The sequence below is a fragment of the Pipistrellus kuhlii genome, unplaced genomic scaffold, assembly GCF_014108245.1.
Source record: "Pipistrellus kuhlii isolate mPipKuh1 unplaced genomic scaffold, mPipKuh1.p scaffold_m20_p_101, whole genome shotgun sequence".
NCBI lineage: Eukaryota > Metazoa > Chordata > Mammalia > Chiroptera > Vespertilionidae > Pipistrellus > Pipistrellus kuhlii.
The window spans coordinates 509,506-645,654 of NW_023425407.1; the positions used below are offsets into that span (position 1 = coordinate 509,506).

At 54.8% G+C, this 136,149-nt stretch overlaps 8 protein-coding genes, 2 long non-coding RNA genes, 1 other non-coding gene and 1 pseudogene across 16 annotated transcripts in view; 7 read left to right on the forward strand and 5 right to left on the reverse strand.

Moving 5' to 3' along the window:
- Positions 1-3,589: 3,589 nt before the first annotated feature.
- Positions 3,590-5,543, forward strand: KLHDC7B (kelch domain containing 7B). Its single transcript, XM_036430126.2, has one exon. The coding sequence runs from the start codon at positions 3,714-3,716 to the stop codon at positions 5,541-5,543; it is 1,830 nt and encodes a 609-aa protein (XP_036286019.1). The 5' UTR covers positions 3,590-3,713.
- Positions 5,544-6,668: 1,125 nt separating this feature from the next.
- SYCE3 (synaptonemal complex central element protein 3) lies at positions 6,669-19,807 on the reverse strand. Its single transcript, XM_036430143.2, has 3 exons — positions 19,304-19,807; positions 18,879-18,987; positions 6,669-6,983 (listed from the first exon to the last, which is right to left on the reverse strand). The coding sequence occupies exons 2-3, from the start codon at positions 18,985-18,987 to the stop codon at positions 6,826-6,828; spliced, it is 267 nt and encodes an 88-aa protein (XP_036286036.1). The 5' UTR covers positions 19,304-19,807; the 3' UTR covers positions 6,669-6,825.
- Positions 7,760-17,713, forward strand: LOC118714764 (annotated as a pseudogene).
- Positions 19,808-24,658: 4,851 nt separating the features above from the next.
- CPT1B (carnitine palmitoyltransferase 1B) lies at positions 24,659-33,272 on the reverse strand. The gene is made up of 19 exons (XM_036430145.2): positions 32,762-33,272; positions 32,214-32,373; positions 31,698-31,837; positions 31,234-31,411; positions 30,916-31,017; positions 30,611-30,748; positions 30,438-30,515; positions 29,275-29,382; positions 29,118-29,202; positions 28,332-28,545; positions 27,776-27,961; positions 27,586-27,691; positions 27,381-27,497; positions 26,949-27,113; positions 26,738-26,872; positions 26,487-26,639; positions 25,899-26,012; positions 25,331-25,423; positions 24,659-25,195 (listed from the first exon to the last, which is right to left on the reverse strand). Exons 2-19 carry the CDS (start codon positions 32,352-32,354, stop codon positions 25,112-25,114), a joined length of 2,337 nt encoding a protein of 778 aa, XP_036286038.1. The 5' UTR covers positions 32,355-32,373; positions 32,762-33,272; the 3' UTR covers positions 24,659-25,111.
- Positions 33,273-33,404: 132 nt separating this feature from the next.
- On the reverse strand, positions 33,405-36,581 carry CHKB (choline kinase beta). The gene is made up of 11 exons (XM_036430147.2): positions 36,160-36,581; positions 35,894-36,002; positions 35,579-35,692; positions 35,298-35,431; positions 34,952-35,047; positions 34,735-34,793; positions 34,571-34,652; positions 34,342-34,450; positions 34,106-34,209; positions 33,829-33,910; positions 33,405-33,690 (listed from the first exon to the last, which is right to left on the reverse strand). The coding sequence occupies exons 1-11, from the start codon at positions 36,381-36,383 to the stop codon at positions 33,616-33,618; spliced, it is 1,188 nt and encodes a 395-aa protein (XP_036286040.1). The 5' UTR covers positions 36,384-36,581; the 3' UTR covers positions 33,405-33,615.
- Positions 36,582-45,115: 8,534 nt separating this feature from the next.
- MAPK8IP2 (mitogen-activated protein kinase 8 interacting protein 2) lies at positions 45,116-54,904 on the forward strand. Of its 2 annotated transcripts, XM_045578741.1 has the most exons (13): positions 45,116-45,327; positions 46,289-46,394; positions 47,893-48,186; positions 48,299-48,392; positions 48,485-48,851; positions 48,882-49,675; positions 50,028-50,103; positions 50,210-50,382; positions 50,469-50,578; positions 51,108-51,212; positions 51,329-51,399; positions 53,764-53,862; positions 54,213-54,904. In XM_045578741.1, exons 1-13 carry the CDS (start codon positions 45,263-45,265, stop codon positions 54,283-54,285), a joined length of 2,427 nt encoding a protein of 808 aa, XP_045434697.1. In that variant the 5' UTR covers positions 45,116-45,262; the 3' UTR covers positions 54,286-54,904. The 2 variants fall into 2 exon arrangements, with proteins under 2 accessions (XP_045434697.1, XP_036286046.1); XM_036430153.2 differs by having other exon boundaries at positions 48,485-49,675.
- Positions 54,905-59,247: 4,343 nt separating this feature from the next.
- On the reverse strand, positions 59,248-63,572 carry ARSA (arylsulfatase A). 2 transcript variants are annotated; one of them, XM_036430154.2, is made up of 10 exons: positions 63,427-63,572; positions 62,968-63,220; positions 62,566-62,806; positions 62,234-62,452; positions 61,991-62,160; positions 61,614-61,738; positions 61,395-61,522; positions 61,133-61,235; positions 60,087-61,045; positions 59,248-59,840 (listed from the first exon to the last, which is right to left on the reverse strand). In XM_036430154.2, the coding sequence occupies exons 2-9, from the start codon at positions 63,183-63,185 to the stop codon at positions 60,726-60,728; spliced, it is 1,524 nt and encodes a 507-aa protein (XP_036286047.1). In that variant the 5' UTR covers positions 63,186-63,220; positions 63,427-63,572; the 3' UTR covers positions 59,248-59,840; positions 60,087-60,725. The 2 variants fall into 2 exon arrangements, with proteins under 2 accessions (XP_036286047.1, XP_045434698.1); XM_045578742.1 differs by having other exon boundaries at positions 63,394-63,572.
- Positions 63,573-66,845: 3,273 nt separating this feature from the next.
- On the forward strand, positions 66,846-69,599 carry LOC118714760. Its single transcript, XR_004986677.2, has 4 exons — positions 66,846-67,884; positions 68,914-68,979; positions 69,106-69,244; positions 69,530-69,599. It is a non-coding gene; the product is annotated as an uncharacterized LOC118714760 (long non-coding RNA).
- A 4,849-nt stretch (positions 69,600-74,448) lies between these two features.
- Positions 74,449-74,580, reverse strand: LOC118714766. The gene has a single exon (XR_004986681.1). It is a non-coding gene; the product is annotated as a small nucleolar RNA SNORA51 (small nucleolar RNA).
- Positions 74,581-77,088: 2,508 nt separating this feature from the next.
- On the forward strand, positions 77,089-125,660 carry SHANK3 (SH3 and multiple ankyrin repeat domains 3). 4 transcript variants are annotated; one of them, XM_036430149.2, is made up of 23 exons: positions 77,089-77,252; positions 78,380-78,955; positions 79,232-79,435; positions 80,286-80,357; positions 82,004-82,112; positions 82,185-82,336; positions 82,421-82,588; positions 82,745-82,861; positions 83,181-83,258; positions 84,082-84,148; positions 89,620-89,899; positions 92,641-92,843; positions 93,799-93,912; positions 98,989-99,064; positions 99,343-99,425; positions 99,908-100,032; positions 100,134-100,266; positions 101,194-101,274; positions 105,303-105,326; positions 108,618-108,748; positions 109,240-109,324; positions 113,771-116,018; positions 123,166-125,660. In XM_036430149.2, the coding sequence occupies exons 2-23, from the start codon at positions 78,692-78,694 to the stop codon at positions 123,755-123,757; spliced, it is 5,406 nt and encodes a 1,801-aa protein (XP_036286042.1). In that variant the 5' UTR covers positions 77,089-77,252; positions 78,380-78,691; the 3' UTR covers positions 123,758-125,660. The 4 variants fall into 4 exon arrangements, with proteins under 4 accessions (XP_036286042.1, XP_036286044.1, XP_036286043.1 ...); XM_036430151.2 differs by lacking the exon at positions 77,089-77,252 and adding an exon at positions 122,187-122,214 and having other exon boundaries at positions 78,677-78,955; positions 123,166-123,333; XM_036430150.2 differs by lacking the exon at positions 77,089-77,252 and having other exon boundaries at positions 78,677-78,955; positions 122,187-123,301.
- An 11-nt stretch (positions 125,661-125,671) lies between these two features.
- On the forward strand, positions 125,672-127,426 carry LOC123652015. Its single transcript, XR_006741037.1, has 2 exons — positions 125,672-125,824; positions 126,025-127,426. It is a non-coding gene; the product is annotated as an uncharacterized LOC123652015 (long non-coding RNA).
- Positions 127,427-131,437: 4,011 nt separating this feature from the next.
- The window catches only part of ACR (acrosin), a 6,578-nt gene continuing 1,866 nt past the window's right edge, over positions 131,438-136,149 (forward strand). The window contains exons 1-3 of the mRNA XM_036430158.2: positions 131,438-132,722; positions 133,780-133,986; positions 134,197-134,480. Of these exons, the coding sequence (XP_036286051.1) occupies positions 132,646-132,722; positions 133,780-133,986; positions 134,197-134,480 (568 nt within the window). The 5' untranslated portion in view covers positions 131,438-132,645. The remainder of the gene's footprint in view (positions 132,723-133,779; positions 133,987-134,196; positions 134,481-136,149) is intronic.

The window sequence follows — 136,149 nt, forward strand, 5'->3', positions numbered from 1 at the left end:
ATGAGAGTGGACACTGGAGGGGCAGAGGGCAGCCCAAGGGGCTCTAGAAGGGCTGTGTGGGCTGTAATAATTCAGGCCAAATAAAGGGAAATACAACTTCTGGATTTTTTAAATTTAAATCATTTTTTTTCCCTCTTGACAACTTAGAAAATTGCTTTTGAAAACTGTGTCATATCTGCTGAACTCAGGCAAGAGAAAGTCCTAAGGCCGGTAGAGCAGAGGTGTGGGGCCTCCTCCTGAGCCTCAAAGTGTCTGGGGAGAGAATAGTGCCAGCCCCCTCTGTGCACCTTAGCCTTCTCTGTGCTGGTGGTGCTTGGTGTCAGGACCCACACCCTCCCTCCTTAGGCTGAGACCAGCCTGTGGCTTGGCACCAAGGCTATGGCCCCACCCCCACCCATCCCCCACTGGCCTCCAGTGGAATCGTCTTCTCGAGTTTCTGGTAATTTTATCAGGGCTGCATCGTGTTGCTAAAACTACAGATAACATCTCCCTATGGTAACTGTTCCCCACTAGAGCCCCCTGAGGCTGGACCCAGGCTCAGAGGAGGGACACTGGGGTGTGGGATGTCTTTGGGGGCATGAGGGTCTATGAGGCAGAAGCAGGCTGGCTGGGATGCTGGAACCGTATTGAGGTATGCTGCTTGCCATTGGAGCTTCTGGAACATGGGGTCTGGAGCTGGGTGGGGGGCCTGCTAATCGTCTCCTGGTATCTCTAGCTGGGCCCTGTGGACAGGCCCCTAAGCCCAGGTACCGGCACAGAGAGCCACCCCTCCCCAGTCCAGGTCCACCTTAACTGGGCGGGGCAACAGCTGATGCCATCTTCACGGAGGGCAGCTCCAGCCTGAGTGGAGGACTGGCTTTGGAGGCACTCACAGCTCCCAGCCTGCTCCCTGGCGGCCCAGCACCATGATCCAGGGCGCCCTAGAACCCGGTGGCCCCGGCTGGGGCTGGGACGGGGATGGAGACGATGACTGGGACGGTGCTGTGCTCACCCTGTTGGCGCTGGCTGTCGTGGCTGCCACGGCCCTGGCCCTGCACTGGTTCGGCTCTGAGCAGGACCGGGAGGCAGCAGGGCCAGCATCCACCGGCCCCCAAGCCCAGCCTTCACAGGCAGGAGGAGCTGGGCCAGCCCTGACCCCAAAGTCCAAGGTCAGTGGTGGCATCGAGGGACACAGCTCTGGGCAGGGGAAGCCAGAGCCTCCAGGACCGAGCCAGGGGACTCCAGCTACAGCAAGTGCCCAGGACCACCAGCCCCACGAAAGTGAAGATCTGACTGCCACAGCCGCAGCCCCACCCAAGGCACCCAGCGAGGCGGCCAGCGGAGAGGCCTTGGGACAGCAGCATGACAGTGCCACCTCTGAAGTCTCCCGAGGTGCAGGAAAGCAGCAGCCCCGGCCAGGTGCTGCCCTCCTGGGCAGGAGCAAAGCAGGGGGGACACCTGCCCCTCTCCTGATACACTTCACTCCTCCGAGTCTGGACAGAGACGTGGAGGTGCAGGCAGAGGCAGCAGGCATCCCAGCCAAGGCGCCAGCTCCCCAGGCCCCGGTCCACACGGTGGAACAGGACACCGGCTCCTGGAAACACGGAGTGGGGCCACCTGGCTCACTGGGGAGACGGTCAGGCAGCCGGCGGAGGCAGGTGGATAACAGCCCAGGGGAGAGAACCCGGCACCTCCCAAAGCTGGACCCCCTGCGCCTGGGAGCGGCGGTGAGTGTGTGGGACGCTGTGGATGCAGCCAGCACCTTCTCTGCAGGTGCCCAGAGGCCCCTTTACCGCCATGAGCTGCCCCCACCAGACTCGGTGCAGGCTGGACGCCTGACAGATGGCTCAGAGAGGGGGTGTGGGAGAAGCAGCCCCCAGTCAGACCGAGTTTTAGCTCTGGATTCAGGGACCAAAGCTGGTGAGAGCAGGGAGTCTCAGGGGTCCCCAGCCTCTGTGGAAGGCTGGCCTTGGGCAAAGAGGGAGGTCCTTGTCACCAAGAGCTTCAGCCAGACCCCAGGCTTCACAGGACCACGGCCAGAGGGACAGCAGTGGGGACACCCACTCTTGTCTCAAGAGGGGACCATAGTGACCTGCACTATAGGAAAGGTTGGGGTGAATGGCTCTGGTGACCACTCTTTCTTCCGCTCAGACTCAGGCAGGATAGAAAAGCAAGGGACGCGCAGTGGACAGGTGGCTGGCTGGCTGGACACAGAGAAGCCAGCTACAGACGGCCTTGGTTGTGCCCCCTCTCCGCATCCCTCAGCCACACCCCGCCTACTCATGCCTAAGCCCCTCTCACCCTCAGCTTCCCTGACTGAAGCACATACCAACCGAGGTCTCTTACCTGCAGCCCAGACTCTTCCAATCGTCTCTCCTTCACACTCTTTGCCCCTCAGAGTTGATCAGGGTCCTGCCAAGGATGAAAATATCAGAGCAGTGTCAGCCCCCATCTCAGCCCCTGCCCCATCCCCAGCTGCACTCCCAGCCCCAGGCCCAGCTACAGCTACAGCCCCAGCCCCTGCCCCAACCCCAGCCACAGCCCCAGCTGCATCCCCAGCCCCAACCCCAGCCACAGCTACAGCCCAAGCGCCTGCCCCTGCCCCAGTCCCAGCTACTGCCCCAGCCCCAGCCGCACCCCAAGCCCCAGCTGCATCCACAGCAGTAGCTCCAACCGCTGCCCCAGCTGCACCCCCAGCCCCAACCCCAGCCACAGCTACAGCCCAAGCGCCTGCCCCAACCCCTGCCCCAGTCCCAGCTACTGCCCCAGCCCCAGCCGCACCCCAAGCCCCAGCTGCATCCACAACAGTAGCTCCAACCGCTGCCCCAGCTGCAACCCCAGCCACAGCTCCAGCTCCAGCTCCAGCCCGAGCCCCTGCCCCAGCTGCAGCCACAGCTCCAGTTGCTGCTACATTCCCAGCCCCTACCTCAGCCCCAGCTGCAACCACTGCCCTTACCCCAGCCCCTGCTGCAACCCCAGCCCCAGCCTCAGCTCCTGCCCCAACTGCAACCCCAGCCCCTGCTGCAACTCCAGTCCCTGCTCCTGCTGCAACCCCAGCCCCTGCCCCTGCCCCTGCCCCTGCTGCAACCCCAGCCCCTGCCCCTGCCGCAACCCCAGCCCCTGTCCCTGCCGCAACCCCAGCCCCTGCCCCTGCTGCAACCCCAGCTCCAGCCCCTGCCCCAGCCCCAGCCCCTGCCCCTGCTGCAACCCCAGCTCCAGCCCCTGACACTGCCTCAGCCCCTGCCCCTGCCGCAACCCCAGCCCCTGCCCCTGCTGCAACCCCAGCTCCAGCCCCTGCCCCAGCCCCAGCCCCTGCTGCAACCCCAGCTCCAGCCCCTGACCCTGCCTCAGCCCCTGCCCCAGCCCCAGCCCCTGCCCCTGCTGCAACTCCAGCCCCTGCCCCTGCTGCAACCCCAGCCCCAGTCCCTGCTCCTGCTGCAACCCCAGCCCCAGCCCCTGCCCCTGCTGCAACCCCAGCCCCAGCCTCTGCCCCTGCTGCAACCCCAGCCCCAGCCCCTGCCTCAGTTGCAACCCCTGCCCCAGTCTCTGCTGCAACCCCAGGCCCAACCCCTACCCCAGCCCCTGCCTCTGCTGCAACTCCAGCCCCAGCCCCAACCCAAGCCCCAATCCTTGCCCAAGTCCAAGCTTCTGCTCCAACCCAAGCCCCAATCCCTGCCCAAGCCCAAGCTCCTGCCCCAGCCTCAGATCCAGTCTCAGTCCCCACAAGTAAGTCAATGCCTGCAAGTCAGGAGCCTAGTATGACTCTTCGCAAGGGCAACCAGGAGGGGCAGATCTCAACCAGCTGGGGAAATCTTATTTCAATGGTTCTTAGGAGTCACCCCTTCCCCCGGCAAGAGAGGCCCCAAGGGACAGACCTAAGGGCAGCTCCGGAGAGCCAGAGAGAGCCCAGCAGTTCCACAGCCTCGGAGAACAGGGAGTCTGGTTCTCTCCCCGAAGGGACCATTCCTAGTCTCAAGGACATGCACGGCTCCCCAGCTGGGGCGGCCACAGGGGCAGGCACAGGGGGCCTGGCTGAGGCAGGACATCAGCCGCAGCACAGAAGCTCTGAGGCTAACGAGGCTGCGGTGCCCGGGGCCCCAGCTCCACTGTCAGAACAGAGGAAGCCTGGCCCTGCACCTTCCCCCTCTGCCAGGCGGGAGCCACAGCCTGTCCCCAGGCCACGGAAACACAGCATGTGTGAGCTAGCCAAGAGCTCTGAGCTGAAGGCCAGCCAGGCGGCCCCAGGAGAGGCCCCAGGGAAGAGGCCCAGCCCCGTAGGCAGCAGGGAGGTCCTCACAGAGGAGCAGAAAGAGGCCCGCAAACTCATGGTGTTTCTGCAGAGGCCTGGGACCTGGGGGGTGGTGGAGGGGCCCCGGAAGCCCAGCTCCCCTGCCCGGGAGCCGGCTTTGGCAGCAGCTCTGCAGCGGCGGCTGGACCTGGGCAGCTGCCTGGACGTCCTGGCCTTTGCCCAGCAGCATGGGCAGCCTGTCCTGGCCCATGAGACCTATGCTTTGATGAGCGACAATCTGCTGCACGTGCTGGGCGACCCGAACCTCTACCGGCAGCTGAGTGGGGCTGACCGGGAGCGCATCCTGGGCCTTCGAACTAGCAGGGGCCAGGCTGTGCTGGGGGTCCTCGTGCTGCCCAGCCTCTACCAGGTGAGCCGCTCAGGGCTCACCAGGGGCCCCCGAGTGGAGGAGGCTCCTGCCACAGGTGCTGCGCCCCTGCCTCCCCCATCGCACCTGCACGTGTTCAACCCCCAAGAGAACACCTGGCGGCTCCTGACGCAGGTGCCAGAAGAGGCCCCGCTGCGGGGCTGTGGTCTCTGCACCATGCACAACTACTTGTTCCTGGCAGGGGGCATCCGTGGCTCGGGCACCAAGGCCACCTGTTCCAATGAGGTCTTCTGCTACAACCCTATGACCAACATCTGGAGCCAGGTGCGGCCCATGCAGCAGGCCCGTGCCCAGCTCAAACTGGTGGCCCTGGACGGGCTGCTCTACGCCATCGGTGGCGAGTGCTTGTACAGCATGGAGTGCTACGACCCCCGCACAGACACCTGGACCTCACGGGCGCCCCTCCCCGCGGGCACCTTCCCTGTGGCTCACGAGGCCGTGGCCTGCCGTGGGGACATCTATGTCACTGGGGGCCACCTCTTCTACCGCCTGCTCAGGTACAGCCCGGCGAAGGATGCTTGGGAGGAGTGCCCCTACAGCGCCAGCCACCGGCGTTCCAGCGACATGGTGGCACTGGGCGGCTTCCTGTACCGCTTTGACCTGCTGCGGGGCGTGGGTGCCGCCGTGATGCGCTACAACACCGTGACGGGCTCGTGGAGCCGGGCCGCCCCCCTGCCCCTGCCGGACCCTGTCCCGCTGCGCTGCACCGTGCTGGGCAACACCATCTACTGCCTCAACCACCAGGTCACGGCCACCTTCACGGTCTCCGAGGGGACTGCCCAGTTCCAGGCCAAGGAGCTGCAGCCTTTCCCCCTGGGGAGTAAAGGGGTCCTCTGCCCATTCATCCTGACTCTGCCCCACTCGGCCCCGCTCCAGACTTCCCTCTGAGCTGCGCCAGGACTGCCGTGCCCTCTTCAGGCAGACCCTGGGCCAGGCTGTGAGGCGGGTGGGGCCGGGCATGCGGCTGCTCTTCTTTCTGGGAAAACTTTCCTTTTCTGTTATAACGAGCCTGGTGCCTGGCCCTCCTTCTCCTCCTGCAAGTCAGGCTCCCAGCACCTGGGAGTTGGTGGTGGGAGTCCCTGCCACACCCACGTGCCTCCTGCTTTTATGATTGAGTCCTTGCTCCAGTGCCTCAGCTTGCTCTCAGGAACCCTCCTGGGTGGAAAGGACTCCCACAGGCCAGGTTCCCATCACAGCACCAACCACACTGCCTGGAAATAATCTGCCAGGGACCCAGGGGTCCCCAAGAACCTGGACTTGGCTGGCTGAGGGGTCGGCACTGCTGAGCCCAGGAAGGAGATGGCTTCTCTCGGGCTTCAAGCTAGGCAAGGGGCCCAGGAGGGGCTGAAGAGGGGACAGGGAGCAAATAAGTTCCCAGGAAAACGTCCGTGCCTCAGGATGCCCTGCCCGCCTGCAGCCTTGGGGAACCTGGCGTGGCTGACCTCAGAAACAACTCTTAGGTCCCCTTTGTCTGAAATCCTTGCCTGTGGCACTGCTTTGTTGTCTAGAGCCCCTGCCCATAACCCCAGCCTAGACCAGGTCTGCTGGGGCGCATGTCCCTCTGCAGCTTGCGGGATCTCTCCCGCCGGCTCAGCCCCTCCGTTTCCCACCCTACTTCCCACTAACCCTCTTCCTACATGAGACCTGGGCGCACCCCAGCTCTGCCCCTTATTAGCTGTGGGACTTGGGCGAGACATTAACTGTCTTCTCACCTGTGAAGTGGGGATAATGAACATGCCACTCAGGGGAATTCTGAGAACATAGGTCACATACAGGAGCACCTGGCACAGCCCACTGTGGAACCCTCCACAGGAAGGAAAATAAATCTGAATTCGGCAGCCCGTCCCATCCTCTGACCTGGCCCTTTTTGCTTTTTATTCTATGCTTGTCACTACATATGCTTAATTCATTGGCAGCTTATCCATCTTACACTTCCCACGTTTTGTTCACAAGGTTTCACATGGAGCTGGGTCGGGGGTGGGGTGAAGGGACGGGGGGAGAAAGGAGTCTTCAGGATGTGCTTGAAAATAAGTTTATTGAGAAACAGGTGCAATGCATGCAAACTGTGTGTTTGGGTCACTGTTTCTTTGGCAGGCAGAGAAGGCTCCACCCACCGTGGCTCTGCACACAGACAGACCCGGCGTGGCGGCTGTGGAGTGGGGTTGGGGGCCTACTGGGTGCGCTTGGTCTCACTGAGCAGCTCTTGCCAGTTCTTCTCCATCTCTTCCTTGCAATTGAGAAAGGCGTCCTCCAGCCGGCGCATGGACTCTGCCAGGGTGGGGTTGGTGCGTATCACCACCATGTCGTAGGCCATCCATGTGGCCTGCACTGCAACAAACAGACAGGCCCGGTCAGGCCACATGATGGGGCTGTGGTGCCGGAGCACCCCAGGGACCATATCAGACTGAGTGACCCAACTATTCTAAGGAGAGAAAGCTGGGCAGCCACTTGATACAGGGCTCACCTCCGCCCCCCCATTAAAACTAATCCCTTCACAGAGCAGTAATGAAACTTCTCTAATCTCACACAAGTCTTAACTTGTGGATATAACAGCCATGACACTAAAAGGCTGCAAGCCAATCTGATATGAAATGCTAGGAAAAAAGAAAGCAAACACAGATCCTTACCTAGCCACTGTCACAGCTAGTGGCTGCAGGGTGACCCTTAAGAAGTCTTACCACCACCAAGCTCACAGGCTCAGGGAGGGCTGACTCCCACGCCTACAAGGCCCTGAATCTCATGTTCCCTCATGCTCAGTGGCCTGGATGCCTGTTCACCTCCACCCAGGCCTCCCTGTGCTTTAATTAAGGCCAGTGCAGAGCTTCTCCCTCTGGGAAGGTTTGCTGCACCCCACATTAGGTGTCCTCTGGTGCTCACACTGCACTGACCAGCTCCCTTGCCCTTTCCCTTTAAGAGCAACTTGAGGGCAGGTCCCCTGGGTGTACAGTGAACATGTGCTGCTTGTACAGAAATTCCACCTTTTCTCTGTAGTACCCACCCCATTGTTAAAGCTCTGCCCGAGAACTATTGTATAAAGAACAGGGGTCCTAGCGCTTCTGCATGGCAGGAAGAGTTGTTAGAAAAGGTACGTGCAGTATCTCATGATGGCCATGACTGCACAGCAAGTGCAGGAATTCTTGAACTTTTGGAAGCATGTGAGTTCCTGGGGACACCTGTTAAGATGTAGAATGCTGGCCCCTCCTACAACTCAAAGGTTGTCTATTATAGCAAGTTGGGAATGGTTCCCTGGGACCTGCATCTTAACAAGCATCTGGGTAATTTTGGGGTGGTGAGTGGGTAGGGAGGCTGCTGACCTATTTTTTTCAGACCAACTGGACAGCAGGTGGAACATGCACTGTTTTATTCCAGCTCTCCACTTGCTGGCTGTGGAACCTACAAGCTACTTAAACTTGCTCACCTCAGCCTTCTCATCTGTAAGGGCCAGACAATGTCCCAATCTCATGGCTCCCTTGAAGATTAAGTAAACTGCCTGGCACATATTAGGTGCTCAAGAAAGAACCTTTTACTATAAAATAAACAATCAAGGTAGTTAGGGCAAAGAGGGTAGGTAAGAAATTAAAATTCAAGAGAAAAAATTGCTCACAGGAATTAATCTCATATAATCCCATAATGCAGCTGGAATTCCAGCTCTGAGTTTCCTAAGGCCAAAGCAGAAAAGGAAACATGATCAGTTACAAGACTCAGTGACCATAAAATAAAAACAGCCGAAACTGGTTTGGCTCAATGGATAGAGCGTTAGCCTGTGGACTGAAAGGTCCAAGGTTAGATTCCGGTCAAGGGCATGTACCTTGCTTGCGGGCACATCCCCAATAGGGGGTGTGCAAGACGCAGCTGATCGATGATTCTCTCTCATGGATGTTTCTAACTCTCTATTCCTCTCTGTGAAAAATCAATAAAATATATTTAAAAATACACCAAAAAACAAACAAACAAAAAACCAAACTCACTGTTTAAGAATCTTTTATCCTAAGAATCTAAACTGTCCTATAGGTATATTATATGAGAAGTATAAAATAGTTGAAAATTCCCTTGATGACATCCTACCTTAAACACAAAGCATTCTTCCATGACTACAATTGTAATCACAGGTGGCATAGTACCAAAGCACAGATCAGAAAAGGCACTTCAATGAGACACCAAAACACCACAGCAAATGCACAGCCCTCTTCTGATTTGATCAAAGAAAAAGTATATAGAGCCGAAACCGGTTTGGCTCAGAGGTAGAGCGTCGGTCTGCGGACTGAAAGGTCCCAGGTTCGATTCCAGTCAAGGGCATCTATGTTGGTTGTGGGCACATCCCCGGTAGGGGGTGTGCAACAGGCAGCTGGTCGATGTTTCTTATCGACGTTTCTAGCTCTCTATCTCTCTCTCTGTAAAAAATCAACAAAATATATAAAAAAGAAAAAAGAAAAAAAAAGAAAAAGTATATAGAATATTATACATAGAACAGGAAGGACTCAATAACCAGAATACTCTCCAGCAATACACATCGCAAGTTTTCATTATTTATTGAGCGCCCCCTTTATGCTGGCATTTTACCAGGCAGCCCTGGTGATAAAGCCGTACACAGGATAGACACTTCCTACCTTCATGCAGTATCTATACTAGTTGCAGTGGGAGGAGGCAGATAAACATACAATTTCGAATTGTGAAAGGTGCTGTGAAGGAAATAAGTAGTATGTGTTGTGATAGAGAAATGGGGTGGGAGGAGTCATATTACAGACGAGATAGTGAGGGCAGGCCCCCTCTGGGGATTTTTGGTAAGGGACTGTGCAGTAGCAAAGCCAAGGTCATAATCAGTGGAGAGGCCTGAACAGCAGGTATTCTGAGAGGCTAATCAGAACTTGCCTGTACACTTTGAAAACCCATTGGGTAAAGCCAAGGTCCTTGCATGTAAATTAAGAAACAATGGTCAAGTTGTATACTATGAGCTCCAAGGACCAAGAACTGGTCCTGGTGGCTACCTGGGCAAAAGATCCAAACCAAAAAACAAAAAACAGAGCCTAGCAGCCATTTCTGCATAGAATTCTGCATAGAAGGGTTCTCAAGTCAAGCTGAAGCCTCTGCACTGAACTGCCTGCCTGCACTGTGTTGTTGCTAGCTGAGCCAGCCCTTATAGAGGAGTTCCTGAAATCCTATTTCAACCATTAGGACTGAGGCTTTCCCCATCCAGAAAGAGCTGTGCAGTTCAGACCAATTGGAGTAGCTCTATTCTGACCAATCAGGGACGAAGGGCTGGGACTTCTGTCTATATAAGCCAACTCTTGGCCCACCAAAGACTGCCGCTGAACACCACCTCACAGCAGAGCTCCCTAGCTGAAGTGGGACCTGGCCCAGGGCAGCTGTGATGCAGTACTGTGGAGCCGTTCCCCAGCAGTGCTGTTTTCATAGGTATGCTGTATTTCTGTGGAGCTGTTTGCACCAAAGAAAGTTTCCTTCTTCACTCCAAACTGGGGATTCCTGTTAGCGTTTGAATTGGCACCAATGACCACTGGTGGACAGACCCTAGATGCATAATTTAGTAAAGGATGAGGATAGTGTCCCAAAAATCTGTTTAGGAGAGAGAAGAACTAACTAGTGATGCAGTCAGTGGATTTGCTTTGGGAGCCTGGAAAGTAGAATTGGGAGAGAGAGCACAGGGAATGAGACAAGAGGGCTAGCTGACCAGGAGATGGGATAATGACAAGCCTGGAGGTTACAGGCCACAGGCTAATTCAAATAATTGGCCAAATAAACCAAGAAACGTGTTAAAATGTAAATGGGTGAAATTCTACCAAATTTGGAAAGAACAATTAATGCTTATCCCTATACTAGGATTCATGCACTGGGGCGGGGGGCGGGGGGGAGGTCCCTCAGACCTGCCTGACCCCCCTCACAGTTCAGGAGCCCTCAGGGGCAGGAGGAGACCTGGAGAACAGGGGAAGACAATGCCCCCATCACACTTCTGCTGCTGCCACTGCCGGTAGCGCAAGCCTCAGCCAGCCCTGGTTACCTGAGCCTCGGATGGCCCTGGGTGGCTGGGAGGCTGAGGGGACTGGCGGATTCTGGAGACAGGCGCACAGAGCGGTTGGATCCAGTGGGGCTGAGGAGACTGTGTGCACCGCCATTTTTGAGGGTGTGGAAGTCAATTAGCATATCCCCTCTTTATTGGCTGTGGGTGCTGCCATCTTTGTAATGGTGTGATGGTCAATTAGTATATTCCCTCTTTATTAGATATAATAAAAGCCTAATATGCAAATAGACAGAACTGTGGAATGACCGGTGGAATGACTGGTTGCTATGATGCCCACTCACCACCAGGGGGCAGATGCTCAATGCAGGAGCTGCCCACAGCCCGCAGGCCCCAGGCCAGCCAAGGCAGGTGCCAGTGGGGAACCCCAGATCAACCGGATGGTTGCCCCATCAATTGGCCCTAATTGCCGGCCAGGCCCAGGGACCCTATCCATGCACACATTTCGTACACTGGGCCTCTAGTCTGATATAAGTAATTAAAAAAATTAGGAAAAGAAGGAAGACTAATAATCTCACTATATGGGCTGATGTAATTTTTTAAGAAAAGCATTTTCTAGTGGCATCCCACTTATATTGCAGGAAATTTGAGAATAGAAATAAGAAAAAAATCCTATATAACAAAAGCTTAATATACTAAGTGTCTATACTAAGAATACTAATATACTAACAAAAGCCTAATATACGAATTGCCATTTGTTCCACTGTTTGACCAGTCGCCATGATGTGCACTGACCACCGGGGACAGAGGCTCCAATTGGTAGTTTAGCTTGCTGCTGGAGTCTAGCCGATTAGGACTACGTGAGAGAGGCTGGACTTGCCCTGGAGCTGCCCTCTCTAGTTTCTAAAATATTTATTCTAATTAATTTCCTTTCAATGTGCATGAATCCATGCACTAAGCCTCTAGTAAATACATAGTTTTCTCTAAGGTGGTTTATTCCAAAACCAAAGACAACATGAGAAAAATTATATCTATCTCACATGAATATAGGTGTGAAATCATAAATATAACATGAGCTAATGAAATCTAACAGTGTGTTAAGATAATATGTTATGATTATGCAGAGTTTGTGAAAGAAATTCAAGGATGCTTAGATATCAGAAATTCAATCACTATAATTAACCACATTTATAAAAAAAAGGAAATAATAGAAATATCTCAATGCAAAAAAGATAGGTATTAAAGTTTAATACCTTAAGGAGACATCTTTAACTTACTATAGGTGATATACCAAAAACTTATAGCAAACATCATACGTAATGGAGAAACTGTGGATACATTCCCTATAAGGCTGGTATCAAACAAGGGTGCTTCTAATAATACTAGAGGCCTGGTGAACAAAATGTGTGTGTGTGTGTGTGGGGGGGGTGTGTTCCTCAGCCTGCCTGCAACCTCTCAATCTGGGACCCCTCAGGGGATGTTTGACTGCCTCTTGCAATCCCAAACTGCTGGCTCCTAACCACTTGCCTGCCTGCCTGCCTGCCTGCCTGATCACCCCTATTGCTCCCCTACCAGCCTGATTGCCCACAAGCGCCTCTGCCTCTCCCCATATCTGGGACCCAGGACTTCCTCCTCCAGCCAGTTGTAGGCACCCGGGACCTGGGCTGGCTTCACCTGGGCCGGCCACAGCCACAGGGGACAGTGGGTGGTGGCTTCACCTGGGCAGCAGCCGCAGGTGTCTAGGACTGCGGGGCAGGCAGCTTGTTCCTCTCCTGGGCTGCAGCCTGGCTGATCTCCATTCCTCTCTCACAAGCTCATTTATGCCTGCTTGTCCCCATTCCTCTCTCTCCAATGTTGAGTATTTGAGCAGTTATAGTGTGATGGTGTGAGAGCATAATGACATGAGGGGGTGATGACTATTTGCATATTAACTCTTTATTATATAGGGTTACTGTTAGTGGAGATGCTGGTTAATGGAATAGAAAAAAAAGAGAAATAAATGGTGTAAGGATTGGAAGGTAAAAATATCAGTATTTATAAATTATAAAAATGTATCCTATATAATACAATCCTAATATGCAAATTGTTCCCTTGACTGGGAGTTCGACCAGGGGCAGGGCCAGCCTGCCAACTGTCCCCGGCCCCTCCCCAGCTGGTGGTGGCGGCAAGCAGCCAGGGAAAGGGAGGCCCTGGCTGGCAGTCATAGCTGCTAGGGACTCTAACCATGCATGAATTTTGTGCACTGGGCCTCTAGTATGAAAAAATAAAGATTTAAAAATTAAGTTAATCTTAAAAAATATAAGTTAAAAGGGAAAATATGCCATATTATTATAGATATCAAGACAACTTATAAATTCTTATTTTAAAAATAGTGTGGTATAGACAACTAGACCAATGGAAGAAAATAGTAAGCTCAGAGATAGACTTACGTTTATATGGGAATTTAGCATATGATGAAATAACACAAAAAATCAATGAAAAAAGGATAGTACACTCCAGATATACTAAAGATATAAGTATGAAAGGTACAAATAACATTTATAGATAAAAATTTAGCAGGTGTAGGAACTTACTAAAAACCACAAACCGCTGGGACTGGTTTGGCTCAGTGGATAGAGCGTCAGCCTGTGGACTGAAAGGTCCCGGGTCCGATTCCGGGCAAGGGCATGTACCTTGGTTGTGGGCACATTCCTGGTGGAGGGTGTGCAAGAGGCAGCTGATCGATGATTCTCTCTCATCGATGTTTCTAACTCTCTATCCCTCTCTCTTCCTCTCTGTGAAAAAATCAATAAAATATATTAAAAAAAAACAAAACAAAATAAAACAAAACCACAAACCATAAAGCAAAATTTGGCAGATTTATTTTTATAAAAATTTTAAAACAAAGGACAATACGGACTAAGTTTTCATAAAAATGGGAGAATAGAAGAAATTTTCAGTGCATAAAGTTGATAATGGTTAATATCAAGGATATGTAAGAAACTACTTCAAATTAAGAATAAGTCAGGAAAGTCAATAATTTTTAAAAAACCTTGAAAATAACAAGAGCAAGGAAGTGGAGAAATCTTTGTACATTGCTGGAGGGACTATGAAATGGTGCACTATTGTGTAAAACAGTTTGACATTCCTTAGAAAGCTAAACATAGAATTATTATATAACATAGCAATTCTACTCCTAGGTTAATACCTCAAACAGTTGAGAACCAGGTATTCAAACAAATACTTGTACACACATGTTCATAGCAGCACTAGTCACTATTCATAGGAGCCAAAAGGTGAACATATCCATCAATGGATGAATGAATAATCTACACTAAAAAAAGAGAAACATGAAAATTACCATCACTCCACTACACTACCAGCCCAACAGAGTATGAAAATTAAACTGAAAACATGGTGGCAGCTCAGCCCCTCCCCCCCTTTGCCGCCACTTGTGGGGGTCAGAGAAGTGGGGTGCCAGCGCCTGAAGCTAGCTGTAGCCCTGTAGACAAAGAAGCCACCTGCCCTGTGAACGCAGGCCACAGGCAGCAGCAGAAGCATCACATCTGCCTGCCCCACATCCTGAGGGAGACGGAGAAACTGGCCCCTAGAGCCTGAGGCTGGGTGCAGTCTGAGAGATGAAGACGCCACCTGCCCCATGATCCCAGGCCATAGCCAGCTGGAGAAGTAGCCCACACTGCATCCCAGGCAAGACAGAGAAGCCGCCCATCCCATGGTCCTGGGCATCAGCACTTGTGGCTACAGCCCAGGCAAAGTCACCTGCCCACCATCCCCTGCGACTGCAGCCAGCCTGGGTGCCTATGGCAGACCAGAGGGAGGGAAGCCTGGATCCCGGATTCGGGGCCCAGGCTGAGGTGGTTAGGGGCAATCAAGCCAGCAGGGGAGCAGTTAGGGACAATCAGGTGGGTAGGCAGAATTAAGGGCAATCAGGCAGGCAGGTGAGCAGATAGGAGCCAGCAGTTCTGGATTGTGAGAGGGATGTCCAACTGCTGGTTATCCTGAGGGGTCCCAGATTGGAGAGGGTGCAGGCCGAGCAAGGGACTTCCCATCCCCCATGCACGAATTTTGTGCACCAGGCCACTAGTTAAAAATATGACATTCATACAATGGAATATTATTTGTGCATATAAAGGAGTAAAGTACTAATACATGCTACAATGTAAATGAACCTTGAAAATGTTATGCTAAGTTACAGAAACCAGAAACAAAGTGTCACGTGCTATTATATGAATCATTTATATGAAGTATCCAAAATAGGTAAATTCATAGAAAGTAAAAACATACTGGTGGTTGCCAGGGGCTGAGGATAGGGAATAACTGCTTAATGGGTACAGAGCATCCTTTATGGGTGATGAAAATGTTTTGGAACCTAGACAGAATTGGTGGCTGCATAACATTGTGAATATACTAAATTTCATCAAATGTATACTTAAACCGGTTAATTTTATGTTATGTAAATTTCACCTTAATAAAAAATTATTTAAATTTAAGCTGTAGATACTACTAGTATAATTTTCTTTACTTTTCAGAAGTGGAATTAGCCAGATTACACAACTAATAAGTGGCACAGGCAGCATTTATCCCAGGTAATCAAGCACCAGTGTCCATATTTTTAAGTATTTATGTTATACTATTTTTTTATGCTCCAAAAGACTAAAAGCATATGAGAAGAGTCTGGAACTCATCAGAGAAATAAAAATGAACACTCAGCTATCATTTTACACGCATTATAATGGCAAAATTAGAAAGCTGAATAATATCAAGTGTTTGTGAGCTTGTGGTATCTAAGAACCCTAGGGCATTGCTGGTGGAAGTAAGTTCTGAATCAGACATTCTGTGAAGTTATCTGGTAGTGTCCCCTAAAAGTAGCACAGATGTATGAGATGTTCACTGCAGTACTGTGATTGGTGATGAAGAGTTGTAGGCAATCTAGGTATCCATCATTGGGATAAATGGAGAAGCAAAGAGTAGTGGCTCTCCATGGGATATTGTAGTGCAGTTAAAGTAGTAAATGTGATGTACACATGGATACTAGAAAAGGTCTTCATAATATAGTCTTGAGATTAAAAAGTAAGATATAAGCTATAGGGAGAACTAATCATGGAAAGACCATGTTAGAATTGGATTTAATTTTGATTCTTTCTTTTTAAAAAAATAATAAATCTTTATTGTTCAGATTATTACAGGTGTTCCTCTTTCTCCCCTCTTCCCCCATACCTCCCCTTCACCTGATTCCCAACTCCACCCCATGCCATTACCCCTGCCCCTGTCTTCATCCATAGGTGTAAGATTTTTGTCCAATCCTTTCCCTCACCCCTCAGACTCCCTTCCCCCTGAGAATTGTTAATCCAATCCCTTTCTGTGTCCCTGATTCTATTATGTTCACCAGTCCATTGATTTTTTCCTTATGGCAACAGTGAGGCTACTGTCTGGACTCTACCTATTCCCTGGGCTCTTAGATTAAAATCATGCCTAACTGCAAATAATGAAGAAGAAAGCTAAAAACAAATAATAATAATAATTATTTTTTAAAAGCAGCCTCTCACAACTAATAAGCAACTTATCACTTGTGTCTAAGCTAATTCCAAGCTCCTTACCCTGCCACCCTCACATGAAAGAGTGGTTATTTCTTCAACAGATACACACACCTCTTAGTAGAAGCTGGCTGAGAACATCCTGGAATTTCAAATTTCCCAATTTCAAAGATGCAGCAAAAACAGTGTACATATAGACGAAGGTCTATATACAACTGGTGCTAAAACTGCATAGCCTAGAGCACATGTGTCAAACACAAGGCCCACGGGTCAAATCCGTCCCGCCAGGCCTTGCAATGTGGCCCGCACCACGCTGTCATCACTGCACTCCGCTGCGTTTCCATCACAATGACAGTTTATGACTGTTCAGTAAACAATTCGGCCCGCGATTTAGGCTGGATTTTAGATTTTGGCCCCTTCTCTGATTGAGTTCGACACCCCTAGCCTAGAGTTTAGAAGTATTGAAAGACACAATCTTTCCATCCCATTTAGCCACTGAGAACTTAATAGTCTTAAACAACAGTTTTGCATTTTGGGAAGTGAATTATTCCTAATATATGGTGACAGGAGAAGATTTGACTTTGGGTGGTGGGCACATGGTACAATATATAAACCTTTTAACATAGAAACCCACACCTGAAATCTATATGATCATGTTGACCAATGTCACCCCAATACATTGAATTTTTTAAAAAAGGAAAAGAGCCTGAGTGTTTGGCTCAGCGGATAGAGCGTTGGCCTGCAGACTGAAGGGTCCAGGTTCGATTCTGGTCAAGGGCATGTCCCTTGGTTGTGGGCACATCCTCAGTGGGGGGTGTGCAGGAGGCAGCTGATTAGTGTTTCTCTCTCATTGATATTTCTAGCTCTCTATCCCTCTCCCTTCCTCATTGTAAAAACCAATAAAATATATTTTTCAAAAATAAAAAAAGGAAAAGAAAATTATACTGGCTTCAGGAAGTACTGAAAACTGTCTTGGAAAATTTTTCTTGTACAACCAGTGGTCAAACATGCTACATGAGTGGTAAACCTACAAATGTACCCACCCTGCTCTGACCACCTCTGGATAATCCTGAGCTGTACTTCCCCTCTTGCCGCCACAGCCACCTGACCACCTTTCTTCTCCTCCACCACCACCTGCACCCTCTCCACCCCCTTCTCTGTCTCTACTCCACCACCAGTAGCATCTTTGCTGGTCAGAAAATCCGATCTCACGAAAGCACTATAGGCTGAACCATAAAAAAGGTGAACCCATGCAGATAACAAAGATCTACTGACTGTGAAATTAAAGAAAACATGGAGTTTGATGAAAGGGTGAAGCTTCTACCATCACCAAAGACACAGAATCCACTAGTTACTGTCTCTGACCTGCACTGTGTTACCCTGAAGCCCAGGTCCAAAATGTTATCAACTTGAGTTACAAATGTCTTAATTATTCCTCTAAGAGTCAAATTGACCTGTGGAAGCTACTTAGAAAAGTCTATGTAGAGAGGAGGCCAGATGGGACCCCAATTACCAGTAAAGGAAATACGGAAACAGGAATTACAATATATTGATCTCACAAATGCTGTTTAAAGCCTCTTTTGCCTCCCCAGTTAGCTTCTCCATTTTCTCTGCTCCCTTCCAAGTGCTCAATGTATGCCATTAGCATTTGCCAGATTGATTTTAATATAAAATCATGTTTTAATTTTAATTTATATTTTTAAATTATATTTATTTATCTTGATGTCTGCTTCTGGCTTTTACCCACTTCTCTACTGAAGGAGCATCTCTTCAACTTTTTATTCCTAGAATAGCACATGGTAGATGCTCAGCAAATGCTGTTAAATAAGAGAATATTTAATTAGACTGAAGGAATTACATAGCTTATAGTAGAAAATAAATTCTACAACTTTTTAAAAAGGTAGTTTTAAAAAATACAAGAAATTTTCAAGTACACAGGCAAAAATATTACAAACATTTCTAAGTAGAAATTTTCTATAGCCTGTTGTAATAAATGGAGATTATTTTCAAACAAATAATGTCTTTAAAAATAGTTTCTTTTCATTTGAATAGAGTATGCATCATTTCTAAAATTTGTTTTACATTATGCTTTTCTCTAGCAAAACTTAGGCTCACAAATTATAAGAATTAGACATATTCTGAATCAGTAAAGAACAAATTAATCATAATGGTATTACTACCACTGCTGGTTACCATTTAGTGGAAACATGTTGAATAAAATAACAGACTAATATTCTTTTATAAAAATGGAGACATTTGTTCAACTCTATCGCTGCTTTATTCCACTGAGCTGTACCTCCCATCAGCACCTTACCAATCTTAGCACTATTACTCTGAACTCTTTTTATTTAGATGATTCACGGCATTTTACCAGGCAATTTTGTTCACAGGTGTTATGTTAATATCATTTGTCATTTGCTGAACACTTGAGCTTAGGTCTGGTACTGTGTGAGTGTGCGCCTAGTTACTATTTCTGCTCTCAAAAAGATAACAGTCCCATTGCAGAAATAAGATGCAAACACACAAAGTAACTGGGAAATAACTCGAGGCACTGTCAGTGGACAGTGTCCGTTTCTGTGGCACAGGTGTTACCTGGAATGGAAGGTGCGGGTGGTCAGGGAAGGCCGCAGAGAAGGCACTCGATTGGGGCTTGGAAGTACAGGGAGGATGTGAGCTCCGGGGAAGAGGGCCAAGGCACCTGCCTGGGGCACAGCCCACCTGAGATTTTCTCCATCTCTTCCAGGATCTTTTCCAAGTCTTTATTCAGGTCTGACAGCATCCTCAGCATGTTGTCGCAGTTTCTTTCCCCAGGGTCAGAGTCAGCCATCTAGGCCGTGCACAGAAAGAAGACGCAGGAGACAGACTGGGGTGAGGTGAGGAGACGGGGTGAGGGGTGAGGGGTGAGGGGTGAGGGGTGAGGGTTGAGGAGACGGGGTGAGGGGTCAAATGAGACTGGGGTGAGAGGTGAGGGGTCAAATGAGACTGGGGTGAAAGGTGAGGAGACTGTGGTGACGGGACTGGGGTGACGGGTCGGGTGAGGAGACCGGATGAGGGCCGCGGAGGGGAGGGGTGAGGGCTCCTTGAAGCGGGGGCACAGCCGGGGTTCGGGGAGTGGCCGGCACCAGGACGTCAGAACCACTCACCTCCTGCTCCGCCAGGGCGCGGCTCTGTCAGCTACACCGCCCTCGCCTGCGCCAGGGGCCTGAGGAGGCGCTTCCGGAAGACACGCCCCTTTCCGTTACCAGGCCCCGCCCCTCGGAGCTAGCCTCTTGTTCTCATTGGCTAATATTCTGGAGAGGAAGGGACGGAGCCTCTAGCACATGGCTGCGCCTACCAGGCTGCGCCTGAGTTTCAGCCTCGAGGTCTCATTGGCTGTGTCCAGAGCAGAAGGGGCGGGGCCACCGGAGGCTGGTCCCTCAGGCACGTGAGTCTTGCAGGCTTTGGAGGAGGAGGGGCTAAGGTGGGGGAGGGGAGAGGGGCAAGGAGAGGGCGCTTCCGGTCCTGACAGCTGTGTTCCTCCTCTTGGCTCTTTGAGGGTGAGATCGTGCGCGGCCCTGTTAGCTTGACCACCGTGTCCAGGACAGCCCTTGGCACAGCAGGCGCTGATAAACATTTGTGGAATGAATTGCTGGTGCCTGAGTATTTACAGTCTTCACATCTACCTAGCGTCATTGTTGCATCTGTCTTAACAGATGAGGAAGCTGGGGCTCAGGGAGATGAGGCGGGCAGGACTCAAGTACTACCGTGTTTCTCCGAAAATAAGACATCCTCTGAAAATAATACCTACTTACAGGTTTCCTTCTGAGTGAAATATAAGGCATCCCCCCGAAAATAAGGCCCCCCCTAGGCTAAACATGAAAGATTTGGTCCACTGATTCTGAAAGAAATGGAATCACAAGAAATTCACCAGGAAATTCAGGAATTGGATTGTTATGATGATGTTCCAGAAGATGATGACATGATTGTCATTGAATAAATGAGTAAATTCTTGATACTGTAGGATTCACAGTTTGTCTGGTTTGTGTTGACAACTACCGTACTACCGTATTGTATACAGGTAATAAATTTCCTTTATTTTCATTTAACAATAAATGTGTACCATATTCTTCTTCATGGAAAAATAACACATCCCCTGAAAATAAGACCTAGCGCATCTTTGGGAGTAAAAATTAATATAAGATACTGTCTTATTTTCGGGAAAACAGGGTAGTACAAGCAGCTGAGAGTGCAAACATTGCTTTCGAACCGTGAGGAGCCGCTGGCCTCCAGGTAGTAGGAGTACAAATCATCGAGCAGGGACGGGGAGAGAGGTGCTCCACCCTTCGAGAGGCTGCGCATAAAGCTGTGCTGGGGAGGAGGCCAGAGAGACCGCTCAGGCCTCTGTAAGCCAGTCCAAGAAGCTGTCTCTAGATGGGATGGGCACCTTAGAAGGGTGGTAGGCGGAGCAGTGACCTGGTGAAGAGGCCTCTCTGGCTGCTGGAGGGAGGGTTGTTGTGATGTTCGGATGAGTAATAATGGAGATGTGGGCAGGGCAGGTGGAGGTCACAGCGGAAGGAACTAAAGCCATTTGTACACTTGACGGTTTGTAATGTGGCAAGTTCAGAAGGAAGGAAGGAATTGGTTACTGGTTAGAGCGTGATGTCACTGGCTGAGATGGGGAAGTGTGGGAGAGAAGCCCATTTGGAAGATTATTAACCTTGTAAACAGCTTGTGTTTGAAATTCCTAAAGTGGAACCCACTGAGTTTTCTCTCAGGAATTCCGATCCTTAGCAGACTGATTGCACAGCAGAAAAAACAACTAGAGTTGAGCCAGATCGCCTGGGCACAGAATGAGTCCTTGCCTATCTAGTGAGGAGTCTGCTGCCTGGCCATACACCCTCCCCAAGCTGCCACCTTCCTGTCCCTTCCCACCTGTGAGCCACCCTGCATACATCCTTCACTCTGCCATTTGCTTAGACTGCCCAGAAAAACATGAATCAGGAATACCACTAATGGCAATGAAGGCGGCTTCAGGAACAGTAGTTTGCCAGGCTGAGGAAGGGCACAGGGTCCCAGGCAGAAGCTTCAGGGGAGGAAAGGCCGACTTCAGGGAATGGAGGGTATTGGGGCTCAGGGTTCTTGGGGAGACACAGAGATCAGTTGGGCTGGAATGTGAGGGGCCTGGAGTGTCCTGCCCAGCAGAGGGAAGTGGACTGTTTCAAGCACCCTGTAGGACCCAGGCCCAGAGTGGGCTCTCAGGGAGCCCAGGGATGCCAGTCTGGTCTGCCCATGCCTTTGTGCTTCTGAAACTGGTAACTGTCCACCCAGTGTTTCCTTTATATCCCAGGCACACAGCTAGACTGCATTTCCCCGCCTCCCTTGCAATGTGAGTCCTGGTTAGAGGGATGTAAATGGAAGGGCTTTGGGTCACACAGGCCAGGTCCATAAAAGCCTCCATGAGGGACCCTCTATCTTGCCCCATGTATCCTCTAGGTTAGGGGTGTTGAACTCAATCAGAGAAGGGGCCAAAATCTAAAATCCAGCCTAAATCGCGGGCCGAATGGTTTACTGAACAGTCATAAACTGTCATTGTGATGGAAATGCAGCAGAGTGCAGTGATGACAGCGCGGTGCGGGCCACATTGCAAGGCCTGGCGGGACGGATTTGGCCCGCGGGCCTTGTGTTTGACACATGTGCTCTAGGTTGAGCCCAAGGCAACTTGGGAGTGACCTGAAGAAATCAGGGAGACCTCTGTCAGCAAATGCCTTTGAATAATGTCTGGAACAGAGTCTGTCTCAGCCATCTGAACAGGAATTAAACTGCTATTGAGATTTCAGGGTGTATCTGTTGTGACTAACCTTAACTAGTACAGATCTGCAAAACCATGGGGCGCAAGGAGCTTGTTTGGGTCTGACGGGTGGTCACCAGAGGTTTGTACCCTGGTTGTGCACAGTGGTTTACCTTATTTTAACTAAGAACAGGTCAGATAATGTTGGCTGAATTTCAACATTAATGAAAAGCCAGCTGATAAAAACTCTGTTCACTGCTGCTCTCCCAGGGCTGGGCAAGCTGATGTGCCCAGAGCCCGCCCAAATGGACACTTCCCCAGGATAGGTTACACAGGCACCCGACAGGCAGGGCTCTGGGAAGAAAGCTCTGCTATGAAATGTCACATTTTGTAGGCACAGGTGTTCTCTTATAAGCCTCTCAGGGGGACTCCAAAGAGGTTAGGAGCCTCTGCCCTGGGGCCCTCTCATGTGCTTTCAGGGTTTTAACTTCCTTCAAAGCTGTTATCAGGAGCCTAGATCTTTGCTTTTTAAAATATTTTATTTATTTAGTTTTAATTGTGACCTGAGGATTTTTTCCCCCATTGATTTTTTAGAGAAAGAAATAAAAGGGAGGGAGGAGAGGGGAGAGAAAAACATTGATGTGAGGGACTGGAGTTGGGATCAAACCTGTAACTGAGGTACATGCCCTTAACCAAGGAATTGAGAGACCCTTTAGTCTTTGGGCCAACACTCTAACCACTGGGAAACTGGCCAGGGTGATTTCCTTAGCTTTTACTTTATATTTTAAAGAATCTATGAATATTTATTTTATATATATATATATAATTGATTTTTTTTTTACAGAGGAAGAGAGAGGGATAGAGAGTTAAAAACATCAATGAGAAAGAAACATTGATCAGCTGCCTCCTGCACCCACATCCTCTACTGGGGATGTGCCTGCAACCATGGTACATGCCCTTGATCGAATTGAACCTTGGACTCTTCCGCAGGCCAATGCTCTATCCACTGAGCCAAATTAGTTAAGGCTATTCTTATAGACATGTCAAACTCAACATTTAAAGAAACCTCATTTAATCATCCAATTACCCAAAAGAGAAAACATGAATTGTCGTCAATGTCTCTGTCGGGTTTATCAGTCCTGCCTTTGACGGTTTTAGCTTCCTGATCCTCAATTCCTTGGTTTGAGTTCTGTCATTTCTCCCAACTCTGCCGCCACCATGAGTAGTACTTTCTAAGAGCCCTTGCTTCTTATCCTTGCTGCACCCCACTTTGTTCTAGTATCCCCATTAATCAGAGAGATTCCCAGTAAAATTTAGGACCAATTAGGTCACCTCTGCTCAAACCCGAGATGCTTCCCCCATCTTCAGGGGAGCTGGAGTCCAGCCTATGAGCCTTTGTGTCCCCCACTCCACCTGTCCCCTCCCCAACACTACACCAGCTGCAGACTCCAGCATTGCCTCTCCATTGCAGTTGGCATCACCCACCTGGGAGCTCTGGCTCCTGCTGGCCCCGCAGCCAGGAGTCTCTGCCCTCAGCACCTACTGGCTTGTGCCCTCATCTCCTTGCTTTGCCACTTTGTCTGAAGTTGTCCCCCTCTCCCATTGCTCCCATCCTCTTACTTTTCTCCTTAGCACTTATTGCTGACTTGCTATGTACTAGTAACTTATCCTTCTTGGTGACTGCCTGTCTCCTTACTAGACTAAACCCCACAGGGAGGGGTACTTTCTGTATTTTGCTCACTGCTGTCACTCAGTGTCTGGCACACTGTGGTACTCAGCAAGCACCTGCTAAATGAATTATTCCAAAAGCCTCCTGGTCTCCCTGCCAGCCACTCCATCTTCTGACCCATGCCTGCCTTACCACGGGGGTGAGTTCCTGTGGGTAGGTGGTGCCCTGTTCACCACTGAATCCCCAGCACAGAGCCAAGTACGTGGAAGGTATTCCATAGACACTGGTTCATCAGAGAAGGCCCAGACGCTACCTAATTCACCTACAGAGTGCTGACATTTGGATGCACTCAAGCATGCAGCAGCAGTAATGGAGTGCCTACTTATACTTGCTCTTTTCTATGTAATTTATTGATTTTTGAGAAAGAGAAACATCAATGTGTTGTTCCACTTATCTACACACTCATTGGTGGCTTCTTGTATGTTCCCTGACCAGAGATCAAACCTGTAACCTTGGTGTCCTGGGACAACATCCTAACCAACTGAGGCACCCACAGCCAGGGCTACTTGCACTTTCCATAAAAATTATGTTTTGTTTATTTTTAAAAATATATTTTATTGATTTTTTACAGAGAGGAAGGAAGAGAGATAGAAACGTCAATGAGAGAGAAACATCGACCAGTTGCCTCTTGCACACCCCCTACCGGGGATGTGCCCGCAACCAAGGTACATGCCCTTGACAGGAATCGAACCTGGGACCTTTCAGTCCGCAGACCAACGCTCTACCACTGAGCCAAACCGGTTTCGGCTGTTTTGTTTATTTTTAATGTTGCTTTAATAGAGAAGCTGACCCAAGGGAAGCCGCATGTGCTGTTGAGACTATCCTGTGTGCCTCATGGGCAAGGTCCCCTGACCCTTGACCTTAGGCCTGACTGCAGCACCGAGAGGAAGCTGAGGTCCCATGGAGCTGTGCTCGAAGTCAGAGGGGCGCAGAGGGTTGCGGAGGAAGCAGGCGGCCCCACTCCCCAGCAGACAAACAGAAGTGACCTCAGGGAACAGGTGGAAGTTCTGAAGCCATAATTTATTCCAAGTGCACGTAGGGGTGTGGACAGTGACCTCAGCAGAGACACATTTCCAAGCAAGTCATAGCTGCTCAGTCTCCCAGCCCCAGCCCCTCCCTTGCCACCTCTCTGGCCTGAGCTGGGGCAGGGCAGGGCCTCTTCGTTCCCACACAAAACACAGGAACCTAAGGGCTCAGGGAGGAGCCCACAGCCTTATTTTTATTAGTATCTAGCACGAAAAAAATTAAAAGTCCCTGCCTGCTCCAGCGGGCCCACCTCCACCTGGTAGGTCGGTAGGTCCTCGGGGAACAGTGTCTGCCTGGGGAATGCCAGCTGCCAGAGCTGTCCTTGGAGCCTGGGCACCTGTGCATGGCCATCCCGGGGGCCTGTAAGTTGACCACAGGCACACTCCTCCACACGTGGGTACTGAAGGGCAGCTGGCACATCCCCAGCCCTCAGCTGTCGGCCTTGGGCACTTTGAAAAGATCCGCGATGTCCAGCAGAGCCTGGTGGATGTGTTTCCCAAAGCGCTGGGCGTTCTGTGGGAGCCAAGACTCAGACCCAGCTCCAGGTGGGCTCTTGCCCTCTGTCCCCACAAAAGAGGACTCTCCCTAGCCAGGCAGGGCCCAGGGTGGTGCCCCCTCCTCAGGACTGAGCTGGAGCAGGAGACTCACCGTCTCTGAGCTGGAGAATTTGCTGGAGATGTGGAAGAAGATGGTGTTCTCACCCGCGATCATGTAGGAAACCCCGTAGCCGTCATCTGCTACCTGAGGCAGCACCAGGATGAAGAGGAGGTAAGCTAGACCTGGAGCATCTGAGGCCAAGCTGAGGCTGCCTGGGACTCCCCACAAGATTCCCAGGAGGGCCCCACCCCGGATGCTGCATTTTCACTTTTCCTGAGGTCAGGAGCACACCTAGGAAACTGTGAAAACCCAAGAGCTCTCCCCACCCCAACCCTCGATACAGGATCTCAGCTTCCCTCAGGAGGTTCCAGGTCACCGCCTCACTCCAGGGGTATCTCTAGAACTCTGACTGACTAGCCCAGTGAGTGTCTCGGCGGGAGAGCTGCACGTAGAGGGAAGCCGGCCTGGCGCGGTCCTGCTCCAGAGGGGCCCAGCACCTGTTTCCACGCAGGACAGGGCCACGGCTGTGTTTCTGATCTGGTCTGACCCTGAGGCCCTGCAATCCCACTGAAACCCCCAGGCCCGTCCTACCCACTCACCCCCCTTTAAGGGCACTTACGGGGCCAAAGCCACCACCAGCGCCCAGATGATTGGGGTACTTTTTTGCGTCAAACATGCCGATCTGGAATTGAGCAGTCTGGCTGGTGGAGAGGCGCCAGGGTTCAGACAGCACCTGTAACAAGAGACCCGTGCTCAGTGCACGCCTGCTGACAGGTGGTGTCCGAGTACCCGCGTGAGCCAGGCACTGTCCTGGCCGAGAAAGCAGAAGGAGCACAGACAGGGCAGGCCGCCCTGACTGCTGCCCCACCCTCAGTTCTCACCATTACAGCACCTGCACAAAACAGCTGACCCGCCCGCTCCTCTGCCTCCCCTCCTCCATTGGCTCCGCCCTTCCCTCCTGCTGTCTGGGCGCTGGAGGTCCCTTCTACAGGAACGTGCTGCCTGCCTGATTCCCCTTAGCTTCTTCCCTTTCCTCAGGGGCACCTGTCACCCCTGACATGCCACACGTTCGTCTGTCCATCCCTCTCACAACACCACCAACTCCATGCTCAGAGCCAGGACCACCTGGGAGGTGTGGAGCGGGAAGCCTGGCCCAGCCTTCCAGGAGGCCGTGGGGACAGGGGACACACCCATCAACACAACTGACCTCAGCCAGGAAAGGGGAGCTGACGCCCAGGTACTTGGAGACCACATACAGGCAGAAGAGGTGCCTGTCGATGCCAGCCCCCGTCATGGCCAGGCGGTACATGTTCTGGTGCTTCTCTGAGGCTTTCCGGAAGAGCTTCTGGAGGTCTGCTTTCTGGGGGGCAGAAGGGAAGCAGTGAGCAGCCCTGACCCTCGAGGCGGCATGAGGGGGGCAGAGGGGTGTCACCTCACTGTGTGGCCAGTGGGGCTTACCGTGTGGGACCCCTGCACCATGGCCTTGACGAAGGCTGTGGACTCATTGGTGCAGGAACGAACGGTCTCGGTCCGTCCCTCCCGGAACAGCCTGGTCATCGAAGCTTCATAGGTCAGACAGAACTTGCCCTTGTCCTGGGGAACATGGAGGGGTGAGCCTAGCAGGCAGAGCCCGGTGCTGCCTGCACAGCGCCAGCCCGAGGGCCCCTACCCGGAAGTGAGCCAGCTGCAGGGCGATCTGAACAAAGGCGTCGGGGCTGGTCCGGCACTTCTTGATGAGGCCTTTGCCGAAGGGGAAGAACTGGAAGCAGTACAGCTCCACATCGTCGGCCAGCGCCTTGGCCACCTGGTAGGAGCGCTCGATGGCCGCCTGGCACTGTGGAGACACGGGAGGGTCAGGAGGCTGTGCTGGGCAGTCTCAGGGCTCTTGACACCTCGGGGCGGGGGGGAGAGGCACTGACACATGCCCCGTGACCACCATGCTCCTCCTTCACAGCTTCTCTAACCACTTCACCCTGTGGCTAGTCTGGACCGGGGAGCTGCAGCCATACCCACTGGGGCTGGGCCAGAGGGGAGGGGGCCGCAGAGCATCCAGGTACTTGTCACTCCCATGCCTGTCCCCGCCCCTTCTCAGCCTACGCACCCGCTCAGGAATGTCCCACTGCAGCCGCTGAGGTGGTGTCAGCGTGAGGTTCGGCTCGCCCACGCAGTGCCCAGTCTCCGAGTAGCCCAGGTGGAAGATGTCAGTGCCCAGAGCAAACTGCAGGGAGAAGGTCGGGCTGAGAGCCGTCCTCGCTCCCTGCTGTCCCCCGCAGCCTGCCCCACAGGACTCCTCTCTGGCCAGTTACCTCCCAGAGGTGCCCCATGACAGGGGCGTCTGCCCACGAGTGTTCCGTGTTGAGACCCAACTGGCCATTCTTGAAGGCCACGAGGGTGAAGGACTTGTCGAACCACCTGCGGGAACAGCAGACATGGTGATGACGGCAGCTGGGGGCAGGCTCGGCGGCTGGGGGCAGGCTGGGCGGCAGTGGGCTGTACCTGTTGTAGCAGTTGCCGTGCAGCAGGGCCTTGCCATAGAGGCTAAGGCTGGCCTCGTCTTCGGGGTCGTATCTGTGAGACTCCTCATCCAAGACCACAAAGAAGGCGGCGCGCTCAATGGCTTCCAGAGCAGCCCTGTTCTTGCCGGAGCTGAAGAAGGTCTGGCGCGCCTGTGCCCACTCCACTCTGGGGTGTGAGGGGAGGGTGAGTACAGGGCCAGTGGAGCAAAGGATGAGGGCACCACCCAGGACCTGGCCGGGCCTGGAGCGGAGCATGGTGGGCTGCCAGGCTGTCCTGGAAGGTGTCCCTGCCCCTATGCAACCCCCGTGCTGCCCCCCAGTTAAGTTTATTGCAGCCATGCTGCTGCCATTGCCACCGGTGCCCTCACCACTGTGGCCGCAGTTTGCACAGAGGATGCTGTGCCTTCTTCCGTCATGCCTCCGGCTCCAAGTCCAGGGGCGGGGCCACTCAGGCTGCAGACAGGGCACTGCCCGCCCGGGGCCTGACTGTGGCTGGGCCAAGCCCCTCTCCCTGTGAAGACATGCCACTGGAATACCTTTTGCCGGCAGTGAGGGCCGCCAGCCGCTCCTCCCCAGGCTGGGGCGGGGAGGGGTCGTCCAGGATCCTCTGGAACTGCAGCTCCAGGTCCCGGGGCTTGAGGAGGGTGGAGCCCTTAAGCAGGTTGGAGCCCTCGTAGAGCCACACCTTGAAAAAGCGGCCCTTGTGGTAGACGGCCACGTGCCTGCTTTCGTTGAAGTGCTGCAGCACGTCTGTGACAGAGCCAGCGCGTGGGCAGGGGGCACCTCCCTGCCCGGCAGCCCTGGGCGGGGCGGGGCCCACCCGCCATGCGGCTCCTGCTGAGCCAGGCCTCTGCCTGGGCCTCCCTCCCTCCGCCAGGGCCTGTGCTGGCTGCTTCCATGCCTCTCGATGCCAACCACAGTCCCCAGAGGCATTTCACAGAAGAGGAAACAAAGCTGGAGGAAACAACACAGACTCCCAGGGTCAGAAGCACAGGCTGCTGCTCCTGTCCCTGCCAGACCCCGCGAGCTGCCCTCCCTGTCAGTCAAGGGCAGCAGCTCCTCACTCGGGAGGCCTGCCCTGTTTGGGAGCCCCGCAGTGGGGACTCAGGGTCCCAGGACTAGCATCATGCCTGTAAGCAGCAGGTGGGCAGTTTTAGTAAAAAAAAACACCAACTAACACAAAAACCTGGCCATCTTGACAGTTACACCCCGAGACAGCAGGGGTACTAGGGACAAGTAGGTGGCAGGACCTCGCTGTGGGGGCCCTTAGTTGGGAGGGAGGGGCTCTTCCTGACGGCTCACCACAAACGCTGTGGCCATACCTGTCTCCTTGCCCGGGATCCGCGTGGTGTTGAACATCCTCTCCATCTGGTTGGAGCACATGGGCACGATGCCCAGTGCCATCACCTAGGAGGGAGGCACAGCATGGCTGAGGCAGGGCCTCCTCTCCCTTCAGCCCTCGACCCCAACACAACTCACAGGCTTGATGTCCTCGCGGTCCAGCTTGCGGCGGTATGTGATCATGGCGTGAACGATGTTTCCCAAGCGGGCAGCCTGCACATCCGTGTTCTTGATGAGCACAAAGTCCTGCGAGAGAGATCCGAGGCTGCAGGGCAGTGTGACAGGTGTTGGGGGCCACCTGGTTCCCCTGCTTGTGGCCGGAGGGATCTTGTCCCTTTTCCCCAGTCTGTCCCGTGCTCACTGTCAGGTGAACCTGCCAAAAATGAGATGCCCACCTGACTCCGTCACTCCTCGGCCCCAGCTCCAACCTGAGCGGTTTTTCCATAACCTATTTGCTTGTGTTTTGTTTAGTTTGCCTTGAGAAAGGGGTCCCCACCACTAAAAACAAAACAAAAAAACCCAGCTTAAAACCTCAGGTGCAGATGAGTTGTGTGTGAGTTTCTGGGAAGACAGGTGTGGGAAGGAAGGGGAGGACAGCATGAGATTCAGAATGAGCTGTGGCCTAGCCTGTGTGGCTCAGTGGTTGAGCATCACCCCATGCACCAAGAGGTCACAGGTTTGATTCCTGGTCACGGCACATGTCTGGGTTTCGGGCTCGATCCCCAGTAGGGGGTATGCAGAAGGCAGCCTATCAATGTGGCAGTTTCTCTCTCATCTACGTTTCTATCTCTCTCTCCCTCTCCCTTCCTCTCTAAAAATCAATAAAAACATATTTTAGAAAGTGAGCTCTGGACAGTGGGAGAGCACTGAGGGCACATGTCTGTGTGATCCATCCTGTGCACAAGCCGGTCCTGGGGCAGAACAAGGGCCAGTCATGCAACATAGGAGCCAATGTGGCCTCCTGAGTGCTGAGAGCGGCCGCTCCGGATCCACAGTGACACCTCGGCGAGCCTAAGAGAACTAACTCCCTGGTAATGGCATCAGGATGGCTGCGAGCCCACAGCCGGGAGGCCACTGAGGGAACCCAGGAAGGAAGTGATGGCGCCCGGGCTGGGCAGTGAAGTGAGCCCGAGGGCCCCTACGAGGGGCTGCTGAGTTCTTCGGACCCTCAGTATCCCCATTGCCCCTAAGTTGCTTCCTGACTATTCTCTGAGGGCCTCTCCCACCTTCCTTTTCCTTCAGGCCTCACCCCAGAATCCCCCCCTTGCCTGTGGAAAGGGCCACCAGTGGCTACCTCTTACCATCACATAATAGTTGCTGTTCACCATGAGGGGGTCCCTGCCTCGAAGGTAGATGTATTCTTCCCACCAGTCACTCACCTGTGGGTGGGTGTGAGGTTAGGGCTGGGGTAGAGGGCAGGGTACAGGCAGCCAGGATGTGAAGGGGGTGAGGGTAAGCCTAGAAGGGGACTCACATAGTTAGTTGCCCACCACGACTTGAATACCAGGTACTTCTGCAGCCTGGGGGCAGTCTTGTCCTGGAATTCCTTGGCTAGTACTTCCATGCGCTGATACTTCTCGTCATCCAACAAGGGCCGCACAGACTCGAGGTACTATCCGGCCAGGTTACCGTCAGTGTGGGGGCCAGACAGCAGAGGCTGCCTCTGTCCCGACCCTGTTCTGACCCAGACTCAAAACCGCTCTCAAATCCACTCTTTGATGGGGACAAATCCCAAGTCAGCCTACCCTGCCCACCATGATGCCTGACACGGGCCCTTACCCGGTGAATGGTGGCTTGCACACTGGGCACAGGAAGCTTGGGCAGGGACGTCTGAAAGCTGTATAGCATGGGCCGCCCGCTGGACAGAAGGCGGACACAGGCCTGGGGGTGCAGAGCAGAGTGTGTTGGGCTGGGAATTGGGATGGAATGGAAACAAACTAGCCAATACCTAAGGAGCTGGGCCCCAAGCTCTCAGAACTAGGACAAACATACGTGCAGGCACCGGTGCCCCTGCCTGTCCCCTTCCAGCTCAGGACCCCAAAGCGGGTGCTCGGGTCTCAGACCAGATGCCTGAAGCCCTCCACCACTTCCGCTCACCGCCCAGACTTTGGTGCTGCGGCTGGTGTGGCCGTGTGCCTCAAACATCCACCCGTGGTAGGAGAGCAGCAGCTTCAGGGTTTGGCGGAAGAAGAAGATGCCCACGATCCAGACCCCCGTGGAAAAGATGGCCATGCTGACCAGGGCCCGTGTCTGTGGGGTCTGGTAGGGGCCAAACCTGTCGGAGAAGAGGAGAGGGGAAAGGGCTGCAGGAGGTGCACGGGAGGCCAGCCTCAGGGGAATTCTGACGCTGCACCCTCCACAGCTGTGAACCATCTGGGGGAGGCATCCCCTTAGGTACACTCACAACTAAGTGCTACATACACACACACTAGGGCCTGAGATGATGGTGGCCAGGGGAAGGCTGCTCCTACAGCCTCTAGTGGCTGTCGCCCTGTGTCTGCCCGGCTCAGGAACCCTGGCTTTGAGGCTCACCCAACCTCCTTGGTGGCCCTGCTCCTCACCTCTCAGGGAGGTGTTTCTGGATGTAATAGACCAGCCCATTGGAGATGTCCAAATTGCAGTAGGAAGTGCCCACTGTTGCCATGACGACAGCCAGCCAGCTGGTAGGGCTGCCAGGATACACACCTCTAAGGATGCCATTCTGTGGAGCAGAAACAAGCACACTTACCAGCAGCAAGCAAGCACCTGTGAGGTCCTGGTCTCCACCTGAGAGATTTTCCCCTTTGGCCACCTCCTGTGTTCTTACTACTTCGCTGGTCTTCCCCCTCCACACCCCATACCTGCTACACCCAGTTACTCAGCGCCTGATGCTACGTCTCGCACACCTGTCTCCCCTCCACACCTTGAGCACACATCTGGTTTCTGCACTGCTAGAGCCTGTTCCCCAGCAGAACTGCCAGACAAGATTGAGGTGGAGGAACTCCACAACAGAGCAGCAGCTGACACCCAGCCCCGCCTCCGCAAGGCTCTGTTCTGCACCTCTGGCAGGAAGAGGCCAGGAGAACCACTGTGCACACCTTGATTCGAATCAGGCGTTTCTTCCAGGCGTTGATCTCAGTCAGGTAGAGGTGTTTCAGGGCCTCCCGACTGAGCCGGAAGTCGAACCCATCCGGGGTCACAGTGAACTGGAAGGCCACAGCCTGGTGCGCTTCCGCCATCCTGGGTGTTGGCTGGCACCTGGGAGGGAGCAGGAAGGTGTTTGGGTGGGCTCAGGTCTGCCCCGCCCCAGCCTGCCCCCGCCCCTGCCCCGACCGAGCTAGTTGTCATCCAGCCAGCGGCCTAGGCCCCCCCGGGCCCCCGGCCCTGCCAACGGCCGGCGGCAAACCCTCGCGCCGGCGTTCAGGGCAGGCTCCGCAGGAGTCAAGGCCTGGAAAACTTCAGGATCCCGTAGGGCAGTGAAGGACGGCCTCGGGGTGGAGGCGAGGTGCCTGGGCAGCGTTGTCTTCCGGACCCCGCCGCGCTCCGGGGGCCCCCAGCCCCGACCGCAAGGGGCCCCGCGCGTCCTCGCCCCCGCACTGCGCTCTGTGCCGCCCCGGGGGCCTGCGTTGCCCCCAACTCCACTCACAGCTCTCGGGTTCACTCCTGCCTGCGTGTGGGGCCAGTCGCTCTGGCCCGTGTCCCCGTGTCCTTCAGGCCGGCCACCCCCGCCCCGCCCTCACCGGAACCTGACACCCTCTCCCAAATTTGGGTTGAGAAAACAGATGCGGGGCGGCAACCAGAACCCCTCCCCTCCATGGCGGAAACCGGGAGCGGGAGGGCAGCTTTGGGCAAGGTGAAGATTGCTCAAAGGTCTGGGACCCGGCGCGGAGGGTGGGGGTGGGGCACAGGGGCTCACGTGAGCGGGTGGCTTTGGAGCTAAAAATAGTCGAATGTGGGGGAAAGGTCACCCGTGTCAGCTGTGCGGCCTGTGCCCTGATCTACAGGGCGAAGGGCTGGGCAGCCCCACCCAGAGCGCACTTTGCACCATTCCTCCCGTCCCCTGCCCAGTTCCTCGGGGATTTATCACTTCCAAGCTGGGCCCAAGGAGAGGGGTAAGGGAGGGGCCCCCCATCGGCAGAATGGACCCGGAACCACTTTCAAGCCCAGAGCACTGAACAGCCATGCTTTTCAGGAGGGGAAACCGAGGCTCAGAGCAGTGGTGCCTTTGTCAGTCTGTGTGCATCCTTGTGGGTACTTTTTGCTGGACTGCGCAGGGCGAGAACAGGGTGTGAAGTAAGAAGCTCGTTTATTGTTTCAAGATACACAGCCCAGGGGTTCCCGCCCCTGGGGACCTGCTCAGACTGGGGGCAGAGATCAGATCACCCTCCTCGCCGGGCTCACTGGAGGCTCAGGGGTCCCCAGGGCCTCCTGCTCTTTGCCCCTCCCCCCAAGGTCCTGCAGGGGAGGCTCTGGGAACGTCAGAGGAGCTGTGGGGTGGAGTCAGGATGGGAGTTGGAGGCTGGTCAGCTGCCCCTTCTGCTGGAAGTACAACTGGAACCGGGACTGTGCGTACTCCTGGGGAGGAGACCACCCCACACACTGGTGAGCAGGCCTGGGAGGAGCTCCCACAGCCTCCCAGGGCTGCCCTGAGGCAGGACCAGAGGCCCCTGTGACTCCTCCTCCCCCACCTAACTGGCCACCTGGGCTACTCACCAAGTAACCGAATTCTATGGTGGACATGGATGCCTGGAGGATGGACCAGAGACCCCAAAAGAAGTGGGACGCCAGAGCATACCTGAGGGAGGTGGGGGAAGCAGGGGGATTGGGAGCACATCCAACTTCTCCCCCACTGCCCTAACCCCTACCCTGTCCCAACTCCTCCCATCAGCCTTGCTCCCCCACCCCACTTGGCACTGGCACCCTGTCTGCCTCTTCCCAGGCCCCCTTTTCTCGGCACCCTACTCCACCCCGCCCGGCCACCTTTCCTCACCGATTAACTTCTACTAGCAAGTCTTCTTCCAGTTTCCTCTGCTCCTCTGGGGAGACGATCTCACCTTTCTTTGCCTCTGCCAGATAATGGCGAATGAAATGGAGCTAAGATCAATAGACCAGAGTCAGGAAATGGGGAGCATGGAGCACTTCCTAGTTAACCCCCTTCCTCACCTCTCCAACCAGGCTTCACCTTCCTTGTTCACAGTTCCTACTCCCCAGCCTCCGGCCACATACCTGCTGCCCCTGCGTGGGGTAGTCTGCAGGCTGTGCTTTGTAGAAAGGCCACTCCTCGTGAGTATAATCATAAACCCACTCACAAAAATGGTTCCCAATGTCAAAGCCCCTGGAGGAATAAGGCGGACACTCAGCCCCCAAATCTGCTGGGCGGGGGAGGCAGCGATGGAGGCCTGGGCTGAGTCCCAGGGCGCAGTGGGGACAGACCCATGGGAGCCATGGGTCTCACCGGTAGTTGTAGCTGCTGTACTCAAAGTCGATCAACATGATGCTGTCGGCGTTTTCTGGCTCTGAGAGCAGCAAGATGTTCCCTGGGGGTGCAGGGGTACTGGTCACGCCAGGGCCTGAGGGCCCCTGCACCTTAGATTGGAAGACTCAGATGACCTTTCCTACCTTCCTGGATGTCGTTGTGGCAGAACACTACTGGTGATGGGGTGGAGTCGAGCAACTTCCTGCAGGCGACAGGGGCATGTGTCTGAGCAGGAGTGACCAGGGGACCCAGAGCCACCCGTGAGGGCCCTCAGGCAAAGCCTGCGGAGGCCTCTGCAGGTTCCCGGCAGCACCTCCTGTGCTCTCTGCCCCCTCCCCCTCTTGTCCTGCCTGCCCTCACCTGAGGTTGCCCATCTCATCCTTCAGGCTATACATCTCCAGCAGGTTCATCTGGGGGAGGCCACTGGGGGGCAGGTCCAGGATCTGCTTTAAGTACCTGAAGTCCAAAGAGTAGGATACTCACTCCACTCTCCCTCTCCACTGGCTCTCCTGTCCCAGCCATTTCCCCATCATTGTATGGCTTGTCTGGCAGATGTTTGGAAGCCTGTTCTGTGAGAGACCATGCTAGACCCTGGGACACCTGATCCACTAAGTGGCCGGCTGGACAGAGTCATGGACGCTTTGTCAGAGCCCAGCCTGAGGGTCCAGCCAGGTGCGCAGGAGCTCTCCGGAGGCGCCTGACTCACCGCTCCATGGTCCCAAACAGCCAGTGGGGCTCCTTCGTGAAGGGCATCTCCATGCCATGGAACCGGGCCATCTTCGTGGCAATGGCTGCTGACAGCATGGGCTCTCGAAGGTCTCGCGTTTTCAGTGGCAGGCTCTGCACCCAGGAACCTTTCAGGGTGGTGAGGGGGCTGGGGCAGGAAGGGGTAGGGATGGGGCAGTGGGGGAGGTCACGGTGTGGAGGTCAGGGATCTGTGGGCAGACACTGGGAAGGGGCTGGGCTGGGGAAGGATGTGCCTCATACTGGGATGTACTGTTCCAGCCGACCCTCTGGAAAGACTCCGTAGAGTTGGGGCCCCAGAGACCGCTCCGCAAGGATGGCGAACATCACACTTTCAAGAACCAAAGAGTCCACGCCCTGAAGGAAGATGGACAGCGAGGGGCGGGAGTCGCACGGCCAGCGGCTGGGCAGAGCGCGGAGGGTCTGCATCCTGCTCCCAGCACAGCGCAAGCTTCAGCCCCAAACCGGCAGGTTCCAGCCCCTGCGCCTCGGCGTCTCGGCCTCGGTGGGGCAGGGCCAGCTGCCAGGCCCCGTGGGCAGACCTCGCTCCGGCCTCACCTGCAGGATGGCCCCGTACAGCCGCAGCAGCACCTCCCGCGGCTCCTCGCCGACGCTGGGCAGGTGGTCCGGCAGCGAGCAGCGGAAGAGCAAGTTGCTGAGGCCCCCGCTGCGGACCACACGGGGTCTCAGCCGCCGCCCGCTCCCGCCCTGCCCGTCCTCCCCTGACCCGCACGCAGAGGCTGCAGAACCGCGGGGCATCCTCGGGGCCCTTGGCCGCCCCGCCCCGGCCCGCAACTGTCAGGGGCTGACCCCTGACCTCCCACCTCACGGGGTCAACTCGCATCTCCTCCGGCCGCACCCGGCGCCAGGCCCCGCCCAGGTACTCCCGGCACCACTGGTGGGCTCGGCGCTCGGTGTCTCGCGACTGCGCGGAGCCCCGCCGCTGGTTCGGGACCGCTTCCGGGCACTTAGGTTGCCGCACGCTGTCCTTGGCCAGGCGGCCGCGGACAGTCCCGCCTCCCGCCGCGGCAATCCCCTCAGCCGCCATGGCGAGGGCTCGGCCCCGGCCCGGCCCAACGCCCGGCGCGCTCAGCCTCTTAGGCGGGCTCTGCTGCGCACGGCTCTGCTTCCGGCCCGCCGGCGCCCCTCAGGTCGCGCTCGGACTTCTCCGGCTTCGTTCGGCTCCTGGCGATGCCACTCGGCTCTCTCCGTGACCCGGAGCCGAGCCCTTTCGGAGCCAAGTCCTGCGTGTCTTCTCTGGCCCCGCCCCTGCTCGCTCACGCTCTGGGCGGGGCCGCAGGAAGAAAGGAAGCGGCGTCGCCAATCAGAAGCGTCCTGAGCGGAGTCACGCTGGCCAATTGTTGTGAGCGGAGCGTCACGCTGGCCAATCCCGTGGGCGGGTGTGTGGAAAGGAGGACGGGCCTCGCCGGAACCCACAGCGGACCGGCGACGTGGTCACCGGCGGCGGCCCCTCACAGAGGCGTGGCGATCCGAGCGAGCGCGGTCACACTAGGGGAGGCTGAGAGGGCGTGGCGCAAGGAGATGCCGAATGAACACTGGGTGTGATGACACATGTGACCCTTGGGACGATTTTAATGACGCCACGAACCTTAGATCCCTAACCACCGCCGAGACCTTGTCGGGCGGAGCGCACCTCGGAGAAGCTCTTGTCCCGCTTGAAACCAGGGCCTCCGTGCCCCACCCACTGCCCCCCTGGTCACCAGACCTAGAACCAGTCACAAGATCTAACCCCGCAGGGAAAAGCTCGGCCCGGAGCAAACAAGGAGCTGCGTCACCTCCCCTGGGCCTCCTCGGCCTCCGCTGCTGTCCGGGCAACCACAAGGCCTTGACCCCCAGGGTCTGTGACAGGCCTGTTGGAGGGGGCGTTTCTTTTTTTTTGGGGGGTGGGGGGTGTAAATAGATGGGCAGCTGGCGAGTGGTTTGATTTGAATAAGCAGAGAGAAATCAAGAATCAGTGACCAGAAGATGAATGTCAGTTGCTGCAGCGAGAAATCACAACCTCGCCGTTTTAAGTCAGCCAGGCCTGAAACCTGCAGCTCACCTCTGAAAGGGAGGCCTGATCTAATAAAGATGGAATATACAAATGGTCGGTACACCATGGAACTATCGGATCACAGATCAGCAGGAGGGTGGGGCAGCGATTTATGAGTTGGCCCAGGGCGCCGAGAGCTACAATAGATGAGGGGGCAGGTCAGGACAGGGCAGCAAGCTTTTTTTTTGGGGGGGGGAGGCGGCAGGCGGAGAGTGCCTCGAGGTACTGGCGCTCAGATTGATGCACAGGGCTACTAGTGTTACATAAGTATATACAAAAACCTTCCTCGATCCTTCTCCAAAGGGACCAAGAGACTCTTAACAAAGTAAGTGATTTACTTTGGAAAAGCCCCTCCAGACCCTTCAGGGCCGTTAGATACAGGATCTGTGCTGATACTGTGTAGGACATCTGAAACATAGTGAGCCACTGGATAGAAGAGGGGTTCTGGGAGTCAGGTGATGAACCTAAGCCCTAGAGTTATTTTTCTGGCTCCATTGAAAATTTGGGGGGGGAGGGAGGGGTGGTACCTCGCTGTGGGCAGAGCCTGTATATATGGATTCCTGGCCTGTAGGATAAGGATTATGGGTAACAAGAGCAAAGGGGGAACAACTGGAACTCCTCAGCACACTCACCTGATCCTGGACAGTAAATCAGAAACGTGGGATTGTAGGGAAGGTGTCACTCTCAAAGACAAAGTGGTAGTTAGTCCCTAGTTCGTCCCGTTCAGTTCACCTGGATGGCCCTTGCAAAATCCAGATGGCTTCAAGTAAGTGATGGCGGCCTACCACACAACAGCTGTGTGGACGAAGTGTCTTTAATGGGAGTCTGGCTGTGATTGGGCACTTAATGATGTGGTGAATATTCTTCTCAGTTTCTAGTAAAGAGAAAGTTTCCAAAAGCAGTTCACATTTATAATGGGATAGCCAAACACATCCATTGTCTTGCTTCATGACAGTTTTAACTCTGTCACAGTATAATCCACTGAGACCTTGATCAGGCATCCCACATAACATCGAAGACATGCTAATTGGACATGGTGCAGAAAGAAGTGACAAGTGCTCTATCCTTGTTGAGAAAATGCATTCCAGAGAATGAGAATGAAGTCCTCAGAAGTTCTGGAGCCCGTCAGCAGTGAGGTTTTAAGGGGTGCAGTGTTGTAGGGCACACCAGGGCATCATCCCCAATATAAGGAGGTTACTGTGTCTTGCATGAAGAAGGGTGGCACTTGACGCAGCTCTGGATTTTGGAGTCGGCACGTACCACACTTAGGAATATTGTTGTGACCAATTTGTTGGATGCTAGGAAGGGGCTCAGAGCAAAGGGAGGCTCTGTTGGAGGTCCGGATTAGAGGAGGGGTTTCCATGCCACTTAGAACCAATGGCTTATTTGTGGTAAATAGGGACCTGTACAACAGCTTTGGCGGGACCCAACAGAATTGCAGAGCACCCTCCTAGAGATCTGAAGCAAGGCCACAACTGGTGCAGTGGAGAACTACTCACTGATTGAAATCAACTTCTGCAACACTATTGGGCTCAAGCATAGACTGAGTGCCTGATTATGGGACATCCGATGACCACGTGATTGAATCTTGCCTGTCCTGAGCTAGATACTGACTGATCACCAAGCCAATAGGTTAGGGAAGCTCAGAAGCAACTCAATGCACAATACAAAACAATTGGACCCAGGCTTGTCCAGAGGGCAGCAGTCTTTTACAGGAAGGAAAATTCAGTCTGATTCACAAATGGGTTAGTTTGCTGTGTAGATATGAGCTGAAAACAAACCACTGCTGCCCACCCCATTCAGGGTGGGGTGGCTCTAAAAACCTATAATGAGGGGAAGTCCTCCCAGGCAGAGCTTCAAACAGACACTTGGATGTCCACTTTGTAGGGAAGAAGTGGAGTGAACAGGTAGTGGTGGGCTTCTGGGTTCTGACAGATGTCCTGCTGGTTGGTCAGGGAACTAGAAAGAGCAAGAGGGACTCTTGGAAACAAGGGACTCTTGGAGAAGAAGATGGACCTATGGGAGTGGTCACAAGTGGATGCATCTTTTTTTTTTTTTTTTTTTTTTTTTTTACATTTATTGATTTTTTTACAGAGAGGAAGGGAGAGAGATAGAGAGCCAGAAACATCAATGAGAGAGAATGATCAACCAGCTGCCTCTTGCACACCCCCTGCTGGGGATGTGCCCGCAACCAATGTACATGCCCTTGACTGGAATTGAACCTGGGACCCCTCAGTCTGCAGACCGACGCTCTACCGCTGAGCCAAACCGGTTTCAGCCACAAGTGGATGCATCTTTGTGCCTCATGTTATACCCACTGCAGAGGGTTACTCAACAACAAAGTGGATGGGCAGATGTCCAAGCTTCTGCCCTTGGCTACCCCATGCTTGTGCAATGGGCCCGTGAATGGAGTAGCCAAGGTGGTAGAGGTGCTGGGTATGCCCACCAAAATGGGCTCCCTCTTATCAAGGTTCATCTAATTATTTCTACTGCTGGATTTCTGACCTGTTAGCAGCCAAACTCAGTGCTGAGCTCCTGATATGGTACCATCCTTAGATGACTCGCTGACCAGTGATTCACCCAGGAGTCAACACCTCTGGGTGTGGGTTAGCCTTTCCTCTCAGTGTCTCGGAGTGGCATCATGTTGTAGGAGCTTAGAGTGTACGCAATTTACCAGCATGGGATTGCGTATAACATCAACTCAGGCCCAGAAACTCATTTTACAATGAAAGGTATGCAGTGTGTGGGTTGCCAACTTTCTGTGTTGTCTCCAAGCAGCCAGTCTCATAGGTAGATGAAATGATCTCTTAAAGACTTAGCTAAGGCCTTTTGGGTGAGTGGATAGAGCATCGGCTGAAAGGCCCAGGGTTTGATTCTGGTCAAAGGGCATTTGCCTGGGTTATGGGCTCAAACCCCAGTGGGGGGCATGCAGAAGGCAGCCAATCAATGATTCTCTCTCATCATTGATGCTTCTATCTCTCTTCCACTCCCTTCCTCTCTAAAATCAATAAAAATATATTTTAAAAAAGACTTAGCTAGGGAGCCAGTGTTTGGACAGTGTCCTGAGGAGCTGGGGTATGTACACTTGTGCCAAAGCCCAATGTATGGATCTGTGCCCCCAATAGATATAATATGTGAACCCAGAAACAAAGATACAACCAATAGTAGGGATTGGGGTGAGCTATCTCTCACTATCATTTTTGAAGGCCCACTTGTAGAATTTGTATATTCTGTCTCTGCAAGAGTGAGCCCGCTGGACTGCAGCCCCTGGGTCCCAGGTATGGAGCACTTCCACAGGCACCTCTGCTGGCTCCAGGGAAGGACACCAACACTGAGTCTGAGTCCTTGAAATCCACCAGGTCACTGAGCTCCTCATGCTGATGCACCCGCAGGCAAAGGAGAGGTTATTGCCCCTAATTATTTTGAGGAGATAGAGTTACTGCTGCTCAGTGGGTGATGAGGAGTTGGTTTGGCACTGGCACAATGCACCTGAGTCTGCCTGGTTGCTTCCACACCAAGTGATAACAGCGAATCCAGGATAGCCTCCTCATCCCAAGACCTTTAATCACTTCTGAAAATACCCTTTTCCCAAATAAGGTGACATTTACAGGTTCCAAGGATTAGGACATGGATATCTTTTGGGGGAATCAACTATTTTCAACCACCACCATCACGAGTTCTTTCCTTTACAGCTTTCAGCTCATCACCCCATTTTGTCCTTGAATATTGCAGTTGAAAAGTTCTGAATCCAGCCTCATTTTTATCACTTGAAAGTGATTTGATTTTTCTGCCTGAATACTTGAAGTATGGTGTATTCAAGGGGGCATGATTTATTTATTCATTTAAATGATAATAAACCCTTACATGTTAACATAAATTGTGTCTTATAAAAATAACTTTTTAAAAATACATATATTTTATTGATTTTTTACAGAGAGGAAGAGAGAGGGATAGAGAGTTAGAAACATCGATGAGAGAGAATCATCAATCAGCTGCCTCTTGCACACACCCTACTGGGGATGTGCCCGAAACCAAGGTACATGCCCTTGACCGGAATCTAACCAGGGACCTTTCAGTCCGCAGGCCGACGCTCTATCCACTGAGCCAAACCGGTTTGGCTAAAAATAACTTTTATAAAATAAAAATTTCAGGAGAAGAGTGACCTTGTTTTTGTTACATATATGGCTTAGTTGAAGATAGCAGGTTCTCCATAATTGTCTCTGTAGTCAATCTCTTATAATATGTTATTTTGGTTCAAATATATGAAGAAAATCCAGCCTAACATGGATTTACAGTTGGAAACTTTTCCAAAATTTTTTCAGATAACTGCATCTTTTTTTGTTGTTATTTTGTTTTAAATATATTTTATTGATTATTTACAGAGAGGAAGGGAGAGGGATAGAGAGCTAGAAACATCGATGAGAGAGAAACATCAACCAACTGCCTCTTACACAGCCCCCATTGGATGTGCCTGCAACCAATGTACATGTCCTTGACTGGAATTGAACCTGGGACCTTCCAGTCCACAGACCTACGCTCTATCCACTGAGCCAAACCAGTTTCAGCAGCATCTTTGTTGATATTACACACCAAGACTGAACAAAAAGTAGTTACTCAGATAAGTTGCAATTTGGAATTTGAAACCTTATCAATGAACTGTTTAGTCCTGTAACATTAAAATCCATTGCATGCTGAATGAGTTTTTCACTCATGCATAATTTTGAAACATGCCTTCCTGGGATATTTGGAAAATATTGGTTCTTGGAGTTATGTAGATCTTCCAAATTATGACAAATTTTATTATATAATGTCACTTGTTAATATACCACCACTCTCATCAGAAAAATAAATATTGAGAAACTTTAAGCTCATAGTGATAACACAGATTTTCCAAAATTCTAGTTTTTGTTTTAAAACTCAAATTGTATCATTGGCAACAAATACTATTGTTTTCCTTGAAGTGCCACATTCACTTTTTATTTTTGAGGAAGTTTCTGTCAAATAACCAAGTCAGAATAACCGTGTTTGTCAACTTTCTTTCAAGTGAAAATAGTGTTTCATGAAAAAGCAGCTAGTTCAGCTGCCAGTTTCGACAACTGTATAATCAGTTGTGATAGCCATTGTACTTCAGTACATCATCACCCTGAATATTAAGAATTACCTGTCAAGATTTAATAACTTTTATGGCTTCATCAAGGAAATTCTTTTTTTTTTTTTAAATATTTTATTGATTTTTTACAGAGAGGAAAGGAGAGTAAGAGAGAGTTAGAAACTTTGATGAGAGAGAAACATCAATCAGCTGCTCCTCCTGCACACTCCATACTGGGGATGTGCCTGCAACCAAGGTACATGCCCTTGGCCAGAATCAAACCTGGGACCCTTTGGTCCGCAGGCCAAAGCTCTATCCACTGAGCCAAGCTGCTTAGGGCAAGGAAATTCTTAAGTGAAAGTGCTTTCTCCATCCTCCCCTCCCCCACAAGCCTGTGGCAGGGGAAAAATTTGATGGTTACTAATAGGAGGAGCCAGCCCTTTTTCCCACCATTGCTTTTGCCCCATCAACACAAAAAGACAGCACAGAAGCAGACAAAATTATTACAAAATAATTTTGACCTTGCTGATGTTGGGAGACTTCAGAAATCTGCAGACCATATTTTGAGAATCACTGCTATCGTATATCATAGGGATCATACGATATGTGTATTTTCAATTTTACTAAATGTTACTAAATTTATCTTGAAACTGGTTATTCTGAATTATATTCTGTAGCAATTAGGAGAATATTTGGCCATGAATCACAAATTTTATGTAAAAGGGACATTTTAGTGATGTGGTATGTGGTTGGACACACAAAATACACTAAGCGTGGTCTTTGGAATTGCTCAGTGCACAATTTTACAATTGGATGCGGTGTACATGGGCATGCTTATTTATTTTTCATACCAGTTTAGAGAAAGCCAGCCCTGGGCTTTAATGCTGGCCATATTACATGAATCGTAAGGATTCAGGGCCCCTTTATCTTTTTTTTATTTTATTTTTTTATTTTATTGATTTTCTACAGAGAGGAAGGGAGAGAGATAGAGAGCTAGAAAAGTCGACAAGAGAGAAACATCGACCAGCTGCCTCTTGCACACCCCCCACTGGGGTTGCGCCCACAACCAAGGTACATGCCCTTGACCGGAATCGAACCCGGGACCTTTCAGTCCGCAGGCCGACGCTCTACCACTGAGCCAAATCGGTTTCGGCAGGATCCAGAGTCCCTTTGTCTTGTTCTGCCCTTATGTTTCTCATTCCCAAGATGACTTTTCCATCAAGTGCTTCCAATTTGTAGCCAGCAAGGGTAAGGGGTGAGCTGAATACAAAGATTAGGACCTCTCCCTGGTCAGGCCGACTACTATCACTACCAATTCCGTGCATCTTTGGGAGGGACTGGGGGAACTTGAGAAGCCATCCTCACCAAACACTCCTCAGTCTGATATTTCCTGGAATGCTTTGCTGGGCATTCCCTTTACACTTACCACAGTAAACAGAAAATCCTCTGGAATTCATATGTAAGAGAGCTCATTAATATGAGCTCCCGACCAGGCCTATTTGGGTCTATGACACTAGCCAGTGAAAAGATTTGTGTGAAAATGCCAATTTTGTTCTGTATTTATTATTTTAACTCCAATTCATTGTCCCACTATTTGAGAGAGAAAGACACACACACACACACACAGAAACAGTGATGTGAGAGAGAAATATTGGTTGCCTCCCACACATGCCCCAACCAGGCCAGATTGAACCTGCAACCCAGGTATGTGCCCTTGACCAAGAAAGGAACCTGAAACCCTTCAGTGTATGGCCTAACACTGCAGCCACTGAGCCACACCAGCCAGGGCTGCCTAACCTGCCTTTATCAACCAGCTTCATAGCCATGATCTACCCTCCAATGCCAGATGACCCTGACCAAATCTAACTCTTGGGCTCAATTTCAGATTTTGCTCTTCTCACACAGCCTGAACCCTAAACAATGCTAGTCACATAGCTGGAGCTCAAGGAAATTTTCCCAATGGAATGAGCACAGCTTCTGGGGTGGAACTTCCCCACATGCCCAGCAGTCCCTCTCTCCACCCGCATGGTCTGCACTAGATACTGGGAGTTCAGTGTTAGCCCAAATCAGCATCCTCTTTGAGGTCCACTCTGAATCCAGCCTGGATCAGCACCCTCTGCAGAGGTTTCTTTCCTTCCCCAGCCAGATCAGCACCCAAGGATGGACAGCTCCTCACGCCAGATCAGCACCCAAGGGCGGACAGCTCCCCCAGGCCCGAACAGTCCAGCCCCTTCCTACGCGCTGCCCAGCTCGGGACCCCCAACTCTTCTGTTCTGGTTCCTCGAGGCGTCGGTGCAGCTGCTGGGGTGCACCCACGTCACGAGCCCCTCCCCCAAACCCCAGAGAACCCGACAGAGGTCTGCGAACCGGGCCGCCGCCTTCCCCGCCTTCCCCGCCTTCCCCGCCGCAGGATCCTAGCTGCCGGCGGTCCCTCTCGCCCGTCCCCACCGCAGACCCTCCTGCACCGGAACCCCCGTCTCCGCCAATCCGCTTCTCACCCGCACCCCTCCCCCCCAAACAAACCACGCACTCGATCCTTCCCCAACCAGAGCCTCTGGTCCAACCACCGCCTCTCCTCCAACCAGCTCGCCCGGCGCGCGGCCCCTCCCGCCCTCCGGCTCCCGCGCCTCCGCTCCCTCCCCTGCGCGCTCTCCGCCGCGGTCCTGCGGGTGGCGAGGTGTGTCGCGGGCGGGGTGTCGCAGGGCGTGTCACGAGGTGAGGGGGGAGCCGGGGACCAGGGCCACGCGGGGCGCCTCCCTCCCCCGCAGGCCTCTCCCCGGAGAAGATGGCGGACCGCGCGGAGATGTTTTCTCTCTCCACCTTCCACTCGCTGTCGCCGCCCGGCTGCAGGTACCCGGCCTGGAGCCCTCCCCTCCCTTCCCCGCGGCCCTCCCGGCCCCCTCCAGATTCCGCCGCCGCCCGCCGCCCTACCCCACCCCCACCCCACCCCACCCCCACCCCTCCGCCTGCGGGAACCCCAGCCCAGGGCCCCGCCGGTCCGAGGCCTGCGCTCCTGACCTCGCCGCCCTCTGTGCGGGGTCTCCCCGTCTCTGTCCTTCCCTGCTTCACCCCCTCCGGCCTCAGTGACCACCCTCCGATGTATGTCTCCCCAATTCCCCCTTGTTTCTCCCCCCATCCCCCATTTCCCTCCGGGATCCATGCCAAACCAGCCCTGCAGGCTCGCCCCCAGGGTGCAGGGTGTAGGCCCTGGCGCAGCCTCGGGGCCTGGCCAGGCGGGAGCCACCCTCCGCGCTGAGTGTCCTTTTGGCCTTGTTGGGCCGCTCCTCGGTGGAGGCCAGGCCTGGCGTGAACGGGAGCTGAAATCAAGCCTGGCCCTGGGGGAAGAGACCACGGTGGGGAGAGAGCCTTCCCCCGCAGGAGAGGAGAGACAAAGTGGTCAGACGGCTCCTTGAACAGACGCGACCCCTCCCTCTGCTTCTGCGGCTGCAGCTTCAGCCTCAGCCTCAGCTCCCCTCCCCCTTCTGCTCGGCCTGACTCCCCAGAGGCTCCGGCTGCCATCCAGAGGGCCTAGGCTGAGCCCAGGAGGAGTGCTGAGAAGAGGGCGGAGGGACAAGGGGCCCCTCAAAGGGGGCGGGCGGGTGGGGGCGGGGGGAGATCCCCTGGAGAACAGAGATTGGGTTTCACAATGATAGCAGGACATGGATCTGGGAGTCGGGGGCTGTGGAGACCTTGGTGTCTAAGAGCTGAGTTTCCCATGACCCCTCCTGGGACCGGCTCCCAGGCACAGCACCCAGGGTTGCCAGCTCTCCCGGAGCCCTGTCCTTGCTCTCTGACCGAGTCTCCTCTCCAGGCCTCCTCAGGACATAAGCCTGGAAGAATTTGATGATGAAGACCTGTCTGAGATCACCGATGACTGTGGCCTGGGCCTCAGCTATGACTCGGACCACTGCGAGAAGGTAGGGTGGGACTGGAGTATAAACCTCTCAAGGGGAGCCTCACGTAGGCCTCGCTTAGGGGTGACTTGGGGTTCAGAGTAGGTCTGCACTCAGCCTCGAAGCAAGAGACCCTTGGTTGCCTCCTTCCCTGGGGCACTTCTTGGAAGGCACATCTCTTTCCTGATAGATGGTAGGCCCTGCCCCAGGGTCTTCCCCAATGATCCTCCCTGACCCCCACCCATGGACTAGCTTGGGGAAACAGATGTGTCCATGCTTCAGGTGCCCTCTGTGCTCTGAGGGCTTCCAAGAAAGACCTACCTGCTTCCAGCTCACCTGTCTTCTTCCCAGCCCCGTCCCCACCTGCCTCATGTCTCCCCTGAAACTTTCTCCCCTATCTCCTTCCTTCCGTTCTCCTCCTCCAGTCTCTCCATGCTCTGTTTTCATTCACTCAAGACCAGTCTGAGTAACTGCCATGTGGCAGCTGCCAGGTGCCTCCAGGTGCTTAAGAGAATGGGACTGGCGTTACTGGTGTAACTCCCGCAGGAGTTACAACCTCGTAGGGGAGAAAGACAGGTCAGAGCCATGGCTCCCGAGGGTCAGGGGCCAGGCTCCACTTGAGGACACAGTGAGGGGGAAGAGAACTCCACCGAGACTCTCCAGTGGCCATGGCCCAGGAGCATGCCTAAGGGAAGGCGGGCAGGAGCTGGGCTGATGAGGAGGTGGGAGGGAATGGAAGAGAGAGCTGACCCAGGGATGAACTGTTGGAGGCCCTGAGGTTGGTACAAGCTTGGTGGATCCTGGTGCCAGTTGTCTCTTCCTTCCGGCATTTGTCAGATATTTACTGAGCCTCAGCACTGGGTAGGTCCTGCACTGGGGTGTGGGATACACCAGTGCTCAGTATGGACATTCTGCCCCGGTGGGGCCTGCTGCTTGGTGGGGGAAACAGGCCAAATGTCATGTAATTGTGAATCGCAGCCAAATTGCTCTTCAGGAAAGAGGGGTACTGTGAAGGTGACGGGTTGGGGAGTGAGATGAGTCTGGCAGCTGGGCTGGGGCCACTCTGAGGATCTCTGTCAAACCAGGCTTAGGCATTTGGGCCCTGACCAAGAACCAGAGTGATCCTTATCTATCTCAAGCAGATGAAAAAGCAAAACCAAAACAGCAGAGACCTGGAGGTTTCTCTTCCTTGACTTACAGCTTTCTGCCCTCTCCTTTTCTTCTCCTTTAAAAAAAAAATATATTTTTATTGATTTCAGAGAGAAAGGGAGAGGGAGAGATAGAAACATCAATGACCAGAATCACTGATAGGCTGCTTCCTGCACGCCCCCTACTGGGGATCGAGTCCACAATCTTAGGCATATGCCCTGACTGCGAGTGGAACTGTGACCTCCTGGTTAATAGGTCGATGCTCAACCACTGGGCACACTGGCTAGGGCTTGCCTTCCCCTTTTCTGACATCTGGGACCCCAAGCCACCATCCCACCCTCACCCAGCTCTGCCCTGTCCCTCCTTCCTGCAGGACAGCCTCTCTCTGGGCCGCTCGGAACAGCCGCACCCCATCTGCTCCTTCCAGGATGACTTCCAGGAGTTTGAGATGATTGATGACAATGAAGAGGAGGAGGAGGAGGAGGAGGAAGAGGAAGAGGAAGAAGAGGAGGAAGAGGAGGAAGAGGAGAAAGAAGGAGAGGACAAGGAGCGGGGAAGACCTGGCTCAGAAGCCGGTACTCTGGGGCTGCTGATCCCCTCCCCCTCCCTGGAGGAGCCCCACAAGCACAGGCCCACCACACTGCACCTGACTCCCCTGGGAGCCCAGGTGAGTGCCCAGCCCACCATCCGGGACCCTGCTGCCCATGGCAGCCTGTAAACCCCCACCCCCACCCCCGCCAACTGGAGCCCCTCCTGACAGCCTCCTGCCCCCCGTGCAGGACTCCCTGAACAACAACGGGGGCTTCGCCCCAGGACACCCAGCCTCCTGGCAGGAGACAGTGCTGTGCTCACCCCCCCAGGAGCCACTCCCAGGTGAGCGGGACTGTGGAGGCCCAAACGGTGGAGGTGGGGAGGGAGGAGCAGAGGCCGTGGGCCTGCTGACCGAGGCCCCTCCCCGCCCGCAGAGCCGCCAGCCCGCTGCCCGCCCACCGCTGCCCGGCCCCGGGCGCAGTCACCTGGGGGTCCAGGTTGTGACTGCGAAGGGAACCGGCCCCCGGGCCCGCCAGCGCCCAATGAGGCCTCGCCCTCCTCGGACCCCGGCATCGAGGTGGACCTGGGCAGCGGCACCAGCGGGGAGCGCGGCCGGCGCAGCAGCCAGGAGCTGTCCTCGCCCGGCTCCGACTCGGAGGCGGAGGCGGCGGGCGCCGCGCACCTGGGCCGCATGATCTCGTCCATCTCGGAGACGGAGCTGGAGCTGAGCAGCAGCAGCGGCCGCTCCTCGCACCTCACCAACTCCATCGAGGAGGCGTCCTCGCCGGCCTCCGAGCCCGAGCCCGAGCCCGAGCCCGAGCCCGAGCCCGCGCCCGAGCCCGCGCCCCCCCGCCGCCCCGCCTTCCTGCCCGTGGGCCCCGAGGACACCAACAGCGAGTACGAGTCGGGCTCCGAGTCCGAGCCGGACCTCAGCGAGGATGCCGACTCGCCCTGGCTGCTCAGCAACCTCGTGAGCCGCATGATCTCCGAGGGCTCCTCGCCCATCCTCTGCCCCGGCCAGTGCCTGTCCCCCGCGCCGCGTCCTCCCGGGGAGCCCGGGGCGCCAGCCGGCGGGGCCCCTGCGGGCCCGGGCGGCGTGGAGCTGGTGGACATGGAGACGCTGTGTGGGCCGCCGCCCCCCGCGCCCCCCGCGCCCCGGGCCGGCCCCGCGCAGCCGGGGCCCTGCCTCTTCCTGAGTAACCCCACGCGTGACACCATCACGCCGCTGTGGGCGGCTCCGGGCCGAACCGCCCGGCCAGGCCGCGCCTGCTCCTCTGCCTGTTCGGAGGAGGACGAGGACGAAGAGGAGGAGGAGGAGGCCGAGGACCAGCCGGGGCCTCCAGCGGGCAGGGGCGCGGGCCCCGAGGCCCCTCTGGATGCCTCGCTGGTGTACGACGCGGTCAAGTACACGCTGGTGGTGGACGAGCACACGCAGCTGGAGCTGGTGAGCCTGCGCCGCTGCGGCCTGGGCAGCGGGGAGGACAGCAGCGAGGCCAGCGAGGACGAGGCTGCCGCCCTGCTGGACGAGGGCCAGGGCCCCGAGGGCGCTTCCCCGGACAGCCCCGACCTCACCTTCTCCAAAAAGTTCCTTAACGTCTTTGTCAACAGCACCTCGAGGTCCTCCAGTGAGTAGGAGGTGGGAGGGGGTGGCCCCAGGTCCCCAGAGTGGCCAGGGCCAGAGAATTCTCTTTTGTGGGGTAGGGGGTGTCCAGCTGAGTCTGAGGAGCCATCTAGGTGGGGGGTAGGGGCAGAGGCTGGGGAGCCTGGGGGTTCTGACAGGGATGTCCAGCAGGGGTTGGGGGCTGGACGCCCAGGAAAAGGCCTTGGGTTTCCCCCAGATCCCTGATAGGCTGGGGAGGGGTGAGCGGGCTCTGCCTCCCTCTCTGACTCAGGGTCAAGCTCCTGGGAGGGGAGCCTGGCCAGCCTGGAAGTACTTGCCGCCCCTTTCTGAGCAGCTGTCTTCTGTCTGCTCCTCAGGCACCGAATCCTTTGGCCTCTTTTCCTGTTTGGTGAACGGGGAGGAGCGAGAGCAAACCCACCGGGCTGTCTTCAGGTACAGCCTCTGTCTCATCATCCGTCCAGAGACGTGATGGGACATGGGTGGACACAGCCCACAGTCCGCCTCCCCCTCCCCCTGACCTCCCTGCCCCTCCCGGCAGGTTCATCCCTCGCCACCCCGACGAGCTGGAGCTGGACGTGGACGACCCAGTGCTGGTGGAGGCCGAGGAAGATGACTTCTGGTTCCGCGGCTTCAACATGCGCACGGGGGAGCGAGGGGTCTTCCCTGCCTTCTACGCCCACGCGGTGCCCGGCCCTGCCAAGGATGTGCTGGGTGAGGCTTGCCTCCAACGAGCATCTTGTCCCCTCAGACTCCCAACTCCCCTGACTTGGGCCCCTTGTGACCCCCCCCTTCCCCAGGGAGCAAGCGGAGCCCCTGCTGGGTGGAGCGCTTTGATGTGCAGTTCCTGGGCTCCGTGGAGGTGCCCTGTCACCAGGGCAACGGCATCCTGTGTGCAGCCATGCAGAAGGTCAGTGTGAGGTGGAGTCTCCTGCCCCCGGAGGGACCAGACCTCTTTGGAGGGTTAGAGGGCCCTCAGGGGACAGCTCCCACCCAGCTCATAGCGGTCCCTCATCACCTGGTGTCTCTGGGAAGGTTCTGTGGGGCCTCCACCTTTCTGTAGCCCATCCTCGTTTTCTTGTCTGAAAACCCAGACCAGCTCTCACTGAGCCCCTCTGAGGGTCATTTGCTCACTTGTCATGGACTCAGTGGGCGGTTGGTGACCAGCAGCTCATCTGCTGTCCTGTGGTTGAGCAGGACAGCCCTATCCCTGATCCCCAGTCCAGGCCACGGGGACAGGCAGGGCGGGCTAGGCAGGGGGAGGGTGTGGTCCTGGCTGCAGGGTGGGAAGAAGGCCCAGGGAGGCTGAATGCAGAGAGGTGACTGGCCAGGGCCCTGGCCCACATGCTCCAGAATCAGACCTGAGAACCTGCAACCCAAACTAAGATGTTCCAGTGACGAGAGAACCCTGACACCCCCTTCTCCTTCGGCTTTCCCAGATCGCGACTGCTCGGAAACTGACTGTCCACCTGCGTCCTCCTGCCTCCTGTGACCTGGAGATTTCTCTTCGGGGGGTCAAGCTGAGTCTGAGCGGTGGACCAGAGGTGGGGTGTGGGGCCGAGGCACAGGGAGGTGGGTGGGTCTGACAGGGATGTCCAGCTGGGGTGGCAGCAGAGGCTCTGGACAACTCCTGGCTCACTGGCTTCTGCCCTCGCTCCAGTTCCAGCACTGCAGCCACTTCTTCCAGATGAAGAACATCTCCTTCTGTGGCTGCCACCCTCGCAACAGCTGGTGAGAGCCTCGCCCTCCCCTCGGCCCCCCAATCCCGAGGGCTGCCCCCGGGCCCAGGAGACACAGGTCAGACCGGCTCCCATCTGGTCTGGGGTGCAGACAGACAGGCACATACGAGTGGGTGCTGGAAGCCTCCAGGGGCCTGGAAGTCTGTGTGGGGCTCCTGTGAGCAGGCCTGCAGAGAGCCAGTAGGGTCTGGGGTTCAGGAGGTGACTAAAGACCACTCTGTGCTCGGAAGGCACACCTGATGGTGACGGGGGTCTTCCAGGGAGGCGGCTGACCCCAGGTGCGGGCCAGGGCAGTGGATTCCCAGGGAGCAGCTGGGTGCAGCTGGAGGGACACAGCGGTACCTGTGCCCTTCTGACCATGCCAGGAGCTTGTACTTGATCCCACTGACGATAGGGTGACAGGGTGACACGGTTGGGTTGACAAGCTGGCTCTGGCTGCTGTGCGGAGTGGCTGGACCCAGGTGTGGGCCAGGTAGCTGCTGAGGTCATCCAGGTGCTATGTCCTGGGGCATTGGGGAGGTGGAACTGGCAGGAGCCGGTTCGATGGGAGGTAGCCGCACTCATGCCATCTGGGTGAAGGGCTGATAGTAACCACTTTCCAGGTCAAGGGCTGGCAGTCTGGAGGCACCATATCATCTGCAGATGGAGGAAGGCGGTAGCGGCCAGGGTCACATGGGCCCGGAGTGTGGGAGAGATCTGAGGGAAGATGTCGGTTCAGAGCAGGTGGATGACTGCAGCAATGGGGGACGAGACAGCCAGGCCTAGCGAGAAGTGACAAGCGTGAGAGGAGAGGGACAGTGCCAGCATTATCCCCAGCAGGAGTGGGGGTACAGACTTCCTGTCCAGCCCAACTGCTGCCCAATGGGTCCCGTGTCTGGGAGGAGGTAACCTGAGAGACAGGCCACCAGGGGCTCCCGAGGATCGAGCTGTTGGAGGAGGACACGCTGCCGCCGGGGCGGGGCTGGCAACAGGTGCCAACCCCCGGCAGGTCAGAGCCAGTCTGGCTGTATCCACTGAGGACAGAGATGTGTGGTGGGACCCACCGTGTGGAGGCTGCTTTGAGGGGTGGAGAGCTGGACAGAGTGCCTGGGCTCAGACCAGACGTGTGGATGGGGGCCGAGGACAGCACCGACCACAGGGGAACAAGAACACCCTTATTTCTCAACAGAGAGAAACTGGCTGCCCAGCTGCGGCCTCCAGGCTAGAGAGAGACCAGGTGCGAGTCCTTGAGATAAGGGTGGTCAGACCAGTTGTTCCGGATCCGGATGTGGAGGCAGAGGGGGAGGGGAGACTCAGCTGGGCCCAGAGCTGAGGACGCAGTTAGGAAGTCACGTTCTCCAACTAGTTAACTTGCTTCATGGTGGGGTTGTTGGCAGAGCAGGCCTGTGCCGGCTGTTGTACTTGGATGAGGCCTTGGAGATCACAGACTGTCACAAGCTGCCTGTGTGTTGTTGGCAAGTTTCCCGCCCTCTCTGTGCCATCGCTGCCTCACCTCATAGGGCTGCTCTGAGGATCCGGAGTGAATAATCTCAAGTGCTTAGAATGGTGCCCAGTGCTTGGTAAGCAGCATCGGAGTGTCGGTGACTGTGAATGAGATTTTGTTGTTACTGATCATCACCTGAGGATATTTTCCCATTGACCAGGGTTGAACCGGGACCCTTTAGTCAGCAGGCTGACACTGTCCACTGAGCCGCACCGGCCAGGGCTGTATGTGATTTTGACCAGGGCCTTTGAGACGAGGCTGCCATGAGCTTGTGGACAACCAGCCATGATGTTGCCACGGGTTTACGTCTGGAGAAGCCACAAACTCTAGCTCAATTGACACGGATCGATTGGGCACAGTGGCGGGTCTCGAGTCTCTGGCTGTGGGATGCTCTGGAGTGATTTTCACTGATGTCTTAGGTGAGAGGACAGGCAGACATGAAGCAGGTCAGGCGGGGATGAGATGAATGACAACCAGGTGCAAGGTTCTGCTCCAGGAAGAGGGTTTTGCTGAGGAGGGGGCCGCTGTTTGGTGTGCTAGACCCCAGGCTCAAGGTGTCAGGTGACACACGTCAGGGCGACCGGCTGAGATGCACTTCTGGAAGGCAGGGCCGAGGCCTTGCTGTGGTCTGTGGTCCAGGGCTGGCTCCAAGAAGGAAGCGGCTGCTGGACCCCTGACAAGGAGAAGTTAATACCGTAACTCCCTGAGGTGCCTGTGCTGAGGCTGGACCCCAAAGGTGCCTCTGCATCCTTCAGTCATGTAACCCACACATTTCTCCTGTCCCCACCCTCTGCCCGAGCCCTCGGCCAGATCACCAGTGGGGGGCTGAGGTGACGGCCCCATACTGACAGCCTCACGCTGCCCTGTCTGTAGCTATTTCGGCTTCATCACGAAACACCCTCTGCTAAGCCGCTTTGCCTGCCACGTCTTTGTCTCCCAGGAGTCGATGAGGCCTGTGGCCCAGAGTGTGGGGTGAGTGGGGCTGGAGGGATAAGGGTAGGACCAGCTGGGGGCCAACCAGGCTCAGGAGTGGCGCTGGGGAGATGGGCCGGGAGGTGAGATTTGGGGACAGAGGAGTGGGGGTGCAGTTTGAGCAGACAGGGAGAGGGAAGGTCAGATGAGAAGCAATAGAGGTGGGTGGGAACTTTGAGCAGGAGCGGGGGGTCCGGTAGTGGGGAGGTGCAGGCACCGTGCCTGGGGGAAGGATGGTGGGAATGGGGGGTAAAGCAGGACGGCTGAAGAGTGACCCCTTGGGACGGGTAGGCCCAGGCGGTGGGAGGGTGAGGGCGGCCCTGATGGCGTGGCCGGTGCTGTCTCCCCAGCCGGGCCTTCCTGGAGTACTATCAGGAGCACCTGGAGTACGCCTGCCCCACAGAGGACATCTACCTGGAGTAGCCGCCCACACTCGGAGCCAGGTGCCACGTGGCGGGCACCTCAGGGGCTGCCGGCTTTGGCGAGGACTGGATTGGGGGCGTGTGGGACCGCCATCCAGGGAGTCTTGGAGGCTCTCCTTGCTCACTCTGCAGGCGCTGCAGAGGGAGAGCCATGTCCCCCGCTTTCCCTCTGATCTTCTTTCTCTCCGTGTGCCTCCTTCCTCTGTCTGTCTCTGCCCCCCGTGCCTGCAAACTCGGCCCTCTGCTCTCTACTCGGGGTCAGAGCTGGGAGGGTGTGGAGGAAGCGAGGCGCTAGGTGACTGGCATCAGGCTCCCACGAGTCCCTCCTGCCCCTCCCAGTGATGTAAAAGGAATTTTAATTTTTATAGTGAATCCCCAGGGGTCACCCCTTCCCTGACCACAGGGACAAAGAGAGGGACCCCCACACCGCCCCACGTGGAGCTCAGGGGGAAGCAGGAAGGGGGTCCCCAGAAGGGCCTTAGGGATACTGGTAGTTCTTGAGGCTCATCCCAAGCCCCAGACTTTGCTCAGAGAAGGGTACCCTGCCCCGTCCCCACCACACCAGCGTCTGCTTTGCCGCTGCATACTCCCCGCAGTCCAATAAACTCTGCTTGGTGTGACCCTGTCTGTTTCTGGGGACACAAAATGGGCTGGGGGCCCAGGCGCTGCCCATGGTGGTGGGCACCCAGACCTCTGGGTGATGGAATCAGGAGAAGCTTCACCCATTAGTGCTCTCCGAGATCATGCCAGGGTCCCTGGGTGCCACCCTGGGCCCCGGGGGTTATCCCTGACACACTCCATTGGCTGGAGAGACAGTGCTGGGCCCCCACACTGGAGTGCCGGGCTCAAGCGGGGTGTGCCGGCAACCGCAGGGCTCAGGTCAGTTTGTGCGTGTCATGGTTGTGTGTGTGTGTGCGTCATGAGAGTGTGCGCACGCTTGTGAGTGTGTGGGAGAGGGCAGCAGCCTGCTTAGACCTTAAAATTGGTATTAAAGACTCTGCACAGAGAATAGGAAGACAGAAGTTGACCATGTCTCACAGTGCCCTTTGGCTTCTGTAGAAAGGGCTTCCCTGGCCCCTCCCTCCACGAGACCACTCTCAGGGGCTGAGGTCAGCAGGCTCCTCCCCAGGGGGACATGTCCTCAGAGGGAGGGTGGGTGCAGGAGGACCCAGGAAGCAGCACCTTGCCCTCCCCTCCCATCCTCTACGCTAGGGGTGTCGAACTCAATCAGAGAAGGGGCCAAAATCTAAAATCCAGCCTAAATCGTGGGCCAAATGGTTTACTGAACAGTCATAAACTGTCATTGTGATGGAAACGCAGCGGAGTGCAGTGATGACAGCGCGGTGCGGGCCACATTGCAAGGCCTGGCGGGACGGATTTGGCCCGCGGGCCTTGTGTTTGACAAATGTGCACTATGCCAACACTCAGCATCCGACCCCTGGCTGCCAGGTTGTGTCTCATCCCCTCCCCTCCCTTCCCTTTGCTGGGGTTGGGTTAGTATCGAGTGTTCTGTACCAGTTATCATGCTGTTGTCACGGCCGCAGGAGAGGCTGTCTGGAGCCTGCCATCCCCAGGGAGCACCCAGTTTCTTGGTAGGTCTACGGCCCCCTCCTGCGGGAGGGCCAGTAGTGATCTGCCCAGAAGTGATTCTCAGGGAAGGGTGTCCAGTCATCTGCCCCCATCTCTGGTGCCCTGGGCTTGCCTTCTTTCCCACTCTGGGAGTTCTCGACACCCTCCCCATCACTTCCTTTTTTGGGAGACCTAACAAGGAGTTGGGTGCTTCCCAGGACGGCAGGCTCTGGACACTCAGCATCTAATTGGCTGCTCCTTGTTGCTGAGTGTTTGCAAAGTGATGACAAAGTGTTACTGCTCTTGCTAAGGAACCCCTGCGTCCCTCCCTCATAACTGCTCTGTCCAGCAGGGCCCTGACTGCCTGTCTGCTCAGGTGACACCCCCAGCCCTCTCCCCCTGGGGTTCCTCCTCTCTGGGGGGAGCATGCCTTGGGCTCCACGTCTGTGACCGCCCTGTAGAGGATCTTCACACAAAGGAGGGGGCTGAGGGGTCCCCCCTGTAATTCTACACCAGGCCGTGGGGTAGCATGGTGACAAGACTCATCGGCCATGGAAAGGCAGCTTAGAGCCAACTTGGTATGTATGATTCGTGTAGACATGGAGGTGGTGTGGTACACGCACTGCCACGTCGCCTGTGTGCGACTGAGATGCAGGTGTTATCTGGGGCATCTAATGAGCACACACTAATTTTGTAATTAAAAACATTTGGAGAAGAGGTGAAATTAAATATTCCATGGAAATGTCCCCTCTTGCTCCCCCTTCTAGTCACTTGTGGGAGAGCAAGGCCAGGAGTGAGCAGGGACGGTGCTAGGAGCATGTCTTGGACCCACACTTGAGCCGATCCTCAGAGGCAATGTTTATTGTTTTTGTTTTTTTATCCTCACCTGAGAATATTTATCATTGATTTTTAGGGAGAGTGGACGAGAGAAACATCGATATGAGAGAAACACATCGATTGGTTGTCTCCCACATGAGCCCTGATCAGGGAAGAGCCAGCAACTGAGGTACCTGCCTTTGACCAGAATCGAACCTGGGATCCTTTGGTCGGTGTTATGCCTAGATTTCAAGATCCCCAAGGACCACCAGGGAGCCGAGTCCAATGCAAAAAACAAAAGAGCCTTTATTCAAACTCGAGTCTGGTCTCCCTGCCTCTACCGACGCAGCGGCAGAATGCAAAGAGGCCCGAGCTCTGAAAGTGTGGTCTTTTTATAGACTTTTAGGGTTGGGTGATGGGATGATGCTCGGACCACTGAGTTGGCTGGTTCTGATTGGTGGGGCGAGGGCCAGGGTCCATTTATGCTGAGTTACTTCCCTCTGTATTTCTATTGGCTGATTTAATGGTGGGTTGGGTGATTGATACATTTTATACAAGATGAAAGACACAGTACAAAACGAGTCAGTCCTGCTCTGCCCTTGAAAGAAGGCCTACGCGCTGGGAAGGGGCCATGAGACCATATCTCAAGGCCTGGCCTGGTGTCAGCACTGATAACTCTATCTGGGATACAGTCCATGGCTTTTCTGGAAGCATGCTCCAACATTCTCACTCTCTTACAGTCGGCAGGCCGACACCCTATCTGACTAGGGCTGCTGTTGTTGTTTAAATATTTCTTTATTGATTTCAGAGAGGAAGGAGAGGGAGGGACATAGAGAAACATCAGTGATGAAAGAGAATCATTGATTGGCTGTCTCCTGTACGCTCCCTACTGGGGATCGAGCTTGCAACCCAGGCATGTGCCCTTGACCGGAATTGAACCTGGGACCCTTCAGTCCCAGGCCGACATTCTATCCACTGAGCCACACCAGCCAGGGCAGGGCAACATGTTTGTTTGTCTGTCCCCACCCTGCTCCTTCCAGACAACATGGGGCCCATGGAGGTCCTGGCCTGGGAGAGGATTATCTCAGGCTTCCAGGAAAAGGGGAGAAGAAAGGGCTGGGCTGGTGGACGTATGGCAGTATCTGGGGCCATGGTACATGCGTATAGAAGTGCGTGCTCGTGTGGCACATACTAAGTGCATGTGTGTTCACACAAGAGCCTGCAGGAGGAGGGCCATCACACTAACACAGCTGAGAAACAAGCACATGTTTCTGCTCCCAAGAGCATCCCAGCAAAGCCCACGTGCAATGGGAGGGTGTACTTCCCTCTCCCGCCCTGGAGGCAGATGTGGGCTTGAACTCGGGGACAGTCTCAGCAGACAGGGGAGCCTCCTGCCTGGTTCAGTTACCTTCCCCCAGCAGTGATTACTCTTGTAGGAACAAGTCCTCTTCTTCTGTGGCATTCATCACAGTTACATGTTTATTTCTATTGAAGCATAAAATACATGATATCATAAAGTGCACACATCTTAAGCATGTAGCTTGATTGCTTTACACATGTCAACACACCCCAATCAAGATGGGGAACATTGCTGAAACCGGTGTGGCTCAGTGGATAGAGCGTCGGCCTGCGGACTGAAAGGTCCCAGGTTCGATTCTGGTCAAGGGCATGTACGTTGGTTGCGGGCACATCCCCAGTGGGGGGTGTGCAAGAGGCAACTGATTGATGATTCTCTCTCATTGATGTTTCTAACTCTCTATCCCTCTCTCTTCCTCTCTGTGAAAAATCAATAAAATATATTAAAAAAAAAAAAAAAGATGGGGAACATTGGAAGCACTCAAGGTTCCCTCAGGCCTCTTCTCAGGCATAATCCACACCCCCCACCCACAGCACCACAGACTTTTGCCACTGAAAAGCCACGCATCTGATACCCCAGGGTCGAGGCTCCTGTTCTCTGTGGGATGGTGGTGCCGTGAAGCGGGATGGATCCCTTTGGTGACCTGTGCCAGCACTAAGCATGGCCCTGGGTGTTGAATAAACGTGGGAACTAACAAAAAGAAGCTCACTATCCAGGTGGGGCCACAGGCCAAGGGGAGGAGCCTGCAGGTGTTAGTGTTCCGTTAGTTCTTGCTGTGTGCTCAGTCTTGGGATCTGGTGCTCAGGGTGTGCCCCTGTTTCAGTGCCTCTGCCTTAGCTTGAAACGTGGGCCCCACTGGGAGGGAAGCTGCAGGCATCGGGGGTGCATGCCCAGCCCACGAGGACCAGTGTCTCCCTCAGACCACAGAGCAGGTGGGCCCTCCTGATGTCAATGTCCGTGGTTGCAGGGGTCCCAGAGGAAACTGCCACTCTCGGGAGGGGACCCCCCAGACACAGCAGGGGTCAGGGCACAGTCAGTGCGGCCCCCAAACCAGACCATGGGTGGTGGGAGAGTTACCTGGAGAACACAGAGGTCTGTCAGCGCAGGCCCACCTGAGTGGTCAGGAGCCCACCTGCACATGCACAGGTGCCCCCACATTCCGACCACGGTCACTCCAGGAAGACCACTTCCGACCGCGAATAACAGACAACTCCCAGCAGCGGCGCGAGCAGCAGGGTATTTCCTTACACTGTGAGCTCTGGCGGTGGATGGCTAGAGGCATGAACTTGGCAGCTACACGATGTCCTGTCAGGCCTCCAGAGGACCCGGGGGTCCCAGCAGATGGCCCTGACCTTCTGGATCAGGACTCAGGTCATGCTGCTCGGACCAGGCACGGGACTGAGTGGCTACTGCCCTCCTGGGACAGGAGAGGCCATACCTCCGCGGTTCAGATCCTCTGCCCACACGGAAAAGTGGGCCTGGGAATGAGGGTCTACCAGGAGGAGGGACAGCCCGCTGCGGCCCCGAGCACCCAGATGGCACTCTTCTCATTCAGCTAACACTGAGGGAGCACACGCGGTCTGCCGGTGTCCTGGAGCACAGGTGCCCCTGCCATCAGCACGCACGTGGGGACCATGAGGGCTTCATGCCACTGTGTGGACACAGGTAGGCAGTTGGGGGTCCTCCCTGCAGAGCTTAAGACGAGGGGACAGGAAGCTGAGGGGTGAGGGCAGGCCTCAGTGGGCATGGTGGACACTCTGAGGAGCCGAGGTTTTATTCTGAGCCTGCTATTCTGAGCAGGGATGGAGCCAAACCTGAACTACTCTTCTTTTTTCTTTTTAATATATTTTTTATTGATTTTTTTACAGAGAGGAAGAGAGAGGGATAGAGAGTTAGAAACATCGATGAGAGAGAATCATTGACCAGCTGCCTCTTGCACACCTCCTACTGGGGATGTGCCTGCAACCAATGTACATGCCCTTGGCCGGAATCGAACCCAGGACCTTTCAGTCCGCAGGCCGATGCTTCTATCCACTGAGCCAAACTGGTTTTGGCCAAACCTGAACTATTTTTAAGAGCACTTTGCTGGGTGAATGGCTTACACTGGGGCTATAAGGGAAGCCAGGGGACAGGAAACGTGTGCACAGGCCGGAATGTAGAGCTCTGGGGGCAGAGGTGGACCAGGGTCACGGTGTCTCAGAAGCTGCTCATGCATCTCACTCGAGTCTGACGGCTCCCAGCCCCTTTGTCTCCCCCTGGAATGTGCTGCTCATCACACACCTCAGGCAGGTTCTGGTAAGAGCCAGGGGGGTCTTTTCCTGTGCCTCCAGGAGAACCGGGCTCTCTGGGCACTTGGCACCTTCAGGGTCTCCTGCCTGTGGTGTCCTTGACCTTCCCACCCTGTTCCTGGCCACACAGGTGCTCAGTGCAGCTCCCGGGAGGGGCCGGCAATCACAGAAGCCAGGATGCCACGGAGCAGACCCCAGCCCAGCCTCACTGGCAGGGACTCAGACACGTCGCCAGATCTCTCAGGCCTGTCCCCTCACTCGTGCACAAGAGGCATAGCACCTACCGCTGGCCACCACAAGGACTAGATGAATCATCATGCCTGCATGTGTAATCTGGTATTATTGGGGTATCAGGTAAAAACATGTCCATGCCTGAGCCTTAGCCACGGAGGCGGGCCTGGACCAGTGCCCTCAGCGCAGGGGCCCTGGGCAGTGGCAGCAGGTGGGCCAGGGGCTGCAGCTGGGGTGGCAGCACATCTGCAGGGCAGGGTCCTCACCCCGGGCCATCTGGCTGGGGCTGAAGGTCATGCTAGCATCAAACTGGGCCTTGAGCAGCTGAAGCTGTTTCAGCGCCTCCAGGGCCTGGGGGGCGACTTTGGCCCCACTCCCCACCAGGTTGTAGTTCTCACCAGGGTCCTTAGATAGGTCAAAGAGCAGTGGGGGCTCATGGGCCGTCAGAGGGCTGGAAGCATGGCAGGCAGGGTCTGGTGTGGTGTCACTGTGGGCGGAACCTGGGGGGGCAGGAGACACATCTGAAAACAGAGGTGGGGGCAGACTCTGGGGCCCGAGGGGCCAGTGGGGCCAGGGGAGGACCTTACCCCGAGTGAAAAAGTGGGCCTTGTACTTCCCGCTTCGCACAGCAAAGACCCCTCGGATCTCATCGGGGAAGGGTGGGTAGAAGAACATAGTCTTCCGGGGGCTCTGAGGGCAAAGTCAGGGGCAGGGGTCAGAGCCACAACACTGATCAGCCTGTGTTAGGCCCTGGCTACACCCTCTCAGCAGCAGCACTTGGATTCCACTCAAAAGAGGTGACCTGCTCACAGTCACTCCAGGGCTGGGGCATGGGATTGCCGGCCCTACCTTGCCTTTGCCCAGCAGCAGGGGGCTGAGGTCAAAGCCATCCAAGGTGACGTTGGGCAGTGGGGCCCCAGCCAGGGCTGCCAGGGTGGGCAGGAGGTCCAGGGAGCTGGCCAGCTCGTGGGTCACGCCTGGGGACAGAGGGCTGTGTGATCACCCAATTCGCCGTCAGGTTGGGGAGGTGAGGCCAGGGGTGCATGAGGAGAGGACCTGAAGACTGACCGGGAGTGATGTGGCCTGGCCAGAAGGCCAAGGCAGGTTCTCGGACACCCCCCTCAAAGGTGGTTCCCTTTCCACATCGCAGTAGGCCAGAGGAGCCACCGTTGGACATCCGCATCGTCTCCGGTCTGGGACACACAGGTGCTATTCAGCATCTCTGACTCGCCCCGGTGGCTCCAGCCCCAGACGTTTAAGTTACGTGCCCAGAAATGGCCACAGGTGCCTACCAGGACCAGCTTCGTGGATTGTGGTCTGGAAGTCACCATAACGTGGCCAGCATTTTCTGAGACCCCCTTATCCCGCGATGTCTGTGGTCAGATGGGAAGACCTCAGGCCCACACCTGTGAGGAATCACCTTCATTGGCTCCCCTGGGGCCTACCCGTTGTCTGAGGTGAAGATGACCAGTGTGTCTTTAAGCAGCCCCAGGTCCCTCACAGCTGTCATCAGGGCTCCCACAGCCGAGTCCAGCTCCAACAGGGAGTCTCCGAATGGCCCACGACCTGAGTGCCCGGCGAAGCTTTGCCCACTGAACTGTGGGTAGTGGGTATGCTGGGGGCAGAGCCTGGAGTTAGCATTGGGCAGGGGTCAGGGCAGCCCGGGGCATGGGGCTAGGGTTACTCACGTGGGAGGCGTAGTACAGAAAGAATGGGCGGCCCTGGCGGTGGGCATCAACCATGAGGTCTCGTGCGAAAGCCACGTAGCGGGCCTCAAGTCCTGGCAGCCAGGGGGGCTGTGCCTCCACAGTCAGGTTGGCTAACAGCGGCACAGGGACCAGGCCCTGGTCACAGACTCCATTGCAGGGGGTGGCCGGTGGGAAGCAGGTCAGGTTCTGGCAAGGTCCCTGGGGGAAGGGCTCCACTTAGGGTCTAGGCTGTGGGGTGGAGCTGGGAGGTCAAGGGAAGGGGAGTAGGAGGAAGTGGATAGGGGGCAGCTGAGGGATCTGGCTGCTCCTACCTGGTCATGAGAGTATGGGATGCCCAGGAATCGATGGAAGCCCTGGTGGGGCGGCAGAAAGGCCCCCTGAGGCCCCACCCCAAGATGCCACTTGCCAGCCATTCCTGTGAGGTAGCCTTGGGCAGCCAGGATCTCAGCCAGGGTCACCTCCTCCAGGGGCAGGCCCCCTCGGGAGCCAGGCGTCAGAACGCCAGAGTACAGGCCTGACCGAACTGGGAGCCGGCCGGTCAGGAGGGCAGCCCTGCAGAGCCAGTCACACAGTGGGTGAAACAGAGAGAAAGGAAGACGGAGGTGCACCCAGATGGTAGGGAACTATGACCCTCCCTGCAGTCCAGAGGGAACCCGGAGGAGTTGGGTGGTCAGGATGGGCACAGGGTGAGGGCTCCCTGCCCCCTTGCTCACCGGGAGGGTGTGCACAGAGACACTGGCACGTAGAAGTCTGTGAACCGCAGCCCCGCGGCGGCCAGCTTGTCCAGGTTGGGGGTGCTGGATGTGGGGTGGCCGTAGGAGCCCAGGTCCCCGTAGCCCAGGTCATCAGCAAAGATCAGCACAATGTTCGGTGGGTAGGCGGAGGCCAGACCTGCAGCCAAGGCCAGAGCGAGGGCCCACAGCACCACCATGGCATGCGGCACACACAGGCTTGTCACCAGAGACCCTTGGGAAGGAGGCAAAGGGGCTCCAGCAAGCTCTGTCCGAGCCCCAGACTGGGCAGCCCCCACCCACCCACTCCCGTCCTGAGGCCCCAGACCCCATTAATCCAGAGTCAGACAACAGACAACCCCTTCCTCAAATCCTCCCTCGCTCCCCCACATTGGCCTGGGATCTCACCCCCTGGACACCCTCCTGGACCAGGACACCTACAGCTTCTCGCACAGACCTGAGCCGCTTCTCCTAGGGCTCCGGCCAGGCTGGCGGTCAGGGGCAGAAGTCACATGACATCGGCGCTGCGGGAGGGAACCGGACGGTGAGGCTGGGCCGTGGGCAGCGAGGCCCTTTGCGGGCACTTCCGCGTTGCCCCGCCCCGCGCGTCCCGCCCCGCCCCGCGCTCCGGTGACGCGCTGCGCATCCCGGGCGGGGCGGAGCGCAGGGCCGGGCGCAGGGTCTCGGCCGCTGGCGGGCGGGCTGCTCGCACCGTGGGCGGGCGGGAGGCTGGGATCGTGACCGGGCGGCCAGGCGGGGTGCGGCGGGCGCAGGGCGGAGCGGGTGCGCGTGGGGCCTCTGCGCTTCCAAGCCGTTGGCACCCGGGGCGCGGGCCTGGGGGCGGCGGGAGGGTGGGTGCGGCTCCCGGCTTTCGCGCCTGGGTCTCGGGGGCTGTCCCGGCCTCCCGGCCCTGCGGGGCTGGGGACCTGAGCGAAGGGCGTGTCCGGGGCGCCCGAGTGAACCAGCAAACCTCCCAGTGAACCAGCAAACATCTGCTGGCTTTTCCATCAACACCACTCGTGCTGGTTTTGAAACACTAGATAGCGAATCCTTTCACACCCTTCCCTCCGTGTGTGCGTGCGTGCGTGTGTGTGTGTGTGTGTGTGTGTGTGTGTGTGTGTGTGTTGGGGGGGGGGGGTCTGGGTCTGGGCAGCCCCGGGGTACACCAATGGGAAGGACCCATCAGAAGAGAAGGAGCTTGGTCCTGGACAGACAGACAGCCTTGGACAGATGACTTCTGTTCCCAGTTTGTTGAGCTGTCTCCAAGTAAGAGAACCCCCCCGCCCACCCCTGGGGCTGCTATGTGGGTAATATACTCCGTGCACTGCCCCACTCAGCAGCTCCCCTAAGGCCACTGTCCCCCCAGAACCCTCCCAGGGCAGCTCCCTGGCCTCAGGTTCCTCCACAAGCTCAGGGCACTCCTCTGGGAGAGTAGGACTGGGGTACTGTGGGTACTGACCTTGGAGGGGAGTGGGGGACAGGGCTGTGGAAGGGCCTCCGGGACTGGGGTGGGGGACAGGACATAGCTTCCTTGGAGGCCTAGCCCTGTCTGGGGAGCTGCTGTGGACGCTGTGGACGTGGACTCAAGACAAGGGCGCAGTGTGGGAAGCCAACACGGAAGGGCTGGGAGATGGGGCTGCAGACTTCATGGTGAAGGAAGGGGTCAGTTTCCGGGAACCATCCCCTGGCTGTCCACCTCCAGCCTGGTTTCTGGGCTGGTGCGTGGGAGCTCAGTTGGAGCAGTGTGTGTGTGTGTGGCCTGGACAGAAAGTTTCTCCGCTGCCCAGAAATCTTTGAACTTGTAATTGGAGCAGTCACAGCTGGTGGGCGCTGTGGACAGGAGCTTAAAAGGAACCAACCAAAGGCTCTTTCAGCTGCAAGCTGGGAAAAACCCCGGGCAGCAGAGACCTGCCGGATTCCCAGAAAGAGCCTTCGGTTGTAATGTTATGCCAATGGCTGGCCCTGTCCCCTGTGGCGTCTGGAGGCTGCTCAGGTGTTTGCACACGAGACCCAAAGCCAGCCCAGCCCTGACCTCTGGATTCAGGAGGAGGCGGGTGTGCCACCAGCTATGTCTGTTCAAAGCTAAGCCTCTGCAGGCGGCTGAGTCCTTTGGAGATGTGAGCTCTTTCTGGCACTGCTGCAGGGTCAGCGTGGGCAGATCCTGAGTGGGAGGCGGCCCACTAGGGTGCAGGATGTGGCTCTGGACCCTGGGCCATTGCTAATTTGGGACTAACGCCCACAGTTAGCAGAGAGGCCTTGCAAGGTAGGGGTCTTCTCTTTCTAGAACCATAGATGAGAGAGGCCTCCATCTCCTGGGCCTGGGTGGGTGGGTGAGCTGCTTCTGTGGGAACATGGCCACCTAAAGGTTCCTGTCGTGTCTCCTGGGCTGGCTGTGGGAAATGGCACACTTGTCCAAACTTAAAATGACCGACTAGGAAACAGAGGCATGGGTGAAATGAGACGTCTTGCTGATTCCCATTGGGTCATTTAAAAAAATGGGCTGGGGCCTTTCCACCTCCCTTTGTCAAGGAAAATCATCCTGGGATGTGTGCTATCAGCCATGTGTCCCTCTCCGCACCACCCCTCGCTTCCTGTTTGCTCTGGGGAAATTCAGTAACCACCTGGCCACATTGTTTCTTTTCTATGAAGATGACGCACAGAGGCATGCTTCCTACAGGGCTGATGGGAGGACCTGGGGCACCAGAGGCCAGCTGCCAGGCCTCTGCTGCCCCTCACTCTGCTCTGCCTGCCTCCTTGCCCTCAGCAACCACCATTCCTGCTTCCACACTTGACCTCCCAGCTTCATTTCCTCACCCTTTGCCATCAAGTGGCCATGTGGCTGGTATCAATTCTGGGCTCTGCAGGTATGTGCACGCCTCAGCCAGGGGGGCGTGGCAGGTGACAGATTCTCTGCTCTCTTAAGCCTTCCACTGGGACCCTCTGCACCCTTCACCTGCCTGTCTTCAGCAAGAGTCCTGGTGGGTGGATTTAGCCAGAATTTCCCCTCACCCCTGCTATTTTCTTAATATTTTTCTTAATATTTAAAGTAGTATTAATAGTAATTCACAGAGATAACTACTATCCCCATATCTTAGTAGTAACTTTCCACCCACTGATACTCCCTCCCCACCCCACCCGCACCTGCTCCTTGGCTCTTGTAGAGGAGAGTTTTCCTTGACCCTCACAGGATCCCTGGCTGGGTCTGAGAACTAAACTGACAAAGAATCATCATCAGGAGAAAAGCATTCACATTTATTTAATTTTATAAGTTTGCTGTGACGTGGGAGACTTCATAGGAATTGAAGACCCAAAGAAACAGCTACCCTGAATGTGCTGTGCTGGTTTGATGGGCGTGGACAGTTGTGGCGGAGGATGACGGCTCAAGCAGTGATCAGGTGTATGTCATCCAGTGTTTCTGAGACCACACTGATCTGCTTCCACATTCATGGTGGCCAGGCATATAAGTTCAGGGCTGGGTTAAAAGTCTTTGGTTTTTTGGACACAGACAGTAGGGGAGTGAGAGCATATGCTGGGGTGGGAGCAGCTGGGGAGAGGTCAATGGGGGAAAAAGGAGACTCATGTAATACTTTGAACAATAAATTTTTTAAAAAAAAGTTTTTGGTTTTGCCTGACCAACTAAGAACTGCAATAAAATCTTAGCCAGAACATAAATATATTCATTTGATTACTTATTCATTTGATTACTTAATTATATATTCTGTTAGTAAAAGGGTGGGAAGGAAAAGAGAAATGAAGACAAGAGATGAAAAACAAAATCATACGTTTATTTTACCCTTATACTCTATCAGAATGGAGAGGGCAGACAGAGGAGGCTCTGCCCAGGAGCGCTGTTGCTGGTGGGAGGTGGCTCTGTGTGGTGCTGTCCCTCACCCCTTCCTTGCTGTCCCCGACCCTCAGCCTCAGGCTGCAGACCTTGCTGTGCCCCATCTGGAATTCTTGATCATGGCGCTGGCATGGCTAGCTCCCCCACTCCTTCCAGTCCGCTGGATGCCACTTTCTCAGTGGGGACTTCCCTGGTCCCTGGTTCCCTCTTCCATCTTTTTGCCCAGGTGTGAGCTGCTGCTCCCAGGCTCCTGTGAATGGAGGACAATAATCTTACACACTCAGCTGGTTGGCAGGCAGGGCTGAGCCTGTGGCGAGTCTGTATTTTTATTACTGTTATTGTCATGTGGGGCTGGGTGGTGCTGGGCAGGTGCCATGAGAATGTCAGGCAGGAGTGATCTCCCACAGGGGGCACCTTAGCTGAGACCTGGGGAAGAGAGGGTTTTCTGGCCAAGGACAGAGTGGAGAGATGAAGACAGGTTGCCACCAAGCAGTGGTCAGATTTCATGACAATGGCGCACGCAGGAGAAGGATCCTGAGCTGCCACGTCAGGGATTCACTCAGGGCAGGAGGAGGATCTGTCTCAGACTCAACACAGAAAACCTCTGGTGGAGGACCCTCAGAGGGGCTGGTGACTGTTTCCAAATCAAGTCATGCCATCATTAAAGTTCCCCGGATTACCTCCAGAGCATTTTATTAGAACACAATTCCGACCTAGAAGGAAATTCTGCCCAGACCAGGCGAGGGGCAATTTCCAAGAAACTACATGGAGTTCGGAGCATCTTCTCCAGCAGATCCAATATGTGGTCCTCCAAGTGGCAGCCTGGGGACTCACGGCCTGACGGCCAGGATGCCCCGTAGATCTGGTGCAGGTCAGCTGAGGTGGGCTGAGAGCCGGCTGCCATTTTACAGGCCCAAGGGCTTGAGGAAGGCATGTGAGTCACAGCCCAGCCTCCAGGAGGAGAAGGCTTAGACACCAGGACAAGTGCACCCTTTTGCAAAGTCTCGAGGCAAGGATACTGGAGGAAGATGATCCTGCATTGGGTGGACATGAAGGTTAGCATGAAGGGTTCTGGGTCTGAGGGGCTGGATGGTGTCGACACCATGCGCTCTGCTAACTAGACTGGGGCTCACGATAGCACGTGTGAATGAAGCTGAGGTGCTGGAAACTCCTTGGTTTAATGGAGAAAAGGTATCCAAAGACTGAGAGACTGATCTGCTCAAGGTCCCCAAACTCTCCTCTGGGAAGGCCTAAGGACACCCCCTCACACGACATTAGAGGTGCAGTGAGGGGGCAGCAGCACCTTTGAAAGGAATGTACTGTGCTTGACCTTGAAAGGCAGTGGGTAGGCTGGCCTCTGTAGGGCAGAAATGAAACGGGGCAGAGAGAAATGGGTGGAGCCACGGGTCAATCTCTCTCAGATCAATCAAGAAAAAAAAAAAATTTTTTTTATTTAAACTAAATGGGTAACGAGATCATGGGATGACAGAGGCCATGTGGCCAGGCAGGTGTGGTCACCATGATGGTCAAGAAGAATAGTGTGGCCTCGGAGACGTTTAGCTCATTGGCCATGGAGTCACCCTTAGGACAAAACGGCCATGAAGTGGAGGTGGGGGGTGTGTGTTGGAGGAAGACCTCCATGTCTCAGGAATATAACTGGAACTAGACTCACAATGCAGAGTCACATCTCCCCTTCCAATTCCTGGACATGAGTCATTCGCAAATCCGGAGCCTCTGCCAGAGGGAACGACCTGGCGGAAATACCCAGGGCCCCGTGGTCTTCCCCTGCCTGGGCTCCTCCCCCAACACGTACCACAAGGAGGCAGGAGGTGCAGTCTGGCCAGGATGGCGTGTCCACGCAGTGGGGCGGGGGGTGGGGGGGGACACAACACCCCAGGCTCTTAGGAACAATTGGGCTCTGGCTCTGAGCTAATGACACTTCCCAGACTCTCTGATGCCCCCACCCACCCACAGCCCACTGATCAGAGGGGTCAGATGAAACATGCGTTTGGGCCACAGCCCATTTCCCAGTGGACACAGCAGGCATGTGAATCTATCTTGTGTTAATTTCCCCGGTTCTCAAGGCACTCGGTTTGGATGGATGCACTGAGCAGCAGGCCAATGCAGCATTACCTGCAGATGCCACTCAGGTGAGAAGCCCAGTGGAGGCCCCAGGGGCTCTCTCTTACATCAGTTGAGGAAAAACCAGCTACTGTGACAGATAAACCCCAAATGCTAGTGACTTGAAACAACCGATGTTTATTTCATGCTCACAGAAAGTCCAGTTGGCAACTTGGGCAGGGAGGGCGGCTCTCTGCTCCATCTAGTCATTCAGGGAAGTGCTGCCATTGTTGACATGATGATTTAAGGTCATCAGGGGAGGGTGAAGACAGCACAAACAGGACTGGGCCACAGGTATCTGTGGGTTGGGTCTGAGAGTGGCCGACAGCATTTCTACTCAAATCGATTCCAGAGCTCCGTGACACAGCTCTACCTGGGTGCAAGAGGAGGTGGGAGATACAGGCCGGCAGAGAGGGTGGTCCGCAGGGAGCTGGCAGCTGGAGCATTTGCTTCCTGATGCCTTAGTTTGCTGACATTGACTGTGGCCATAGGAGTAACTCCCAGGGGACCTCAGGGATAGTGTGTTTGCAATGACTCTGTAGCACTAACTTCATGGATTCAACCCCTTTCTATGTGTAGGCGTCTGCAACCTACACCCAGACCCTAGCTTTTACAGTCAGGGAGGTGAGAGGTCAAGAAAGAGGGAGGCAGCCGGGACCAGTTTGGCTCAATGGATAGAGCGTCGGCTTGGGGACTGAGAGGTCCCGGGTTCGATTCTGGTCAAGGGCATGTACATTGGTTGCGGGCAAATCCCCAGTAGGGGGTGTGCAAGAGGCAGCTGATTGATGATTCTCTCTCATCGACGTTTCTAACTCTCTATCTCTCTCCCTTCCTCTCTGTACAAAATTAATAAAATACCTATATTTAAAAAAAAAAAAAAAAAAAAAAAAAAGAAAGAAAGAAAAAGAAAGAGGGAGGCCATGGTGCGAGGAATCTTGTGGATGGAGATGGATGAGGTCAAAATTGGGATGTGCAGACAATTTGTGACCAAGACACCAAAATCTTCAGTGACTGCGAGGATGTGGTTGACCAGAGAGGCCCATTAATCACCTCTCTGTTCCTCCTGCCTTGTAGTCTGGTGTGCGTATATAATAAACGTTTTAAAATGCAGAATGTTCTTTTGTTCATTTATGCATTCATTTAATATCTATCCAGAAAAAGAATCAATAAACACTTCTACAGGCTGATTGCTGTGGCTGAATAAGAAAAACAGTTCCAACAAAATAATCTAAAACCCCTGTATTATAAAGCACTTGAAAATGCTGACAAAAGTATAATGGGCATTTTTTTAAAAAAATGCATAGCTGAGCTTAAAAGAAAGCAAGGTGTATTCCCAGAGACACAAAATGAAGTGGAATCTAAAAGCAACAGTGTTAGCACGTATGACCTTGGGGACAGTCTCAGTACCAGGAACTTAGAGCTTGGGGTTTTAGTGGCTGCACAGGAGACAAAAAAAAGGCTTAGGCCCATGCAATATAAGAAGTTAGAATTCAGATTCTCACACGCTCAGGACTTTTAAAGACCCATAATTTTGGTGAGAAGCTAGAAAGACTGAGAAGAAACCCTGCTCTCCAGGAAAGAGAAATGAAAGATTTTTGCAATGATGTCAGCACAAGATATAAATCAAATCTCCCCTCGAAATGCAGAAATATCGATTTACCTTCAAATGGGTATGAATTTTAAATCGATACGAGGAGTGGTCTGGACTCAGGTGAAGGTTGTTGGTTGGCGGCATTGAGGCGCTGCCCGAGCAGATGGTCATCTCGGGAGGAGAAAGCCCAGCGCCGTCCCCCAGGATCCCACAGAAGAGATGGGGTAAAGTGGGATCATAATCTAAAGTCACGAAGCATGGCTCGGCCGGCGTGGCGCAGTGGCCGAGTGTCGACCTATGAACGGGGAGGTCATGATTCAATTCCCTGTCAGGTCACCTGCCCAGGTTGTGGGATAGATCCCCAATAGGGGCATGCAGGAGGCAGCCAATCAATGAGTCTCTCTCATAGTTGATGTTTCTATCTCTCTCTCTCCCTTCCTCTCTGAAATCAATAAAAATATATTTTAAAATAGAAATAAAAAATAAAATCACAAAACATGTAAGTATGCTATAAATATTCAGAGATAAAAGATGCCATTGAAAACCTGGACAAGAATGATAGGATAAGAAAAAAAAGAAAGAAAAAAGCAACAGGAAAATCTGATAGATTTGAAAAGGAATAAAAATATGTAATAAAATTTTAATGGGGAGGTTAAATAGCAGATTAGACACAGATGGGAATTACTGAACTAGAAGATAGTCTGAAGGAATTAATCAAAACCTAAATAGACTATGACATGAGAACATTTTGCAGAAATTAGAAGGAGGTCTAATATTTTTTAAAATGTTTACTCTTAAGAAATGTCACACTTGCCGAAACCAGTTTGGCTCAGTGGATAGAGCGTCGGTCTGCGTACTGAATGGTCCCAGGTTCAATACCGGTCAAGGCATGTACATTGATTGCGGGCACATCCCCAGTAGTGGGTGTGCAGGAGGCAGCTGATTGATATTTCTCTCTCATTGATGTTTCTAGCTCTCTATCCCTCTCTCTTCCTCTCTGTAAAAAAATCAATTAAAAAAATATATATTTTAAATGTCACACTTTATAATTTCATTAAATATATTTATTATGCTGCAGAACCATCACTAGTTGCAAAACTTAAAGAAATTATTTCCAGAACTTTTTCATCATCCTAAATAGCAACTCTGTATCCCCAAAACAATAACTACCTAGCTCTCCTCCCTCAATTCCTATAGCTCTATTCGCCCTTCTGTCTGCATGAATCTGTCTGGTCTAGATACCTCATGTAAGTAAAGTCATATGTTTGTCCTTTGTGATAGCTTATTTCACTTCACATAATGTTTTTGAGGATAATCCTTTAGGTCTAACATATTTTCTATAGGAGACAATATTAAAGAAGATAATAGCAAACTAGCCAAGTTGCTATCTCAAGTTGAATTTCTCCTAACTTCATTGTCCATATCGATAAAATGTCAATAGTCAAACCTACTTTACGGGGCTTCCTGTGAGGGTTAATGAAATGATGTGTTTGGGACCAGGCTGCCTTAGGGATGCTGGCTTCATGTCCCCATTGGTAGATGGGTTGATGGTTTCTATGGCTGGGCAGCTAGCAAAGAGGAGGGAGTTTCTAAATCCCTTCTCTGCTGGCCTGGCGGAATCCAGTATGAAGTCAGGGGAACCTCAAAAGAATCTTACTTCATCCCACACTCTAGAAGGTTCCATCTCCAGTGTAGAATCTGTATCTTCCAAGATCTGTTTCACTTCCCCCAATTGCTCAGGATTAGTTTCTTCTCTAGTCTGTAAGGCACATCTGTATTCCTCACCTGCACCCCTTCCACTCTTCCCCTTTTATATCACACTAGAGGCTTGTGCATGACATTCATGCATGGGTGCAGTCCCTAGGCCTGGCTGGCGATCAAAGTGCGAGAGTCTGGCGTGGAAGCTGAACTCTGGGCCCCAGGCAGCACTTGGGCCCTCATATGCTCCCCTCCGCCTGAGTCAAAGTGCCCAAGTCCCCATGCAGAGATGCAGGCCGGGACACAGCACGAGCTTCTGGGCCGACCAGCGGTGCCACATGAAGCTGGGCAGGCAGTGTGCTCTCCGCCGCCTCGCAGACTGGCTCCTGCATGAACCCACAGGGAGCTCGACCGGCCCCTACTGTTCTGGTGTCTGCAGCCAGGCCAGGCTCACATGGAAGAGGCTGGGCGGTGCCGGTGGGCTCCTCACAAGTGCCTAGCACTTGAGCGTGGGGACTTCCCCGGTGCGCCCTGGCGTCCTGGGGAGGGTAGCAGGGAGAGTGAGAACGAGCTCGGTGGACAACCCACATTCTCACCGCACCTCCATCCCGTCACCCCACACCCAGGTAGCCAGTGAGAGGTCACAACACACACACACACACACACACACACACACACACACACACACACACACACACCCGCCATCCAGGTGCTGCCACCTACCTCCAGTTCCCCATTCCAGCCCAGGGCAGGGTTGATCAGGCCATTAGGGCCTGCCTGCTGCTGGTCGCCATCTGTGGGGTGATCAAACCCCCACTCGCACCCGCTTTGGCCAGGTGCTGCCTGCTCACCTTCTCCACCATCCTGTCATGGTCCCCATCTCATCGGGCCCATGGGGCGAGCAGCACCTCCCCTGCTGCCTGCTGCCTGTGTTGCCTTGTTGATGATTGGTTTCAGAGAGGAAAGAAGAGAGAGAGACAGAAACATCAATGATGAGAGAGAATCATTAATTGGCTGCCTCCTGCACAACCCCTTACTGGGGATCAAGCCCACAACTTGGGCATGTGCCCTTGACCGGAATCGAACCTGGGAACCTTCAACCCATAGGCCGACACTATCCACTGAGCCAAACTGGCTAGGGTTATATCACATTTTTTATATTGGTTTCTTATTTTACAATAAAATTTTGCTGATTAAAAAAAGATAATAGCAGAGAAATTCCAGATTTGATGAAAGACATAACTACTTACAACCAGAAATCACAACAAACCCCGAAGAGGACAGCTAAAAGTAAAACCACACCTAGACACATCATGTGAAACTGAATAATATTAAAGACGACAGGGTCTTAAAAGTAGCCAGAAACTTATACAGAAAAAAAATGACAATTATAAATAGCATTTATTTAAATGGCAACAATAGAACCCAGATGACAAAGAGCAGTAAGTTAAAAATTTGGTGTGTAAATGACTGTTCCTCTAGAATTGCATGATTGCTACTTGTCTATCCTAATATCCATCTTGCCTTCTTCCTTATTCACAGCAGCCTGGTTTTATACGGGGAGCAATAAAAGAACTTCTAAGAAAGAACCTCATTCCCTAGCCTAACTTGCAGTCGGACCCAGTTCTGGCTAATGAGAGGTAGGAAGAGTCATTGGGTAAGGTTTCCAATAAGTTCCTTAAAGACAGGCATCTGTACATGATGGATGAAGTGGGAAACTTTCTCAATCTGATAAAGGGAATGTACAAAATACCTTCAGATAAAATCATACTTAGTGGTGAAAAATTGAACATTTGATTGACAGCAAAGCAAGGATGCTTGCTCTTACCACTTCCATATGATACTGTACTGATGGTCCTAGCCTTTGCAATAAGGCAAGAAAAATAAATAAAAGGCATAAAAGTTCAAAAGGAGGAAGTATTTTGCTATTTGCTGATGGCCTGGTTGTTTCTGTAGAAAATCCGAAGAATCCTGTAAAAAAAAAATGCTACCAGAATGAAGTGAATTTAATAAGATTATAGGCTATAGCCTAAACTGGTTTGGCTCAATGGATAGAGCGTCGGCTTGGGGACTGACGGGTCCTGGGTTCGATTCCGGTCAAGGGCATGTACCTTGGCTGCAGGCAGATCCCCAGTAGGGAGTGTGCAAGAGGCAGCTGACCGATGACCCTCTCTCATCGATGTTTCTTTTTTTTTTTTTTTTTTTTCTTCAATGTCTCCCCATTCACAATTCAGACCAGACAAAGAGCCTGAGCTGAGGTGTATATGGGGTAGGTTTACTCTGCCTCCTATTTCTGTACAGTCAGTGTAAGCACACAGCCTGTGGTAAGCACCAGGAGGCCTCTCATCGATGTTTCTAACTCTCTATCTGTCTTCCTTCCTCTCTGTACAAAATCAATAAAATCTATTAAATTAAAAAAAGAAATAAAGCTAGTTTATTAAAAAAAAGATTATAGGCTATAAAATTTTATATACAAAATCAGTGTATTTTTATGTATTAGCAACAATTATAAAATGAAACCTTAAAAATTTATTTGCAATAACGTGAAATAACAAAGTTCTTAGAAATAAATTTAACAAAAATATGCATACTTTTAAATAAGCATACTTTTCTGCAATTCCAAAGCCAAACAAAACAAAACAAAACTAATATTAGGAAGTCATAACAGATGAAATTAAAAATACTAGTTATCAAAATGTAAGGGACAGAGCTAAAGTGGCATTTGGTAATTTATAGCCTAAGTGCTTATGGTCAGAAAAGACAAAGACTAAAAATAGAAAGTGTCCGTTGAAGAAACCAGAAAATGAATCATAGAAATAAAAGACAGAGAAAAATACACAGATTAGAATTAAACAAATAGAAAATAGAGATGATAAACAAGATGAAAAACAGATTCTTTAGAAATTTTTCCTAGAAAAATAAACTTTAACAAATCAGACTCAGGATGAAAAAGTACTTAAATATACTGATAGCAATAAAAAAAAGTCTACCCACGAAAAAGACCAGATCCAGAGATTTATAATCAACTGAACCTTCAAGGATTCCTGCTTCCTACAAAATCATCTGGAGTTTGGGAGATGTCTGTCCTGAAGGCAGGTAGATGTGAACAGCTAGAATTGATGATTGAAGCTTTGATTCATCCACTCAGCAAATGTATGTTGAGTGCTTACTGTGGGCCATGCACTGTTTCAGGACCTTGGACACATTGTTAAGCAAGCAGTTCGAGCTCCCTCTTCACAGAGAGCCCGTGTTCTGGTGGGAAGACAGATACTAAACAAGTGAGTTCCATACAGCACCTGACAGGAGGTGCTGCTGAAGAGAGAGAAGTAGATGGAAGTGAGGGGGTGGGGGTTGAATCGGGGGGGGGGGGGGGGAAAGAGTGCAGATTGGGCAGAAAGGAAGAGCAGACAGAAGACCTGATTGCAGAAGCCCCTGCCCCCATGAGTTGTCTTGAAAACCAAGGGCGTGAGGCTCCAGGGAAGTCAGGGGATCCAGGAAAGAAAGCTTATGGCGTTATCCCAGGGGAAATGTGGGTCCAGGCGGCTGAGGCATGGAGGGCAGGACTGGGATTCAGTGAGGAAGTGGGCCCCAGAAGGGTTAGAGGAGGAGGGAGGGGTGAAGGAGGGGGCACCCCTGAGCTGCAGTGAAGGTCAGCTGAGACTAACACCTTGTCAGAAGAGCTGACTAGGAGGCACTTGGGCCTCAAGGGAGGTGGGGTGAAGGCTGGGGCATTGAGGGCTGGTGGGCAGGCTCCATTCAGGACTAGGTTTGCCCTGTGCCAGGCACTGTTTTGGGTGTTTAGCCCTCATGTGCCCCCTAAGGCCCAAGCTTGTTCGTGGTGGGAGAATGTGGGCAAAAAGTAGGGGACAACGATCTTTCAGGGACCTTGGTCGTGAAGGAAGGAGGGAGGCCATGGTCAGGTGAATCCTCACTTCAAGGACAAGAGGCAAGGGAGGCGAGGAGACAGGGCTGGGCCAGGGAAAGGTGGACCTACTGAGGCTGGTGGACAGGATGCTGGGGTTTTCTTGTCTCAACAAAATAAAGAACACAAATGCCCGTGTCCTTGGCTTCCACGTCTGCAGACCCACGGCACGGCAGCTCAGAGGCCCGAGGTGGGTTCAGGGCTTCTGGGTGTGCTTTTTGCTGCTGTGCGTGGTGGGGGAGTGTGGGCCTGGATTCTATGCACATGTGCCATCCCTTTGCAGAGCCAGCGCTGTATGAGGGCTCTGATATCACCCAGGGCTGAGCCGGGCCCGAGAGAGGAGGCCATGAGTCGATGGAGGTTCTCTCCCAAGGGGTTGGGCATCGGTGCAAGGGCTCAAGTAGGGAGGCCTGGGAGGCAGGAAGGGCCACGTGAGGTCCAGGCTGGTTGGGCAGGTGGGTATGTGGCCATTAGGCAGGTTTGCAGGGAGTTGGCGAAGGACTAGGGCTGCTTGAATCTGGAGGGGGGTGGGGGATGGGAGGAGGCAGAGCCTTCTGGCATCTGTCAGGGACTTTGGTAAGCTTATCCATGCCTTGCAGTGGCCACAACAGGAGGAGCCGCTGGTAGCAAAGGCAGGTGGAGGTGGTGGTGGTGGTGGTATGGATGGGGGAGGGCGGTGGCAGGGCTGCTCTAGATGGGCATGGGGTTGGGGGCCTGGGTAACTTGGAGAGGGAGGATGCGGGAAGGGGCAGGAAGATGGAGACACAGAGCACCGGAAACAGTAGTTTCCTCTCTCCAGGGCTGGGCCAGGAAATCCAAACTCTCATGCTTCCCAAGGTGCTTCCTGCAGATAAGTGGGCTTCCAACCGCCCCTTCCTGCTCCCGGCTTTCCCCGCCCCTCCCATCCTGCTCCAGGCCTCAGGGGACCCTCAGCTCCCTCACTCAGGCCAGGCCAGTGGCCTTGGGAAGAGCCTGGACAGGGAGGTGGGAGGTCTGGGCATCCTGGGGCCACGCTTCCGGGCAGGGAGTGTCTGCTGAGAAAGCGGGACCAGACAGACCCACAGACTGCGCTGGAGGCTCAGCTCTGCGGGGTCAGTGGAACCTGGGGGTCAGAGATTTTCCCTAAAGTGCGGCGGCTGGGGGTGGAGAGAGCCAGGGCTCCCTCAGGGGGTAGAGCTGGCCCTTGGGAAGCGGCCCTGCCTGGGGAGGAGGGGCCCAGAGGCTGCCCTGGAGGCAGAGGGACGGGCGTGGGCGGTGGTGGGAGGCCGGTGGTGGCTGTGTGGGGAGCGGGCTGCTCTTGGAGGGAATGTCAAACACTTCCGCGTGGGGTGAGGGTGTTTCCAGGTTGCCATGGGGAGGGGCCGGGAGGTGTTCTGTGTGTGGGTTCATTCAAGTTATTCCTGGGAGCGCAGGGAACCCAGGGTTGCGCCTGGCGAAGGCGGGGGCGGCCGAGGTCAGCGCGTTTTCTCCGGGCGCCAGGGGTGCCCCACGTTGGCGGGCTGTGAGGTTCCCGTGCGGTGAGGGTTCGCACTGTGCCTTCTCAGGGGGTGCGCGGCTCTGCTGGGAGGCGCAGGGCCGTGCTTTTGGGAGTCCTGGGAGTCAGGTGGTATTCCTCTGGGGCGCAGGGATGTGGCGACGTTCAGTGGTCCCAGGGTGCAGCGTTTGGACGCCCGGGGCAGTTCCGTGGGCCCTGAGGATGGGGGGCCGGCAGGCTCCGCGGAGTGGTGGTGCCGGAGCGAGTTCTTCCCTGCGCTCCCGCTCCTCCACCCACTCGCCACCCCGCCCGCGTTGCCAAGACAACGGGAAAAACTAAAATTCTCTTCCAGCCGCAGGTGGAGTCTCGTAGCGCCCCCTCCCCTAGCCCTTCCTCACAGGTCGCACCCCCATTCTGCCGTCGCTAAGGTGACGGGGAGGGGGCGTCGGGCGAACCTGGGCCTGAAGCGGGCGGGGGACAAGGGGCCTGAGTCCGGTGCGAGCTCCCTGAACGCGGTGGCCATCGGGGGGCCGCGAGGGGCCTGGCTCAGGAGCGCACAGGCCCGACCCCGCCCGAGGTCCCGCCGTCGGACCTGGCCCGGGGCGGGCTCCGTACCTGCCTGTCCCCGGCCTCCGGCGGGCGGGGCGGGGCGGGGCGGGAGGTCGGAGAGGGGCGCAGCCGCTCCGGACACTAATTCCCGGGTTTTCTCTCTCCCGCCCTCCCTCGCCCCTTGCCCCTCCCCAGCTCCAGGACCCTCCTCGCCGCCTCTCCCTCGAGGTCCGCGGAGGCTTGCGCCGCCGGAGCCACTCCCAACGCCCAGCCCAGGGCTCCCCACGCGGCAGCCCCGGGTCCCCGCCCGCTGGTGCCCCCTCCGCACGAACCCTCCCACTCGCCAGGACCCTCCCAGGCTCCGGCCCCGCCCCGCCCCGGGCTGGCCCCGAGCCCTCCCGCCCCCGCCCCGGCGCAGCCCCCCGGCCGCCCCCGCTTCCCTCCGGCGCAGGCCCCCTCCCCCTGCCGCCCCCGCCCCCGGGAAGCAGCGCCGCGGAGCCCGGGCCCATGCAGCTGAGCCGCGCCGCCGCCGCCCCTGCGGAACCTTCGGCGCCGCCGTCCCCCGCGTCGGCCCCGGCCCCCTCCGGCCCCCTCCCGCTCAGCGCGACCGACGGGGCCCTGGCGGGGGGCGAGGGGGGGCCGGGGCGCCGCGTGGAGCCCCCGAGCGCCCCGCTCCCGGCCGCGAGCAGCCCCGGCCCCGGCGCGGGGATGGACGGCCCCGGGGCCGGCGCCGTGGTCGTGCGCGTCGGCATCCCGGACCTGCAGCAGACGGTGAGCCCGCCGCCCCCGCCGTGCTCTCCGCGCTGGGCGCGGGGACCCCGGCCGCGGCTACTCACCCCTCCCCCGCCGCCTCGGAGGGACCCTCCCCAGCGCCCGGGGCGGGGCCCCGGGAAGCACCGCCCTGGGGCGGGCGGGGCGTTGCCGGTGGTGGTGGAGGCGTGGGTCCGCAGCGTGGGCTCCCGAGTCCCGGCTTCCCGCGGGGAGCCCGGGGCCCGGTGGCCGCGCTGCCGGGCCGGCGGCCGCGCTCACGAGCCCGCTCCGCCGCAGAAGTGCCTGCGCCTGGACCCGGCCGCGCCCGTGTGGGCCGCCAAGCAGCGCGTGCTCTGCGCGCTCAACCACAGCCTCCAGGACGCGCTCAACTACGGGCTCTTCCAGCCGCCCTCCCGGGGCCGCGCGGGCAAGTTCCTGGACGAGGAGCGGCTGCTGCAGGAGTACCCGCCGAACCTGGACACGCCCCTGCCCTACCTGGAGGTGAGCGGCGGGCGGGCGGGTGCGGCCCGGGCGGGAGGAGGGCTCGCGAGGTGCGACCATGGGCTCCACCGAGGCGCGAGCAGTTGGTGTGGGAGCCGGGCTTTGTGTGCGGGAGGGCAGGAGCAATGTGAATTGTGTGTGCGGTGCGTGCGGCGAGCCGTGTGAGTCGTGTGTGCAGGGAGCATTGTGCCGGGCCTGCTGTCAGCAGCGTGTGCTGTGGGAGCCCAGAGCGTGGTTCCAGGGATTGGGCTGCGAACAGGGGTGCGCCCAGAGCGTGTGTGGAGTAAGCCAGCGCGTAGTCCGTGTGTCGTCAGCCCTCTCCTTGGAGTCTGTGAAGCAAACCTAAGCCTTCCTCATTTGCTCACCCATTTATTCTTTAAAGGCCGTCCGTGCCCTGGGAGCCATGGGGCACAGACACGTGGTTTGGGAGGAGGGATGCCAAGTGCAGTGAGCAATGCAATAAGCATTATGGTAGCTGAGCTCCAAGTTGGCTTGGCCTCTGGTGGCCCAGGGTCAGTTCTGCTCAGAGAGTGGGTGTGAGGGAAGGGAAGCCTGAATCCAGGTCTTGGAAGAGGACTGGGTTTTCCAGGGAATTCTGGGGACGGAATGAGACAGAAAGCCCATTGCAGGCCACGGACAGCTAGGTGAGGCGTGTGTCGCTCTGGGTTGGTTGGCTATGTGCCCGTGGTGGTGGTGGGAGCGGGTCTGCGTGGTTGGCGAGAGGGGTTCTGTGCTGAGGGGGATGATCCGCATGAGGCCTGAGCCCCAGAGGTAAGCAGGACTTGGTTTTGTGCCTGCGTTCACTCAGCCCAGGTGAGTGCCTTTCCCTGCCTTTTCTTTACCTGAACAGTTTCGATACAAGAGGCGAGTTTATGCCCAGAACCTCATCGATGATAAGCAGTTTGCCAAGCTTCACACGAAGGTAAGGAGGCAGCCACACGGCGTTGGCTCAGCCTATTTTGTCCTGTGTCAGGGGCCCAGAGCCGGGGTTGGGGGTGGAGGGCTGGGCAGACTCCAGGCATCACAGGTCTGGGATAGGTGGTCTGGAGCTGGGTTAGGGTTGGATCAGACCCTATGGCCCATCCTGGCTCAGGAGGATGGAGTGCGATCGGATACGTGCCTTGTGGAGAACCTGGGGTGGGCAAGGGGAGAGAAGCAAACAAGCACCACCATTTGGGGGGAGGGGGGAGCATCACTCTGTGGTCACCTGGCTGGGCACTTGGAATTGGGCATCTCATCAGTTTCCTCCAGGAAGGACTACCACCCGTTGGCACAGGGAGATACTGAGTCTTGAGCCATTTAGTGACTTGCTCACAGCTGTATAGCCAGTGAAGCTGGGGCTGAACCCAGATCTGGCTGACTCTGGGGCTTGTGCTTGGGCACACCTTGCTGCTTCCTCTGAATGCTGGGGGGCAGGGTAGTGCTGTGGGCCCTCCCCACAGGTGGACCACAGAGCTCCCACCTCAGGTTCCCGTGAGCCAGGGGACGTTTGCTTGTTGGACACTTCTCTGGAGCCTGGATGAGGGATTTGAGCCCCAGTGACCCCTCTGTGACCTTGGAGCCTCTATGCCAGACTTCTCTGCTGCCCAGAACAGTGACGTGACTCTGTGGCTGCAGAGACTCTTGTGGCCCCTTTGTGGCCCTGTTACCCTGGTTCCTCCCATGGTTACGTCTCCTCCAAAGCTGTCCCACAGGATAGGAGTGACTCCTTTTTCTAAAAAATATATTTTTATTGATTTCAGAGGGGAAAGGAGAGGGAAAGAGAGAGAGAAGCATCAATGATGAGAGAGAATCATTGATTGTCTGCCTCCTGCACATTCCACACTGGGGATTGAGCCTGCAACCTGGGCATGTGCCTTGACCAGGGATCAAACCTCGACCTCCTGGTTCATAGGTCGATGTTCAACCACTGAGCCATGCTGGCCAGGTGACACTGGTGTCTCTTGCTCTTCAGCCAGCCCTACTTGTTTTTAGGATGAGTTTCAACCTCATACCACAGCCTTGTGTCTCTGCCTGCCTGGGCTCCAGCTGCCCCACCCTGACACCACTCACCCTGGATCCGGCTGAGGTCTCCCTCAGTCGTCCTGAGCAATCCGAGGAGGCTACCTCCTGTGGTGTGGTCCCTGTGCTGCCCTGTCCATTTCTGGTGTGCCTGCTGTTTCCAGCCAGGCACCTACCTGTGCGTGAAGCTTCTGTAGCAGCAGGGACTCGGGGGCTTTGCTGGGTGGGTTCATGCAGGTGGAGTGACATGAAAGGCAGGAGAGGTGCTGGCACAAGTAGGCCCACCTGCGGGTGGAGAAGCTCCTGGGAGGTCTGCCAGGGGCGAGCGCATGTGGGATATGGACCAGGGAAGAAACAGGCCACCTTGGAGCCTCTGACAGAACCCCGATGAGGACGGGGGTGAGGGTGGGCTGGTCCCTGCTTGGGTGGCCTTGTGGCGCTAGGACCAGGTGAGGGGCTGGGCAGCATGGATGCTTGCCAGGAGGCTTGAGTCTGGCTGTTTGAAAGTGGGTGACAGCCGATGATGATGGTTGTGATGGGGCTAACCAGGATGGCCGGGTGTTCCAGGCGAACCTGAAGAAGTTCATGGACTACGTCCAGCTACACAGCACAGACAAGGTAGCCCGCCTGCTGGACAAGGGGCTAGACCCCAATTTCCACGACCCTGACTCAGGAGGTAAGGAGCAGTGGGGGAGGGGCATGGTGCTGGAGTGGCCGGCACGTAACCTTCCTCTGTCCCTGAACCCAGAGTGTCCCCTGAGTCTTGCGGCACAGCTGGACAATGCCACGGACCTGCTGAAGGTGCTGAGGAATGGTGGAGCCCACCTGGACTTCCGCACACGCGATGGGCTCACTGCCGTGCACTGTGCCACGCGCCAGCGGAATGCGGCGGCTTTGACGGTTAGTACCGGCCGGGCGGGGCATGTGGACCAAGATGGGGAGGAAGTTGGGTCCAGCGTGAACACTGAGGCTCCTCGCCTTCAGACCCTGCTGGACCTGGGCGCTTCACCTGACTACAAGGACAGCCGTGGCTTGACGCCCTTGTACCACAGCGCCCTGGGGGGCGGGGACGCCCTCTGCTGTGAGCTGCTCCTCCACGACCATGCTCAGCTGGGGACCACTGATGAGAACGGCTGGCAGGAGATCCACCAGGTGGGCAGGGAGCCCTGTCGGGGGGGTGAGGTCCTGGGCTCTGTCGGGAGTAGGGGCATTTCCAGCTCTCTCTGTAGGAGTTGGGATTCCAGCCCCTGTAAGTGTGGGGGTACCGAGCTCTGTCAGAGGCACAGCAGCACCCCCCTCTTCCCTTAGGCCTGCCGCTTTGGGCACGTGCAGCACCTGGAGCACCTGCTGTTCTACGGCGCTGACATGGGGGCCCAGAACGCCTCAGGGAACACAGCCCTGCACATCTGTGCTCTCTACAACCAGGTGTGACTGTAGGTGTACATGTGTGTGTGGGTATGGGTGATCCCGTGCAGTGACTACATGTGTGTACACGTCTGATCTGGTGTCCCTCCAGACGTGCTTGTTCTGCGTCTGCAGTGAGCAGTGGCCCTGCAGGCCTACGTGTGCATGTCTGTTTCCTGAACACACGTGTGTTCTGAACCACAGGTGTGCATTGTGTGCATCTGGGCCTTCTGGGCCAGGTGGGACCTCCTGCCCTGCTTCTCTCATGCCATGCACGTATGCTCTGAATGTGTGGGTGTGTGCTGTCACCCCCTGACCCTCACTCCCACGCTGCCGACAGGAGAGCTGTGCTCGTGTCCTGCTTTTTCGTGGCGCCAACAAAGATGTCCGCAATTACAACAGCCAGACGGCCTTTCAGGTACCAGAAGCGCAGGAATGAGAGGCTGCCCCGGGGTGTCTGTCTCTTTGTGGCTAGACCTCTCTGGATCTTGGTTCTTCCCTGAGGCAATCTCCCCACTCTTCCGTGGGTGGGGTGGGACCGGGTGGCCAGCAGCGGGGGACTGGCTCATGGGGGTGGTCACTGTGATGGTGAACTCTCACTTTCTGGGATAGGAGGGTTAGAGGGCTCTGGGGCCAGGGGCAAACAGGTGTGGGCCTGACCTTCCAGAGACAGGAGGGTGCAGAGGTGACACAGGTCAGAGGGGTGGTCCCAGCTCCTGACTAATTTAGGCACATTTCTGAGTCCTTTCTCTGGCCGGGTTTGATTCTTGGCACCTGGATGACTAGTTGGAGGGGTTTCCATGTAGCCTGAAATGTGTGGGAGGAGTTGGGGACCACGGAGAAAGCTGAGAGCAGATCAGGCCACTGCGCTGTCCAGCAGGTGCTGAGATGGCAGTGGAGGGCCTGTGGGAGGACCAGATGCAGGGGCGAGGGAAGGGCAGAGAGAGGGTAACAGGAGGGAGGCAGTGGGGAGCCATGGCTAAGACAGGAAAGGTGGTGTGTGGAGGGACCATTGAGAGAATAGTGGGGTGATCGGCACGCCCCTGTTTGCTCAGGACTCTCCTGGTTTCAGCTGTGTCCCAGGAGATCCCTCAGTCCTGGGCAGACTGGTGGGAGGGTTAGGTGGGGGCAGGGTTTGAGCCTCGGGCCACCAACCACCAAAAACAGGAGCCCCAGGAGCCACTGGGGCCCAGGGGTGGGGATTGTGATGTGGCTGAGCCTCTCCCGTCCTCCCTCCCCAGGTGGCCATCATCGCGGGGAACTTTGAACTGGCAGAGGTCATCAAGACCCACAAAGACTCGGATGTCGGTGAGTTCTGCCCATCCCAGGTCCACGTTGAAGGTGGGTTTGTGGGGGTTGTCTGGGGTCAGCGGGAACATGACAAGGGAGCCCTCATGCCCTGAGCTGCTTCTTCCAGCCCTGGTTGCCAGCTGTGCTCCGTTCTGTGAGTCCATTTGTGGCCTCTGCAGGGCTGGGAAACGGACTGAGGGAAGGGAAGGGCCTGTGCAGAGTGGACAGAGGGTCAGGGTCAAGGTCAAGGGTATGGTTAGGTTGGGGCTGTTGATTGGGGCCAATGGTGGGTTTAGGGATCCACTGAGGTTGGGAGGGGGTTGAACTTAGGGTCAAGGCTCAGTTTCCCATTAGGTCAAGTTAAGGGCTAGCCGGGAGTGTGGGACCGTGGCTGTGAGCCCCTGCCCACAGCAAGAATGCAGTTCATTGGCAGGGTCACATCAGTGTGATGCAAGCACACAGGGCCAGGTGTGTGAGTGACTCGTGGTCCCAGAAGAAAAATCAGACATGCCATCTAGTCTCTACTTCAGGCAGGCAGGCGCTCCAGCAGCCTCAGGGAGGTCCCCTCCACCCCCCCACCCATTCCCACCCTCCACCCCCCAGCCCTTAGGGCTGTGGGTTGGCCTGGGATCTGTCCTAGGAACTCTGCTATACTTCTCTGGGGTGGAGAGTCTGGGGCTGCAGGAATGGGTGGGCCTCCTCTTCAAGGAAGAATATTTTCTGGCCAGAGGCCACCCCTCCAGGTACCTGGCCACATGGGGGCTCCCCTCTTGGCTCCCATGTGTCCTGGTTGGCACGGCTTTTCTGCCCATGGCTCTCTTTGAAACACAGACTCCCAGGCTCCCTTTCTGCCCTGAGTGATAGTAGCAGAGAGCCAGGGCTGGTCTTAGGGTTAGGGCCCTTCTTGATTATAACGTAAAGTTAATGTGTTGTCTGGAGTTGAATTTTGGTCTGGGGTTGAGATTAAGGCCAAGTTCACCTTTAAGGACCTTGCTCTGTAGGGTCTCCCCTGAGTAGACCTCTCAGCAGTAAGGCTCGCTTATGGACCCCTGATGCCTGAGCAGGGCTGGGACCATGGTAATGGGTAGTGGGTCCTGGGTGTAGGCGGCTCCAGGGCAGCAGTATCCATCCGCTGAGTGAAGTGGTGTCAGGTTAGGCTCTGGCTGACAGAGCTGTGCTGAGGTTGGAGGTGTGTTAGGGGCAGGAGATGTCTCAGTCTGGCTGGGTCTGAGCTTGCAGAGGTTGTTAGCCTGGGAGGACCTGGGCCCATGGATGTGTGGGGTCTCTTTTCGGCTTGTGGTCCTCTAACTGTGGGAAAGGTGCTTAGGGCTTCTGTGCCTTCGTTTCTCTTAAGCAAAAATGATCTTTTACAGTTATTTGCACCTACTTCTCACCTCTGACCTCATTGGGATTTGGTTCTGTGGGTCTGGACTCTGGCCGTGGCCTCAGTCCAGCTGATGGGGGGAGGAGGCTTGCCTGAGCCAAGGCTTGCGAGCGGCAGGAGGGCCCCAGCTGACTCTCATTTTTGTGGCGTGGACAGAGATGCTTGGGTTCCAGGGGGCACCTTTATGGCAGCTGACTGCCTGGCCGACCCAGGGTGCACTCTCTGGTTGGGGTTAGAAGTGCTGTGGGTGGGTCCAGGTATGGGGCCAGCATCTATGTCACTTAGGCCGGTGGTGATTGGCTCTGTCCCTGCTCGCCCGTTCCTCCTCACTTGTCACATGTACACTTGGATGATACAGCCACAGGCGAATGTAGTCATGAGTATTTGCTATAAACCCTGTTGTTATCTAACTTACTCTCTCAGCACCCCACCCTCCATAAGTGATTATTAGTTCACGTTTACAGAAGGGGAAACTGAGTCACAGCGGGTGAACGGCAGAGCCTATCTTCAGACCTGGGCCATCCAGGGGTCTGTCTCCCTAACTCCCTCTGCACACATCCACTCCAAGGACACTTCCTCAGTGACAGATGCAAGTTGCCATGTCCTTCTCAGCGTGGGGACCTGGGTGGGGCTTCACAAAGAGGAGCTGCAGGAGTCTGCCAGGCTGGGGCCTGTCACCTTCTGGGGACAGGACACTTGGGGCCTCTTGGCAGCCCCACCTGCCCCTCTAGACTGCCAGGCCTGAAACAGGACCCTGGCCTGGGAGCAGCCACCTTCAGACCCACGTCCCCCACCAACCACGTGCACACTCAGGCACGTGTCCACATGGGCTTGTGTCCCGCAGTTCTCTGAAGGTGCACTAGGGAGGTCCCCACCCACTCTCAGGTCACATCTTCTCACCTGATCACCTCTGTCTCAGTGGGCCTGGATGGAGCCCGAGATTCCGGATTTCTAAGGAGCTCCAGCTCAAGGTGAGCCTGCTGGTCTATGGCCCACACTTCGTCACGTCACAGAAATCTAGAACAGGGCTTTGCAAACGATGCCCTGCAGGCCAAATGCAGCCCCAATCAACATTTCTTTGTTTTTAAATTCAGGCTTTAAAATTGAGGATTTAAATTTCATTTAAAATTAAATTCACATAACATAAAATTAACTATTTTAAATTAAATAATTCAGTGGTATTTAGCCGAGACCGGTTTGGCTCAGTGGATAGAGCGTCGGCTTGGGTTCGATTCCGGTCAGGGGCATGTACCTTGGTTGTGGGCACATCCCCAGTAGGGGGTGTGCAGGAGGCAGCTGATCGATGACTCTCTCTCATCGATGTTTCTAACACTCTATCTCTCTCCCCTCTTCTCTGTACAAAATCAATAAAATATATTTTAAAGTAAATAAATAAATAAATAATTCAGTGGTATTTAGTACATGCACAATGTTATACAACCAATTCTGTTGAATTCCAAAACATTTTTATCACCCCAAAGAAAACCCTAAATAACTAAGCAATTATTCCACGTTCTCCTCTTTCAACCCATGTCAGCCACTAATATATTTTCGGCCTGTATGGATTTACCATTCTGGATATTTCATATAAATAGAATCAGACTATGTAACTCTTGGTCTGGCTTCCCACTCAACGCATCTTCAAGCTTTATTCAGATTGTAGAATGCATCACAGTTTAATTCCTTTTTATGGCTGAATAGTATTTTCTTATTTGTATATGTGACTTCTTGTTTATCCATTCATCCTTGGGTGGACACTTGTGTTGTTTCTACCTTTTGGCTATTGCAAATAGTGCTGCTATGAACATGTGTGAAAGTATTTGCTTGAGTACCTGTTTTCAGTTGTTTTGGGGTTATACTTAGGAGTGGAATTGCTGGATCATATGATAATTCTGCATTTTTTTTGAGGAACAGCTAAATTGTTTTCCACCATTTTACAATTCCACCAGGAATGTGTGAGGGTTCTAAATTCTTCAGGTTCTAAATGTGTTCTTGTAAAAAAAAATTTTTTTTTTTTTAATATGGCTATTCTAGTCTGAGTGAAGTGACATCTCATTGTGGGTTTCCAGTTGCATTTCCATGATGGCTGATGGTGCTGAGCATCTTTTCATTGGCCACTTGTATTCTTGTTTGAAGTGTTTGTTCAAGTCTTTTGCTCAGTTTTTAATTACTCATAGAATGAGTTAGGAAGTGTTCCTTCCTCTTCAATTTTTAAGAAGAGTTTGAGAAGGATTGGAGTTAATTCTTTAAATGTTTGGTAGAAGTAATCAATAATGCTATCTGATGCTGGACTTTTCTTCGTTGGGAGATTTGTAATTACTGATCCAATCTCTTGGCTTGTTATAGGCCTTTTTAGATTTTCTCTTTCTTCTGCAGTCAGTTTTGGAAATTTGTCTATCTTGTCTAGCTTATCTAATTTGTTGGCATATAATTGTTCATAGCATTTTTTCAAATTCCTTTTTAATTCTCTAAGATTGGTAGTAATGCCTCACATTTTATTTCTGATTTTAATTACATGTGTCCATCATTTTTTTTCTTCCTCAGTCTAGCTAAGGTTTGATTTTGTTGATATTTTCAAAGAAATAGCTTTGGTTTCATTGATTCTCTCTGTATTTCTATTCTTTATTTCATTTATTGATACTATCTCTGTCCAACCTTTATTATTTCTTTCCTTCTGCTAGCTTTGTGTTTGGTTTGCTTTTCTTTTTTCTAGTTCCTTAAGATACGTAATTAAGATATTGATTTTGAGATTTCTATCCTTTTTAAACATAGGTGTTTTCGGCTACAAATTTCCCTCATAGTATAGCTTTTGCTGAATCTCTTAAGTTTTGGTATGTTGTATTTTTGTTTTTATTTTCACAAAGTATATGCTAATTTTCCTTGTGATTTCTCTTTTGACACATTGGATGTTTAAGATTGTGTTTCATTTTCACATATTTGTGAACTTTCTTTTTTTCCTGTATTTGATTTCTAGTTTCATTGTGATTGGAAAAGATACTTTGTCTGATTTCAGTTATGAAATTTATTGAGACTTGCTTTGGTCTGTCCTGAGGAATGTTCCATGTATATTTGAGAAGAATGTGTTCTGCTGTTGGTTTGTGGAGTGTCCCCCACCTTCCCCCCTCTGTTTTTCTCCATATATGTATATATCTTGTTAGGTCTCTTGGTTCAAGTCTTTTATGTCTTTATTGATCATCTCTAAATGTTCTATCCATTATTGAAAGTAGGTATTAAAGTCTTAAGTATTATTATAGAACTATCCAAATGTGTCAATGTTTATTTCCTATTTTTGTTTGATACTCTGTTGTTTGATGAATATATGTTAATAATTGTTAATCTATTTATGAATTGACACTTTTATCAACATAATGTCCTTTGTCTCTTGTAACACTTTTTAAGTCTATTTTGTCTGATATGAATACAGCTACATAGCTCTCTTGGTTTTGGTTTCTATTTACATATCTTCCTTTATCCTTTTACTTTAAACCTGCTTGTGTCTTTGGATCTGAGGTAATTCTTTTGTAAATAGCATATAGTTGGACCATGTTTTCTGAATCCTCATCTGGTTTTTAAATAAAGTTTTATTGGAACTCAGCCACAGCCCATTTGCTTCTATATGTTTGTGGCTATTTTTGTGCTGCGGCGGTGGCAGTGTTGGGTCCTGCAGCAGAGGCAGTGTGGCTTATGAAGCTTGAAACGGCGACTGGTTCTTGACAGAAGTTTGCCAGCCCCTGGTCTGATGCTCCCTTACAGTCTCCTGGTGGAGTAGCTCCATGGCCCGGGCAGCAGCACCTGGTGAGATTTGTCACCAAATATGTGGCCTTTTCTGTCTCCTCTGAAACGAGCTGTTCTGAGAGCAGCTCTGAGCCTCTCCCAGAGCTCACCTGGCTGATGGGAAGACCAGGCTTCTGCCCCTGAAGCTCCAATTACAGGCAGTTTGGAATGTGACCCCGTGGGAGCTTCGGGGTGGCCAGCTCTCCTGGTTTGCCTGGGACTGAGGCAGTTCGTGGGACACAAGATTTTTAGTTCTAAAATCTGAAACCAGGACAAGTTGGCCACCCTTTCTGGCTGCCCAGAGCCTCACCTATGTGCCCCCCACCCCCAGTACCATTTAGGGAAACCCCCAGCTATGCAAAGCGGCGGCGGCTGGCCGGCCCCAGTGGCTTGGCCTCCCCACGGCCCCTGCAGCGCTCAGCCAGTGACATCAACCTGAAAGGTGAGGTGCAGCCGGAAGCCTCCCCTGGACCCTCGCTGCGCAGCCTCCCCCACCAGCTGCTGCTCCAGCGGCTGCAGGAGGAGAAAGACAAAGACCGGGACCATGATGGTGACAAAGAGAATGACGTCGATGGCACTGAAGCAGGCAGGGGCAGCCAGAGCAACATCAGGTAGGAGGGTATGGGAGGCCCTGGTGAGGTCTGGGTGGATGGGTACCAGGGCCCAAGCTGGGAGGAGCCAGCATAGCGCGAGGGGGGGCGGGAGCCACCTTGGACAGGTCAGCCAATCCCTCTGTGCTTGGGGTTCTCATCAGTAAGGTAGGACTACTCCTACCTAAGTCGTTTTCGTCTGGGAGCCTTCTGAACCTGGTGAGAGACCCCTATGAGAAGGCCCTGGCCTGCAGTGCCCCCAGCCGCTGCTGGTGAAAGCATTTCTCCTGCCTGCACCTCCAGGGCAGGAACCATCGTTCCTTTTTTTTTTTAATCCTCATTGGAGGGCATATTTTTATTGATTTTAGAGAAAAAGGAAGGGAGATAGAGGAAAACATCGATGTGAGAGAGAAGCATTGATGGGTTGCCTGCAACCTTTGGTGTTCGGGAAGATGCTCCAACCATCTGAGCCAGCCACACTGGCCAGGGCAGGAGCCATTGTTCTAGCTTCTCAGTTTTCCCAGAGCAGGTTGTAGGGAAGGTGCTGGGGAGACACTGTTGAGTGTGTCACACAAACAGCTGTTTTCACAGTGACAGCTGGGTTCCATTGTCTAGCTTAACCTTGACCCTGCACAAGGTTGTTCTCTGTCAGTGCCATTTTACGGATGAGGGTCCTGACACTCAGGTGGGGTGGGTGATTTGTCCAAAATCACAGAGCTAGGAAGCACGTAGATCTAATTCCCAAACTTCCTAAGCTTGTGCTCAGCAGAGGGCGTGGGGTGCAGCAGGAGCTTATAAAACCCACTTTATCACCTGTCATTCTCCCTGCTCGTGTAGCCTTGATTTGTGATGCCTGCTCTGTCTGTGTCCTTGCCCAGACTCCAAGGCTGCCTGTCCTGCCCCAAGTCATCTCAGTTCTCCCTGAAGCATTTGCATGTCCCGTGGTTTTTTTTTAAAGGTGGGACAGTCCGGTGGCTAAAACGGGTGGGGAATGTCCAGCCCACAGGCTGTATAAGGCCTGAGAAATCATTTGGTCTGGCCCTGCCACGGCATTGGGGTGAGTTAATGAGATGTTTGACCAAGTACAGCAGGCTAATTTTTAAGTTGGTCATTTTGTATGGCCTGCAAATGATGTTATAAACATCCAAATGGTTCTTGGCAGAAAGAAAGTTCCCCATCCCTGGGCTGGAGGAACAAACTCTGGCTGGTTACGTTTTGCAGAGGGTTGTTCCTGCTTGGAGCTGTGTGGATGCCCTGCTTTCATTGATCTTCTGTGTGTTCCTCGCCTTTTAACAAACACAAAAGCAAGACCTGCTATGTGTGGGACACCAGCAAACTGCTTTGTGTGGGACCCCAGAATTATTAGTGTTATTTTTCTACAAACATTTAGCTGGTGCCTAGGGTGTTGGAAGTGGTGGAAGCCAATAGCAGGAAGGTCTTGGGAGGACAGTGACAGCTGAGGCCCAGGGCTAAGAAGCAGTGAGGTGGGCAGGGATCCAAGTAAAGGGGCTGCCCTGAGTGGCCAGAAGGGGCTGAAGAAGTTTGGTGAACCTGAAGGGAAGAGGGTCTTTGTGTGTGTGTGTGGGGTGTCACCTTTGGTCCAAGGAGAGAAAGTGGCTTTTGAGCTGAGATGGGGTGGGGCGGGTGGGGGAGGGAGGTGGTGGCTCCCCTGGCGCCCCAGGTTGGCAGAGCCTGGAAGGGAGCCCCTAGCCCCGGAGAGATCGCACCTGCATCACAGGGCAGAGGAGAGGGGGTTGTGGCTGAGAGACAGTAGCAAGGGCTGGAATAGCATGATTAGAATATTGAGGTGTTAAAAACGCCACCGTACACAGAGGAGGGAAAGGAAGGTACCCATGTGTGTGGCTGGGCTGTGACTACTTCTCAGTCCCAGAGAGCTCCCACTACTGGTTGAGGATGTGGACCCGGCCTGCCTAGGTTCTAGGGAGCCAGTGTAGGCTTTTGAACAGGACAAAGGTGGAGGAGCCGGGCTTCACGCTCAGTGCCCAGCGGGGGACAGCAGTCCGCGAGTGTGCATGGGCCTCAGGGCAGTATCCAAAGAGTATTGGACCCAGGTGGAGGGGGATTAAGGCGCACGATGCATGGCAGCCAACGGTCAGAGTGTGAGGAGGCCAAGGCCAAAGCAGCGGGTAGGAGCGGGGTGGGGGCCGGAGGGGGCGCAGACCCGCGGGGCCAGGGGGGAAGGGGGAGCGCCTGTGGCTGGGAGGTAACCTTCATAGCGCCCAGCCCGCCCTAGCTCCCACCTGGCCGCTCCTGCTGGTCCCGCCGCCCCTTCCCCGCTCTCCTCGGCCCGACCTTCCGCCCTCCGCCCTCCGCGCACCGCAGTCCCCTCGCTCTGGTCTCCCCGTGGGGGCGCGCGAGGGGCCGCGGAGAGCGGGGGAGGGCCGGCCGCCGCCGCCCGCAGAGGGAGGAGCCGCGCGGGGAGGCGGGGCGCGGAGCAGCGGCATGGAGCGAGCCCGGCGCGCCCGGGAGCGCAGCCCCGCGGCCCCCGAGCCCTGAGCGGGCGCGGCTCGTGCGCTGGCGGGAGCGGGCCGGGCGCGGCGGCGCGGCCCATGGAGCGGCCCCGGGCCGGGCCCCCGGCGGGCGGGCGGGCGGCGGCGGGCGGCGGGCGGCGGGCGCTGCGGCGGCGGCTGCGGTGAGGCCGGCGGCGGGGCCGGGCCGCGCGCCATGGAGGCCCCGGGCGCCGGCTTCGCGTGCCCGCTGCCCCCCGGGATCGCGTCCGTCACCTACGTGTTCGTCTACAGCCCGAGCGGGCCCGGCGGCCCCGGCGGCCCCGGCCCCGCGCCCGGCCCCGGCACGGCGCCCCCCGCGCCCCCCGCGCCGCCGCCCCGCGGCCCGAAGCGGAAACTTTACAGCGCTGTCCCCGGCCGCAAGTTCATCGCCGTGAAGGCGCACAGCCCGCAGGGCGAGGGCGAGATCCCGCTGCACCGCGGCGAGGCCGTGAAGGGTGAGGGGCGCGGGGGGCGGGGTCGGTGCCCCGCGGTCTGGAGGGGCTGATGCCATTTTGGGGTCTCCCTGGGCACTGGAGCCACGGCGCTCATTATGGGATGCATCTGCCACGGGGGACCCCTGTGTCGCCGTGAAGGGCTCCGTGTCCGGGAGGGGTCTGTGTGCATGGGGTTCCTGTCCCTCCATCGCGATGGGTTCCTCTAGTCGTGGGGTGTTCTGGTCACAGGGGCTGGTGTCATTGGGGTTCTCTGTGTTCCAAGGACCCCATCCCATTACAGACTCCCTGTGGTTATGGGGTTTCGTGTCACTTCTGGGACTTCTTGCCTGGGAACCCTTGTGCTCTGTGGGGAACCTGTGCCCGGTGGGTGATGTCTGTGACAATTATGTGGGTGTCTGTGTATGAGGAGGGTTTCTGGCACGGGGCTTCCTCTGTTCTGGGGAACCCTGTGCCACGACGGGCTTCTCTCAGTCTGGGGTTCTCTGCCATCATCGGGGCCCTGTCTTCGTGGGTGCCCTATGCCAGGGGAGCCTGGGGAGGAAACAGTCCTGAGGGTCAGCCTGCCTGGTCCATCTGTGGCCCAATCCCCTGGCCAAAGCAGTGACCCTGCACTCTGGTCAGTGACCCTGGGGTGGTGACAGCAAGGATGGAATGGGAGGAGAGGGGTCACCTGGTGGCCCCTGCCTCAGCCGCCTGTCCCCGCGAGTGTGTCCATCTGTGTCTCTCTGTCCCCCACATGCCTGTCCTGTGCTGTGCCCATCTGTTCGTTTTTCTTCCGCGTGGATCCCGAAATCTTTCCAGGGAAAACGCCAGGAGGATGAAGGAAGGGGAGGGAGGAAGGGTGATGGGTGGGTGGGAGAACCTGAGCCTGAGGTGGTGGTGGGGGCGGTGGGGGAGGTGTGGGTCCCTGTGGCCCTGCTCTGCCTGACAGCCTTTCTGGCCTCTGTCCCCCCAGTGCTCAGCATTGGGGAGGGCGGTTTCTGGGAGGGGACCGTGAAAGGCCGCACGGGCTGGTTCCCGGCCGACTGCGTGGAGGAGGTGCAGATGAGACAGTATGACACACGGCATGGTGAGTGACCCCCACGTCCCCTGGGCTGCTTCCTCGGTCCCCTGTGGCCTTTCTCAGAGCTGAATACATGTGGACATTCAGGGAAAAGTTGAGGGAAAACTCAAACACACATTCAACATGGATGCAAACTTGTGTGCACAGCAGACACATGGCACACACACACCCTGCACATACCTACAGACACTTCACGGTAGTGGAGGCATACGTGCTGTGCCCACAGGACATACATGTATGAACATGCACCTGTGTGGTCCCACATGTGCCCCCCAGTGACCATATAACTACCCAGCCCTAACAGAAATACTGGGTGCTTGGAGTGCATGGTTCCTGCGTGGCTGGCAGACAAGGAATGAGGTCATTGTGAGGAGGGAGACGTCTTTCCAAAGTGGACAGATTGTCCAGGTGGGCAGGGCAGGGAGGCCTGGATCCGCCAAGAGGAAATGAGGCCAGTTGGGCCTAGAGGGGCCGTTGTGGGTGCCCTGCAGCCAGGCAGGCTGAGGGTAGCAGGTGGGATAGTCTTGGCCTCCAGGAAGGACCCCTCTGGGCACGGTGATCCGAGGCCCTTTGGAGGCCCCAGGCCAGGGCAGCTGCACAGCTAGGGAATCAATAGCCTTGCAAGGAGCACTCAGAGGGCCCAGGAGGCTCCCAGACCCACGAGCATTCTTTCTGGCTTGGAGAGACCTCTCCTGAGTGGTGGCCGGTGGTGATCACCATGGTATCTCTGGACCCAGGGCTCAGGGCTCTTTTGTCTGCACAGGGCTTGGGCTCTGGTGGCTGTGTCCTCTTAACCTGGGTTGAGAATTTCCCAAGGGAAGTCTACCCCGAGGTAGCCTGGACTCCTGCCGCTTGTGGACTGTGGCCTCTGACCTGCTCCTGAGCAGGTGCCTTCTGTTTGTTCGGCTCTTCCTTGCCTTGCCCTCATGGCTCTCCAGGTGGCTGGGAGTGTGGCAGGGATGTGACCCTCTATTGTGTGCCTGTGGGGGGTAGGTGGGGCAGCTCTTTCAGTGAGGAAAGCTTTCAGAGTTTGGGGCCTGGGTGCAAACCTGATGGGGAGGAGAGAGGGAGGAGGGGGCCTCCAGTTGTGTTGAGTTTGGAGTGGTCTGTGCTCTCCCATGGGTGAGCAGTGAGGGCTCTGGTTTGAGAACTGTGTGGCTCCAGGACAGTTGGACTTAAGGCTGAGGCTGGGGAGGGTGGGAGGGAGGTCTGGACTGGAGCTGGAATTTGAGGATAGCATATATTTATTAGGTGTTTATTGGCATGGGTTGGATCTTGTCTTGGGAGCTGGGATCACAGAGGCTGGCTCTCTGGCTGGAGAAGAGCAGGCAGCGCAGTGGCTTCACGTTTGTGTGTAGCTGATACGCAGTGTTAACACAAGATGCTCCCGGGGTTGCCTGAGGAGTCAGGGCTTTGAAGCAGAGGTGTTTGAGCTGAGCCTTGAAGGATGACCAGGAGTCCTCTGGATGGTCAGCTGATGGTGGTGGGAGCAGAGCCCGTCTGTGTGTACTGGCATCTGGCATGCTCTGAGCAGCGTCCTGGTGCTGGCTGTGGTTTCAAGCACTTCATATATAGAAACCGGTTCACTTGTCCCAGCAGGTCCTGGAGGGGGGACAGTGGATGTTGGTCCCTTTCTAGGAGGCCTGTTCCATGGCCTGAGGAGCAGCCTCGTTTGCAGGCAGTGGCTGCAGGGTCTGTGCTGTGGCCTGCACAGTTCATGGGCCCTGGGTGGGTGATACCCGAAGTGTGCAGTGAGGGGTGGCAGGGTTGGAGTGGGGATGTGAGGCCCTTTAGGTGGCTGTGTCTCCAGGGGGAGGACAGTGGACTGGAGTTTGTGGCAGGGTGGCAGGAGGAGATGGGGTGCTATCTTGAGTATGCAGGTCACTCAAGGTTAATGTGAGGACCAGGCAGGGCAGTTGGAGGTGGGTGAGGAGGTGGGTGGGGTGGGCTGAAGTCTTGGGAAGGGAGAGAGCACACAGTACCCTGCTGCAGGAACTGTTGGCCTCTGGGCAACTACAGGGCTCCTAGATGAGATAGCTGCGGGGTTTGTCACCCAAAGGAATGTCAGAAGGTACCTGGGCAGACGGGAGCATTCCTGGGTGGGCAGAGGGAGAGAGGCCTGTGGAGTCTGCCTGCTGGGAGGGGCGGAGTAACTCTGTCCTCCATGCAGGCCGGGCCTGCCAGCGCTCTGGGCAGAGTCTGATCTGGGACCCAAGGTTGGGTTGTGCCAGAGGCCAGAGGCAGCCCAGGAATGGGAACCTGCTTCCAACAGGCCCAGATCCAAAGAAAGATCTGTTTCTGAGATTGGAGTAGGGACAGAGAGAGACTTAGAGGCCAAGAAGGGGACACCATGCCAATACATGGGGGCTAGGCTGATGCCAGGAGTCAGCAGAGGGGGTGCCTCCTGCAGCCACTGAGCTGTGACAGGGAGAAGGTGAGGTGAAGCCCTGTCTGTTCAGAGGCTGATTTGTAGGACACCTGGAAGGCTGTGGCTCTGGCAGCCGTCTCCCCTTCCTCCCTTCCTCTCTCCCTCCTCTCCCTCCCTTCCCAGTACTTGGGAGGGGGGTGGTCATGCTGTGTGTTTTCACTTTTGCTGGCTTCTGCTATGTGTCTGATTAATGAAACTGGAAAATGAATTTGTGTTATATAATAAATACAATTTGGTTGACAAAGTCTAAAAATGGGAGGCTAGTGAACTGTGAATTTGGGTCCTTTTACAGACAGGCATGAGGGACATGTCTAAAGTTGGGTCAATGTGAGAAGGGTGTGGTGGAGGCAAGGAGAAGCAGTGATGAGGCCTGGCCTGCTCTGGCCTTGGAATGCAGGATGGTGAGTGCATGGTGTCCGAGGGGGTCTCCGTCAGGATGGGCAGTGTGTGCAAGGAGGGGAGAAAAGAACAGATCAGTGCTTGGGAGGATGCCAGGGTGATAAACCTAGGGGCCCCACAGGGTGAATTTCCCTTCTCTATATGGAGAGCCTAGAAGGGGACCATCGAGTACTGAACATCAGACAAGTGCTTGCCTATACTTGCCTTGACATGTGCATTAAGAGGGGCTCTTTCTTCTCTGTGTTCTCTACTCTTATATCCTTTATCCTTTGACTCACCCATTCATCCTGCCATCTCTATTCATCTGTCAACCCACCCAGATCACCCAGTGCCCCCAACCCTCCTTCCTTTCATTCATCCACCCATTTTTCCATTCATCCATCCATCTCTCCACTTGTTTATTCATTTATCCATTCATCTATCCATCTGTTTATTCGTCAACCCATTTGTCCATCCATCATTCATCTGTCCATTAATCCATCCACCCTCTCGTCCATCTGTTCATCCATTCATCTACCCATCCTTCCATCCATCCACCAATCTAGTTATCCCCTGTCCATCAAACCACTCAGTCCACCTACCCATTTGTTTATGCATCGGTTACCCTTTGACTCCTCCACCCATCCCTCCTGCTTTCTGTCCCTTCCTTCCATCTATTTCTTGTTCCATCCCTCCTTTCCTCTATCCATCATATACTCATTCGTCCACCTACCCACTCAGTTGTTCACTCATCTATCCTTCTAGTTATCAAGGTGCTAGGATCACAGAAATAAATGAGAGCTCACAATTAGTGGAAAAGATAGGTCATCAAAAATCATAGGGCCCTAGCTGGTTTGGCCCAGTGGATAGATCATCAGTCTGCAGACTGAAGGCTCCCAGTTTTGATTCTGGCCAAGGGCACATACCCGGGTTGTGGGCTCAATCCCCAGTGTGGGGCATGCAGGAGGCAGCCGATCAGTGATTCTCAATCATAATGATGTTCAGTCTCTTTCTCCCTCTCCCTTCCTCCTTGAAATAAATAAAAACACATTTTAAAAAATCATAGGTTCTCATTTGATCTCATTTCCTATCCTGAGTGCCTGCCTCCGGGAAACCTTTACCCATGCAATCCATGGTCGCTGCCTCATGGCCTGTGCTTTTGCTCAACTGTCTGTTCCTGGGGAGGCCTTGAGGTGACCACCCACCCATCCATCCATCTTTACATCCATCTCTCCCTCCATCACCCTAGAACCGTGAACTTTCTCTGTAATCCATTCCTGCATCCTCTTAACATTTATCAGCATTTGACATGTTATGTATATATGTATTTCTTGTCTGCTCTCTCTCTTCGAAAGAATTGTAAACTCTGCTGTATTCTCAGAGGCCTAAAACAAAGAGTTACTGGTGCACAGCAGGCGTTCAATAAATACTTGTTGAATGAGCAAATTAATCTTGAGAAATACTAAAATGATAGAGAATGAGGGAGGAGTTGAGGGATGAAAGGTGAGTGGCAGTGGAACCATCTGGGGGAACAACTTGGAGACAGAGGTGAGAGGTGGTTTGGAAGCAGAGAATCTGGTTCATGGGCAGCTGGAGAAGTGAGCCTGGAGTAGGGTTTGCAGGGGATCATGGAGGCCGGGATGGGGCAGTAGCTGTGAGGGACGCCGAGATCAAGAGTATAGGTGGGACAAAACTCTGTGATGTAGTGACATCAGGGAAGGGACCAGCTCCCACATCTGGACTTGGTGTGCACTCAGAGGCTGGACCTGGAGCAAGGGACCCCATGAGATTGAGCATCAGTGGGCTGTGTGAGGGGTTCAGTTAAGACACAGTGCCGTTTCCATGGCAGTGCATGTGGGCATGTAGCATTACATAGGCACATGACTGGACACACACAGAGACATGCATATGCATAAGCACATGTGAGCACAGCACTTAGATGTGATTATGGGCCACACGCATGTGCCTCACACATGAACATTTTTGCTGGTAGCTCCGGGCTCCGGTTCTCTGTGGATGGCCCTGGCCTTGTCCAGTCTGCCATGTGCATGGCGGAGAGATGACCCACAGCCCCTGCCCTGTTCTGAAACCTGATCCCAGAGGCCAGAATTTCCCACATGGTCCCCTCTGACCTTGATTTTGCCTCCCTCCCCCACTTTCATGTGGCACAACCAGGCCAGGGGGTGTGGGCAGAGGCTGGTGACCACTGTGGTTGAGGGGCTGTTCAGGCCACTTGGAGGATATGACCCTCCTTCAGCAACTGAAACTCCCCTCAGAAACCCGGGAGGACCGGACGAAGCGACTTTTCCGCCACTACACAGTGGGCTCCTACGACAGCCTCACCTCTCACAGGTATCGCAGGCAGGTGGGCAGGTGGGCAGGTGGGCACGCATGTGAGTGGGACGTCAAATGTAAAGGGAGGCTGAAAGCTGGCCGGAGAGGCCTGGGTGAAGAGGAAGGAGGAGGGAGCGGTGGTGCCCAGCCCCTTGTCTTCTGCCCTCCCAGGTCAGTCCAAGGGCAACCCCCCAGGGTGGGTCCTGCCTGAGGGAACCTTTTTGGGGCATGCGTGAGAGTCAGCTTGGCAAGTGTGTTAGGCCTCTCCTCACCCCATCCCTGCTTTCCTCCACCAGCGATTATGTCATTGATGACAAGGTGGCCATCCTGCAGAAACGGGACCACGAGGGTTTTGGTTTTGTGCTTCGGGGAGCCAAAGGTAATGAAGGGTTGGGGACTGGGGTGTCAGGCTGGCAGGGTCTGCTGACTGTTTGGGGCTTCTGTTCTGCCCCTCTGCTCTCCTCCCTGCCCCTGCTCCTGCCCCTGGTGTCACCCCGTTCCCTATCCAGCCCCCCCGCCCCCTTGACCCTCTGCTGTGACTGTACTCTCCGTCTGGATGTCTCAGTACAGGGCAGGGACTCCTCCTCCTTGTGGACGTCCAAGATTGCTGCTCTAGTGTGCCGGACCCAGTGGGGGCCTCTCTGGGGGGAGTGAGAGGGGAGTTCCTCAGAGCGATGCACCCTGGATTCCCGAATTGGCTCTTGTCCTGGGTGGTGCCTACCCACCGCCCAGCCCAGGGCGCTCTGCCTGGTTTCATCTGTTGAGCGGGTTGCACCACTCTTGGGCTGTTGCTGTGTGACAGCCGCCTCCACCTGGACACACTAGTGAAGCCCCTCCCTAACGCCCCGCCCACCCCTGCAGCAGAGACCCCCATCGAGGAGTTCACCCCCACACCGGCCTTCCCTGCACTTCAGTACCTCGAGTCTGTGGATGTGGAGGGCGTGGCCTGGAGGGCTGGGCTGCGCACGGGAGACTTCCTCATCGAGGTGAGGCTCATCCTTACCTGTGCATCTAGGTGGGTGCTGACCTCTGAGCTCTGAGGAGGACACACCTGGACCCCACCCACCCACCTACCTGTCTGTCCCAGGTGAACGGGGTGAACGTGGTGAAGGTTGGACACAAGCAGGTGGTGGCGCTGATCCGCCAGGGCGGGAACCGTCTCGTCATGAAGGTTGTGTCGGTGACAAGGAAGCCCGAAGAAGACGGGGCTCGGCGCAGAGGTGAGGAGTCAGGCTTCAGATCTCTGTGCCCCGACTCTCCCCTCTGGCTCCTGACCTTAGACCTTTGACCCCAGACCCATGTTTCTCTGCCCATTCCCTGACCCCAGACTACTGACATCAAATGTCTGAACCCAAGTGAAATGCCCCATTTGTGAATTTGGTGCTTTCCCAGTCCTTGCTATTAGACTGGCCTCCTGGCCTCCAGACTGTAACCCCTGACCACAGGCTGCCCTCCTCAGATCCCCGCCCTCTGCTTCCTGGCATCCCCCAGCCCCTGGTGTGGAAGAGCCCTCCTTTCCTGCACTGCCAGCAGCTGCCTGGAGGCCGGGGTTGCCATAGCAACTGTGAGGTTGACGCTGCCTTCCGCTCATTGTCGGAGGGAAGGGGGAGGTGGCACCTGAGGGAAGAGGAAGAGCGTCTTCTCCCTGCGTGATGTCGCGGTTCAGCCTGGGCCTAGGAGGCTTTGTTGGCCGGGCCCAGCCCAGGCCCTGCCTTGGCTGACCACACCAGAGTCCTCTGAAGGGCAGCGGCCTCCAGGACCTGGGAGAGCCCTGGAGCAGCTAGAGACCTGCCTGCTGGGGGCCCCTCCCAACCCCCACGCCATGGCTCTGGCACTCCTTGCTCAGCCTTCAGAGGCTAAAGGGTGGGCACTCAGGCTGGAGCTGGCCAGCACCCTGACCCCTCCTGGGGCTCTTGACCACCTCCTGAGGCCCCTGGCCAGCCTGGCCCTCAGCACCCCCTGAGCTCCCAGCACCATGAAGAAGTTTGCGTCCAGCCGCAGCCTGAACAAGATCCTGGCACAATGTGACACGTCCTCACGGGAGTACGAGGAGATCCAGGCGGTGGAGCGCAAGTGGCACTTGCACCTGGCCACGCCGCGCTGCCTGCTGCTGGACAGGAGGTCCAAGGCCTCCCTCTTCTTTGCAGCCCCACAGCCCCCCAAGAGAGCCCCCAGCACCACACTGACCCTGCGTTCCAAGTCCATGACGGCTGAGCTTGAGGAACTTGGTGAGTAGTGGGGGCGGGAGGTTGCGGGCAGCCCAGGGTGAGTGGCCAGGCGGAGTGAGCTGGGGTCAAAGCCAGGCAGAGGGAGAGAGGGCAGGAAGGACAGACAGATATATGAAGAGGTCTAAGGTAAATGGGTGGGTACTGGAATAGTGGGGTGATGAGGGGCAGACATGTGGATGGCATGAGGGCCGGGGGGCTGGGTGACAGGGCTGGAGATGGATATGGGACCACCAGATGGTGGCGGAGCAGAGCCTGGCTCACCAGTGTGTCTGCATGTGTGTGCATGTGCTGCCTGTGGCTCTCCGGTCTGACTTTATTCCTTTGTTTCACCCACATGAGAAAAGGGCAGGAGTCCAGGCCCTGGGCTCTGCCCGGGCTTTGCTGGCACTGGCTGTGTGACTTTTGCATCTATTTTACCCTCTCAGCACTGGCTCACTTGCTAGTTGAGCAGAGTAATTACAGTGAGTGGCTGACCTAACATGGCTGTGTGTACCTCACTGCTTCATTGATGGGCAGGCCCTCGAGGGCTGAAGGAGCAACACAAGAGTGTGTCAGGGCTTTGATGGGGCATGTTGTGGGCATGATCCCAGAGTGATGTTGGTAACCTCATTGTGGACATGTGTCAAGATATGTGACTGTTAATAGCCTCTTTATAGATGTGTCCAGATATGCGAAGCCATGTCCTAATATTCGTGACCATCAGTGTCCTCATCATGAACGTGTTCTAGTCACATGACTGTTAATGTGCTCTGTCCTTCTACAGTCTAAACCCAGTCTAGTCACAGATTTTGCCCTGGCTTCAGCCAGGACCTAACCCAGTCCTGACTCTGATCCTGATTCTAGACTGAGCTTCAATCCTGGCTTAGGCTTGGTTCCTCCCTAGCCATAGAAAGAACCCTACCTGTCCCCTAAAGTTATTCCTGACCTGAGTCATTGACTGAGCCTTGAGCCCTTCCTGGTCATGGGCTGAGCCACACTGTGCAAGCTGGTGCTCTTGACTGTAGTTTATCCTGGAGGTCAGCCACCAAGATCAACTGAACTGACATAGGATTTTCCTTCCCCATGAATATTATGAATAAAATAAAAACTTAAAAACACATAGCCAACTTGAAACAAAAGATTAGGAATTCCCCAGGTCTCAAAACTGAAGAAAGAAATCCAAAGCCAAAAGGGAGAGGAAGCTGATGCTGCCAGAGTCCGTGACAGCTTGGGATAGGATGTAGATTCCCAGGGCAAGGGGTGAGGCTCTGATGCCCCCACAAAGCCAAGAGATATGTTTGTGGACCCAAAGCTGGAACCACACCCAAGAATTGGGATTAGCATTGGAAAAATCATAGAAGAATATGAAAGAGAAAAAATAATGTGTTTAAAGACAGAGTTTAAGAGAAATAACAGAATTCATAGTGAAAGAACAGGACAGTACCAAAAGAAAAAAAGAAAAAAGAAAAAGATTTTAAAAGGATCCCTAAAAAACTGTTATTGAAACAAAAAATGTAGGCACTGAAACTAAAAATTCTCTGGGATGAACAGGATTCCTCAGAGTGGCAGGATTCATAGACCCAGCTGAAGAAGAAAACAGTGAGTTAGAAGATAAATCTGAGGAGATCACCTAAAATGCAGCACAGGAGACAAGGAGATAAACTATCACTGGGCAGATGAGACACGAAAGAATAAAAACTTCGGGGAAGAGGCAAATTTGAAAAGTAAATGGTTGATAATTTTCAAAATTGAAAAAGGAGACAAGATTCTAGTTTAAAGAAGTGTAAGTCCCAAGCAAGGAAATATAAAATAAATCTATACATGTAGACTTGTCATAGTAAAACTTCACTGCACCCTAGACAAAAAGAAAAATTATAACCTTTAGAGAAAGAAGCTGGATGACTTAGGAAGGACGGCAAGACCAACAGCTGACTTATGATCAGCAATAGTAGCTTCTAGATGATGGGATAACTTCAGAGTTTTGTGTGAAAATGCTTTTCCACCTAGAATTCTATTTCCTGCTAAACCCACTCATTCAAGAGAGCATCAGGGAAGCTAGCAGACTTCTGGCCTCAGGGTCACAAGCAGGTAACTCATGGGGAATTGATCTGCTACACTGATTGAAGGTACAAACTGAGCAATGAACCAAAATCCCTAGGCATCTGGGTCTGGCTAGACACCATATCGAGGCTCTGGTCTCCTTCCAAAGGCTGTTACCCAGCCATGCTCAGCAGCATGTTCAGAAGGGAGCCCCCAATGCTGCATGAAGAGGTTCTTGGGCAGCCCTAGATCTGTAATCCAGGCTCCAGGGGCTGCTCTGTGTGAAGAAACCCTTGAACAGCAGATCCTCCCTCCTCTCTGCTCTAGTCCAGGGCTTTCCCTTTGCTGCTGTGTGACCCTCATCTTCCAGGGGCTCGCTCCTGAAGCCTCAGGTTGGCATGATCTTAATCCAGTTTTTCAGAGCAGAGTTTCAGGAAGGATGAGGAAGGAACAGCTTAGCACAGAGCCTCTGTCCACTGCTCACTGAGGGGTCACAGCTTTGGTTGAAGCTGGACACAGGCTCCCCCCCACCGTTTGCAGGAGAAGCCATTCTGCCCCCAGAGGACAGCTGTCCTGGGAAGCCAGTGCAGGTGCTGACCTCTAGAAATACCTGGTTTGAAGAAGCCAGGCCGGCATCAGGGTCTTCCCAAGTACTACAGAGCTCAGCTATGGTCCAGTGTTGGTGCTTTCAAAAGATAGAAATCAGGCCTGTTGGCTCACTGCCAGTAGTAACATATCAGTTCTTTGTCACACTGTTGAGAACTGATCGGACCATTTAGGGTCCCTGTGGTCTACCGAGAAGATGACCTAAATAGCTGGGAAGAAAGGAAGATGTGAGGTGACAAAAAAAGCAGGTGGCAAGGGTGGGGGCTCATAGAGTGTGGGGGAGAAGCAAAGCCCTGAATGGTTGAGGACTGGCAGAAACAGAGCAGGGAGGAAGGGGCTTGTGGTAGAAGGAAGGGCAGGACACCCCCAGTGCTCTTAGGCAAGTATGCATTGGGGTCCCCATATGCTCATCTCCTCAGCAAGAGCCAAGGGCATGCTGGGGCTGCAGAGGTCAGTGGAGACCCAGACCTGGGAGGGCCCTGGAGGTCTGAGTCCCCTCCCACTTTCTCTTGGTAAGTCTTCTGGTCTTTTTTCCTCTGTGATGAGAACGTGGGGACAGGTGCCATGCCAGTGTGCAGTCTCTGGCTGGCCTGCCCTTCGTTGGAAACACTTTGCAGAATGCTTCAGGGCAACCATTATCGCTATCAGTGACCTCCAAACTTGGTTTTTATGGGATTTTGCCCTTTCTCTAAAAAAATTTGATTTACTTGTCTGTGAACGTCTCCACATGTGTGTGCATGTGTGTGTGGATGTGCATGAGCTTTTTTGTGTGCACATGTGTGAGTGGATGTGTGGGGACTTACACAGCATGTGCATACCGTGTGTGAGTGGGTCTGCACAAGCGTGTGTGTGAACATGCATGTGAGGGACATACACAAGTGAGTGTATAAGCATGTGTGGATGGGCACAAGCATGTGTGTGATCGAGACATGTAAAAGCATGTGTGTGGCCGTTATGTGTGAACTTGTGTGTGAGTGGGCATGCACAAATGTGTGCTCAGGTGTGAGTTGATGTATGTGTGTGTGCACAAATGTGTGTGAGCATCATGTGTGTAGGCACATACAAGTGTGTGCATGGGTATGAGTGGACCTGCTTGGACATCATGTGTACATGTGTGAGTGGACTATAAATGTGTGTGTGCATGCACACAAAAGCATATGTTTCTGCTTGTGGTTGTTTCTGCCTTGAGTTTCAGGCTGTGAACCAACTTGGCATTGGACGTATTGTATTTGCCCCTCTGGTCTGGTAGGGAGTGTAGGTCAGGGGTTGTGGGGATCTGGGAGGTCCTGGTTGTTAGAAGGGTTAGGAGAAGAGAGGTGGGGCAAAGGGAGTGGGGAATGGGACCCAGGTGCTGAGGATGAAGCCTGCCTCTTACCCCCTTTGCTCTGTTTCTTGATTCCAAGCCTCCATTCGGAGAAGGAAAGGGGGTGAGTCATCTGCTGTGTCCCCAGGGCCACAGCTTCGCCTGACCCCTGTCCAGGGAAGTGCTGGTGTATGAGGAGGTTCCAGTTCACTCAGGGTGGTCTGGAGGCCTGGACTGTTCCCTCCTGATGGCCTTTTCACTGGGATCTGGTGGGGCACAGTAGAAGGACCCAGCAGGGGTCACCTGGGGATGTGACAGGCTTGGACACGGGTCTTGTAGCTCAGGTGAGCTGAGGTGGCCTGGTGAGGCAGAGCTGGGAGCCCCCAGAGTGGAGGCCGGGAGCCAGGAAGGGCGGGTTCAGGACCCAGCCGTGGCCTGTTGGGGGTGGGAGTGGCCAGTGCTTGACTTGGCTGAGGTTGCTTCTTTCTGTCTGCTCTGGGGGCTTCCATGTGCCTGGTGTGTGGGTGCTGTTTCTGTGCTGATTTGTTTATTGGTCAAGCCCAGTGCTGACAGTCCATTAGAGCATGAGTCTGGGCCCACAGCACTGGGAAGTCAGCCTGGCGCTCCCACCCCAGCATCGCCCAGCTGTTGGCTTCCCCACCCCTTGCTGCTACCTTCAGACTTCATCTGCCACATCCTCTGAGGCTCCTCCCTGTATGTCGGGCCTGGTTTCGAGGGACACAGCATCCATATGGGAACTGAGTCTGGGCCTGGGCACTCAGGACCTGGCCTCTTCCAGCTTTTCCCACCTATGGGTAAACAGGAATCCAGGCCACGAGAAGCCAGAGGTGGCTCTGTGGCCTCTCATTGTCCATGTTACCAGTCCTCACTGGCCCTCACTCTGGGTCCCTTGGGCCTTTCTTGTGCCAGCACACATCTGCAGCACACACTCTCCAGCACATTCTGCAGCCTGGCCCTCTGAGCTCTCACCGCCCCTTCTCCAGTCCCAATAAGTGCTTTCCCGGGCATCTTTCAGCCATTAAAACAGGTGATGGAGTCTCCTCGGTGAACACTTTTGTGCACACCTTGAGGCCGACATGCAAACTATTTCTGGAGCACATCGGTTCTGTGCTCAGCTCATTAGAAGGGCTCCCAGGGAGCTGTGCTGTGGCCTGTGCACTGCCTCCAGTTGTAGGGGCAGTGATGGCGATTCATCACCCCTGCAGGCCCTGCTTGTTCAAACAGCCACATCCAGCCCCCGGCCCCATGACAGGTGTGTGTGCGTGAGGCTGGTGGTGGTGGTGGGGAGACAGGGAGGCACTCCAGGGACCCAGACCCACTTCCTAATGGGTTTCATTTCCTTATCTAAATGTCTGAAATGCTATAAGAATACACTTTCTAATTTAAAAAAATATATTTTATTGATTTTTTACAGAGAGGAAGAGAGAGGGATAGAGAGTTAGAAACATCGATGAGAGAGAAACATCGATCAGCTGCCTCTTGCACACCCCCTTCTGGGTATGTGCCCGCAACCAAGGCATATGCCCTTGGCCAGAATCGAACCCAGGACCCTTCAGTCCGCAAGTCGATGCTCTATCCACTGAGCCAAACTGGTTTCGGCTACATTTTCTAATTGTGTTGGGGATTGGTGTCCATCTCACTTGCTTGTAGTCTGCAGAATTTTTTATTCTTTCCATTTTGAAAATAAATCTTGTCTGGCCCAGTCCTGTGGCCCACCTTGTTGGCATGTAGCGTTGGGTCTCAGGTGAGTTCTGGGCCTGGACAAGTGGCCTCTAAATTCATAGCTCAGGTGAGCACGTGTCCTGTGATTCCCATGGACGTGTTTCTCTCCACACCTGTCTTTTTGTCTGTGGCTTCTGGGCAGCCTGGTAGCTAAGTCTGACCTTTCACTTACTGGGTCTGTGATCTGGGCAATTTATCTCTCAGAGCTTCGGTTTCTTCTTGGATAGAATGGGGGCAGTAACAATATTTTCCTGTGGTTGTTGTGGAACGAGAGGTGAAGCACTTCCCACTCTGGAAATCGCCTGGGACCTAAATGGTCTCAGCTCCAAAGGGAAGGCATTCACCTCATTACAAAATAAACAAGGGGCCTCTAACGGGCCTCTCTGGTCTGCACCTGGGCCTGGGTGAATTCAAACTGGTGGAGCTCCCGTGTCAGGGCCAGGCTGTGTGCCCTGGGCTGCAGGGCAGCTTATGGAGCTGATTGTAGCAAACATGTGCTCGGTGCTTGGTGCCTGCTCAGAGCCGGCACAGTGGTGGTACCTCTATGTATGTGCTAGTTCTCACAACACTGAGGTAGGTGCCGCTTGTGTGCTGTTTCATCTGAGTCATAAAGAATTTACCTCAGGAAAGTGAGTGTACAGGGTGGGTCTGGTCTGGGTTGGGTACCGGACATCTCAGGAGTTTATCTACTTTGCACGGTGATGGTGGGCGGATGCAGAGATGGGACGGCAGGTGCTGGTAGGTGTCAAGTCTGAACCCAGATGTTCTTCCACGTGGGGCACTTGGGTGACTTGACACATGGGCCTCTAGAGTTGGCTCAGCCCCTGGGTTGGGAGGGTGGGATTTGGAACCTGAGTGAAGGATGGATTGGGCAGGTTTCCTGAACGAGAGAGTCCTCTGGCAGCAGGTAGGCATCCTGCTGCACCCTGTAGCTGGCCTCAACTGGACCCATCCATCTCTAGCTGGACCTGATAGCTCTCAGATACTCGCATTTGTTTAACAAAACTTCCAAGTCATGTTGTTCATAAAAAACAACACTTTTAAAATCATCAACCAGCTTTAATGAAAACAAACAGCTTTTTTTTTTTTTTTTTAACAGCAGATTTGAGAAGGCCTCCCAGTGTCTTTACCCCTGGCCTTGTTCAGCCCTTGTCCCTCCCAACTGTCCCCCACACCCTCTTCTTGGCACCTCCCACCTGGATGGAGGTTCTTTGGCTTATTGAGCAGCCTGGGGCAGTCAGCTGTTTTCTTTTATTCTTTATTGATTTGCATCTTTCGTGGGCACCTGCTGGACTCTAGGTCTGTCCTGTGCGCTGGGGCCTGGACGGTGATGCCTTGTGCCGAGGAGAAAAGTGAAAGGCAAAGGACACAGAATCTTGGGAGACCCTGGGCTCTCAGCAATGTGTCTGGGTCTTCCCTCTAAGGGTCAGTTGGCCTTTTCCTGGAGTGGGATCTCTAGGGTGCCCTGGAGCCTCCCCGAGGGTGGAGAGGCAGGCTGGTGCAGAACCTGGGTTCTGGTGTGAGGACCTTCATCCCAGGTCTTGAAGCAGCCCTGGGGAGTAAGATGTCTGAGGTGGGCTCAGCACGGGATGGACCAGCCTTGTGGGGAAGACAGAACGTTGAGGCTGCTTAAGGTCATGGTGGCTGAGAAGACTCTTTCTTGGCTGTGCAGAGAAACTAGATGAGATCCTGGCGGCCGCCGCGGAGCCCACACTGAGGCCTGACATCGCGGATGCTGACTCAAGAGCAGCCACCGTCAAACAGCGGCCTACCAGCCGGAGGATCACCCCGGCCGAGATCAGTGTAAGCTGCTGGGTGGCTGAGTGTGGGTGTGGGCTGAAGGCTGGGTGGAGCATGGGTGCTTGCACATTTTCTGGGGTGGGTCCACCATTTGGATCCCACACTCTAGTGGATCCCACACTCTAGGAACTGTTGTGAAGTTCCCCCAGGCTCCTGGAGACAGTTGGGGCCACCCCAGAATGGCTACAGTTGACCACGTGCTGAGTGGCTTTCAGTTCCTTAGGCAGGTTCTGTGCCAGCCCTGTTCCTGCCACATACTGTGTCTTAGTCTCCTGGCCCACTCCTCCTACTGGGCACCCCCTGGGCCACATCCAGGGTTGCTGTCTGCTCCAGCCACCTTGGCATCAACCTGCCCAATGCTCTGCCCAGGCCCTGCTGCCGGGCCCTGCTATGGAGGCAGGTGCCTGGGCACCAGCACGCTGGACAGTGCATGGTGAGCTGAGGCTTAGGAAGAGTGTGGGCAGAACCTCCATGTACCATCCCGACTCCCACAGTCACTGTTTGAGCGCCAGGGCCTCCCAGGCCCAGAGAAGCTGCCGGGCTCCCTGCGGAAGGGGATTCCACGGACCAAGTCTGTAGGTACGGCCGGGCTGGGGTCTGCACGGGGCCGGGGGGGATGGGGCCGGGTGGACACAGGGCTGGAGGGCCCTCTCTCTCCACCTTCAACTGGGTTTTCAGTTCCCTTCTGAGTCCTGCCTCTCCCTGGCTCCAGCCCAGGGATCTCATATGTGGACATATTTTGGGTGTGGGGGAAGGTCAGTCCTTCAGCAAACCCAGAGATACCCTACTAAAACAGCCCTTTGAGACTCTCCCCCACACCCATCTACGGCTTCCTGTCCAGTGGGTACCTCTCCCCCAAATCCACGGCTCCCACCCATCTTGTCTTATTTGCTGGGCCTTGTCTTATATACTGGATGCCTGAGTACATGTCATATTTCTGGTCCTAAAACTGCCCTCCCTTTGAACCTGCTCCTACCCCAAACCCCAGCTATTCTTCAATACCTCTCCTTTCCTTCACAGTCCATTGCTCCAAAGTCACCTGTACTTACTGTCTTCTGTTTCCTGCCTGCAGCCTGGGGAAGGCTGCTCTGTACCTAAAATTGAAGTTGCTCAAATCATGGTCACCAGTGTTTCCCAGGGCGTTCCTCCTGGCGCACGTGATCAGCCCTCTCTTTTGGACCTCAAATCGCAGTTGATTTTCCTGGCCCCTGTCCATGTAACTCTTCTCCCAGTTGTAGGACACTTCGCAGCTGCTGTTCAGGCTTCTCCCAGCCCCACACACACCAACGTGGTTCCTTCTGTCCTCCCCCAGGAGCAGACCACACCACATCACCATGTAGCTTTCTCAAGGCCGTGTCCTTGGTCTCCCTGCCTCTGCACCTGTTTCCACGGGACATCACATTCCAGCCAGTGTCATGCCCCACACTTGGCCATGTTCTCTTTTGACCGTAGGCCTGGTTATCTGACAAGCCCTACCTGCTGCTCATCCTTCTAGGCCAGTGGTTGACTAATGAGTTTGCCAACCACTGTTTTAGGCATCCAGTGCCCTCTTCTGCTCACCTGTCCATCCATCTACCCCTAGACCTGTCCACTTGCCCATCTATCTGTCCATGTACACCTTACCACACCTATCATGTGTTAACCAGTAAATTCCCCTTCAGCAGTCACACCAACACTGCTTATGCTCACTGCCACACATAGTCCTTAGAGGAACCCTGAGGAGGTAACACTATAGTACCTGTGTTACCGACGATGACAAAATTGAGGCAAACAGGCCAAGTGACTTGCCCAGGGTCACACAGCTGCCTTACCTGTCTGTCTTCTGTCCACCCATCTGGCCAATCAGCTGCCCAAACCCCAATCCCTCATTCACACTAGGACTTCTGATGATTGATGCCCACTCTAGGATGACCCTGGGCCAGGTGTAGGGGCTCAGTTGGGGGAGGTATAGACAACTCAGTTTGGCAGTTGTGGTGAGTATGAAGGAGCATGTCCATTGAGAGACAACTAGGGGTACCAGCCACACCTGGGTGTCCGCAGGCTAAGAGGCATATCTGAGTTTGGAATGTAGGATGAGTGGGAGTTTCTAGGAGATCATGTGGTGAGTTACTGATAAAGGCCATCCTCATTGGTGGCATGGTCCTACAGGGACTGCTGCAGGTCTTTTCTGTAGGGGGAAGGGGAGGAAGAGGATCGGTGAGACTGCAGCCACATTGGAGTGGCTTGTGGTACTTCCCTCCCCCCACTGGCCTAAGCCCTGGGAGTCTTCCATGGCTTCCTCCTTATTCTCTGCTTCCCCTGACAAATTAGGGGTTCACTGCCTCCTCAAATGCCTCTTGCCTGACTCCTCACCAGCTTTGTAGCCTTGCCTGGCTGGGCCTCAGTGTCTTGCTCTTGGACCACAGCTTTGGTGTCCTTCAGACCTCCCTCCCCAGCTCCACCCACAGGTCGGGGGGGAGGGCTTCTACAGAGCAGAAATCACGCCTCATCCTGTAGTTGACCCTCTGTGGGCTTCCAGTTGCCTTGGGTCTTGGGGACCGGCCCCGGCCCTCTCCTGCTTCATCCGGGGCCTTCTGTCTCTGCCTCCCTCTGACCTGGGCCTGCCAGAAGCACTATTCTCCACCTGACCTCACTCTACCAGAGGCTGTCCCTCAGCTGCTCTGCCAGAGGCTGTTCCAGGACAGAAGGGTACAGATCCAAGTGCCTGCCCATTGGGACATAAGCCCAGATGCGGATAGCAGCTCTTTCCCACCCACCCTCTCAGACCTTCTAGTGCTCTGGCCATGAATGAGCTAAGAGGGGCTCATCATTTTGTTTTATCCTCATCCCAGTATTTTTTCCATTGATTTTCAGAGAAAGTGGGAGGAAGCGGGGGAGGGGGGAGGAGAGATGTGAGAGCGACACATCGATTGGCTGCTCCAGCCTGCAACCCAGACATGTGCCCTTGGTTGGGAATTGAACCCGAGATCTTTTGGTACGTAGGCCAGTGCTATAACCACTTAGCAACAACAGCCAGGGCAAAAGTTGCTCATCTTTGATCCCTCTCCTTGGCCTGCCGAACAAGTTACCAGACTCCTTGGAGTACCCACCCCTTGTCCTGGGTGTGTGGCACTGGGCACACAGTCCAATCCTTGAAACCTCAGGGTGGAAATGTGGGGACCACCTAGCACCTGCCCACCTCCAAGGGCCGCTCTGAGACTCCCGCAGGGGCTGCACTGAGCTGAACACTGGGCCACTGCTTGTGCTCGGTGGTGTTGGTCTAGCATTTGGGGGCGGCACTCAAATGCTGGGGCAATGCTCGCTGCTGCTATCTGGGCAGAAGACTGCCCACCCAAGATGGCATCAGAACAGATTCCTCATTTCATCCCAACGCAAGGGACTTGAGCTCACCTGACGTTAGAACTTGGCACACCACACCCCCTGCAGCTTCTAGGGACACTGACTTTACCTGTGTACCCATGTCACCCACGGGCGGTGGGTGTTTATATACTGTGTTCCTGTTCAGGGGGTGGAAGGCAGACCTGAAATGATGACGACGACAGCCTGGGTCCCCTCTGGGTCCTTTCTAGGTGCTTAGCCCTGTGCTGTGAGCTCAAAATGGCTCCACCTCACTCAGGCCCACAATGGGGGAGGGAGAGGGAGGACAGTGCCCCTGAGATGAGGAAACTGAAGTGCTGAGAGGTTAAAAGACACAGACAGTAAGGCCTTTTTACACAAAAGTTCACCCGTGCTGAGCCAGGGGTACGAGAGCTGTTAGGCAGGTCAAGAAGCAAACCGGTGTAGGTGGCCTGGTGCGAGTGCTGACTGGCCAACAGGGGAGGCGGTTGGGACAGGCAAGAGGCATCTTGGTGAGTTCATAAAAATATCACCCAGTCCAGAGGGAGGCCAGGTGGCAGATCCCCAAAAGGCACTCCATGAGAGACTTGTGTGTGTTGACATGAGAGCCATTAATGCACTTTCCTTGGACTGAGCCGTGGACACCAGCAGCACAGGTGTCCACATGGTGCCCACAAGGAGGCCCTGCCAGTCTGCAGGTGGGCAGCAGGGAGATGCGGGCCCTGAGCACTCTCACCTGCCCTTGCTTGGGTCCGAACTATGACCGAGGCAGGCAGAGTGGGGTTTATTTTAGAGTGTGTATTGCTCAGGAGAGAACTGAAGCTCAGAGGGGCTCAGGGCTTGGCCTGGGGTTGCACAGCGAGCAGGGAGTAAAACAGAAACATGTGGGGTGGTCAGCCTGCAGTTCCATTTCCATCCTCCCTCCTGCCCTTCCAGTGACTGGCAGCCTCTCAGTCCACTCCATCTACTTGGCCCTGGACTGGACAGGCACCAGGCACCGCCTTACCTGGGCATCAGCTGTCTCCCTGCCAGAGGCGTGGCTTCCCTGGCCACAGCCCTTCTGTCCCTGTGTCTGCAGTGGATCCTTCCTGCTCAGAAAGTACCCCTTTGTCTGCCTCTGGCTGATCCCAGGCCCTCGCGGAAATCTGCAGGTTGCAGACTGTGGATCTGAGCTGTGATCAGATTCGGTGGGAAGCCCTGCACCCTGGCACCCTCCCACCCATTACTAGGGGGCTGCCCCTACCCTCCTGCAGTGTCTCATTTGAGCCCCTTCTTGCCTCAGGTTTGGGGCAGATCTTGGCCCTAAGTTGCATGGTCAGAGATTGGGTACTTTCTCCAGGCCCCCCTCTACCCTATATCTGAACTGACTCCTCTTCATAAGAACCTCCCCCTCGAAATTGGCAATGGTATTGGGGTGCAGATCCCGGGCCTTGCTCAGATGCTCTGCTTTGGGCTCCCAGAGTCTCCCCTGCTGGCCAATCCCCAAACCAGTGCCAGTCCTGACCCCATCCCCTGGTGGAGCTAGCACCTGCCGCTGAGTTCTAAGATAGGGGGGAGGGGGACACTGGCTGCCCTGGGGTGAAAGGACTGGGTGGCCTCTGCCAAGGGCAGGAGCTGGGGCCCAAGGGCCCTCCCTGAAGTCTCCGGCTCCCAGCGCCTGGCCGGTCTCACGGGGCCCTCTGTCCGCAGGGGAGGATGAGAAGCTGGCATCCCTGCTGGAGGGGCGCTTCCCTCGGAGCACGTCGATGCAAGACTCTGGGCGCGAGGGCCGTGGCATCCCGCCCCCGCCGCAGACTGCGCCGCCGCCCCCACCCGCGCCCTATTATTTCGACTCAGGGGCGCCCCCTGCCTTCTCGCCGCCGCCCCCGCCAGGCCGGGCTTATGACACGGTGCGCTCCAGCTTCAAACCGGGCCTAGAAGCGCGTCTGGGTGCCGGCGCCGCAGGCCTGTACGAGGCGGGCGCGGCCCTGGGCCAGATGCCCTACCCCGAGCGGCAGAAGCGCGCGCGCTCCATGATCATCCTGCAGGACTCGGCCCCGGAGGCGGGCGACGCTGCTCGGCCCCCGCCCGCGGCCACCCCGCCAGAGCGCCCCAAGCGCCGGCCCCGGCCTCCGGACCCCGACAGCCCCTACGCAAACCTGGGCGCCTTCAGCGCCAGCCTCTTCACACCGTCCAAGCCCCAGCGCCGCAAGAGTCCGCTGGTGAAGCAGCTGCAGGTGGAGGAGGCCCAGGAGCGCGCAGGCCTGGCCGTGGGCAGCCCGGGCCCGGGGGGCGGCACCTTCACGCGCGATCCCTCCCCGACGCACCGCGGGCCTCGGCCTGGTGGCCTCGACTACAGCCCTGGGGACAGCGGGCTGGCATTTGGAGGCCCGGGCCCGGCCAAGGACCGGCGGCTGGAGGAGCGGCGCCGGTCCACCGTGTTCCTGTCGGTGGGCGCCATCGAGGGCAGCCCTCCCAGCGCCGACCTGCCGTCCCTGCAGCCCTCCCATTCCATCGATGAGCGGCTCCTAGGGGCCAGTGCCGCCACCGGCCGTGACCTCCTGCTGCCCTCCCCAGTCTCTGCTTTGAAGCCGTTGGTCAGCGGCCCGAGCCTTGGGCCTTCCGGCTCCACCTTCATCCACCCGCTCACCGGCAAACCCTTGGACCCCAGCTCGCCCCTGGCCCTGGCGCTGGCTGCCCGGGAGCGGGCGCTGGCCTCCCAGACGCCCTCCCGGTCCCCCACACCTGTGCACAGCCCTGATGCCGACCGGGCTGGGCCCCTGTTTGTGGATGTTCAAGCCCGCGACTCGGAGCGAGGAGCCCTGGCCTCCCCGGCCTTCTCCCCCAGGAGCCCCGCCTGGGTTCCTGTGCCTGCCCGCAGGGAGCCCGAGAAGGCCTCCCGAGAGGAGCGGAAGTCACCTGAGGACAAGAAGTCCATGATTCTCAGCGTCCTGGACACGTCCCTGCAGCGGCCCGCCGGCCTCATTGTGGTCCACGCCACCAGCAACGGGCAGGAGCCCAGGGGGCTGGGGGCTGAAGAGGAGCGCGCAGGCACCCCGGAGCTGGCCCCTGCACCCACACAGTCAGCCGTTGTGGCAGAGCCCCTGCCCAGCCCACGGGTGCAGCCCCCTGGCAGTGCCCCAAAAGACCCTGGGCCAGGCCAGGGCAGCTCCGAGGAGGAGCCAGAGCTGGTCTTTACAGTGAACCTGCCTCCCGCCCAGCTGTCCTCTAGCGACGAGGAGACCAGAGAGGAACTGGCTCGTATCGGGCTGGTGCCACCCCCCGAAGAGTTTGCCAATGGGCTCCTTCTGGCCACCCCACTGCCTGGCCCAAGTCCCTCACCCACTACAGTGCCAGGCCCGGCCTCAGGGAAGGCAAGTAGTGAGCTGCCCCCTGCCCCTGAGTCTGCAGCTGACTCTGGAGTGGAGGAGGTGGACACACGCAGTTCCAGCGACCCCCACCTGGAGACCACAAGCACCATCTCCACAGTGTCCAGCATGTCCACTCTGAGCTCCGAGAGCGGGGAGCTCACCGACACCCACACCTCCTTCGCTGATGGACACACTTTTCTACTCGAGAAGCCACCAGTGCCTCCCAAGCCCAAGCTCAAGTCCCCGCTGGGGAAGGGGCCGGTGACCTTCAGGGACCCTCTACTGAAGCAGTCCTCGGACAGTGAGCTCATGGCCCAGCAGCACCTTGCCGCCTCCGCCGGGCTGGCCTCTGCTGCTGGGCCTGCTCGCCCTCGCTACCTCTTCCAGAGAAGGTCCAAGCTGTGGGGGGACCCCCTGGAGAGCCGGGGGCTCCCTGGGCCTGAAGACGACAAACCAACTGTGATAAGTGAGCTCAGCTCCCGCCTGCAGCAGCTGAACAAAGACACACGCTCCCTGGGGGAGGAGCCAGCCAGTGGCCTAGGCGGCCTGCTGGACCCTTCTAAGAAGTCGCCCATCGCGGCAGCTCGGTGAGCAGGGCAGCTGGGGAGGGTCCTATCCCATGTTCACGGGCCTCCCTGTCTGCCTCTTGTCCATCATGGTTCCCTCTGTCCCACCCCTGCCTGTCCTCCGTCTACCTCTCCGTCCTTCATCTGGCCTTGCTTCGTCTGTCTGAGGCAGGAGGCTCGCTCGGGATCTAAAGTGTCAGGGCTGCTGCTCTCCCCACCCTTTTGGAGCGAGTGGGAGCAGAGTAACTGATGGAGGTCCAGCTGCGGGTGAGCCCCCGCTCCACAGCTCTCCTGGAGGCTCCCTCCTCGAGTTCCTGCAGCTCTTCCCCACTCTGGACCAAAGCTGCTCTGCCATTAAGGGGCATCTGTGGCCCAGTCCAGAGTCGCATCTCCCTGCCCTGCTATTTGGCTTTCCTATGGCTCTGAGTCCTACCCCCTGTGGCCACATGGCTGCCATGTGGCCAGGACCACCTTCCTGTAGCTTGTGTCTTGCCCCATGTCCTTTTTGGGAGCCCAATACCAACTTTTTATTTTCTGTCCCAGAAACATTTCTGTCTCTCAGCACCAGCTCAGAGTCTCTTAGACAGACTTGAAGGTGCATGGAGAAACCACCCTTAGATGGAAGCCACTCCATCTCCCTGCTTCCTTCATCTGGCCTCAAGCCTTCTCTGACCTTCCTCGTCCCTCCCTCTTACTTTCCCACCTCCTGCCCAAGGTGGGAACTTGAAGGGGCAACACTGTGCCCTGGTTGGGCTTTGTCCCCATGGTGACCCCTGTGGCTCGTGGGTACTGATCTGAGGCAAAGCTGGTCACTGGTTGACCCTTCTTTGCCCTCAAGTGCTCCCCCTTCTTGTTACAGTGACCATTGTAGCCAGCCCTTTCCTGTCCACTTGGAAGGCAGAGTTCACGAAGCAGTGAGGGTTCAGATGTCACTCACAAGGGCTGTCTTATCTGCCTTCTTCCAATTCAGGATTCAAAAGATAAGTGGGAGCTTGGGAAGCTCCCAGTGCCTGGCGGAGGTCCAGGAGTGTGGCTCTGCTCCTTTCACCCAGGGGCTTGCTCTGGGACCCTCTTTCCTTTTCCATCTCCCAGTGGCATGTGAAAGCCCCTTTCCTGGCCGGGCCGTGTTGAAAGTGCCCTCAGAACAGGCATTGTGAACATGGCCAGTGTCCAACTGGGATGAGCAGCTAGGGTGCTAGGCCTCTGCAGTCCCAGGACTTGGATGTGTGGGCTTCCCTGACCAGCCTCAAACCCCGCCCCCCCATCCTCTCTGCTTCTCCCTCTGTACCCCTTGGTCCCGATCAAAACCATTTAAAGTGGGTAGCACAGTGCCTGGTATAGTGCAGACCCTCAATAAACATTTGCTAAACAGATGAAAGAATGAAGCCTAATGCAAGTTCTGTCTTTTGTGCTTTGAGATCTAGGGAGGTGGCTCAGGACAAACCCCACAGGACAGATGTGTGGCTCAGGTTTACTGGTTGTCGAGCCCAGATCTTGTCATTGGCTGTGCTGGCTCCCATGGGACAGCTGGGGCTGTCACAGCACAGAGGGGGAGGGATTGCTCAGCTGGCCTCTTCCTACTTGCCCCTCTCTGAACTCATCATCCCACAGGTCATCCCCAGTGTTTTGCTCCTGTCAGCATTAGGGGCCATTATCCCCTGGCTCTGGGTTATGCCAGGACCCTGTGCTCATTTCATTTCTCAGACGAGGGGTCGAGAAGCACGTTCTTTGCATCCCATCTGTTCCTTCACTCAGTAGTTCCTGTAGAATTCCAGCTTCTGATTCATTTCCCATGGTTTCTTGCTCTTCCCTGAGCCCGTCACTGGGGCCAGGGAGACACGGCTGTCATAGGCCAGGCTTGTCCCGGAAGCCTGGGCATGGGGTCTGCCCAGTTAGTGAGCTGGCACTAGGAGGGACAGACAGAGGGAGGTTCTCCAGGGAAAGTCAGGTGCTGTTACCAGAGGTACAGGTGCTAGACAGCCTAAAACAACAGACATCCTTGTGACATGACCCTCTCCAACTTCGGTAACTCACTTTATTGCCTGACATCAACTTTGGGGTCGTGTGGCCCTGGATTTCAACCCTCAGCCGGTCGCATCTGAGCGCTGTCATCTTGGACAAGTCACTTAGACATTGTGAACCTCGGCGCCTCGCCTGTGCAATGGTGGGGGTGGCAGGCAATGCTGCCTGTGAAGCTCAACACCCAGGGCTGCAGCGTGGCAGGCTCTCATGGCTCTGCTGTCATTGGCACGCAGCGAGCAGCCAGGCTAACTTTTGAGTCCTTGTGGGGAAATGCATGTTGAGCGTGACCCGAGAGGATGTCATGCCGTTTCCGTTCAAGCTTGCAGCCACTCTGCTACCAGAGAACAGATGTTCTGAAGAATCCATTCCAGCAGGAGGTGGCTGCATCTGTCTGACCTGGGTCCTGCTCTCTGTCCACCATTGGGAGCCTCTGTTCCCAAGACCCTCCTGGTGACAGACTTGGGGTTTTTGCACAATCATCTCACACAGAAGCGCATGCATCCATTCTGTGATCGGCACTGTTTATCAGGAGTATGTAACCAATGCACACGTGCTCTGAAATCACTGCACTCAATCCCACTCAGTGCCCCAAATCTGCCAGGTGCCTGAAATTGCCTCTCCCCCGTATCTCCCTGGGCTCCTGCTCACACTTCCTCCCTCTCCCTTTGCTCCCCTTTCTGCCCTCGGAGCAGAGTGCCGTGTACCATGTGCCATGTGCACAGGGCAATGTGGTACATGGGATCATGCTCCCTGTGGCTGGCAGTGTGTGGGTCCCATCGGGGCTGCTCTTGTCCTATAGCCAGTGGTGGCCAGAGTCTGGCAGTCATTTCTCATTCAGTGACGACCCTTCTGCTGGTCCTGCCTTGGAGACAAATGTCCAGGGAGACACTCTCCTTCCCAGGACTGTTCCTGGTAGAGGCCACAGGCACTGGCCATACATCACACTTCTGCTCTGTCCTCACCTCTGTCCTCACCTGTCAGACACACCCCTCTCTGCCCACCTTTCCTGCTCAGTGGGTGACTCAGTCCAGGCTCTGATGTCCTTTAGCCACAAGATACTCTGTGGCCTGAGATCTTTCTGGGCGAGTTCAGCCGCCCTATGTGTCATGGATCTGAAGCTTGGTAACTCGTGGAAACGATCAACTCCCATCAGCTGGGGGCATTCTTTGTTTTTTGGGTGAAGATAGAGGATGCAGCTGCTAGGTACTGCCTGGGAGGTTCAGGACCCTTGGGTTGGGGGACATTGATATCAGGCCATCCACCTGCTCTGTGAGCCCAGCTTTGGGTCTAGTCTGGGAGTCTGCTCAGAACCCACATTGTCTCTTAGGCCCCATATGCCTGAGATCCATTTGTCTTACAGGCTCTGTGGTCAGATCCGACCCCACAAGTGGGATGGGGTCCATAGCATCTCTGAGCCCCACGGCAACACTCAGTTCTGCTGTGGCTATTTTACAGCTGTATGGCCCTCACATCCGGTTTTATAGGGGACAGTTTGTAGTGACATAGCTTGGGGAACACCAAGTTAAAAGGTTTCTCTCCTGCAGTACTTAGTGCCTTTGATGTGCTGTAGTTTCATGCCTGTCAGCTTCTTCAGTAGACCACTAGTTAGTGCTTCACAAAAGTTCCTGTGATGCCCAAGAAACCCTTTCCTTCTGAGCCCCATCCTGCTCACACGTGTGACAGGGATCTGGAGGAAACCCCATGTGATTGCAAGGCTAGTTCTTCTGAAATCTGAACAGACACCTGCTGTGTGCTGGTTGGAGTGGGGGTGCTGGGGCCAAGGCACTGGCCATACATCACACTTCTGCTCTGTCCTCACCTGTCAGGCACACCCCTTCTGCTCTGGATATCCTTGTAGGTGATAGGAGGTTGGGACACATCCAGTGTCCCCAGGAGACGTGATGGGGGATTGGGAAGGTGCTGCAGATGAGGGGGTGTAGGGATGTTTGTACAGTAGCATGTCAGGGTTGAAGTCAGCAGGGTTGGGCACTGTCACTGGAGTGAGTGGAGCTTACAAGCCTGTGTCTAGTTCTGTGCTCCTGTTCAGGCTTATCTCCCTAAATGAGGCTCCCACACGACAGAGGCCTCAGGCAGAGGCCAGGCCAGAGTGTGGATGTGTTCTGACCTGTTGACACCAACGGCCCACAGTAGTCAAGCCTGGGAATCACGTTATTTTTGTTTGGTGTCACTTTCTCTGCATCTGTGTTCTTGGATTCGTGTTAGGTACCGCGAATTCAGGGAAGCTGCGAGGAAGTGAGATGCAAGGTCCTGCGTGACACCTTGGTTTCTCAGGTGTCTGGGGCCAAGGAGCAGGGCTAGGTTACTGCTGGGAGCTGGGCTCTGTCAGCTACGAGGCTGAAATCCTGGGGACACCAGTGGTGGCTATAGGCCCCTGGTAAGGGGAGGACTGGTTGGAGAAGAGCATATTTGGATACCCAGACTGGCCAGGCTGCCTGTGTGGCCTTCTTGGGCACACTGGCTGTAGCAAAAATGGGGGAGAAAGTGCCAACTAAAAGGGCAGCTTGGGAAACCCAAGTAGGAGGAAGAGTAGTGGGAAGGGCACCGTGAAAAGTAGCAGGTGCACAGTTCAGCAAGTGCTCCTGCTGGCAGCCTGGCCAGACCTCACTGGCTGAGGTGTCATGAGGCAGGACAGTACAAGATTCAGACGCTGGGAGAGAAGCTGAGAGTCTGGCTGAGCCGCCTGGAGGAGGGCTGCCAAGGCGTCTGAGAGATGGGACTGTGTGTTAGAGGATGGGAGGCTGGCAGGTGCTGTGGCATAGTCATCTGTGGTTGGAGCTTCGCTGGGGGGCAGTCAGACAGCTGAGAGGGGTGATGGACAGTGATGGTGTGCAGACACGGCTGGGACTCCTGTCCTGAGGACGATGTGGGCAGTTCCCTGTCCCCAACAGGAAAGGAAGGAGAAGCAGACACCTGGGCGGTGATGCCCCAGCCACTCCTGCTGTGCCCTGGACTATTCCCTAGGCTCCTCTAGGCCTCCTGCCTCAAGATGCTCTGGGTGCCTTAGGCATGTGCTGGCCCTCTCCCTCTACTCTAGCCTGGTGGCACATGACCCACCCTCACTCCAGGCCTCCGGCTCACCTGTCAGGCAGGAGGCTTCAGCACAGTCCACACAGACCATCTTTGCAGCTTGGCTGTGATCCTGCCAAGTCGTCATCATACTTCTGTCCCAGGCTAGGGTTGCTGTGTGGGGGTGCCTGTGTTGGGCCCAATCCCACAGGCCACTTAGCATCTTCCCAGCACTGCCCCTCCCTAGTGGTCAATACCCCCAACACCCACCACCTCCTTGCAGTGCCCTCTTGGCTATTATTCTTGCCTCAGCCATTCCACAGTGCCATGGAGGTCAGGTGTGGTCAGGCAGGGACTTCTGGTTGGCGTCTGTTCCCTGGGCCCATCCCAGATGCCCTTGGAGCTCCTCTCTGCTGGGGTAGAGGACATGGTTTGGCCTCTTCAAGAGGCTCTGCTCTGGGTCAAAGGAGTCGGGAGGAGATGGTAGGGAAAGAGGCTGAGGAGAGAGGGCCAGTGGAAGGAGGGACAAAACTAGGTCTCCAGGGAGAGGCTGCCCTGCTCAGGTGGGAGATGAAAAGACAAAACCTGCTTTAAGGAGAGGTTGGATGCTGAGAGCACTCCATGCTGTGCGATGGGTGCCAGTTCAGACGGCACGAGATGGGTGGGGGAGCCGAGGGGATTCCTTAGCAAGGCAGAGGCAGGGAGAGGCAGGTGGGATGGGAGCAGAGTCAAGTGTGAGGGTCCATGAGACATCAGGTAGCAGAAGCCTGTTGATCACTTGCTGTACTCGGGACTGGAGCCTGGCTGGGGGTGATCATTACAGCCTGTGGGTGGGACTCTCTGGTCTGTACCTCACAAACCAGAGAACAGATTCCAGGCAAACCAGGAGCCAGCCAGATCTGCCCCGGTCTGGTCTCCCTCCATACCCCAGCAGCTTCAGATTTGCCCCCTCCCCCCATCACACCTGGGCCCACTGCACTGGAGTTCCTCCCTCACTGGGTGTCCGGCCAGGGGTCCCTGCCCCTGGCTGCCCTGACTGTGGTCGTGACTGTGGGCCGCGCGCCTGCTGTGTGGGCCGGGCTGCTAACACTCTCTCTCATTGCTCTCTCCTGCCCATCTGCATGTGGCTGCTCTGTCTAGCTGCGCGGTGGTCCTGAGCACCGGCTGTGTAAGTGAGCATGCTCATCCCATGCCTCTGTCCATGCGCTGCACCTGGCCGCTGGGTCTCCGCTCTGCTCTGCTTCTTGGGGCTCCAGGGCTCCTGGCAGTCTCCTGAGGCTTCTGGCCACACTAGGGGATGGAAGGGGGGGTGTCATGGGAGGGGCTTTTTTTGGAGGAGTCCCCAGGCAGGCTTCCCGCCACGGCCACTCTGGTGGGGGACTGGAGGGTCCTGCCAGATGCTGTTGGGAAATGAGGTACCATCTGTCGACAGTGTGTGTGGGTGTGGGTGTGTGCGTGTGCATGCCCGCCCACATGTGCTGCATCTCTGTCACGAGCAGGTCCCTGCCACTGCTGCTGCATGTCTGTGACACATGTGGATGCTGTTGCTACTGCCGTGTGCAGGCCTGTGCAGGGAGACGGTGTCATTGTGTCGCTGCCTCAGGCCTGCCCTGCACGTGCTGCTTGTCCGCGTGGTCTGTCTGGTGTCATGGGCTTGTTCACAGCCAGCCTTTCTCACGACGCAGCTCCCTGCAGCCAGCCCAGGCTGCTCTGGGTCTCCTGAGAGCAGAGCTGTATGGGGACTGGGGAGGATTCTGCCAGAGCCTCCCCCTCCAGGGCCGGGTGGATGGGCAGCAGCCCTTTGCCAGGAGAGGCTGTCTTTTCTCCCGTTGGCTGGCGGGTCTTGGAGTCCCTGTGGAATGTAGGGGGCTGCTGCTGGTTTTCTCCCTCATCATTCCACTCAGTCCAGGGGTCCTCCCCGCACACCAGCATGGCACTGGTTCTCACCTGGGACCCAAACAAATGGCGGGTGAAAAACCATGACCACCCCACCCTCTTGCTTCCTCTGGCCCTAAGTCCCAGCCCCCTCTGAGCATCCTGGCCACTGACCCAGCTCCCCCGAGCCCTCTCTATCCCGCTTGGCGCCCCTCATCTGGCCTTGACCCCTCTCCCTCCGCAGGCTCTTCAGCAGCCTCGGTGAGCTGAGCTCCATCTCAGCGCAGCGCAGCCCTGGGGGCCCGGGCGGCGGGGCCTCCTTCCAGGTGCGGCCCGGCGGCCGCTACCCTCTGGCCCGGCGCGCCCCGAGCCCAGTGAAGCCCGCGTCGCTGGAGCGGGTGGAGGGGCTGGGGGCGGGAGCGGGGGGCGCGGGGCGGCCCTTCAGCCTCACGCCTCCCACCATCCTCAAGTCGTCCAGCCTCTCCATCCCGCACGAGCCCAAGGAGGTGCGCTTCGTGGTGCGCAGCGTGAGCGCGCGCAGCCGCTCGCCCTCGCCCTCGCCGCTGCCCTCGCCCACTCCCGGCCCCGGCCCGGGAGGCCCCGGCCCGCGCAGGCCCTTCCAGCAGAAGCCGCTGCAGCTGTGGAGCAAGTTCGACGTGGGCGACTGGCTGGAGAGCATCCACCTGGGCGAGCACCGCGACCGCTTCGAGGACCACGAGATTGAGGGCGCACACCTGCCGGCCCTCACCAAGGACGACTTCGTGGAGCTGGGCGTCACGCGCGTGGGCCACCGCATGAACATCGAGCGCGCGCTCAGGCAGCTGGAGGGCAGCTGACGCCCCACCCCCTCCATGCGCCGGCCGCGCCCTGCGGGCAGGGCCCCCACCCCCACCCCCACCCCAACCAACCAACCCCGGGCCGCAGGCTCGGCCCCTGCCCCCCACTAAGGCGCCCGGGCCAGGAATGTTGCATGAATCGTCCTGTTTGCCGTGGCTCAGAGACTTGCCCTGTACATTGCTTAGCGCCCTCCCGCGGCCGGCGAGCCCCAACCCAGCACACGGTCAGGAAGTGGGGACGGGAGGGTGGAGCCCGAGGGGTTGGGGTGGGTCTCCAGCCTGACCGGCTCCCACACATCTTCCAGAGGCTGCTCCTAGAGGGGGGACCTAGTCCAGCATGCGAGGGGTCAGGACACACCTTGGTGACTCGGGGGGAGGGGGGAGACATTGGGGTTCTCGGTTGGGGGCCAAGGAGCCCCCCCGTTTTGCATATTTTAATCCACTCTATATTTGGAACGAGAAAAGGAACAAATATCTCTGTCCTTAATAGCTTCCCTTCCTGCCTCCCCTCACCCCCCAGCCTCCTACTGGTTCCCTGTGGCTGTCCAGTCTTCCATCTCTGGCCCCTCACTGCCACTGCCACCCCACGTGGGCGGAGGATGCTCCAGCTGGTCTGGGGTTGGCCAGGGTCCTAGTAGCCGCCCTGGGGCTCTGCCTCGGCCTCCTCCCCTCGCTGAGCTCTAGCGTGCCCGATGACCCTTCGGTGCTGCGTGGAGGAGGGGCAGCAGGCTGCCAGGCCTGCAGGGCACTAGCAAGGTCTGGGGGCCTGGGAGACCCTCGCCAGGGGTGGGGATGGACCCTGGCACCTGCTCCCAGCCATCTCCCTCACGGGGTCCCTCCCCAGGAGGAGTCTAGCCTCCTCCCCACATTGTTGGGCAACTACAGCAAAGAAGCCTCTGCCTCAGACCCCAGTCTCCTGTCCCGCCTGTGTGTGTGCAAGCGTGTGACTGTGTGAAACTGTGGGTTCTACTGAGTGCCTCGGAGCCCCGTGTGTGCCTGAGTGGGGAGCGGGCCCTGAACCAGTGCAAGGGTTTTGGGAGCATGTGCAGGGTGCATGCCTGAAAGCACCCCATCCGCTTCCAAAGAAGGTCCGAGGCCCCCCTGTTCCCTGGGACCTGCGTTTGTCCCACCTGCCCCTCCAGAGTCCTGCCTGGCCTGAGCAGGCTGCCTGGCCAGCTCTGCTACTGGGGGTGCCCCCCAGGGCCCTTGGAGGCAGTGCCCGCCCCCCTACCAGGACTCTGAGGGATCCTAGGGAAACGCCCCTAGAGTCAGGCCACCATAAACCCTGGGGAGAAGCAGAGACCCCCGAGGGCACCCCAGCCCCCCTTACTGTGACTCCCCACACTCAGCAATGACCTGTGGGATGGGGGGCCCTGGGATGTTTTTAAACCTAGGGTTTGGAGTCTGGACTAAGCTCCATCCACGTCACTCACAAGTTTCTGTTTATATTTCTAGCTTTTTTTAATAAAAATAAAAAACCCAGAAAACAGATGTTTTCACAGCCCAGGGGCCTGGCACGCCGGTCTGTGCCCGCCCAACCCCCTCCCGGCCCAGCGGCCTCATTCCCTGGGCAGAGTCACATCCAGCCACCCTTCACTAACAGAACAGATCACACAGCAGCCGTGACTGTAACAGGCTGCCACATACACACTCGGTCTCACACTCACCTGTGGGTTTTTGGTTCCGTTCGATTTGGGTTTTTAACTTTACAGGGTCAGTACCGCTTCACCCTCCTTTTGTATGGAGTTCCATCCAGGGGCTTTCCCCCTGCTCCAGTCCTGAGGCCTCCTGACCCTGATGTTGTGATACACCCCACAGAGATCTATGTTTCTTATATTATTATTATTATTATTGATAATAATTATTATAATATTATTATGTAATAAATTTATAAGAAATGAAACTGTTTCTCAGTTGCCTGTTTGAGGAGATACTGGGAGCACAGACCCTGCTGTCCCTTAGGCCACAGCTGCCCCTCCTCTCCTCCCCCCCAGCTTTGGCATGAGTGTTTAGCCACAGGCACTGATGACTCAGCCCCCTCTTTGAGCCTGTCTCTAGACTAGGGGTGTCGAACTCAATCAGAGAAGGGGCCAAAATCTAAAATCCAGCCTAAATCGTGGGCCGAATGGTTTACTGAACAGTCATAAACTGTCATTGTGATGGAAACGCAGCGGAGTGCAGTGATGACAGCACGGTGCGGGCCACATTGCAAGGCCTGGCGGGATGGATTTGGCCCGCGGGCCTTGTGTTTGACACGTGTGCTCTAGACCGACTTCCATGCCACGGCTCCTTGCATCTCTCTTGAGTCCCACTGGACCTCAGCCTGTGCTCCTGGAAGCTTTCCTCTCTGCTCACTGGCTAGTCCCCAGCTGGAAGTCCGGTTATCCTCTGAGGCCCTGTCTGTCCTCTTTCCCTCCTAGAGCCCAGTTTCTCATTCTGCTGCTCCTGCCTGTCAGTCCTCCCATGTCTGTCCCTGTTGTCCTGCCCCCACGACTGCTGCTAATGTCCAGGTCTCACTTCTCCCTAAGCTGACAGGTAAGCAGCCAGATGCCACAGCCTATGATGTGGCAGGTTCTGTATGGCACCTGTTGGGGGTGGCACCTGTTGGGGGTGGCACTTGGCCAGCCTAATGGGTGGAAGGAGAATGAACAGAGGTGAGTGGGTGGACACTTCCCAGGGTCCAAGGCTGAGAGGGCCAGGCCTGCAGAGCTGATATGCCAGAGAAGTTGGGCACCAGAGAGTTGCAGGAGGGGTTGTGAGTGCAGAGCCTGGCCATACTGTGTGAAGGTGCAGCGTGAACGTGACAATGAGAAACGTCGACCTTGACTCAGGTTCTCACAGAGCCTGGTGAGACTGTTGGGAAATGCCTCCAGGGTTGTGTGCCAGTCGCAGAGTGAGTAAGCGTAGGTGGTGGAGAGAAGCCAGCGGAGAGATGAGGGGCGGACTGTGTATGTCCGCCCGGAGGCAGTGAATGGGCACAGGTGCTTTGGGAGCCAGCAAAGGTCTGGGTGACCTTGTGGGGAAGGCGAGGAAAGCCCTGGTGAGGCAGAGACCGTTGGGAGACTGCTGGGCATTTTGACCTCAAGAGTCTTGCCATCTGTCTAGTAAGCCCCACAATTTCAAATTTTTGGTTTCATTTTCAAGTTAGAAACTGGTCATCATACAGAAGGGCCACGAAGGAAGTCTCAGCGTGGGCTGTAGGGGAGATCCTGAGCCCTGAGCTGCACCTGTAGCTGGTCTCTCTGGGATGGGAGAGCAGTGGAGGGAAGAGCAGGAGCAGAGATGGCATGGCCTTGACTCTGTAAGGGTATGAAGGAGAGGACAAATGGCCCTGCAGGTCAGAAACCACCTGAGGCCTCAGAAGAGAGTCAGAACCTCAAGGTTTGCACCAGGGGACATTCAAGAGGCAGGATGCCTAGCAGCCCCTTCTAGAACCAGGAGTGGGCGTCGCTCTGCAGAGTCAAACAATTATTCTGTGGAATCCAGACGTTGGGTCGTTTAACCCTGTTACTGCATAACCCTCAATGTTTTGAAAAACTAGATCCTGCTCATGTCAAAGTTTATATAAAATGTTTTGATCATATATTTAAATACTTGTAAAGTTGTGATTTACAGAAAAGTGTACATTTTAACATTTAAAATAAATGGTCACATCATTCTGGTAAATTATTCTCATGGATCTAAATACCATATCAATTTCATGCCCATCTCACAAAATCCTGTGAAAACACCTGAATTGGCTTTTCTTTAACAGTCAAAACTGTAATATCACTCTGTGACTTTTTATTGCCATTTCTGTAACTACTAGTGGCCCAGAGCATGAAATTCATACATGGGGTGTGTGTGGTGGGGGGAGGTGTTCCCTCAGCCCAGCCTGTACCCTCTCCAATCAGGGACTCCTCTGGGGATGTCTGACTGGCAGTTGGACATCCCTTTCACAATCTGGGACTGCTGGCTCCTAACCACTCACCTGCTTGCCTGCCCAATTGCCCCTAACTGTCTCTGCCTGACTGCCTAATCTCCTCAAACTGCCCTCCCCCACTGGCCTGATTGACCCTAACTACCTCTGCCTTGGCCCCCACCACTATGGCTTTTTCCTGAAGGAAGTCAGATGTCTGAAAGTTGGCCTGTTGACCCAGTATAATTAGCATATTACCCTTTTATTAGTATAGATATATTATATAGGATAGGATTGCTTAAATGGGGTGAGAGAGAGAGAAGCCTTTTTCAGCAGAAGAAGATGCTCTTGGCAGACAAAAATACATAATTCCCTATATGCACTATACTGTCAAACCAGTCAATAAAAAATTGCCTTCTTACACCTTAAGCAAAACAGCTGTTGCCCTTAAAACCCTTCCTCAGCCCCCATCTTAGGTTCTGCCTTCACAGTTCACCCAGACTTGTTTCTGATTGGTTGGTTTCTATGCCAGTCAGTGTCAAAAGCTCCACTGCCATTTTGTAAGGGCATGAGGATTAATTTGCATGTTACCTCTTTATTATATAGGAGGATATTTTCAAAGATTTTTTGTTGTTGTTGTTGTTACTTGATCAAGCACAATCTTGACACTGATTTGAACTGCAACCTGTTAACACACAGGTTGGTGAAAACTCTTACCTCCTGACCTTCAGATAGAGGAGGTGAGACTGCCTGATGTAGAGGGAAAGAGAGAAAAAATAAAGGAGAAAAGAAAAGATGAAAGAAAGAAAGAAAGAAAGAAAAGAAAGAAAGAAAGAAAGAAAGAAGAAGAAAGAAAGAAAGAAAGAAAGAAAGAAAGAAAGAAAGAAAGAAAGGAAGGAAGAAAGAGAAAGAAAGAAGAAAAAGATAAAGAAAGAGAGAAAGGAAGGAAGAGTGGGAGGGATGAGAAAAAAGAGTGGACTCTTGCAGAGGGGAAATGTGGCCTCCTGATACACCAGTGGAAGACCCACATCCTGTGACACTCATATTTGGGAAGTAAGAGATCCTGTTAGAGAGGTGCCTGAGAGCCCTTGAAGCTTGGTGGGCCCTCTGCATACTCAGGGTGAAAAGAGGGAGACCACCTGACATGCAGGCAGCAGAGATAAAAATCTCATGACACAAAGAGTTGATTATGATTATTGAGACCTGTTATCCTAGGAAATAAGACTTTTGGGAAGAAAGGGAAACAATGCATGTCCAAACTCAAGTGATTTGAGTGATGCATCCTGCTACACTCGTGTGTGAGTGTGTGTGTGTGTGTGTGTGTTTGGGGGGTGTATATGGACAAAGCCGCATCACTTTCTAGGAAACAGAGATGAGATGTTCCAGCCTAGTAATTGGAGAGGAGACTTTCTGACCCTCTGGAGAAAGGATTGGAGATGCTCATCTTGATAAAATGAGATGTCCTGACAAATAGAAGAGTGGACATGTCCAACACTCAGGTAAAGGAGATGAGACTTTAGGACACTCATATAGGGGAGATGAGACATCTTTATAAAAGTGGGGCAGGAGGAAAACCAAGATGGTGGCCTAGGTAAGCGCCTAAACTACCGCCCCCCCACAACAATTTCAAAACAACAATTTAAAGACAGAACAGACATTATCCAAAACCACAGGAAAGCTGGCTGAATGGGAAATCTACAACTAGAAAGAAAGAGAGAGGCTCATGGATAAGACTGTCTCCAATACAGAAGGTATCCCAGCCGAAGCCGGTTTGGCTCAGTGGAAGAGCGTTGGCCTGAGGACTGAAAGGTCCCAGGTTCGATTCCGGTCAAGGGCATGTACATTAGTTGCGGGCACATCCCCAGTGGGGGGGGTGCAGGAGGCAGCTGGTCCATGTATCTCTCTCATTGACGTTTCTAACTCTCTATCCCTCTCAATTCCTCTGTGTAAAATCAATAAAATATATTAGAAAAAAAAAAAGAAGGTATCCCAGCATAGACACAGCTGATACTCACATCCAATTGGCCTGAAGGTCAATTCCTCCCACTGATACCAACAACAATCAAGACTCAACTATAACAAGGCTGTACACACAGTACACAAATGGGAGCACCAAGAGTGTCTACCTCAGGTAACTGGGGAGGATGATCCACAGGCACATGTAAGACACCAAACACACAAAGCCACCCTACCAACTCAGGGAAGCAGTGAAAATGGGAAGACAAGGAAACAGATCTCAAAAATAAATAAATAAATAAATAAATAAATAAATAAATAAATAAATGGAGGAGAACAAAAGACTGGATATAGAGTTCAAAACCATGGTTATAAGGTTTTTCAAGAATTTCCTAGAAAAGGCCAATAAATTTAGTGAGACCCTCGAGGATATGAAAAGGACCAAATAGAAATTAAACATACACTGACTGAAATAAAAAATATTAACAGAGACCCAACAGCAGACTAGAGGAATGCAAGAATCAAGTCAGAGACTTGAAATACAAAGAGGCAAAGGACACTCCTCTGGAGAAGCAAGAAAAGAGAATCCAGAAAGTTGAAGATAGTGTAAGGAGCCTCTGGGATAACTTCAAGCATACCAACATCAGAACTATGGGGGTGCCAGAAGAAGAGAGAGAGCAAGATACTAAAAACCCACTTGAAGAAATAATGACAGAAAACTTCCCCCACCTGGTGAAAGAAATAGACTTACAAGCCCAGGAAGTGCAGAGAACCCCAAACAAAAGAAATCCAAAGAGGACCACACCAAGACACATTGTAATTAAAATGCCAGGGGCAAAAGACAAAGAGAGAATCTTACAAGCAGCAAGAGAAAAACAGTTACCTATAAGTGAGCACCCATACGATTGTCAGCTGATTTCTCAATAGAAACTATGCAGTCAAGACAGGAGTGGCAAGAAATATTCAAAGTGATGAATAGCAAGAACCTACAACTAAGATTACTCTACCCAGCAAAGTTATCATTCAGAATTGAAGGGCAGATAAAGAGCTTCACAGATCAGAAAAAACTAAAGGAATTTATCACCACCAAACCAGTATTATATGAAATGCTGAAAGGTATTCTTTAAGAAGAGGAAGAAGAAAAAAGTAAAGATAAAAATTATGATCAATAAATACATATATATCAACAAGTGAATCTAAAAATCAAGTGAATTATAAATCTGAGGAACAGAATAAACTGGTGAATATAATAGAATCAGGGGCAAAGAAAGAGAATGGATAATTATCAGGGGGAAAAGGGTGTGGTGGTGCAGGAAGAGACTGGACTATAAACATACACCTATGGATGAGGACAATGAGGGGGTAAGGGCAGAGGGTGGTGTGGGAACCGGGTGGAAGGGAGCTATGGGGGGATAAGAGAAAGGAAAAACAATTGTAATAATCTGAGCAATAAATATTTATTAAATTAAAAAAAGATTTGTTACTTAATCAAGCACGATCAAGTAACAAAAATGGGACAGATGAGACCCCTGGTCACTTAGAGCAGCGTTTTTCAACCACTGTTCCGCGGCAGAGATGTTGCCTGGTGTGCCGTAGGTGCAGACAAGACAAGAATTTTATAATTTTTCACTATTTTGTTTACTTAATATTTCATAATAAAGTAATTATAAAATACTTTCTTTGTGTTTATTTGATTCCTATTCAAGAGAATTACTTTATATATAGTCAATATAGGCACAGAGTTAAATTTTTTAACATTTTCTAATGGTGGTGTGCCTCGTGATTTTTTTCATGAAACAAGTGTGCCTTTGCACAAAAAAGGTTGAAAAACACTGACTTAGAGAGAGGAGATGGAACCTCCAGATATAGACAGAGAGATAGAATCCCCTGACACCAGGTAGAGGAGCGGCAGCATTGGGACACTCAGGTGTGGCTTAGAAGATCCCTTGCCCACAGATAGGGGCCATGAGGTTTCACAACCCTCAGGCAGGCCAGACAAGACCGCAAGATGCTCAGGAAGAGGAGATAAAAGCTCACAACCTGCAGGCAGAAAGGTGAGACTGCGCTCAGGGAGGAGATGGGAGACCTTCTGTCAGCCAGGTGGGGATGAGGATCCTGCCACTGCATGAGGCAGTTTAAACTTGAGAGTACTCATCTCGGTGAGACGTCACCTCTGCCATTCAGGTTGAGCATGTGAGACTTGGTTCTCAGGGAGAGATGTGCAAAGTGACACTTGGGTGGTGGAAGAAGGCCTTTGGCTCTGACATGGAAGGAAAGAGACACTTATATTCAAGGAAGAGAGAGTAACTCACTGGTGTAACTCCCAGCTGGTAACTCTCACACTTTTTAACACTCAGGTGTGTGAGGTGAGCATTGGTTATCCCTGGTGGGTGAGATGCCATCTCCTGACAATCAGAAGAAAGGATACTTCCAGGACCAGCTTAGCTCCATGGTTGAGTGTCGACCTATGAACCAGGGGTTTCATTCCAGGTCGCAAATGAACAGGTTTGGCTTAATTCCCTGTTGGAGTGTGCAGGAGGCAGCCAATTGATGATTCTCTCTCATTATTGATGTTTCTATCTCTTTCTCCTCTCCCTTCCTCTAAAATCAATAAGACATATATTTAAAAAAGAAAGAATACTGCGTGATATTCAGGTAACCATGATGAGAATTCCTGGCAATTATCGGGAACACCACCTTGCTGCATATAAGTCTCAGAAAGGAGACCAGAATACACTCAGTTAGAGAATAGATGCCGCAGCGGGCTAAGGAAGGCAGGCTCTGTCATCTCAGATGAAGTGGGACCACAAAGATCCCTGGCCAGATTTGGGGTCAAGGGAGGGGCTGCATGTGAGTCCCCCTCATCCAGGGGAACCTGTGTGCGAGTGGAGAAGTCACTTCAGCGAGAACCCGTTAGGCTAAGGGGTTCCTACAGACCTACCTGCCTCTTGGGTGGGGGAGGTGGCCCTGCTGATTGGTCAAGATGCTCGGAGCTTTGTGAGGTCAGCAGGCCTCCCGGTGGCTGGGCAGGACAATGGTGGAGATGCTGCCAACTGCCGTTCTACTGGTCTTGGCAGTGTCTGTAGTTGCCAAAGTTAACAGCACGTGTGAGTAAGTGTCCAGGACCTTGGTGGGGGATGGGTGCCCTCTGAAGAGCAGACCCAGACTACCTCTGTCCAGAGAACAGGCCATGCTGGGGCCTTCGCAGCCTCCTGGTGACCCCCGGCCTGATGCAGATCCCCTGCTCTGAGGTCATGCACAGCATGGGGATCTACCCACACACCTACATCCTGATGTTCATCAGTCCTGCAGACATGTGATGCCCCAGCCTGTGAACGAGTCCTAAGGCATCGACCTGCTGTAGCTCTAGGGCCTTCACACCCCTGAAACCCCCCAGTGTCCAGGATACCACACATGTTAATAAGTCCCAAACTAGTATTGCCTCACCTGTGACTCAATTTCCACCTCTTACAAGACAAGGTCCTCATCTTTCCTGACTGCCTAAGCTATCCCTGAACCCCAAAGTCTGGTTTTGAAGACCCCAGCCCATGGCACTCTGTACTCCCATGTCAGCCTCCCCCAGCCCCTGGCCTCCACTTCCATCTTTCCAGCTGCCTGTGGCATCCTCTCCCCGTACCTGTGGCTACACCCACAAGACCAAGAAATTACAGCCCTCACCACACTTCCTGGAGCCCGTGTCTTCTGCCTTGTCACAGCCCCACAACATGGCCCTCATGACACCCCCTTTGACCCTACACCAAAGGTTGCCCTCGCTTTCCCAGATCTTCCCCACTTATTTTTTAAGATTCTTCCTCTCTACACCAAAAAATACAAATATATATATATATATATTATTGATTTCAAAAGGGAGGGAGAGAAAGAGATGGAAACACCAATGATGAGAAAGTATCATTGATGGGCTGCCTGCTGCCTGCTCCCTACTGGGGATTGAGCCTGGAACCTGGGCATGTGCCCTGACTAGGAATCAAAGTGTGACCTCCTGGTTCACAGGTCAATGCTCAACCACGGAGCCATGCCGCCTGGGCGATCTTCCCCACTCTTTTTTTTTTTTTGATCTTCCCCACTCTTGAATCTCTGCCCTCAGTTGAGGCACAAGCACAGGCTATGCCTGCTCTTGGCCTCATCTGTGCCCGTGCTCCCTCCTCAGTGGCTCCTGTGGACGACCGTTCAGGCAGACCCTACAAGCGACCACACGTGTGATCGGAGGCCAGGCTGCTGCTCCCGGGGCGTGGCCCTGGATGGTCAGCCTGCAGGTCTTCACTTACCACAACAGCCGGAGGTACCACGCCTGTGGAGGCACCTTGCTGAATGCCCAGTGGGTACTCACTGCTGCTCACTGCTTCAGGCTCAATAAGTAGGTGTGGGAGCAGGCAGGGGGTCTTCCCAAGGGCTCTTGTCAGGAACCTTCTGGGCGTGGGGTGTGGGTGGGGGGTCTCTGCTCAGGGCCCAGTGGCCACCCGGGTGAATATGTTGAGGGGACCCTTGTGAGGAGAGGGCTGAGGCTCTCAGTCACAGCTGGTGCCAGGTGCCAGGCGGGAATGACCTGGTCCCTCTGTGTGCACAGAAAACCATATGACTGGAGACTGATTTTCGGAGCAAGGGAACTAGAGTATGGCAGCACCGGGCCCGTGAAAGCACCCCTCCAGGAGAGATTTGTGGAGAAAATCATCCCTCATGAGAGATACTCCTCCATCTCAGAGGCCAACGACATTGCTCTCATGAAGGTCACCCCTCCTGTGGTCTGTGGAAGCCTTGTCAGACCCAGCTGCCTGCCCCCATTTATGGCCGGCCCACCCAGAGTGTCCCAGTCCTGCTGGGTGACTGGTTGGGGGTTCTTAAGGGAGAATGGTAAGTCCAGGAGGGGCTTTCGGGGTGCATTGTGCAGCATTCCATCGGTGCACTTTGAGGTGAAAGGGTATGTGGGGGGCCTTTGGGTGGGTGCAACCTCTGTCCCTTTCCAGCCAGAGAAACTGAGGGCGAGAGCTGAGTGCCTGCCCAGAGCCACCAGTGCTGCATCCTGGAAATGGGGAGAGAAGCTCTAGGTGGGGTTTTGTGGCTGCAGGTCGGTCCTTTCTCTCTCTGTCCTCAGTTTCCCCACCTGTGGGTGGAAAGGCCAGTGCCCAGCCCCTCTGCCCCCACCCTTGGGAGTCATAGCTCTCAAATCCTCCCCAGCCATTGTAGCTGCTGTAAGGTTTCCCTGCAGAAGGGAGAGGGTGGGGGTGGGGGGTGGTCTGCCATCTGTCTCCATGGCAGGAAGGTTTGGCCAGCAGAGCAGGGCTTTTCACAGGGGGCTGCCTGACTGTTACCCAGTCACACCAGGAATGTGAAGATACGAGTGACGTAAATTAGCTCTCATACTCTTCTGTTTCTTGATAACAGACCCTTTAGGCTTTCTCATTCCAGGCTGTTCTTGTGGAGTTTAAAACACAGCCTTTACTGGTAACTCCAAAATCAGTAATTTCAGGATTCTTTCCTAACTCTTAGTCCCCTCTCGGAAGCTTGCTCTCAGTTTCTAATAGAGTAGCCACCTGTCTCCTTAGAAAGTGTTTCTAGCAGTTGCCCTTGCTACCACTGGCTTCTGCTGACTGACCTTCCCTCGCTGGCCCTCCCTGCCCACCTGCCCAACCACGTCCGGCCTCTAGGGTTCATGCATCCCGGAGGCTGATGTCAGGGTTCGTGCTATCGTGTTGCTGCTGAGTGCAGGCTTCTGTGCAGCCTGGATGTCTTGCAAGGCCTCTTTCGTCCTAGAATCTCTCTAAACATAATGGGATTTCTATCTTTTTGGCTCACACATTCTCCCAAGGCTGGGTCTTAAAGAAATCTTAGGCTCCAACCCCTGTGCCCTTCCTCCATACCTTCCTTTCCACCTGCCCCTGGAACGAGCTCTGCCACCCTCTCCTTTCCGACGGATGGACGCTGAGCTGCTGCAGGCTGTCAGCATGTGTCATGTAAAACAGGGCTCGGGGATCCAGAAAATACTTCTCTGCTTGAGGACACCAGGCTCTTCACAATGAAACCCTGGCTCTCTGGGCTCGGGCTCTGCCATAGACAGAACGGCTATCTCGATGGCTAAGGAGCCTCTGTGGTCGCTGTCTCTGGGTCACCTCTACCACAGGGCGGAGAACTGCAGACTGTGCCTCCTGCTTGAGGGGCAGGGAAGGTGGGGGCAGAAGAGATTGGAAACATCAGAGTCACTGGCTGTGTGCCTGCCCGCACCCGCGTGCTCCATGGGGTTCTGTCTTCCCTTCTGGCCCACGTAGCGCGTTCCAGACCTGCCCCTCCAACAGGCCTGCCCTGTCTATGCCCCTGTCTGCACTGCAGATACTGTGTGTTCAAACCCACCCCGGGGCTGTAGGGTCAGAGCAGCGGCTGCCATCAGGACCTCTGTCTGTGGGACCCCCCCTAACCAAGAGGGGGCAGCTGGTGGCTCTCAGGTTCCGTGCAGACAGGCCAGCCTTTCCCATCCTAGGGACCCTGACAGAGTGGGGCTGCACAGGAGGGACTGACTTGGTCCTTG

Bases quoted from the DNA above. Each gene is read 5' to 3' on its own strand.
- KLHDC7B (XM_036430126.2), top strand. From the start codon at position 3,714: ATGCCTGCAAGTCAGGAGCCTAGTATGACTCTTCGCAAGGGCAACCAG.
- SYCE3 (XM_036430143.2), bottom strand. From the start codon at position 18,987: ATGGCTGACTCTGACCCTGGGGAAAGAAACTGCGACAACATGCTGAGG. The intron at 6,984-18,878 runs GTGGGCTGTGCC...TGTTTGTTGCAG, and splicing joins AGAGATGGAGAAAATCTCAG to TGCAGGCCACATGGATGGCC.
- CPT1B (XM_036430145.2), bottom strand. From the start codon at position 32,354: ATGGCGGAAGCGCACCAGGCTGTGGCCTTCCAGTTCACTGTGACCCCG. The intron at 29,383-30,437 runs GTAAGAGGTAGC...TCTCTCTCGCAG, and splicing joins ACAGCAACTATTATGTGATG to GACTTTGTGCTCATCAAGAA. The intron at 25,196-25,330 runs GTGAGTCTCCTG...TGGCTCCCACAG, and splicing joins AATTCTCCAGCTCAGAGACG to AACGCCCAGCGCTTTGGGAA.
- CHKB (XM_036430147.2), bottom strand. From the start codon at position 36,383: ATGGCGGCTGAGGGGATTGCCGCGGCGGGAGGCGGGACTGTCCGCGGC. The intron at 34,451-34,570 runs GTGAGACCCATG...TTATTCCTCCAG, and splicing joins TACAGCAGCTACAACTACCG to GGGCTTTGACATTGGGAACC. The intron at 34,210-34,341 runs GTATGTGGCCGG...TATTGATCTTAG, and splicing joins ACCCCACGCAGGGGCAGCAG to CTCCATTTCATTCGCCATTA.
- MAPK8IP2 (XM_036430153.2), top strand. From the start codon at position 45,263: ATGGCGGACCGCGCGGAGATGTTTTCTCTCTCCACCTTCCACTCGCTG. The intron at 49,676-50,027 runs GTGAGTAGGAGG...TCTGCTCCTCAG, and splicing joins CAGCACCTCGAGGTCCTCCA to GCACCGAATCCTTTGGCCTC. The intron at 50,579-51,107 runs GTCAGTGTGAGG...CGGCTTTCCCAG, and splicing joins TGTGTGCAGCCATGCAGAAG to ATCGCGACTGCTCGGAAACT.
- ARSA (XM_036430154.2), bottom strand. From the start codon at position 63,185: ATGGTGGTGCTGTGGGCCCTCGCTCTGGCCTTGGCTGCAGGTCTGGCC. The intron at 61,523-61,613 runs GTCAGTCTTCAG...CTCTGTCCCCAG, and splicing joins GCCAGGCCACATCACTCCCG to GCGTGACCCACGAGCTGGCC. The intron at 61,046-61,132 runs GTAAGGTCCTCC...CTGCCCCCCCAG, and splicing joins GGCCCACTTTTTCACTCGGG to GTTCCGCCCACAGTGACACC.
- SHANK3 (XM_036430149.2), top strand. From the start codon at position 78,692: ATGCAGCTGAGCCGCGCCGCCGCCGCCCCTGCGGAACCTTCGGCGCCG. The intron at 79,436-80,285 runs GTGAGCGGCGGG...TTACCTGAACAG, and splicing joins CGCCCCTGCCCTACCTGGAG to TTTCGATACAAGAGGCGAGT. The intron at 105,327-108,617 runs GTGAGTCATCTG...TTGGCTGTGCAG, and splicing joins CATTCGGAGAAGGAAAGGGG to AGAAACTAGATGAGATCCTG.